The sequence below is a fragment of the Crotalus tigris genome, unplaced genomic scaffold, assembly GCF_016545835.1.
Source record: "Crotalus tigris isolate CLP2741 ecotype Arizona unplaced genomic scaffold, ASM1654583v1 scf7180000018541.849907, whole genome shotgun sequence".
In the NCBI taxonomy this organism is placed as follows: domain Eukaryota; kingdom Metazoa; phylum Chordata; class Lepidosauria; order Squamata; family Viperidae; genus Crotalus; species Crotalus tigris.
In genome coordinates this window covers 122,012-226,183 of record NW_024097065.1, presented here as the reverse complement: position 1 = coordinate 226,183, position 104,172 = coordinate 122,012, and the positions used below count along the sequence as shown (strand labels likewise).

Genomic DNA, 104,172 nt, shown 5'->3' with positions numbered 1-104,172 from the left:
GGTTTTCTACATAATCTCCAATCACAATCACTTTTGCTGTTTGTTTATTGTATATTGTTTTAATCATATTTATAAAGTTTTGTCCAAAGTCCATTATTTTTAATTGCTGGATCATAAATTGCCAGGAAACATTATCAAATGCCTTTTGGGCATCTAAAAATATTAGTGCCAATTGTTTCCCTGGAAGTAATTCATAATATTTCAATATATCCATTATCACTCTTAAATTATTTTTAATTTGTCTCTTTGGTAAAAAAAACCATTTTGGTCTGAATGTATAAATTCAGTTAAAAATCTTTTCAGTTTCTCTGCTATTATTGAAGTAAAAATTTTATAATCCACATTTAATAATAATATCATCTATACTTTTTTATCTGTGTCAAGTCTGAATCTTCTTTTGGTATTAAGGTAATATTTGCTTCTGTCCATGTATTTGGTAGTTTAGCCTCCAACAAAAGTTCATTGCATCCTTCAACGTTCACTTAATATATCTTGTAAAGATTTATATAGCTCCGCTGGTAGTCCATCCAGCCCTGGTGTTTTCTCATATTTTTTTTGTCTTCTTATAGCCTCTGTGATTTCCATCGTTATATATAATTCTGCACACTAGCAGTTGCCCAATAATTGTGCACACACATATATTCTCCTAAGAAAGCCAAAACCTCACTTTTACTTTCTTAAATATTCAGGTTTGAAGTTTATTAACATTTTGGCTTGACAGAGAGCACTTGTTCAATAAGAAAATTAATCCTCCAAAATACAACTTGCCTAATAATTGTGCCCATAGTGTAAACATCTGGCTGACAATGCAATGAAGCATAATAACGTGCTTCCTGATTAAAAGCGATCCAGCGAATGGGTGCTGGAGCCCCAGTTGCGACATCTGGACATCGGCCAGGGCCATATTTCTCTGAAGTGCTTACGGCACCCTCCCTCCCAACTTCGAGGCATTGAAGCGAGGCAGGAGCGATTCCCCCTCCGAGTCCGTCCCCCTTTTCATTGATTAACTTATACCTTCCAAGCAGGCAGGCAGGCAGGCAGGCAGGCCTTTTCCCATCCCTCCCCTTTGGACAGCGCTCCGCCCGGCGCCTTCCCTCCCCCGCTCTCCGCGCCTGGCGACGCTCACACTGGCGCAGCGGGGCTGAAAGGAAGCCGGTCCTTTCCCTTCGCTTTCCGCTTAGTGCGAGAGTCATGGCTGCTGACGGGGTGGATGAACGGTCCCCTCTGCTGTCAGCGCCCAGTTCGGGCAATGTGACTCCGACGGCCCCGCCGTATTGCTCGGACAGCAGCCCGAGAGGTAAAGCTCATCTCCCTCCCCAGCCTCGTCGCGGTTTTTCCTGCCTTTCCCAGCACGTTGGCCACAAACTCCCCATCGGCTTCCCGGCATCGCTGCCAAGTTCGAGGGGAGAAGACGAACGGGGCGCGGGGGTGGGGCTGACGGGGAAATGAGTGGACGCGCTTGAGTGGCAGGGCATAATTCCGCGGGTCAGTTTCGAGGCCGCGGGAGCGAACTGTCTCATGGGGGGGGTCGTGTTACTCCCGGCTTTGGGCAGCTCGAGGCGCGCTAGGGAGTGAATTTGGGGGTGGGAGGGGAGCGCGTCCGTCTCTTTGCCCCCCCCCCCCAGGCTCCCCTAGCTGCTTTGTTGATGGCAAGGGAGAATTGGGGATCGGAGTGGGGGGCATCGACTTGGAAGGGGGCGGGGATGCGGTTGCTGCGGAGGGGACTCCGGTGTCCTTGAGACAAGGCTTAAGCTCCTGACACTTCTTCCCATTTGCCCGGCTCTTTGCGCTTCCCTCCTCTCCCTCCCCCCCCCCATTTTGCTGAATCAGGGGCTTCTCTTGAGAAAACCAGGACAGGTACACAAGTTGCCAAGAATTGGTGTATCTGCGTGTAAATAATGCATTATTTGAATGTAGACTCCCACCCGGCTTCTGGCTAGGCACCACAGAAGAGAGTGGGCGTGTGGGGGGTGTCGCTTGCTTTGCGGTCTGCGCGGTAAGAAGCAGAAATGCTAAATTCGGGGTGTGTGTGTGTGTGTGTGTGTGGAGAAGATTAAGGGGTGTCTTAAAGCCTCCACACGGTTGGGGGCGTGCCTTTTTACGTGAGGATATTTGTGGTGAGGTAATCAAGCGATAGCCAGGCTGTTTTCAGCGTTATTACAATTCTCAGCTAAGGGGGGGGGAGGTGTTCCTGGGTTTTGGGTCACCAAGGAAAAAACTCCACATATGCCCATAAAACTCCTCAGAATACAAAGCAGTCTGTTTCCTATCTTCCAAGATTGTCCTCTGTTATCATTACTGCAGTAACTGATTATAGTGTAAAGGTGATAGGGAATAGAAGGGTATAGGGGGGCTAATACAGTACTCTCACACCTATTCCCTTCTCTAGTCAATGCCCCTTTGTAGAGAAGGTAAGACTGGCTCACAGCATGGATTTGGTGTCTTGCTCTTAGGTGGTTCCTCCATATTAGTTAGCTGTAAACTATGAGCAACTGAATTCTCCCATGAGCCCAGTGACCAGGGTTCATTTATAGATAGTCCTTGACTTACAATTACAGTTAGAATCAGAATTTCCATTGTTAGACAAGATGGTTGTTAAGTGAGTTACATCCTTTTTGCCATGGTTGTTAAGCAAATCACCACTGTTAAGTGAATCAGGCAGTAGTTAAGAGAATCAGACTTCCCCCATAGACTTCGCTTTCCAGAAGCTCTCTGGGAAGATTGTGAATGGCAATCACATGACCCCAGGATGTTGCAACTATCATAAATACATGCCAGTTGCCAAGTGCCCAAATTTTGATCAGCTGACTGAGGATATCGCAATGGTTGTAAGTGTGAGGACTGGTTGTAGTCAGTTTTTTCAATGCTGCTATAACTTTGAACGGTCATTAAATGAATAGTTGTAAGTCAAGGACTACCTGTATACAACAAATCATACATTCATCATATGCTCTGAGACTGTACAGCACAACAAATTAATAAAACACATTTTAGCATTGCATGATGTAGAAGAGTCATTCACTTCAGGAATGATCAGTGGAGAAGGAAGAAGGAGAGGGAAGGAGGGAGGGAGGAAGGAAGGGTAAAAGACCAGATAGAAATCATATTTTACTCCTGGAAGCTTTCATACTCCTGTTCTTGGAATTAGGAATTGAAATCAGAAATATAAAACCTCATCAGGCTTTTAAGGGAAGCCTACATAATTCTGGAATGCTCTAAGAGGATTATTTCATCTTCCTTTTGCTCTACCTTTTTTGTGTTAGCTTAATGTATTCTACAGCCCAGAAAGAAAGTAGCTGGCTGCAAAAAGCCTTTGCTTATTGCAGCCTATGTGATTTGCCCATGAGCTTCCTCTGGCAAGGAAGGATCAAAATGTCCTGACCTCTCTAGAAGTAAAGGCTGAAAATGATTAATTATTGGTCAGAGCCTTTTATTTATTGTCATAACACAAAAATGAATCCCCATTGGGGAATATTTACAGAGCAAAAGTTCATTATTTGAGAAACTGAGCATAAGGTAGAACTTGAAAATTAAGAAAATACAAACAGGAATGTACAACCTCCTCTTGTAGCTCAGAAGTTGTTTTTCCTAATAAAACTTAGATCCATATCTTCTAGAACTGGTTTCCAAGGTCTGTAATGCATGGTTCTCAATATCAGGCTCACAACAATCAAAGAAGTTACAATAAAATCAATAAAAAGGAACAATAAAGGTAAATGACTAGCAAAAGTATCATTCTTCCTCATCAAAAGCCTGAAGAGTCAGATCTGCATGGCTATTCTAAAGAAAAGCAGAATGGGGGCCATCTGGATCTTGGGGGGGGGAACCCCATTCCAGAAGGCAGGCAGTTTCAGAGAAAGCGTATTTCTTGGACCTGGATAGATGATATTTTTAAGACCAATACAATTCATTAAAAGCAATAATTTAAATCTGCTAAAATAAAATGTAAGAATTCTTGTAGGAAGTTCTAGCACCTAGAGTCCTTCATTTACAAGACAACATCTCGGTTGATGCCATGTTTTTTCTATAATTATTTCTAGTTATTTGGAGCTTGTGTTTGCTTTGATTGTATGAGCATTATCTTGGTGAGTCCTAATAATGGGATTGCTAATATTTTAATGAAAATATGTGGAAATGGACAAATAAATGCCAATCCATTGTCTCTTCATATGCTGTTGTAGACATAATTAGTTTGGCCTTGTAATAGGAAAGACCGTGTTCAAGGCTCTCTTTTGTTCAAATAGAGACCCTGCTGATATCTACAGGTATCATATCATGAGAATAGAACTGTTGCTAATAGGTTTTGTAGATTGAACAGATTACAATGTGATTCATTGGTTCAGTTTGAATGAGGGATTTTATTTGAAGAATCAAGTTGGTTGAAATCATCAGACTTGAATTGATAAAATTCAGTTCAGTGAAACAGTGCATGTGCAGAAATCTTCTGTGTTAATTGAGTCATACTATATTTGATTCATTTTAATTTGAAGAAATTATTCAGTGAAATCATCTTCAAATTAAAATTTGAAATGAAACTTCATGCAGCTTTAGTATTGAGTAGATTTTGTGACTAAGTATGAAGGAATGTAGGGTTGACTTTTAGGAATGAGCAAGTAGTTAAGGTGCCTTTGCAGAAAATATTACATAGTCCAAAAAAAGAAGCATCAGAAAGAAAGAAAAAATAATTCCTGCTTTATTTTGTTTAGTATAAGATAGGATAGAGAGGGAGCTTTGACAGGCTTTCAAGATTATACTATTCTACCTAACTACAAAAAAGAGTTTTCCTGGAATCTCTGCTGGGTCTGTTGGTTGGCCTGGTCCACTATGAAGGACTGATAATGAGAACATCACTGTAATGTGTTTGCGTATAGCTTAATATGATGGGCACATCTACTCACTGTAGCTTGCTAAACACACTTGTTGCCTTAATGCTTTTTGTGAATCCAGACACCGTGGCTCATGCAAAAGAGAGCTAAAAAAAAGATATGGTTTATGGCTGTCCAGATTATTTTTATTCCCCATGGTAATGAGCACAAAGCAATCTTTAAATGATTTGCTGGGCAATAGAGATTAAAGTCAGTGGATCAAAATCACTGAGAAGATATTCTTGACAAGGATACAACAACATTTATTAGATCACTGGGTGATATGGTTGCTGTTTCTTTATCTTTTGTACTGATACTATGTGCAGTAATATTGGTGAATTATGCTTTAAGATTATGACTTCATTGAAGCACACCCTATGTCTTGCTTAGCTGGGGGCCAGCTTGTATTTGAACTATGCATTAATGTATATAATGTACAGTGTGCTTACAGTAAAATATTACAATAAAGGTTATCTTATCTCTCTTATTAGATTTTTTTTAAGGCTGCCCACTTCAGTTTTGTTACTTATATGTTAATAGATGCTATGGAATATTGTGATCGCTGCTCTAATTGTAAGTGCAGTTTAATTCATCAGGCTTGGCTGTTTCATGGCTAAAAGTATTAACAGCAAACTACCCTTAAATTCTAAATGTTGAGGAATGTGAAAGTTGCTCAATATTTTTCCACAGATGGACTCCTCCATAAGCTATGAGTAACAGTGAAGCCTATCTCCTGCAGCAAGATGCTCTTCCCCAAATCTGGAAGATAATCGTTTTAATTGCAGTTACACAGAGTTACAATTATGCCTCTCTTTGGGGGGGGGGGCTGAGATTCTCTGCACAAAGCCATTAAGTATGAACTCTGAGCCACGATACTGAAATAGGTTTAGTGTGAATCCATTGATGATTCCTGGTTCAAATTAAATCAACCTTATTGTCTATGTCTACAAAGTGTTAATTTCAAAGAAAAGAAGTCATTTTAGATCTTGAGAATTGGAAAAAGATACCATTTAAAAAATTGTCCCAGACCTCTAAAAGTTTCTGTGTGTATTGTTAGTTAATTAGGGCACTATTTTAAAGCAGAATGGTGGCATATTAATTTACTATTTTAATAATAAAAATAGTTATTGCAATTTGTTGAAACTTCATTTCCAGATGAGAGATGCATGGGTTTAAATTCAGTTTAATATTCATTAGCAGAAAGACCATAGTTTCTGTGCACATTCAGTGACTACAGATCTCATTGTGAAGCTTTTGTATTTATTAAGGACAGTAGTCCCAGCTGGTAGTGGTATCATATAGCTGGTACCTCACTGAACCTGCATGAGTGCTAACCCTGTAAGGCAGACCAGGAGAAGATCGGATAGTCCATTGTTTCTCCAACCTTGCCATCTTTAAAATATGCAGACTCCAACTCCCAGAATTGCGCAGACAGCCTATAGGCTGGGAAATTCTGGAAGTTAAAATCCACAATCTTAAAGGCACTGATGTTAAGAAGCAGGAAGAAAAAGCCTTGATTCTTGCCTTCTGAGGTAAGCAGATTTCCTGGGTAGATACCACTACTTTCTTGTCTACAATAAAGTGATATATCTAGCAGGGTCAAGTCTGTGAAAAAATCCTTATTCTGTTACTTAGTTACTGAACTTGCACGGTTAAGTTTTTGGAAAGCTGAGATTTATTGCTGTGTCTAGCCTGATATCTGACAACAATCAAAAGTGTAAAAAGCTGGGTTTACTGGGTTAATTTCTTTTAATTAAAATCCTGGAAATGCATTGTAGTTCTTGGATTTGTTCCCAGCTATGGACATTGTATAGATATATATTTATTTTATTGATTGATTTATTGTACTTGATTTATAAGTCAAGCAATGTGACTGGATAGTGTACATCAGAAAAACAAAAGATACACTTAATATTAAACATACATGTATATATAATATGAAATTCCAAATACAAAATGCTGATGAAACACAACGGTAAAAACAATCAAAAGGAAAAAGGCAGGTTTTAAGGGCAAACAGAGTTAGAGGCTGTTGTATATCAGGTATGTGTGTGTTTGTGTGTTGGGGGGAGGTATCTAGAGATAAATATTTTTTTAAATATTTTAAAAAATATTTTCAATTCATAATTCCAGGCTCAGGAATATGTGTGTCATTGTCTTTTTTTCCTGTAAAACCACATTTTTTATTTTGTTTGCTTTTACACTCATGTACCTAACATGCTTACACACTTCTTCTGAAGTTTAAAATTTCACTGTGAAAATATCCCTTTGTTTTTCAGAGGTGGATTCATTAATTTGGACCACTTTTGGTGGCTGCTACTTCATTTCTGTCTTAGGGTGGGGGTAGAAAGTTCATAGTAGCTGGAATAATGATCCAAAGTAGACATGATAGGATGTGTGTGAGAGCAGGATCAAAGACTTTTGGGTTTCTTGAGTTTAATGAATAAATCTAATTTAGGGGTTTAACTTAAGTTTCATGCACATGTTCCCCTAAAACAGGGGTTCTCAACTTTGGCAACTTTAAGACTTGTGAACTTCAACTCCCAGAATTTGCTGGCTGAGGAATTCTGGGAGTTGAAGTCCACAAGTCTTAAAGTTGCCAAGGTTGAGAACCCCTGCCCTAAAACAATAGAAAACAGTATCTATTTTTGCCAATTGTCACATGTTCCAGAAATCTGAAAGAGGAAGATTATACGAGGCAGGTTAAGCTATTTCCTAGGCCATTTATTTTACATTTTTGGTGGGTGAGGTGACAGCTTTGAGCAGTCATTCTAGGTCAGTGATGGCAAACCTTTTGGGCTTGGCATGCCAAAAATTCAGAAAACGCCTAAGGTGATTCTGCTGGCATGTCGTCATACCCTCTCCAAAACAAAAGAAACAACTGTTTACATATTAATTTATTTTATAAAATGTACAATCCAATCATGTGTTCAAGTGGTGTTCTCCTTCTATTGACAGGCCCCTGGGGCCTACCCAAGACAGCTCTGGGTCTTATGAGGGCCTTAGTTCTTGAAGCATCTTTGTAGAATGCTCTATCATGGCCTCTGGAGTCTCCTAAAACCATACCAAAGCATGTCCTATTCTCACACAATTCTTGGGGGGGGGTGTCCAGAGGTCACGTGAGAGCACAGTCCTTTCTTCTGTCTTCTGGAGGGGAAGTCTGGAGGTTCCATGAGAGCACTTACCCCGTTCTCACACAGCCTTCCCAAATTGTGCAAGAATGGGATGTGCTTTCAAGAATGATTGTTGGGGGTTGGTAAATGCTGGTAGGTCATCTGAAACATTGTGGGGAGTCACTTTTGACACCCATGTCATAGGTTTGTCATCGTTGTCACAGGCTCTTAATAGCATTCTGTCTCAGCATATTTAAGGCAGGCAATGGAGGCAGAAGGAGCAGGATCCTCCCTCATGCATCCCAGAAGGGGCAAGAACAATTTAGTCTCTCCACTAACCTTCCAGATGGAAACCAGGCAGCTCCAATTTCCTCTCCTTGTATCATTTGCTGAAGGGGATGTCAGCTGCAGCTGTCTAAGGCACCTGCTCTCTAATTTGACTGCTCCTCCCTGCACTCAAATTCCCTTCAATTCTCTCATAATGCATTTAAGGGTCAATTGAAGCAGTGCTGTTAAGGGACCCCCAGGACATTAAGAGATTTAAAAGAATGGTTGCAGGGACTGTGTTAGTTGGGAAAAAAATACTGAGGTTTTCTTTGATACTCGTAGTTATGCAAGCTTTCTACTTAATGCTTCATATAGATTAGCTTGTTGGCAGATAAGTAACCATTGATATGGATTTGGCACATTTGGGAATTGGACACAAAGGCTATCCATATGGGGAAAGCCTACATGTATGTTATAGGGGGAGGGAGTGATGTTGACAGCATCGTGACTATCATGCAAATAACAACTTATGTTTTTGCAACATATGCTATGATGCAAGGACACAGTTATGTCACTTGCCAAGTGGAGTCACAAATCCTCTCATTTTTATATTCTGGTTTGATGCATCTGATGGATGGAGCTCTCCAGCTAAAATTGGAAGTATAGCAGTTGTGGTTTTTCCTGTCCATTTTTCCCCTACTTTATTTTCCTCTTGATGATTAGGATTCGAGGTCTAGACAAGTGTGTGTAGATTTTTCATTAGCATTACAATAATGGAGCATCTTTCTAATATGAAAGGAGCAAACCCAAATCTGCCTTTGTCTTTTCCAATTACAGAGCAGGGATTGTGTTGAATATATTGTATCTGAATAAAACAAATATTCCTGTGAAAGGAAAGAGTGGAAATAGGTGTAATATTTATTCTGTGCATCAGTGTTGGCTTTTGTGAGTGTGAAGCCAAAGAGAATATAGGTTTTATAATAGCAAATCTTCCATATGTCTTGAAGTGCTAAATAAGTCTTTACTCTCCTTGACTTGTGATCATGAAAGTATTCCACACACTTTCTTGGATGTAAGGTAAAGGCTAAAGGAAGTTCTGTTTTTCTTTCTCTTCACTGAATTGTTCACCATTTATTTCTGGAAATGTGACTGACGTCAAGAGGAGGCTATAAATCTTTGTACACACCAGTGCTAGCAAGATGGCTTGAACCTTTTTGATCTAAGGACACAAGAGACTTGCGAAAATGAGGCCTTTTGGAAATGACTGGGAAATAGGAACAAACATTTCCACATCTGCTAGTATTGTGTATTGTCTGACAGTGTAAATATTTTGCAATGTAGGGTCTTGAGGTATAATACTGGAAACAGACTAACTTACATGTATTGGTTTCTCCCAAGGAATTCCTTTGAAATGCTACTAAGTTAGCAGCTGGAGTCTCTCCAAAAACTTATTTCCTCTTTAAATGATTGTCACAAGGTTCCTTAGTTTTGGACTAATCTTTTGCCTGGATTTATAATCTGCCTTTCAGTCATAAAATTAAGTGAAACTGTTATTTTCAGTGCCATTCAAGGTGGCTACCATTTCTTATTATCTTGTAGCAATAGATAATATTGCTCCAATTTGTCTTTTTAAAAATTAACTATTTTTAATTATTTCAAGCTGACTCAGTTCATAAGCAGCAGAGCTCAGATGGTGGTAGCTCTGCCCTTTATTCAAAAAGCCTGGTATTTCAAGGAAAGGCAACAATGACAGTGCTCGTAATGGAACACACACGTGTGTAGATGAGATAGAGACTATATGAGGTTCATCCATGTGTAAACACACAAGTGAGCAGAGAGGGGATAAAAGTCTCATATAACATTTCATGTTTGACCAAGTCCTCACTTCCTTGATGGCAAATCTTTATTGCAGTTCAGAATGCTTTCTTAAATTCTAGATGCATCTACAGTTGAAAAAAAAGTTTTGCTAAAAACAAAGCACCGTGAGGGAAATGGCAGGGCAATGTGGTAAGAGGACAAAAGTTTGAGTCAAAGAAAGGAAGGGGCCTTTATGGATTTTGCTTGATGGAACTGTCGGACACGGTTGTCATATGTACAAGCCAGGAAAGGTTTGATTGAAATTTAAGATCGCCAGCGGATTTTCTTGGATCTTAATCAATAGACACTTCAAAGAGCCAGCAAACATTTGAGTCCAGCTCAAGGTAGAAAGCATACAGTAATCCAATAGAGTCAGCAAGTCTTTGAAGGTGAGAATTGGGGTGATGGCTTGACTTTAGTTCATCTGCCATCTGTTGCAGAGGGGAATTTGTGTGTGAGGAACATATCCTTCTCAGTCCAAATCCTTTGTTTGCATATTTAAAAATGCAAAGATGTATGTCATTTTAAAGTATTTTGCAAAGGGGAATTTAGCTCAAAGGAATACTTTGGTTATATGTCGCCTTCTGAAATCCAAGGCTAAAATGAAACAAGCCATGTTAGTCCTATTTTGCATAACCCCAGCTAACTTGTGTGCTTGTTGAGCATTGTCTTTACTAATAGGTGAAACAATAAATTTTTCATTGCAATCATTTATGTCCTGGATACAATCTATGACTATAAGTAATGTTGATGCCAAAAAAGCCAACACAGTGCTAGGCTGCATTAACAGAGGGATAGAATCAAGAGCACATGAAGTATTAATAACACTTTACAATGGCTTGGTAAGGTGACACTTGGAATACTGCATTCAGTTTTGGTCACCACGATGTAAAAAAGATGTTGAGACTCTAGAAAGAGTACAGAGAAGAGCACAAAGATGATTAGGGGACTGGAGGCTAAAACATATAAGGAACAGCTGCTGGAATTGAGTATGTCTAGTTTAATGAAGAGAAGGACGAGGGGGGACATGATAGCAGTGTTCCAATATGTCAGGGGTTGCCACAAAGAAGAGGGAGTCAAGCTATTTTCCAAAGCGCCTGAAGGCAGGACAAGAAGCAATGGATGGAAACTAATCAAGGAGAGAAGCAACCTAGAACTAAGGAGAAACTTCCTGACAGTTAGAATAATTAACCAGTGGAACAAACTGCCTCCAGAAGCGGTGAATGCTCCAACACTAGAAGTTTTTAAAAAGAGACTGGACAGCCATTTATCCAAAATGGTATAGGGCCGGGGTAGGCAACTTTGGCTCTTTTATGACTCATGGACTTCATCTCTCAGAATTCCTGAGCCAGGAATTGCTGGCTCAGGAATTCCGGGAGTTGAAGTCCATGAGTCATAAAAGAGCCAAGATTTCCTACCCCTGGTATAGGGCTTCCTGCCTGAGCAGGGGGTTGGACTAGATGACCTCCAAGATCCCTTCCAACTTTATTATTATTGTTATTGTTATTATTATTATTGTTATTATAGTAATTTCAGATCTAAACCCAGATTTAGACACGTTATTTCAGAGTTGCGAAACTGGTATGATACAGTTGTTTTTCTAATTTTGATATCTCTTAATACAGGGCAAAAGTTGCCTGGAGTTTATTTTATTAGAGGCATCAGGTACTGAAAGTTTTTTGACAAATGGTAGCTTTTCAGAAAAAGCTTATAAAAAAAGTGGCTCTTGGCTTCTGGATGGCAGTTATAAGTACATTTATATTTTGCCCTTTGTCTTTAAAGCTACATCATAATTTCCTTCTTTCCATAAGCTACTCTTTCCAATCTTCAAACCCATAAATCACAAGTTCATTTTTCTTTTCTTTTTCTGCAAAAAGCCCATAAGGGATGTCCAGTCACTGATAAATGTAATTGTTTCTCTAATCAAGTTAATTTTGCCATCTCGCCTAGTTCTGTCATCTTCACCAATCTTTCCCCCATTGTGGGCATGTCAAAATCTTTCCATTTCTGCACATATAATAGTCTGACATATCATATATAAAAATATTGTTCCATGGCTCTTTCCTAATTGACTATCCATTAATCGCAACAGAAAAGTTTTGGTTTTAATAGAATGTTCATCTCTTAATAATTCTTTGTATATTATATGTATTTCAACCCAGAAATTTCTGACTTTTTTTTTTTTTACAGAGAATGCATCCTGAAACAATGGCACTTGGGTGTTAAGGTGGATGGTTTTTTGAATGAAAGGACAGTTGAATTAACTGCAAGGGCACATGACCTATTAGTTCTGCATTCATTGTATGAATGGCTTTTAGATGATTTGTCCCAAACATGTCTTTTCTTTCTGTAGCAGAACTCCCGCCACCTTACACTGCCATTGCTAGCCCAGATGCCAGTGGTGTTCCTGTAATAAATTGCCGTGTGTGCCAGTCACTAATCAATTTGGAAGGGAAGCTTCACCAACATGTGGTCAAGTGCACAGACTGCAATGAGGCTACGGTAAATGGGTTTACAAGTTTCTCACTCTATAACATGCTCTGTTGGATCTCTTTATAGTGGTCAAGAGTGCAACATGCCATTACAAGAATCACTTGTGTGAGGACAGCCATAGTTATATTTTTAGTAGGAAACAGTTGCTTCAGTGTTGTTTGGACTTGGAGTAGTAAGATTGGCTTTTGATCTTACTCTTCTTTGTGATAATAACTGATGTAAAATATATTTATGTATGTGTGTATCAGTTCTGTCTAGGGATGTATAAATCAAGGGTTTGGCTTTCCATTGATTTCATAGGAACTATGTTTGAAAGATCCAGCCTTTTGTTGCACCATAAAAGTAGTACCATAAGCTCTGCCGCTTTCCTATATATGTGAAATATTACAACATACATACAAAAGAATAGTGTTTTCGTTATTTCTCCCTAATCCCCTCCTCTTCTGATGTTTGTGGTTCAGTAATCTGATTAGGTCTTGAGTTATATCTCTTCTCCTGAGAGAGGAAGGAGTTTTAATTATGATAGATATTTTCTCTGGTAGCTACGATAGGAGACTGCTCAGATTGCAGGAACAATGGGTCACCAGATCCTTGCAGAAGGTAGGGGGAGAAAGTATATGTTGGGTTCATCAGATGTCTTCTATGTAGTACAGATGAATTTAGCTGAGGGAAAATGGGAAATTTTCTTCATTTGGAAGGATGCTACGTGAATTTGGGGGAAAGAAATAAGAAGGAATGGTTGGGGAATAGATTGTTCCTAAGAAAGAATGTTTTCAGTATGATTCAGAAAGAAGGGTGGTAATTAGCTTCAGTTGCTGCATGAGAATTTAAATTCTGTGAGTCAGACAGTCATTTCAGAAATGGCAAACATTATGGCCAATGATAATGCAAGTAGCCCTATTCTAGACCAGTATTAATTTGTTATGCTCTAAGATAATTAGTTAAATAATTAGTTAACCTTTGAATCTCTCTCTGTGTGTATCTGTGTGTGTACGTACACACATATCCACATAGTTTGTTCAAACTTTTTAGCAGAATAACCCTCCTTTACATCTGTTGCAAGTGCTTTCTTTTTCTTCTCATAATTGTATTAAAACATATTCTGTTAATTATCAAAGATAATTATTAGAATATTAGAAACTAATTTAAATCATTAGAAAGTCAACATCAAACATAAAACTATGTCATTTGAATCTGTATTGATTTTTGGTTGCAGTGAATATTTTATTTCTTATATTACATTGCTCCAAGATTTTATTACATCACACATGAATCTCTTTAGGAAGAAAAATAAGATACTGTTGATAGCAAAAGAATAGGATTGATGGAAATCAGATAAAGACCTACAATAGCTTTTTCAATGTTAATAGTCAAAAACAAATCATACCATCGTTTCTTAGCTCTTTTGCGCAAAGCTCCTTCTTTATAACAGTTTAGCATTTTGAAAGGTTCTTACATGTGATTGTTGGCATAGCCACCAATTTACCCATTTTGTATTCACTCCACTTCTGTTCAATATTTTCCCCAATATTGTCTGGCCAGCTGATTAAGGTTGTTTCAAGCCAAAAGCCAATTCACCAATTCTCGGAATTCTGCTTGCGCATTTCTCAAAATTGGCTCAACTTATGAAATTCTTTTGTTGAAGATGTTTATGTAATTTGATTCTGGGGAATCTTTAATAACTAAAAAAGAAATACTTTAACATTCAGGTTCTTGAGACCTTTATCTATAAAATTAAATAAGTAAACAACAATAGGATTCTGGTTTGTAGTAACAGCAATTTATGGCACCATCTCTGTTTATGTTATATATTGTGTTGTTTAATTGTATGATAACCATTCTTGGGTATATGTTAAAGAAAGTCTTGTATAGTCTCTAGGGAGGGTAGAAGAGGAGAATATAGACATTTTATTATAAATGCATACAGTAACAGCCACTGACACTTCTATATGTAACTTTGAATTTTAAACATAGTACCAGTAATTGGTATTAAATTGAAAGAAAAAATATGTTTTTTAACTTTTAACTCAAGTTGAATCATTTCCGTTGCTCTGTTTTAATCATTGTAAGTTCTTTTTTTTCTTTTGAGAATCAACATGTATGTGATTTTTTTTTCTTGTTTGTGTAGCCTATCAAAAACCCTCCTTCAGGGAAAAAGTATGTTAGATGTCCATGTAACTGTCTGCTTATCTGTAAGGATACATCACGGAGAATAGGATGTCCAAGACCCAATTGGTAAGAGCCACAAAAAATTTCAATCTGTGTCCTTAATATTATTTTGGTTGTTTTCATTGTTTTATTTCATATAAACTGTGACATTAGCCTAGGCAAGTCAAACAGATGTAAAGATAAATATTTATTAATGTCATTATCAAATATAGATTAATCAGAGGAGCAATGGGAAATTAATAATAATGACTCAGAAAAAAAGGAAGATGAGTATATTTTGTGTACATCCACTTTCTTTAATTATGAGAGAATGTGCATAATCTCTAATGGAAGGTATTCATGCTTTCATAGAAAATTCATAATTCTGTTGATTACACTATCATTGTTGGTGCTGATTACTTAATCTTAAATATATATATAGCTCCTGAACGACTTGGAGACCTGATATTGGGTCAAGATATCTGTTGAGTCATATAGATGATGTTAATTTACCTTTTTAAAGTAATCTACTAGAAGTTTCAGTTACATTGTACTGTTTATGTGTGTTTAATTTTTAATTTTATTTTATTTTTGTACTTCCCAACATTATAATGACTCTGGGCAGCTCAAATTCTAAAACAGAACTAAGTACAATAACATAAATTTTAAAAATACAATTAAAAAGCCCAACACATTGGAAATATGGACTATAGCATCAATACAAAAACAACAACATTAAAACAATCACTTCCCTTCCAACCTGCCCCAAGACCTAGAAAAGTCAAGTTTTTAAATCCTTCCTAAATGCCATCAGATTAAAAGTTGTCCAGGTCTGATTCCAAAGTATGTTTCTGATTTTACACAAATACACACACACAAACATATTTTACATTGTGTTTTGTTATGTTTTCATGCATTGATAGCTGACCATAATTATTATGTTGAGATAAGTATACATATAAATAATTTTAAATAAATAACAAGAACATGTATACCATTTCTGCTGCTTCCAAACCTTAGCAATATTCTAGGCCTATTCAGTAATAACTCTTGTTATTATGAAATGTACTTTATTTCAATCCAATTATTTTAGTAGAAGACCCACACAATGGCAATACATTGGGCATATCTCATCTCAGGTACTTATACATACAACTTCCAAATAACCTAAAAACAGACCATAGCAAAAAAATGTATTATTTAAATCAATTTCTTCCCTTTATATTTAATTGCTATTGCTAATCTTCCCTGATGCTTGTATTGCTTGCCATTTGCTGATTAATTTTATGATAAGAGGCATCAGTAATTGTTAGATTAGCTAGCTTGAGTTACAAACAGGTAGTTCTTGTTTAGGGACCACAACTGGAACTGGCAACTTGGTTATTAAGTGAAATGGCAACTGTGTTTACTATCTTACTTCAGCTTTTCTTTGCTTTACATAACTGAAAAGGTCATAAATGCAAAGATTGGTTGCAAAGTTACTTTTTTATCACTGTCATAACTGTGAACAGTCATAGTATGAGGCAATCACTAAAGGAGGGCTATCCATATAAAAAAAGACAGGATAAAAATATACTCATCATCATCTAAATCTGCCAAGATAAAACAAATTCTCTATAGGAATTTCAGTGCATCAAGATATCACAGATAAATAAATTGGGTTCTAAAAGCCTCATGCAATTTACAATTCAACATCTTGATCCCAGGAGTGAGATCAGCTCCATGCTCCCTGGCCTTCCGCAGGAGCTTAAATACCTGGCTCTGCCAGTTGGTTGGGGGCTCCAATTGGAGGGGGTTTCATATTGGGGCTGGTTGGTAGCTTAATAACAGATCCCACCCCCCATCCCCACTCATCCTACTTCCTCCCTTCTGTCCCATCTTTCAGTTAGGGTTGAGTATTTGTATTTTTATAGTATTTATTTGTATTGTCAATAGATTTTGTATAATTTTATTTTTTTAATTGTAAACCACTCTGAGTTACCCTAGGTGGCCAATAAATTTAATAAATTAATAAATAAATATAATGCCTTAGATCTTCAATCTACAAATACACAGATGCTCTACAAAGAGTGCCTCTCTGCTCCTCACACACAAATATGCTGAAGAAATTAATTCAAAGCAAAGGCTGGTCTCAGGCTGATAATATTTCAACTTCTTGTGATCTAGTGCAACCACGCTTAGCCATTTGAGCTCTTTCTGCTCAAAATTATACCTAATCCTGGAAGAAAGTCCTTGAAAGCAAACAATCCTTTACATCAGTGGTTCTCAACCTTTTTAATGCCGCGACCCCCAACCGGTAGTAAGTTGAGGACTACTCAACCGGTCGTAAGTCGAGGACTACCCAACCGGTCATAAGTCGAGGACTTTCCCTGCCTGGGAGTGCCGCACATGCGTGGTGCCGCCCCCTGCACCGGCCGAGGCGTAGCTGGCAAGCGGCAGAGATGGCGCAGGGTGACCACCGGCTGGGCCACCAGCTGGCCCAGCCCAAGGGAGGTAAGGCACCCGCCGGGCCCCACGCATGCCAGCAACCCTCCCTGCACCCGCCAGCCTCCCACCTCCCACCCCGGCCCTCTTTTACTTACATTTTTAGTAGTTGCTCAGCAGGGAGGGGTGGAAACTTCCAGACAGCTCGCCTTCGTTGCAGACAACTCGCAGCACCATTTGCAGAATGGGACTTTTGGCGGGCTCAGCAGGGCAGAGACAGCCTGGACAATTCCTATTGGCTTTTGAAAGCCAATAGAATTAGAATCTATTCAAGAGAGTCTATTCTATTGGCTTTCAAAAGCCAATAGAATAAAAGGGAGTAGTACAGCTAAGGAAAAGGGGAAAAAAATGGCGGACTGCGTTGTTTGGCAATTCCCATGAAATGGTCGTTCGACCCCAAATGGGATCACAACCCACAGGTTGAGAACCGCTGCTTTACATTAACCTAAGAAGTTGGGCTGAATGCATGTTCCATTGGAATGGAGCAACATTTGAAATATCATAAATAATTCCAGACTCAGGCATTATCTTTAAATTATTTTCTACAACACTGTTTATTTAGGCACAAATGAGGCCCACCATCCAATGTTGTATAGCTATTCTGATAGTAATGGACCAAAGATCCATTCCATTCTCAGCAAAGCAGTGGATACACTTGGTAGCACCAGTCCCCAGATGCCCTATTCATGTAGTAGCTGCAAGATCATTTTCCTTTAAATATCTTACTTCAGTTGACTCTTAAGTGGCCTGCTCTACATGGAACAGTAAGATTTCATAAAATATGTGCCATTAAAGTTGTATTTAATATACATGCTATTCAGAGCAGAGGTAATAAGAAATTAATAACTGAGTTATTTAAATGAACTCACTTTTCAGTTGCATTGTTATGAACAGTGTTCTTTATCTTTAATAGTTGATATGAAACAACTTGGTTCTGCAGTATTCATTATGCTTATCTAAAAAGCTTCATGCACAAATTTTGAATTGTGCAAAGTAATACCATATCATCTGCATATAGAACAAGTAATACACAGTGATATCAGGGTACTCGTCCGTAATTCGTTCTGGAAGATGTGATGGATACTAAAACAAGTACCAAGAAAACCACGTGACTTACCACGTGACCTGCTATTTCGGCTGAAATAATAGCGAGTCATGAGGCAGCCAACGTCAGCAGGTTCTTCCTGGCACTTTGAATACTGGGAGAAAGATGAGTGCCAGGACAAGATTTCTACTTCAAAACACAATCAAATACTAAATTTGACTAATTTTGAAATAGTCAAGTTTTGAAATAGTCAAGAAAAAGAGGAAAGCTCTTTTAAGATATTATTGAAGTAAAATCAGAATAGAAAAGGAGCCAGAATGCATCTCAGTCTTATTACCCTGTAAATCTATTACTATATTTACATTGAAAAATGCAAGATAAAATATATCTTGGGATAGTTACAATATTTTTCTATAAGGTTGTATAGTGTAATACACCAATTGAATGTTAACTGTCCTGCCTAAGTTTAGCTTACTTGTTGGCCATTACATTGTCCTCTACCTGCATAAGAATATGACTAATTGAGTACTAAACTGACTTAATTTCTAGAAAAAGGGGTTTGTTGTTCAAGTTACTGGTTAAATCTGGGAAATTAACTAGGCAAAAGTTTGATGGATTATTTCATTTCCTTTCTTATACTTTGGCATCATAACTAATCAAGTCCATCAACTTAAGGATATGAAAGCAGGAGGAAAGTTGGTAATATCTGGTAATTGATATTTATTACCTCAACAGCAATTACAGATAGTCCTTGACTTACAACTGCAGTTAAACCCAACATTTCTATTGTTAAGTGAGACATTTATTAAGTGAGCTTTGCTCGATTTTACGATTTTTTTGCCACAGTTGTTAAGCAAGTTACTGCAGTTGATAAGTTAGTAACCTTCTTGTTAAATAAATCTGGCTTCCCCATTGATTTTGCTTGTCAGAAGGTTGCAAAAGGTGATCCTGTGATCTTGGGACACTGCAAGTATCATGAATATGAACGAGCATCTGAATTTTGATCACATGATCATGGGGATGAGGCAAAGATTGTAACTGTGAAAAATGGTTGAGTCATTTTTTTTCAGTGCTGTTGTAACTTTGAATGGTCTCTAAATGAACTGTTTTAAATCAAGGACTACCTGTATATTGAGTTAATGTACACATGGGATGAGCTTGAAAACTACATACTAGATATGATATTAATAATGCTGTAGTTATTTCTGGAAACTTTAATGCTAGATTAGGCCTAAATGATGAAACTCTTTATATTTGCTTTAATCCCATTTGCCCAAGAGTTTAATCCACCTTCTGTTTCACTGATCCAGAGATAGGTGGATTAATCAAGGAGATAGATCACTAAGTTCGATTTAACCATCTTTAGTCTGTAGAAGAGGATGATAAAGTAGAAGCACGCACACACATGTGCAAACATGGTACCAGCATTATTGATTGCATTAAAATGAATCCCACATTTATCCCAAAGATGCTTTTTCACAAGGCAACAGGACATTCTTGTTTTTCTTTAAAGACGTTTCGCTTCTCATCCAAGAAGCTTCTTCAGGTCTGACTGGATGTTGGGGAATGGAAAGATTTATACTCCATTCCCACCATCCAGTCAGAGCTGAAGAAGCTTCTTGGATGAGAAGCAAAAGATCTTCAAAGAAAAACAAGGAAGTCCAGTTATCCCAGCATCTTTGGATAACTATGACCTGGATGACTGAGAATCTCCATAGACAATCCCACATTTAATTAATAAAATGCTTTCTTAAAATTGATACCAAACCAATAGATATCGCTCTCCTTTTATTGTTTCATTATCAGTTTCTAATGGTCCAATACATTGTTTGCAGCAATACTAATCAATCAAGAATCCTATGAATTACAATTTTGAAATAAGATGTTTTAGAAAACTGGACAGGGTAATCGTGCAGGGTTTTTTTTCTCAATCTTAACTAAAGGAATCTCTAACTTTCGAAAAAGATACTACTGAAGTATTGTTTACTTTCCAGTGAATAATTATAAATACAATCAGGATATTGGCCTTACTATCTCCATTGCAGAAAATGCAGTGCATGCAATCAGTTCAGAATTTATAGTAATTTTTCTGAAGTATACTAAGGCCACCATGAGTTTGGCTTTGAGCTGTGAGTGGTTTGGACCTGACTACAGTACCCTTGGTTTCTGAATAGTATTCAACTCCAAACTTAAATCTTTTAGATCAGATATGTCAAACTCGTGACGTCACGTGACGTTGCGTGACATATTGGAACTTTTTCCTGATTGCCGGCAATGGAGTGGACACGGTTTCCTCGTGACGCATCCGGCCCATGGGCCGGCAGTTTGACACTCCTGTTCTAGATGATACTTTAAGTTCTTTTGCTGAATTGCTTAACTTCTGTAACTGCTAAAACCAGACTTCTCTATTAATCAGTTATCAAGAAATTGGATTTTAAGTTATTTCAATAAACCATGGATCAGAGTAATGAATTCTTCATAGTTACTTTAGGCTTTATGGCTACTTGAATTATAAGGATGATAGTTTACAGAGATGATTAAGACTTCAAGGCAGCGCAGTCAGGTTACATAAAATTTCAGTTCTCAAAGCAGTTTGACCATGGAAATAATTACTGTGAGAACTCCCCAAATGTGTTCAAGCTGAGGCTAAGTAGCAACTGTCTGAAATGGTTTAATTAGGAGTCCTGCATTGTGCCAGATGTTTCAGACTTTACAGATGGAATGGTCTGTTCCTAATTTGCCCTGGTTTCAATATGTACACTTTTAATTTTATGACATTTTAAAATTCATTTGAAGAGAAGCCTATATTTCAAAACTTTGATTATTTTACAGGGATTGATACCAGTTTACTTGACTGCCTTTGTGTTTGGTACTGGAATTTGGCAAATACAACTTAGCCAATGATTTTTCTTTGTAAAAGGGATACTAGATGATGAAAGAGTCTTTTTCTCTCTTTTTTTCTGAAATGGTATGACATATTACTTCTGACAGTAGACGCATCATTAATCTCGGTCCAGTTATGCTGATTCCAGAAGAGCAGCCAGCGCAGCCTGCAATACCTGTTCAGCCAGAAGGCACCAGAGTAGTGTGTGGACACTGTGGAAATACATTTCTAGTGAGTACAGTCACAATGAAACAAAAAGAGGATCAAATTAATTAATTGGATATAATATTCAAACAAGTCTGAGGTTTTTTAATCTTTTATCATACTTGATTTTACCATAGCAAGTTCATTTACAAGCTGGCCCCATGATAAAATGTAAGCTTTACAGCAAACCATTTAAGAGGTTTTTTTTTGTTCTAAATAATTAATGTAATAGTTAATATGAAATATTTATTGCTAATTATTAGAATATATATTTTGCATGGACACCTGGGACTAAACCTGAAACTTGAATCTCCAATTACAAGAAGATGAACAGGTAGTCCTCGGCTTACAACCAGATACTTAGCAACTGTTCAAAGTTATGAGGGACCTCCCTGGGGTTACTTCCAACCTGGATTCAAAGTTCTGATGCCCTCCCTCTGCAGTCATGTGATTTCACTTTGCGTGCCGAGCAACTGGCTCTTTTCAACATCCTGTGGTCACATGACTGCATTTTACTTCTGGTTTGGCATTTGCTGCAGGATTTGGTAAAACTGGCCCATAGCGAACAAAGGACTTACTTAACAACTGCCACAAAAAAATTGTAAAATCACATTAGTCTCATGGGTGACGCGATTGTTACAACTTACGACCGTGTTAGGCAGGCTCCCTTACAGTCGTAACTCAAGGACTACCTGTAATACATGACAGCTACAGTAGACAACACAGCACTATTAGCTAACCATTTGAATGAAAAGCCAATTAATTTTCTTAATCATGCCATGATTTTGTTGATAGTTATAATTATATAACTATACATTTATAGTTAGAAATAAAAAAATATTTAAAAATACTATTTTCTATGGGCATCATTAATCTCTGTCTCTCTTCTCTCTGTCTCTCTCTCTGATTATATATAGATAAAATCATAATCATGAAATACTTTTTTTTTTTTTATTGAAAATTTTTACATTTTACAAAAACAAATCCCCTTCCCATACCCCCCCCCTACCTCACCCCCTCCCCTTCCCAACCTCCCAAACCCTCCCCTGGACTTCCCAGAGCTGAGTACAGGCTTAATTAAAAAAAAAACTTAAAACACTTTTAAAACCTAAACAAATTTAAATACAATCATCATTCTATATAAACTCCCTCCAAAAACACAAATTTAAACATTACTTTCTTTGAATATCTATATCTATAGTATAAAATCTAATTTCTCCCTCTTTCTTTATCCTAAAACGAAAAAATAAACATACAAATCTTTGTTATACCATTAAAGCTAAATACTCTTAAAGAACTTAAAGTAAGTACATATTTCCTTCAATCTTCATAATCTTCTCTCCTATCCAAAAAGAAAAAAACTTAAAAAACCTATAAGTCCTAAACAAATCTAAGCACATTTAATTAAACAAATTATTTTCTCTTAAAAATATTAATAATAATATTTAAAAACTAGAAACACTTTTAAATCCTAAACAAATCTAAATACAATCATCATTCTATATAAACTCCCTCCAAAACCACAAATTTAAACATTACTTTCTTTCCTAAACAAATCTAAACATTTAATTAAACAAATTATTTTCTCTTAAAAATATTAATAATATTTAAAAACCAAATTTAAGCATACTTAAAACTTGAACAAGTTATACTCCCTTCAAAACACAAATTTAAACATTACTTAAAATTTAAAACATTAGAATCCCCTCACTAAAATAAGCAAATTATAATCCCTTCAAAACATAAATTTAAACAATATTATCATTAAAGGTTCAAAACTTAAAACAACAAAATTAATAAACACATTAAACATTTCAATCTTCACCAATAACAAATTCCATCCGTAAGAAACTGCATCCTTATCAGTCTCAATTATATTAGTATTATTAATTATTCACATTCCAGTTTTTTCCATTCTCCATTCTTCCATTCTTCCATTTCCCTTCTCCATTCTTGTATCAAACTCGTAAGAAATGCTGCAAGTTCTGCCTTAGGAGACTGCTCCAAAATTCCTGAATCTCCCATCGACTCCGAAGCCAATAAGGGTTCCTTGAATTCCTCCTTGTATTGGTCTTTACAATTGTAAGTTGTACAAGTTATCCTCTGCCCGTTCCTCTCTTGTTGATGCCCCTCAAACTGAGATTTCCCAATTTCCATTTCAGGCAGCAATTCCACCCTTAAAGATTGCTCGAAAGACTTGGTAGGTCTAACATCTCCCAGAGATTCAGAAACCACTGAGTATGAAACTTCCTTAACCTTCTTCTGTTGCTGCTTTTCTTTGGAATTGTATACTGCACAAGTTGTCTTCTGCTCCTCAACCTGGACTTGTTGAGGCCTCTCACACAAAGATTCTCCAGTTTTCATAAATATAGGCTCTTCAAACTGTGATTCTACATTCTTTTCTTCCAAAGCTTTAAACTTAGTAGATGGCGATGCACATACCCCCAGGACCGAAGTATAAAAGTCTTTTGCTTGAGAAACAGTATTAAGTCTATAACATGTCCCCAGGTAATTCACCACCATTCCAGTCGGAACATCCCATCTGAATAAAATTTTTCTCTTTTTAAGTTCATTTGCTAGAAAAGCAAACTCCTTTCTTCTTCTTAAAATTTTAGATGGGATCTCCTTAAAAATTATAACATCTTGTGAAGCAATTTGAAATCTCTTCTTATAATAGGCTTGCACAATTTCATTGCGTAAAGATCTTTTACCAAAGTAAATTACCACATCTCTTGGCAGATTCTTCTGTGCTGCCACCACAGAGTTAACCCTAAATAATTTTTCAATTTCACTAAGTATTCCCTCTTTTTCTTTATTCAAAATCAATGCAAAGTCCTTTGCAACCATCTCCTTCAGATCTCCTTGCAAAGACTCTCCCAGGCCTCTAATTCTTAAGGCATATTCCATTTGTCCATATTGAAGCATAAGAATCTCATTTTCCATTTCTTTTTCCATACTTTCAATTTTCCCCTCCATTATGTCCACTTTTTCAGCTACCTCTTCCACATGGGAGTTCACCTTTTCAAGAACAGAAGCAACACCTTCTAAAGCCAAAACAAAATCTTGTCTCAAGATCTTATTGTTTTCCTCTAAAATCTTTTTCATTTCTGCCCTAATTTGAATTATAACATCTCCCATCATGTCTTGCAAATCCTTCATAGTTATTAGCTGACCCCCAGAAGAGGGTGAAACTGTTGATTTAGAAGCTGTAGAAATCCCTGGACGCTTTGGAGCCATCTTAAAGAAAAACCTTTAGTCCTTCTTAAAAAATTATAAAAATTCCTTCAAAAATCATAACTCCCTCCAAAGAGTTATAATAAAAAGAAAAAAAGGGAAGAAAAAAAAAAGAGAAAAGGAATTAAAAAAAAGCTTTACTCCTTCTTAAAAATTACAAAAATTAAACAGAAAAAAGTCCTTCAAAAAAGGGTCATTACAATAAAAAGAAGAGAGTTCAAAGAGAAAAAAAAAAGGGAGAAGAAAAAAAAATAATTAAATAGAAAAAGTCCGTTCCAAGAAAAATACTTAGAGATACCAAAAACAACCATTCCAATCATAAGGAAATAAAAAGAGAAAGGGAAAGGAAAGAAAGAGAAACACCAAAAAGCCTGCCGGTCAGCATTCTAACTTCCAGAAAAAAAAACACCGAGGGATTTGCCGATCGCCATTTTACTTTCCCTTTCAACAAAGAAAGAAAAATAAAAAGAGAGAATAAAAATAGAAACAAGTCTTAAAACTTAAAATCCAAATAAGTCAAAGAAAGCAAAAACTAAATCCTCTACTCAGCTCTGTCCGTTTATAAAAAAAAAAACTCACCAGTTCTCTTTAAGCACGGAGGTGTTTGCAGCGGCTCGTTTTGTCCCTGAGGACAAAAACAGCTGGGAAGCGGAGACAAGTCTGAACTCCGTGGGAGCACTCCTTTCACCCCCCCAAAAAAACTTGGGGGGTGCAAAAGAGGCTCTACCACTATTCAGACACTCTCTACCCCCCCCCTTTGCCCGGGAGGGGGATTTTGAACCGCTGAACAGCTGATGTCTGCTGTTCATAGCGGTTCTTACACTTACCCAGGAGAGACGGCTACAAAGTAGCCGCCATCGCGTGCGCAAAATCCACCGGAAGTCTGAATCATGAAATACTTTTAATATTACAATTATTAGTACTGAAAAGTGGTACCACTGTTCTTGAATAATATACAGAGGCCTGTAACTAGCAAGTCATGGGAAATTATTTTACATAGAAATCCCAAACCACAAAGCATGGAGCTATTGCCTGCAACAGAGCATTGCAGTGACGAAAGAAAACAAGGAATAAAAGTCATGAGAAGTAAACTATTTTGCTGTGATCCCCATGACATTTAATGTGAAGCAAAATAAGTATTTTTCATGCTGGCATTTTTTTCAACCCAGTTTTTTTTATTGCAGTGGATGGAACTGAGATTCAACACATTGGCAAAGTGCCCACATTGCAAAAAAATGTAAGTTCCAACGAATACGTCTATAAATCCTAGTATTTATGGATGCAATTCTATTCCAAATATTAGTTCTCAATAAATGTGTGTTATCCTTTTTTAAAAAAAACATTTACAGTGTTTACATTGTCAACTGTCATTTTCATTTTTAACTTTTGCAAGTCAAAATCTTGCAAACTTTCTTCATTGTAAATGCTTTGTATACAGTAGTTACTTTCAAATAAAATGGTAAAAACAATTTAGTTTTTCTTCTGTTAGCTTTCTATTTAATTTTCTATCTAAGCATCTATCTTGTGATAAACTTGAGTGATGCATGTACAATTTATAGTAGGCTGGATTTTCACTTTTTAAAAAAAGTTCAAAGCACATGAATTACTACATAGAATTGCACTCTAGCAGATAGATCTGGTTGAGGCTAGTCTTCATATGAGCTTTGAATGAGATACTTCAAATCTGAGTTGTAAATACATGCTACCATATACATTTTAGAATGAAAATCTTACTGCCTTTTTGTATTTAGAATCAGAATATAAAGTTGAGGTTGACTCAGCCTTCCATCTTTCCGAGGTCGGTAAAATGAGGACCCAGATTGTTGGGAGCCATATGCTGACTCTGTAAACCACTTAGAGAGGGCTGTAAAGCACTGTGAAGCTGTATATAAGTCTGCTATTGCTATTGCTATTGCTATTGAGAAAAATAATACAAATCAGGTTTTACCACCCAGTAAAAATGCTTGAATCATATACACTGTCTAAATGTTAATAGTAACAAAGCAAAATTTGTCTATAAAAAGTGTCAAACATAGGAGTTCGAAAAAAATTAAAAGTATCTTGTGATAGAAATAGCATTTATTCTTTCTTTTTCAACAGTGGGAACTCTTAGAGAACAGATTAAAGGCCTCAATTAACAGTGACCAAGTAATGCTTTCTCTTCTGCTTGAAAGTAGAACATTTAAAACAGGCTAAGTCAATCAGTTTAAAGACATTCCACCAAGATTTAAGGAGGAAAATCTAATCACAAGTTGAGCACATGGGTCTTTTTTGTTGAAATCAGCCTTAGAGCTTTTGGGTAATCATATGATCGCTTACTGTTCCTACAAATATTTTGGAATGTCTGTAACTAAACAAACAATTAGAATTGTGAAATGAAATATTTTTCACAGTAGTCACAGAACATGGTGCGACTTTGAACCCCAAAGAGTTTAAACTGCAGTTTTATCTTGTACGTTTATTCAGTGAACCTTCAAAATCATTGTATCAATCTATGTTTAATTCTGGCTATGAAATATTGTGTATTTTCAGTTCTTCTGTAGGATGTGCGCTCCCACGAAGACGGTGCTGTGCATATATCACAATTGGAATGATATTTATCTTCATTGGTGTTGGATTAACTGTAAGTAGTATTAGTGTTGGTTTTTAATATTGAATCAGACACATGGTACTCCTTCAACTAGTGTCTTATCAAATGTTTGCAAATCAGTTCTGCCCCCCAAAAATCTAGAAAATGTCAAAATACAAGATTTTCCCTGTAGATAATAAATTAGCATTCATGGCCCAGATGACAAGTAGTCCTCAACTTATGACTGTTAGCTAGTTGGCAAAACTATGGCTGTAGTGAACCACTGGTTTCCTTTAGGGCTGTGGCATTTTTCTTAATGACTGCAGTGATTTGTTTAACAACAGCCACAAAAAAGTTATAAAATCAGCTTGGCCAATGGTTCTATAATGATCATAACTTTGAAGATTACTTGTACATGAAATACAGTGGGGCAAAAAAATATTGAGACAGCCACCAATTGTGCAAGTTCTCCCACTTAAAAAGATGAGAGAGGCCTGTAATTGTCGTCATAGGTAGAGCTCAACTATGAGAGACAAACTGAGAAAACAAATCCAGACAATCACATTGTCTGATTTCGAAAGAATTTATTTGCAAATTATGATGGAAAATAAGTATTTGGTCACCTACAAACAAGCAAGATTTCTGGCTCTCATAGACCTGTAACTTCTTCTTTAAGAGGCTCTTCTGTCCTCCACTCATTACCTATATTAATGGCACCTGTTTGAACTTGTTATCAGTATAAAAGACACTTGTCCACAACCTCAAACAGTCACACTCCAAACTCCACTATGGTGAAGACCAAAGAGCTGTCGAAGGACACTAGAAACAAAATTGCAGACCTGCACCAGGCTGAGAAGACTGAATCTGCAATAGGCAAGCAGCTTGGTGTGAAGAAATCAACTGTGGGAGCAATAATTAGAAAATGGAAGACATATAAGACCACTGATAATCTCCCTCGATCTGGGGCTCCACGCAAGATCTCACCCCGTGGGGTCAACATGATCACAAGAACAGTGAGCAAAAATCCCAGAACCACACGGTGGGACCTAGTGAATGACCTGCAGAGAGCTAGGACCAACGTAACAAAGGCAACCATCAGTAACACACTACGCCACCAGGGACTCAGATCCTGCAGTGCCAGACGTGTCCCCCTGCTTAAGCCAGTACATGTTCGGACCCGTCTGAAGTTTTCTAGAGAGCATTTGGATGATCCAGAAGAGGATTGGGAGAATGTCATATGGTCAGATGAAACCAAAGTAGAACTGTTTGGTAGAAACACAACTCGTGTTTGGAGGAGAGAAAATGCTGAGTTGCATCCAAAGAACACCATACCTACTGTGAAGCATGGGGGTGGCAACATCATGCTGTTTCTCTGCAAGGGGACCAGAACGACTGATCCGTGTATAAGAAAGAATGAATAGGGCCATGTATCGTGAGATTTTGAGTGCAAATCTCCTTCCATCAGCAAGGGCACTGAAGATGAAACGTGGCTGGGTCTTTCAGCATGACAATGATCCCAAACACACTGCCCAGGCAACGAAAGAATGGCTTCGTAAGAAGCATTTTAAGGTCCTGGAGTGGCCTAGCCAGTCTCTAGATCTCAACCCGATAGAAAACCTTTGGAGGGAATTGAAAGTCAGTGTTGCCCAGCGACAGCCCCAAAACATCACTGCTCTAGAGGAGATCTGCATGGAGGAATGGGCCAACATACCAGCAACAGTGTGTGCTAACCTTGTGAAGACTTACAGAAAACGTTTGATCTCTGTCATTGCCAACAAAGGATATATAACAAAGTATTGAAATGAACTTTTTATATTGACCAAATACTTATTTTCCACCATAATTTGCAAATAAACTCTTTCCAAATCAGACAATGTGATTGTCTGGATTTATTTTCTCATTTTGTCTCTCATAGTTGAGGTCTACCTATGATGACAATTACAGGCCTCTCTCATCTTTTTAAGTCGGAGAACTAGCACAATTGGTGGCTGATTCAATACTTTTTTGCCCCACTGTAGAAATTGTTCTGTGTCTTATTGGTTGTGGTCCAACTAGATCTTTAATGGGCCTGACAGTGTCAAATAGGAAAGGATGCTGCCTTCACACTGGGCTGGCTTATGTTCCCCACACAGCCCAAACACCACAAGACAAATTTGCACAAAACAATCATCCATCAAAAATTAAATGCAATAATTTCATGCAGTGAGAGCAACTTTCCATGTTATCCAGAAGGGCCTTGCTTTTCTTTTTAGCAGGGAAGAAGTTTTAATATAGGTATTAAAATTTTAATTACAAGGAAAGATGTTTTTACAAAATCCTTTTGTTAGTTTAGATGATTTATTCTGTATTTTGCATGTAGAAACACTATTTTTCCTTGCTAATTTCTGCAAGAAAAAAGTGTTGTACAGAAGAATATGGTTCCTGGCTTCCCTAGCTTTTGGTTCTGATGAGAAATATTAGCTATTCTCAAGTATGGATACACACACACAGATACCGAGTACCTGAATTTTGATCACATGATCGTGGGGATGCTGCAAGGATTGTAAGTACGAGGACCTCTTTTTTCAGTGCCATTGTAACTTTGAATGGTCAATAAAGAAATGGATGTATGTCAAGGACTACCTATATAATTGTTATCAGAAATGGTTAGAAGTCAGGCTGCTTTAATCTCAGATTTTGAGAGTTTGTCAGTTAAATAAAAAACTACTCCAAAACTTGGTATTGTACTGTATATTAACTACATTTTCCCACATGTGTTTCTTTTTAAAGGTTGGTACCCAGGATTTTGCTAGAACATTTCATGCCACTTATGTTTCATGGGCTGTTGCTTACCTCTTTGGCTTAGTGTGCTTGGTTCGAGCCTGCTATTGGGGAGCTGTAAAAGTCAGTTATCCAGAACACAGTTTTGCATAGACTTCTAATAGTATCTTATTGGAAAATGGAGATTTCTAGAGAATCTGGTGGCTATAGGAGCCGAATAATGTAAACAGTTTTCTTATTAAATGTTTCTGTTTTGTTACTAAAGTTTTAAGGCTGGGGATCCTTTTAAGAACAAATGTTCATTGCACTACATTATATGCAAATAGTTTGTTTTGCTGCTAGATTCCCAAACTCTGAATACTAAAGCTTTGTTTACACAATTGTACATCTGTCTTAAAAGAACTGCAGAATTCAATTTCAATTTATAGTATTTTGTTTTCAGTATTAAATGTGCTTGTGCCATTTGGGGATGAATATGTAAAAGCGAGAAATATTTATAGGTGTTTCTACAAGTGCTTCACATTTGTATGTACACTTTTAAAACTGTCAAAGCAACTTGCTTGAGGATGTTAAGCAATAAATATTTTGCTTGAAATGCTTAGTTTAACTTTCACCTAAGATCAGCGTGACCTTAAAGAGTGTGCATCATTTTCAAAAAAGTGGAGTTTTTCTTAGGGGTATACTATCCTTTCAGATTTCCAGTTTGAGAAATACAGTATTTTAGTAGGCTACCTAAAGAAAAAAGTTAATTTACCCTCTACTGAAATTCAACTTGAATATTCTTTTTTTTTTATTCTTGTATTTTTTTTAAACATCCAAAGCCATGGTTGGATTTCTGGAACTTCCCTCTGGTTATTTGTAAGAGTTCCTTAACAGGGTCTAAATAAGGGAAGTATTTGATATGACTTGTTTTATACATTTAGATGATTTTAGAGTGATCTTGGGCTATGTCTTAGTTGTTTAGATTGGTCATTTATTTTCCATAATGGGAGAGTAACTCTCCAGTCATTATAAAGGGACATATTTATAGCTTAACTCAGCTAATAGGAAATTAAATAGAGCAAACAAGTTATTCTAATCATTCCATCAATATGTAGCTGGTTGGTACAGTATTAAAAACTAATCAAGTGCTAAATGATAGAATAAAAATTTTTTTTTCATGACTTGTTCAAATAGAATATTGGGACCAGTTATTGCACTGACCAACTTTGAGGTTTTACAGAATGTGGGTTTTTTTAAAAAAAAAAAAAAAATCAGAGGGAATACCCTGAGCTTTAGATTATAGTAGTCCTTAGACAATGGGAATCAAGAAAGTAGATTAAAGTGGATATTCTAGGATTATATTATATATATAATAACCCTGATAAAGAACAAAGTAATACTTGGCTGAGGATTTGGAGCACAAAAAAAATCCTAAATGTACATGGAAGTTGTCTTTGTATAATGTTAAATGTACAAAACCAGTAGCTCAGGTTTATCATGTACCTTTTAAAATATACTAATAAAGATGATTATTGAAAATGAATGTTTTTGCTCTCATCAGTGTCTGAAATTCATATTGCTCAAGGTATTTTCTAGCAAGTACTCAAGTCAACAAAGAACATTTAAGTATATATGTATTATGTATGTATTTATTTCATTTTCATTCCGATTTTTTTTAAATACTGTAATTCACAGAAGTGTTTTTTTTAAAATAGATATTTGGAGGATTTCTGCTCAAATTTCTGAAATGTGACTCATCTAGTCTCCTCTATTTGGATGTGCGGAAATTCTCAAGACCCTGTAGTCTAGTGATAATTTTTGGTTCGACTTACCTTGCTCTTTGGAACAGTACAGGAAATGCCGCCATTGCTCTCTTTAGCTCAGGAATTCTCTGAACCTAGGGGTCCACCTCTTCTTGGCTTCCCTATTTTTGAGTCAGCGAATAGTATGGCCATCTCTCTCTCTCCCACCCATCCCTCTCCCTTATCATAAACTCGGATCGCATGCAAATTCCCTTCCCGGCAAGGGCCTTTCCTCCCACTGGCAAAAGAGCAATCGGGGAAAGCCCCCTGTGCCGTCTCGTTCTGGGAAATCTTTCTTCCCGTGCCCAGCAGCTACCAAAGTGACCCTTACATAATCCTCAATTACGCTTGTGAGTTTCCTTTCCATCCCACCCAACGTGGTCCTGAGGTAGGAAAAAGGCCCCCGGCTTCCCCTTCTGCTAGCATTCCCGACTGCAATGGAAGCTGCCCGGAGAGGGAGCAGAAGCAGTGAGAGAAGGCAGCTGGGTCTACCAGACCGATCGACGAACAGGAGAGAAGCTTCTCAGATTCACATATATAGACAAAGATGTCTATGTGGGATGTATTGGTGCATAAGTGTGTGGTGATGGAGGTGGGGAATGTCGGTGTGTTTACGCGTGCATATCTGTGCGTGTGAGAATTTGGGGAAACGACGCCTCTGTCCAAACCGCTCGCTTTAGAAGAAAATGCGAAGCTGATTCCGAGTTCTACTTGCTGGGTTCTGATCGCCTCCAAGCAAAACGCAAATCTCGTGTGTTTCTGGGAATACATCTTGAATACCAAGAAATCAAACAAGATTTGCAGGATTCAGGATTATTATTTTTCGATCTCCCCCAAACCCCCGTTAAAAGTGACTGCTGATAAATTTCTCCCATCAAGGTAGCGAGCAACACCTTGTTTTGCAGGCAAGATCTTAACTATCTATTGAGATACAGCACAGTACCATCTCTGTCTAGTTTTGGAATGTCTGTGCAGGCGTCAGCAGCAAAAGAGAGACAATCGCTATAAATCAGGGGTCTTCAAACTTGGCTCTTTTATGACTTGTGGACTTCAACTCCCAGAATTCCTCAGCCAGGCACGCTGGCTGAGGAATTCTGGGAGTTGATGTCCACAAGTCATAAAAGGGCCAAGTTTGAAGACTCCTGCTATAAATATATAAAGGTTGCCTTGACCACCTACAAAAGTGGCAGTTGGACATTTTCAGGAAAAGCTTTAAAATGTCGTTATACATTTGGGGGAGGGGGGTTAAGAAAAAGGATGATATACTTTATCCGAGGATAAATTTATAGTACCTCCAGGCTACAGTTGCCTTTAAAACTCAGACACACAAATTGAAGTGGACCTGATAACAACTTGATTCAAGAATTTGGGAAAAAGTCATTAACTTTTCAAAGTAGCTTTTGAATCACATATACTTTCGCCCCTCCTCCCCATGAATCATAAGCAAAAAGTGTTTAAGGGTCAAGTGTTTATATACATTTATATGATACATTTGATATATGCAATGGATCAGAAAGCAACTAATTGAATAATAAAATACATTAATTAGAGATAAGAACTGAACAGTTCAAAACATTGGTTCAAGATAACATTACACAAGGTGCAAATTTATGGATTACTCTACATGACTGCTTTTTCCAAAATAGTTTGTTTCTTTCATAATACTTGCGAGTGCATTCAAGGACTAATATGCTTTCTATTGTTTAGTTTCCAAAGAGGTTAAGTTCTTGCACTTAAAAAAAAAGTAATGAAATGGCTTTGGCTAAAAGGAAAATGGGTATCTTGAACTTCTAAATGACACATGGATGTCATGCTAAAGCTACTTTCACCTTTATTAAAAAGCTAATAATGAAATCTAAAATTCCAGGTAACACTATTATGGATGAGAAGTAATTTTATTTATGCGGGAAGTTCAAAAGTCATCATTTTAAGATGCATGATATTATAAATTTCAGTACTGTTTATTTGTGCAACTGAACAAATTGATGTATCATATTTTTAAAAATGATGTGTTAATTTTTTATATTAAATCATTCTATACTTTCTAAATACAGAAAGCAAGTTTTAGAATAATTGAATGCTTATACCCTTATTTGAATACCACTCATTTCTTCCTACGTATAAGTATAGTACAATAACAGACAAATTGCATCTTAATAAATAAACCATAAAACCTTTGGATACCCTGCCCCATCTATAATCAGGCAGCAATCTAAAACATCTAAATAAACCATCTAAAGCAGGGATGTCAAACTTGCAATGTCACATGACGTATCGTGATTTTTTTCCTCATTGCCGGAGGTGGTGGGTGCAGTTTTGGCATAATGCATCTGGCTCGCAGTTAGACACCCCTGAACTAAAGCATCTAAATAAATAATCAAATGGCTACTCAGGGTCCTCACTTAAGCAGTTCAGCTATCTCTAATCATAAATTAAATGCCCACCAAGGCAAAATGGTGTTCAACCCTTCCTGGAAAGCTGTAACAGCATAGCAAAGCAAACGTCTGGTGATGCAACACTCCAAAATGTCAGGTCTACTCCTGAGAAGGCCTGCATTTGGGCCTACAACTCAGTCTATTATTCATAATATCCACTCATATCTTGAATATCTAGATCACGGATGTCAAACTCGTCACGTGACATGTCGCAACATATTGCGACTCTTTTTGCATTGCCAGCAATGGGGTGGGCGCGGCTTTGGTATGATAAAACCAGCCTGCAGGCCGGCAGTTTGACACCCTGACCTAGATGGATTGGAGAAGGTAACCAGTAATCTGGTGCCACAACATGGAGATCTTTATATAGGTTAAAACCATTACTTTGAATTATATCCAGAAGCTTAACATAACTAGTACAGGGACTGTAGTATAGGTAGTCTTACAAGTCACTTAACAATCATTTGAAGTTATGACAGACCCCTGAAAGGTACTTACAACATGTTTCTAAAGTTCCAATGGCTAGCCTATGGTCATATAAACTAATCACATTTCATGCAATTGGCAACTGGCCCACATTTATGGCAATTTGCAGCATCCCATGGTTATGTAATTGATTTGTTTTTGCTGAAAACCAGCATTTACCTCTGCCCAATTGCAAATAATGAGTTTGCTTAATAATTGGATTCCCTTGATGACTGCAGCAAAAAAAAGATTGCAAAATCAAGTTAGTCACGTGAGGAGACTCCATTACTATGTTAAATTGAGGACAACCTATATATTTGCTATAATGCAATAATAGCATAGAGCCACAGTGATTTGACTGCTATAATCTGTACTAACTATAGTTTCAAAATGTTATAGTACTAAGTTCTTTTGATTGTAGTTAGCTCCCCAGTCATTGGAAATCAGGCAGCACACAAATTTAATAAATAATAATAATAATAATAATAATAATAATAATAGTTGTTGTTGTTGTTGTTGTTAAAAGTGAAATTTAGCATTGTGGAAAACCAGGAGGCTGTGAGTTCTAGCCTTCCCTTAGGCATGAAAGTTGGTTGGGTGACTTTGGGGCCACCTTTTCAGTCTAACACCTCACAGGATTATTGTGACGTGTTGGAAAGTAATTATTAGAAAATTAAACCAACTCCATTTTAGAAGTTAGTGCTTTCCTATTACAAAAAAGTGAAAGGGCCATGTAGGCAGATAAGGAATAAATTAAAAGAAACCATTTTGCTTCTAGCAACAGAGATAAGATGTGCCAATTAGAGAATAAAAAAATCAGCCCATAAAACCAGCCGTATAGGGGAGATGGGTAGCATAAAAATATAATAAACCAATAAAATTAATATTTTTAATTAGGAACGTTAAACTTGAGAATTCTAGAATTAGGCATGCAAATTAGTTATTTGTACATGATTATAAAAGAATGCTGCAGACCATCCCAGACTGCATTCAGTGCTTGTATGTTGTATGTTTGTTTTGTGTTAGTAAACTTTTGATTATTTTAAAATTATTATTATTATTAATTATAGTATCTGGTGTTGATGGTGGGCAAGGAACAAGTCAAAGAAAAGTAGTTCATCCAACATGGAAAAAGGAAACAGGAGTATAAGGCATGTTCGCTGTCTTGAACTATATATAAAAAAGGTGGAATAAAAATATAACCACAGATTGTGACCAAGGACGTATTCAAATTTGCAGAAAAATGTTTAAGTATATATCACATACCGGTAGTTGAATTATTGCCTCCAAACTCAGGCACTTGCGAATTTAGTGTGAAGCTGATAAGAACTTTATCCCTGGTCTGAGAGAGAGAATTTTACCTTTGCTTATTTGCCCATTCAAAAATATGAATTACCAAGTAATTCAATTAAGGCAAAAAGCATTTATTAGGGGGAGAGATCAGATCTTTTTATAAAGTACAGAAACAAATATATTTAGTATATATGATACATCAGAAAGCAAATAATCAAACAATAAAAGACATGACTACTATGAAACTTGAACAATAGAAAACATTGATTCTGGATAACATTTCACAAGTGGCAAGTTTGTAAGTTACATTACTGTTTCCCAGCTGGATTTGTATCTTTCTTAAAACTTGCCACTGTATTCAAGGATTTTTTAGAATATGCTGCTGTTTAGTGCTAAAAAGAGAAGTCTTCATTTACTAAAAGAAAAGATCTTGGATAAAAAGTAAAAATAATGTTTTCCTTAAGTTAGAAAAGAGGCCTCCACTGCCATATTAAAAGGGCTAATATTATCTTTTTTTAAAGTTAATAATGAAACCTAAACTTTGAGGCAGCAGAATTAACTTGTTTAAAGAACGTGCAATTTAACCTGAGATCTCTATGCTTTTAGATTTTACTAAACGTATGCCAAATTATTCAACTGTTAGCCTTTTAACTATTTTTACATTCCCCTTTCTGCGCTTTCAAACTGCAGTAAGAAACCTAAGATTCTTGGAAATAAATGAATATAAGCGAGCGAAGGCAAGAAACTGGAGGAGCCTTCCAGTTCTCAACAGGTGAGCGCCTGCAAACAAACGCCAAACAAACGTCCAAAGTCAGAGAGCCAGCTCCAAAGTCAACTTTGGATTGAGAGAGAGAGAGAGAGAGAGAGAGAGAGACTGTGGTCGATAGTGATAATGATGACGACAACGACGAGGATGGATAGTAACGGCTGCCGCCAGGCTCCCTGCGCGCGCCTTTAGAATACTGGCAGCTGCCGAGGAGGCGGTTAGCTGTTTCTCCGCCATAAACGTTCGGGCCGTCACTTAGCCGGGCTGTCCCGTCCGGTTCCCTCTCGAGACCGCTCTAGCGCTCGCGGGAACGGTCGGCGCTACTCCTGCTCCCGGGGTGAGAGCAGAGTGCTGGTAAGCAGGCCTCGCTAAAAAAAGACAGGAAGAAGAAGAGGCCATCGACCAACAAAAAGGTGGAACGCCATGGCCCCCGAAGACAGAAGGGCCGAGGCCGCGCCAGAAAGGGGACCACGCATGCGCATGGAGCGCGTGTGGAGCGTATGGCCGCTAATCTGTGGCTGCGGCTGTTTCTACTACATGAGCTGTCCGAAGCTGCGAAAATATTTTTTGGGTTTAAGTGGTTATGAAGTATGGCCATTCTTCCTTACGAACTTAGCGCACTTTTATGAAGCCCCTCAGAGTGTCCGCGGTTTCTTATGGTTCCCAAAGAGCTCGCTTTCTCGCTCTTTTTTAACACCTATCAAAGTCTTTGGGAGAGGGGTTGACTGGAGGTGCCTTGAAGAGTTTCACAGACATCAAAGTCCAGTTCCCATTTCCTTCATTGTGCAGCCTCGTCCTAGGCCAGCCCAGCCACCCCACTATTTTTTTTTTATTTTTTTTTTGTGGACGAGATAGATGGGTAAGAAAATGGGAGAGGGTTTAGGTCAGGACTTAAGTACTGGGCATGGCATTAGTCATTAGTACACTTTGAGTAATCGCCCAGTTTCCCATTTTATATTTTGCGGCTGTTTATTTTCCAGCATGGCATCTCCCAAGTATTTTAACAAATGGAAACTAAGAGATTGATTGGTAAGCACCTCCAGCCAGCAAGATCTCTGTGCCTCTCTTCTCGTGGTAAGTGCCTCTATCACCTCAAGTATTTGTGTAGAAAACACAACATTAGAAGGGCACTCAGCATATTAATGAAGAACTAAGCCTATTACTTTATTTTACAGCAACCTTAGCCACAGTATCAACAGACTCTGGAAGCTTTCAGGCTGACTTTCCGTGCAGTGCGTCTGTCTTTTTACATAATGAAATTAGTTCAGTAAGTATTATTTCAGTAAAACAGCAACAACAAAAAACCCTCTTTTATTTGAACCTGACACTATAGATAAGCTAGATACTGGGATTTGTAACAATGTTTTGCTAGTTTAACAACCCAGTGTCACATAACCCATTACTTGAACTTGTTTTGAAATACCAGACTTTAAAATAATAAATGTGATTATCTTGAATTTTAAACTACTAGGATGAGAACTTTGATTCAGTCAGTGTCAGTGTCAGTCAGTCAATCAATCATTAAATTTATATAACCATCCATCTCAGCCAATGATTGGGTGGCTTACAACTGAAAAAACAATTACAATTAAAAATACTAAAAAAAATGAAAACAGTAAAAACATCTGGATTAAATATGCATAGGAGCAGAATTCTAGGCCAGTTAGCAATAAAGCCAGAAAATGGGGCTCTTAACACATTCAGCACCCTAGCATGGGAACATAGCCAGGTTTTTAGGGCCTTATGAAAGACTAATGGGCCATTCTGATATCCAGAGGGAGGATATTCCATAGAGCAGGGGCCTTTGCAGAAAAAACTCATCTTCTGATCCCCACCAGCCAATATTCTGTACTTCTGTACCTACCTCAAATAAAAAAACTGGTATAACCTTTCCCAATTAACAAATTCTATTAAAAAGGAAGTTTCTGTGAGCTAGAGCTAAATGATGTACGATTTAAATTGGTAAGAGGCAGGAAGAATGAAAGAAGACAGATTGGTTAGGCACATAAAGATTATATGTTGGACAGATTGCATGCCGTATGAGAGGATGTATATATGTGGTGTCCCAGCCATTGGAGATATTGTTCGTGCTCTTTTTTTTTACTTTCAACTACAGCAGTCAAACTCGCCATGTCACGTAAATGTCAGGACGTATCACGACTCTTTTTGCATTGCCAGCAATGGGGTGGGCGTGGTTTTGGTATGATGAAACCAGCCTGCGGGCCGGCAGTTTGACACCTCTGAACTACAGTATAGAACCCTTAGGCTTAGATGTTTAAATCCCTACTTGAAAGAACAACCCACTGGGATCTGAATTACAGATTATCCTATTCCCTCCTGGGCTCTAATTAATATATTGTGAGCAGAACTGCTAAGTTTATACTGTAGTTAAGGCATTCAAGCTAAGAACCCATATCAAAGAGATTGGGGTATCCTGCAAAGGTCATATACTTAACTGAATGTTGATTCTCTGTATCACATATTTATTTTATTATTGTATTTTTATCTATTTTACCTGAAATTAGCAAAAAGGTTAAATGGGGAAAAACTCAAAATAACTATCTTGGTTAGCAATGGAAATTTTGGCTCAATTGTGGTCATAAGTCAGGGTCTACCTGTATCTTGTCCTTTCAAAATGTAAATGGTACATAAAAACAGCATACAAGAAACTTCAATTTTGTGGTGGCTGATCTGACAGTTTTATAGTACTTTCTCATGTATGCCTGTGAAAATGTGATAAATTTGAATGAATCTTGTTTCTGTTTTCCTTCCATGCTGTATATAGTACATAATTTCCAACCTCATGGATCTGTATTGTAGTTAATATTTTGGTGTTATGGTGAAACAAGTTTAAAATGGAGTGAGGTCTATAATTGAAGTGTTTTGGTGGTGTTCTTCACTATTAAAATTACACGTGGTATACATTGTATTTGTGATTCTGTGTATAATATCTCTTGCATGAATTATTAAAAGTTCCTAGAACCTTGTAAAATAATATACAAAGCATGTATATTAGACATATATGCATATTAGAACATAATATGTATGTACACTTTATTTTAGATATGTAAATCTAATGGAATGCTGGTTTTAAATGACAATATGATTCCTAGTCTGTCAGTACAGCATAAAAATGAAGTCACAAAAGGTAAGTATTAAAATGTAAAAAATTATGAAGAAATACACAAAATATATTTCAGATTATATTCTAGCAATTTTCAATTTCAATTAAATATTTGAAATTTATCTGAGAGCTTAAATGAATTTGTATTCAAGAACTCATTTAGCATACCATGCTTACAGCAAAAGTAGTATTTATATTTCTGAAATTCAAGGGATAAGTCATATAATGATTGCACTTCAATCCAATCTCTTTATAACACTAGACGCTGAATTTTAAAACAGTATATAAATTACTATAACATTTAGTATAGAATGCATAATCATAATTCAAATGATAGTTATATAACCATTCAGAACCATATTTTGTTGTGTTTAGTAATAGGAATACAGATTTGCTAACTAAAATTCTTCTGTAAAATTGTTTGCAAAAAAGTCTAGCTACTGACTTTCATTAGAAGATGCCTGATTTATATATTCCTATCACTTTTCAGTAATAATTTTTTGTGTTGGCAGAAAGAATAACTTATAGCAGAGATTTCCTTCTGAAACTTTCAGGGGTTTCACTTGCCCAAAAGAAGCCAGAATTTCTTCCTGATCATCCTATTGTACTGGAAAAGCCGGTAAGTATTTGAATTTAAAACTGAATTTGTAGAAATAATTTAGCTGACATTTAAATTGGTAGTACAGATTTATTATATAGTAAAGTTGTAGCATAGGTATCCATTCTTAATCACGATGATGACAAAATGATGATGCAGATAATTTCTTAACAGATTAGTTATCTCTGGTAGTTTAGGAAAGAACCACATTTCTATCACAAATGGTAAATGCTGCTACTTACTCTATTACAGTATTTTATGAATAAATGGGAAGAAATCTAAATGTATTATGCAAATCTACTCCTTGACCTGCATACAAAATCTAAGCAAAGTGAATTTTGTATATTTCATGGTATTAAAAACAATTAACTTTTAGATATAAAAATAAACTATAAATGATTGAAATGAATGTAATGAGGCCATGGATGTCTGAAGGCTTTAGAATTAATACATAAAGTAACAGGTGTTCATGATGTTGCACAAAAGTATATGCCAAAATGAAACTAGAGACATTAGGTCCTTCCAAACTCTTTCTCACTGAAATATTGGAGATGGGTTTTATAGTGAAAGTAGAATTATATGTAATGCCTGTGTATATGTGAAAAGACAGACAAGGAAAAGTTTCAGTAGCATAACACAATTTTTTTCCTGTTATGTAATTACATGAATTTGTGTAAACCCAAGAATTTTTTTTCATATTTTTTCTATTGCATGAAGTATTATATGAACTGTTTAGATTGAGTTATTGCTTATAATTCCATAACTCTGCGATTATTCACACAGTGGTTATAAATACTGTACCTGTGATTAAAAATGCCTGTCTGCATACAGGTAATCTTGACTAATGACAGCAATAGGGCCTGGAATTCCCATTGCTAAGTGATGCAGTTCTAAGAGAGAGAATGCAGGAGTGCAGCAAGGATCAGAAAGATGTTTGAGAGTGTGTGAGGGTCAGAGAGGGTACACAAGCATACAGGTGAGGGAGGATGCATAGGGATGCATAAGTAGCCAGCATAGCATCGAGGGCATGGGGCTGGAGGAGAGTGTTTGGATGAGACAGACTTACCTCAGTGACTTGTGACCTTCCCTACCACCTTCCCCATTGACTTTTTGGGGATGCTAGCACAGAAGGTGGCAAATGGTGATCATGTGATTGTTGGGTGCTGCAGCCGATTATAAATGCGAACCAATTGCCAAGTGCCCAGCTCCTGATCACATGACAACAAGAGTGCTGGGGTGGCCAGAACTTTGAGAACTGGTCATAGCCATTTGTAACTTCAAATGGTCACTGAGCAAATGGTCATTGGTTATGGATTACCTATATATCTTTCCAGTGATAGTGGCTTCTGGGCTAATAGGCTGTCATCTAATTACCAAGTATCCTGACATTTCATCAGCAGTTGTGCCTGGCATTTTCTGAGGTGACACTGATCTGCTTTGTAGCACATTTCTCAGAACTCCTAATTAGACCATTGCCTATTACTTTGAAACATCACTATTAGATTGACACTGGCTATGAAAGCCTGCATCAGTATATTAGTATAGCTTTATTTATGAGAATTGAGAAGAGAATGTCTAAAATAACTTTAACCACATTGGGTATAAAAAGCAATTTGTGGAGGGTAAAGCTCTGAGAGTTGCCAGTATGGAATACTATTCTTCTGGATGCCCTGTTACACATTCTTTTATCCATACATATTGTTAGTATGCATTAATTCATTTTTTGTATATTTTTCATAGCTCTTTTATTTATTTATGTTAGAGATTGAGTTTTTAAATAGTTTTCAGTTTTATCTTGAATTATGACTCAATTTAATAAATGCTAACATGTTTCAAAGCTTCTTTAAATATGTAATGTTTTCTATTAACTAAATATGTGGGGCTTTTGTTTTGTAGAAAAATTATTGTTTATTACCTGCTACAAGCAATGATAGATCTTTCTGAAGATAAAGAATGCGTCTCTTTTCACCATTTAAAAAAAATTAAGGAAAAGTGATCTGTAATATCAATAGACTGAATTCAGATGTATCTTTTACAGTTGGTGTAATCATCAGTAAAGCTATATTCAAGCAAAAATGTATGTGAATCAACTTCAACTGTTGTCTGATTCTGAATTAGTATTATATTAAATTTTTTGTAGTGATAGATAAAGGAAACAATTGCTAAAGTGAAGTAGGATCATTATCACTTATCAAATAAGTTGCAGTAGATTTTACATCCTAATAAGTGTGAGGCTTATTCCTTATCATTTATTATAGCAAAATGCCAAGTGTTAGGAACATGCCATATGTTTAACTGCTATAAACTGCTCATGTTTAGTGGCTATTTGCATTTTGACTAGATGCCAACTCATATCATAAACTAAACTGAGTTGGGGAACATGGACACACACATAACTTCTGTTTCCATGCACCAATCTGCTTGCTAGATTGTAGAATCTTTTAACATCAATATGTACAAAAAATGGTATAAACACATGGAATCTTTGAGGATCTTCAAGACAAACATTTAAGTGGTAAGTAGCAAAACACAGCCATCAAAGATGTGGATTATCCCATATCCTTATGTCCCAACTTAATTAGTTGCATAGAGGCAATGCTTGTATGGGACTGTTTTTATATTACAAATCTTTGTATTTGTCTTTTTGTCAAATGTTTAAAACTTTCAATTCAGTTATTAGGGTTTAGGTGTTACCTCATTTTTGAAAGTATTTTTAAAATATTTTAAGTTATTGTGTTAGCTGTTAATAATTTGATCTCTACATCTGACATTTCCCCCTCCCTTTCCCAGATTTTGCTGTACTCGTTTTTCCACATTTTTTTCTAGCATTTTCCCACAACTGCAGAGTCTACTTTTTTTCAAATCAACCAAGTGTTGATCTATTTGGTTGTGATAGGAATTGATCAATTGATTTGCCACCAGAGCCTGATATCATGGGTTGACAGAGAGTAACTGGATCAAAGTCACCCAGCCAGCTTTCATGTTTAAGGCCGCACTAGAACTCACAGTCTTCTCGTTTCTAGCTGATGCTTACGTTTTGGAACTACTAGATCAAACTGGGTTTCACTTTCTTTTCTACATGATAGCATCTAAATAGTTAACAAGATTTTGAATTCAAAGATACATCTAGTCCTCTAGTACAATGGTCCTCCTAACCTAGAGGTAGGCAACCCAAAACACTCAAAGAGCCACTTGGACCCGTTTCCCACTAAAAATAAAACACCGGGAGCCGCAAAACCCTTTTGATATCTAAAATGAAGATAACACTGCATATATCCTTTTTTACCTTTATTATAGGTGTTTGTGTGTGTGTGTTTGTGTGTGTGTGTGTGTGTGTGTGTGTATACACACACATTAAAAATAAAAGTAAAAATATCACTCTTGGGAATATCCATACTATTAAAACAATGATCACCAAGAGAATGCTTTAAGAGAATAAAATTATATACACACACAGGTAAAAAAAAAGGATATATGCAGTGTTATCTTCATTTTAGATGTCAAAAGGGTCTCTCTCTCTCTGTCTCTCTCCCTCCCTCTCTATCTGCCCTTGGTCTGTCACTCCTCTTCCCCCACTCTCTTTCTTTCTCTCTCTCTTTCCTCTCTCTCTCTCTCTCTCTCTCTCTCTCTCTCTCTCCCTCCTCTCTCTCTCTCTTCCTCTCTCTCTCTCCCCCCCCCCATCTGCTGCTCACCTGGCAAGCTTCAAGCTGTTGTCCAACAAGCTCGAGGGCAAGCAACCTCATCTCTTTTATGACTCATGGACTTCAACTCCCAGAATTCCTGAGTCAGCCTAGCTGGGCTAGCTAGCTCTCTCCTGCAGAGACGCAGCAAAGGGAGGAGCTCCGCCCAGTAAGCTTTTCAGCTCCTCCGAGAACACTGTGAGTGCACTCTCTTTTTTACACACACACACTCTCTCTCTCTCTCTCTCTCTCTCTCTCTCTCTCTCTCTCTCTCTCTCTCTCTCTTTTACACACACACACAGAGAGAGAGAGAGAGAGAGAGAAGCAGGGAAGTGCAATTGCCTCTCTCTGTCTCTGTCTCTCTCTGCAAAGGCAGAGGAGACTGGGAGCCACAGGGGAAGGCTCAAAGAGCCGCATCCGGCTCCGGAGCCGCAGGTTGCCGACCTGTGTCCTAACCTAATAAAATACCATTGTATTTTGTTGCTTTCAAACTTTTCCAAATTCTGCAAATAGGTTACATTTATAATGTTTTTCTGGTGAACATTGAACCTTGTGTTACTGGTTATGACTGTAAATGTGGAATAGTATTTGTTTTTGTGAAGTTTATTTTTAGTTGCTGTGTACAGAGCAACTAAAGATATTTGCTTTCACATAGAGCAGCATTTGAAAGTTTACATACATATATATCTATCAGACTATTCCCTTTCAAAATAAAATGTTCTACATAATGTGAAAAAGGAGTAAACGCAATAAGCCTAAGAAAATTAAAACACAATAAGACAAAGAAATTAAAGGTATGTGATAAGAAAAACAGCCAATTCTAATTGACATCAATATCTTTCCATAGTTGTGTTTGCAAACTGTTTTTGTTTCATGCACTTCCATACACAGTAGTGTCTTCCTGCCTCCTTTTGAGGTTCTGACTTCGGTTCCATTTTCTTTATCAAACATAGTTATCTTGGTTTTTAATAGATTACTTTTCAGATCCACGATCCTTGTTGCATCATATAGTTTAACATTAATTGTAAATTATCCAAGTTTTCAGCCAAAAACATCATATCATCTCCATACAAGGATATATATTCATATTCTGTCTGATGTCAAGATATCTATTCCTTATAGATTTATTTATAAACATAATGAAACTTTTTCTCTGACTATAAATATAAAACAGTAAAAGCACTTCAGTTTCTTCACAGATCTTTTTCTCTACACATCTGACTAACATCACTGTACACCAATTTAGTAGACAGAGATAACAATGTCAAACATGATGGTAGAAATGAATTTTCAGAGAACTTTACAAAAGAGAAATGCACATAGTAAACACAAGCAACGCAATATTATATTTTAAAAAGAGAATCATGAAACTAAAATGAATTTGTAGCATTTCATAAAATATTAATCAACAAATTTTACAACTGGATTTTTTTTTTAAATGGAAGAATCTATCAATGAAAGAATAGTCATGATTTGCTAACCTCAGAGACTATGATTGTTCTCTGGACGCTGTTTAACGCAGAGCCTATTTTTAAGAAGTATGTACTTCTAGTTGTTCAGGTTGCACCAAGAAGCTGAAAAGGAAATACTCATGATTTAAAAAATCTCATGTCAGTAATTCCCAACAACATTTCAAAGTATTGCTTAGTTTAAAGTTTTAAAGCATGTAAACAGATGTTTCACATTATTTAGTTATACCAGAACAGATTAAAATATACTGACATATATAATGTAAGAAATAGTATTTACAGAGTAACTCTGTAGAGTGATATGGGCAGCATATACATTTAATAGATAAACAAATAAACATGAACCCTGCAAAATTCCTACAAGATTAAAATATTTTAAATGGCATGATATTAATATACCAATTTGACTAAGACACTTAAAAATTGTTGGGCTTTGGCAGTCTTTTTTATCTGATTATAGTAACACCTTAGCTTTAGAGTAAATTACTTGTAATCTGCATATAGGTTTATGTATATTATGTGTTGGTTTTACCCCCTCTCTTTGGTATGGGAGGGAGCTAATTAAAATTCATTCGTTAACTCAATAATTTAGTAAAATGCTGTATATTTAAAAATGTGTGCTTGAGTTTAAATGATTTTTAATGTGGGAATTAGGCTAATCCCATTAGAAAGGTACCATATCTGAAAGAACCCTTATAGATTAACTTTGCCACTTCTGATGGAAGAGATACATGAAGGAGGATATTTCTAGATCTTAAATGTTGTATGGATACAGAAAAATTTCTTCAACTTTTTTGCTTCTTTCTGGATCATCACCATCTGACCCATGAAAATGATCAATCAATTCCTTAAATTATATCTGGAGGCATCCATGCAGCAAATCAAACTTAAACGAATCAGCACATTTGAATTATAATTTCTACAACTGTATTCCCTATCAATAAATGGTTTTGAATTATTTTCACTGAATGGAGATTGATTGTACTCAGTGGCCAGTTCTAACTTTGAAATTTATAGAATCAGAGCAATAATTCATTTGTACAGAACAAATGTCAGAAGTCAAACAGAGACTGGCATCAACTAAGTTTATACAGTCCATGAAATATTAATATTTTTGTTCTAAAATCCATACAGGTAATCCTTCACTTAGGACCACTATTGGTCCTGGAATTTCCATCGCTAAGCAGTGCAGACGTAAAGCAAGATGTCATGTGACTTCATCACTTAGTGACCACAATCTGGCACTCCCCATTTCCATTGTAGGCCCAAGAGCTTGTTAAGGGGAAAGAGGCAGGGATCCCAGGTGCAGAGCATAGGAGTGCTATTGGGAGGCGGAGGCCTGCAAAGGCTGGTGAAGGCAGTGTGGTGTGAACTCAGGGAGGCCAGAAAAAGAACATGCTGCAGCTCATGGGCTTCCTGGCACTCCATGGCTCTGGGGCTGCAAAAAGCCCCTGAGCTGCAGCATGAAGCTCAGCTGCAACCTGTCCCAGCAGTGCACCACAAAGGGACTTCCATAAAGCTGCTGCAGCCCACAAAGCCTCAGTCTATCCTCATGACCCTTACTGACTTGGGACCCACTACCTCAGCTGTTCTTTACCATCTTTTCCCTCTTGTTGGTGACTGATTCAGGCACTGGATATGGCTGCAGCCCTGGGATGCCCGCTCCTGCAAAACTTCGCCCCTGGAAGGGCCTCCTGCAAAGCCTCCATCATGGAAGTATTGCCTTTGGAGGAGGTGCTTCCAACAACAGCTGCAGAGTGTGCCCTGAGCCTCTGGACCACCCCTATGCTCTGTAGATCCTCCAGTTCTGCCAGCACCCGAAACAGCTTCCATTTTTGCTGGGGAGATGCTGTTGGCTCTCCTGCATTGCTTGGCAAAGGAGAGCATCTTGCTGTTTCACTGCTTCCTTTGCAGCCAGGCCTGGCAAACTCTTAGGGCAGACAAGGCTTTGCTGTTTTGCTGTGCTCACTGTGCACATCCCAACGCTGCACCCTCCACCCAGTACCTGAATCCTGGTCCTGCAGCAAGAAGAAAATAGTAAACGTCAGCTGTGAGAGATGGCGGCAGCGGGGGGCAGCAGGGATATGTACTGCAGGGTACCCAAAAGGGCAGAAATGGGACTATAGATGGGGGAGAGTCCCTCTGGTTTTAAGTATGGGCGGGCCCAAATTTTGATCACATGACTGCAGGGAAGCTGGAATGGCTGCAACTACAGGGACTAATCAGTCGATTTTTTCATTGCTGTCATAACTTTGAATTACTGCTAAATGAATGGTTGTTATTGGAGGAACATTTACAACTTGGCATTATGTGTGCAGCTAAGCTAAGCTACTATGTCTTGTTTACTGTTTGCAAAAACAAAGCAAAACAAAACAAAGTTATGACTAACTTTGGAATTGACAAATACACCTCTGTTAACCTATAATGCCATTCTGTGCATACTTAGAAGCAAGTCCCATGTATCCAATGAGATTTATACTCTAATAAAATTTTCTGAATGGATATTTATTTGCCACTGTTTCTTAAAGTAGAAGTAAATAATGATTGGGAAGAAGAACACAAGGAAATAACAAACTCTTAAAGTAAAAAGAAAAAATACTATTACCAGGAACAAGCATAGTTGTAATGTGTTCTGGAGTCTCCAGGCAATCTACATTACTTCTTTGGAATGACTTGCTATAATTCATCTGAAGATGGCTGGAGAAATAAGTAATATTTATTTTACCCAAAGTCATACTTAAAACTGTTTGGTTTACATTTTATAGAATTAAAATGCACCATGAAATTAATCATGAATAATAAAAATAGCCTACCCCAAACCTAGCTGTTCCAACTCACAAATGAACACAGGCTCATAACCAGATGGAACTCATGCAAAGAGATGATCTGTAATTAAGGTGCCTCAATGGGGCAGAGTGCAGTTGTGATTTGTTTTATCACAGAGCTTCTGATCTAAAAACAAATAGGGCCATTATGGGCTTCTGAGGTATTTGCTCTGGGGCTTTTATGCCAGAAAAGAGCTTTTACATGTAAAAAATATTGCCATATTAAAATGTTTTCTAAGTTTTGATGAATCAGTATTTTCATCTCTTAAGTCTATTAGAAACAATTGAATGCTTTTATCTCATTCTTTTACATTGCTTCCTGCTGGCCACGAAAACCTTTTTATATTTTAAGATTCAGTATTGTTGGAATTAGAAGTTGGTATTTTTCAAAAAGGTATAAAAGTAAGATAGTTGGCTCCTAACTGATTAAACCAATTAATGCAGAAGACTGACACACAGTATACTGCTTATGTTGCCTAAGCATGATGCTGATGAATAATAGTGTTTTAGAAGCCTACTTACCTGTTCCAAGCATTAATTTCCCAAAATTCATAAACAATGAAACAGGATTTGCCTGAAAGTTTCTGGATGGAAACACTAAAATATAAGCACAAAATTTATTTGGATAGAAAACAGCCCATATTGACATTTTATTTATGTAAAAACATTTATGTCTGCTTTTCATCTTTGGATTGGTACAGACCTAGTGACAATGCCTAATTTCTTTCTGTAATATTAAACTAAATTAAAGCTCACTTTTTTATTACCATGAGGTTGATATTTTAAATAAATCATTCCTAGCAGTAAAACCTCATATAAAACTGATTGAAAACCAAAATGCATTTGCAATAAATGTTACAGCATTCAGAGGGATGTTGAACCTAAAGCTGAGCAGAGTATGTTTTAGCAAAAAATAGTAATTTCTTGGCCATCGCATAGCAGTCATGTGAATTGTATGTAACATAATAAAAACTTGACATTTGCTGTTAAACTGTTCAGTAAGGAAATATGTGAACATATGGATAATTATTTTTACTGAAACTTCAAAAAAGTGAAATACTGTTAGTTTTTGAAAAAAATGAAGAAGCATTGAACTTAACCTCCCCAAATCTGACGAATGGGAGTACATAATCTGATACCTGAACACTATACAAGGAATATCTCTTGGAACACACAATTCCTTATTCAATTGGTAAGATTTGTAGGCAAGCCTATTTCCTTGGATATTTGACCCTCAGATGAATAAAATGGAAACAAGTCATGCGGTAATGCTTTATATTCAGCTACTTAATTACAACAAAATGTCAAATTTGAGACTTGCCAGCAGATGGCACCATATACATGGGAAATAATACATAAGATTAAATGGAAATGTCTCTTAATTTTCTTTACCATCATCAGATTACTGATGTTGATTATTTTCTCACTTAAATAATATTTTTTAACAAAGGTGTTGTAATCCTATTTCACTTACATTCTTTTGTTCACTGTACCTTCATGAATTTCATTATATGCTACTTTGACAAAATGGACAATATTTATATGAATAGCTAAATGTGATGCAAAGTATTTTTTTACATTGATTTGTTTAAATAGCTCCGAACTAGACTTGTCACCTAGTTCGTTTTGTCAGCAATAATCTGTAGCATGCAAACAGAAATTGGAATTCAGCCTTTGAGAAAAAATCTAATCTAGGCATCCAAATAAATTGACTGGTCTGTCATAATTTGTTAACTTTCTTGAAGTCAGAAAGTAGAGCACAAGTTATACAACATGCTGTAATGTAAAAGTTCTACTTTTTAACAAGCAAAAGTTTTGCAGTTAATAACGGAAGTTGTACATTTTGAATGATTTATACTGTAAATCTCCCTATAGTATAATGACCTGCATTCTTTCATCCCTTGAGAATAACATCATACTCACTGCAGACATCCATCCTGAGAAGAAGCCATATCTACATACTGCTTTAGAGCAAAGCGGAATGGCTCTAGTTCTTCTGTGATTACTGACATCTGACGTTGAACAATCATTAGTTGCTGGCAAAATAGTAATGTAATCATATTAATTGATATTAACTGTACTGTCATCATATTATGGTTTTTTTATTTTTAAAGCTTATTCTGAGATTGTTTTTCCAGTTCTTCCTTGCAACACCAGCCACATTACTCTGGGTACACTTAATAAGATTCACTTAGTTGTTACAGCCTTTTTCCCCCCCTATTTTTTTTCGTATTTTTATCAATTCTGGGCTGCTATTCCACATGCTATCTTGCTTTATGAATTCAACATGTAATAATACTTCTAAAGCTTACTTTTAATATATCTAGATTTTTAAAGCAGTTTATTAAGCTAGAATGCACACAATAAAATGACAATAGGTAAATTAGCTATCATAGGAAATATTCAGTCCTTTCATTGATTTTAAAATGGATCAGTCAAAGAATGACTAAGTCTGAATCCAGCTCCAAAGGTCAAATGATAGATAAAGCAAAAGCAAAGTTTTTCATGTTTGAGTGCAACAGGAGTACAGCAACATGTAAATAAATAAAAGTGTGGGATTCTTGAATCATGTTTCTAGAAGGCCTTTATTAGAAATAAGTGCCACAAAAGATTGTGGATTGAACAGAAGATGCCAGCATTAGCAAGTCCCAGGACAGATTTAGAACTCTGTTCCTTCTGCTTTTCCATTCATATGGATTCCATGGGGTAGAGTTGGAAAATATGACTTACAGATTTAGTATTTCCTTCTGAAACCTCTTCTTCTAGTGGCTCGAGCTTTAGGTCCTTGTCAACCAATAAAGAGGCAATACAAAAGTATAAGGATTATCTAATGATTTAGCAATCTTCAATAATAAAAAATCACCAATGCTATGATCCCTAATCAATTTTGGTAGAAAATATCATATAAAAATGGAGTGGAATTTAACGGTATCAAAAAGATTATTTCCCATTCTTGGGAAAACAGTCTAGCATTGTCCTCTGGATCCAATAGCTTGTGTAAAGAGATAAGTGATGGGCACCATTTTAGGAATCAGAAAAATACATCTATAGAGGTTGCTAGAATAGTTACAAATATTACTACCATCAGATCATTTTTGAAAAGGAAGAACACAGGACTATGCCATATACTGTCAAGTAGAGCCCTCTTCTGATTTATGACTGACCATAAAAGCCAATTTTTATGGTCAATGTATTTCCTCTTTTTCAAAATTAAAAACTACTTTTGTCTGGAATTGGTTGAAGATGGTACACATGACAAACATTATGAACTATGGTTGCAGCAATGATAAAGCAATCAACAGATAGTAGATGAAACAGTAGATGGCGATACTGCATCACATGAGAAAAGCACATCTTCTTTCCCCTGTCCTAACCACTTTCTACAGGGGGATGATCGAGAACATCCTGTCATATAGCATCACAAAAAAAAAAGTCTGGTTTGGAAGCATCACTGCTTCAGACAGGAAGACGGTGCAGAGAGTGGTGAGAATGGCCAAAAAGATCATTGGCAGTTCCTCCTATCCAGGACATAGCACAGAAGTGTTGCTTGAGCAGGGTCCATAAGATTATCTGGAACACTACACATCCTCTTCACGACCTGTTTTCCTTGTTATCTTCTGGGAGGAGGCTTCATGGTATCCGAAGCAGAACATCCAGATTCAGCCAGAGTTTCATTCCATACAGCATTAACCTTGCAAACTCTCAAGCTTCCTCCTTCTGTTATGTATTCAAGATGGACAGTATTTAATATTTATTTGCCATGTATATGTAGGGGTGTGGGTCTATACATACGTTCATAGTATGTTTAGGTGTGTGTCACGTATGTGTTTCACTTTGAAAGCGAGCAACTAAATTTCATTTTTGATGTGTGCCATTGTGCCCACAGTAAAAAAATGACAAAGGTTATCTTAATTTCAGCTAGTCAAATGTGCAATAAAATAGGATTTGCAATGGGTGGTAGATTAGAAGATAATCTACATGTAAAATATCACTTTTTTAAATATGGGGATTAAAAGTAAGTATATCCTGGACAATCAAAATGCATCCTTTCTCTCAAAAGTAATACATCAGGCTTCCTGGAACTTCCTTTATGCCTGTTGTTTAATGAGTAATAAAACTTTATCTACCCTATGTTGAAAGGCAGTAAAAATATTAAGAGAGCAAGAGTATGTCTTCATTTGCTCTGTGAAGTCACTGTGTGCTTTTTATTATATATTAGTTTTTGTTGTGTACCTGCTCAATATCAAAGAACATTTATACTGTATTTGTATTTTTTTTCCCCTGATAACAGCTGTGGTTTTTCTTGAACTTATTTATTTTTAAATACAATTTCCTTTCCTATTTTTTTTAATTAAGTCACAACCCCTGTTCCAATTCATATCACTTCCAAACTGGATCTTTTGTCAGCTTCTCTCACCACATAAAATTTGATTCCATTGTATTCTGTTGTTGGAAAGTTACCCTATCATTGAGTGGATAAACAGACTCCTGAACTCCTTAAATGCTGGAGATAGACATGTCCTATACTGTGCTTCTTTTTGGTTTGGTGAAAATATACACAACATGAATGAATGAAGAGGGTCTGTAAAGATTACAGATCAATTTGTCCTCTTTCTAGAACAAACTTCAGAGATTCTTAAACAAAAAAGGAACCTTAATACTGAATGAATCATATTTCTTACAGAAGCTTCCAGTAGGAAAGAGAGAAGTAATGAAGTGGTCATGCACACCTTCTGTTCTAGCTTATCAATCAGCTTCTGAAGTCTGTTTATTTGGGTCATCCAATGGTTATCCTCCTTGTGCAAACCTTTGTAAAACATACATACCTGAATTAAAAACATGATTGAAGAATGTACTTGCTTAATAAGACAAACTTTTATGATATCTGTGTATTGTTTCTTGGAGAGAGAAGGAATTCTTTGTTTCACTGGACAAATGATGCAAGTAAGGTATAAATCCCATATTGATTCTGTCTTGATTTAAATATTTCTACTGCTGCTTTCTTTTGCAAATGTAGGAAATCTCATTCCTCATGGATTGCTTGCATTGCAAATTCCCCCCACCCCGAATAAATATTAGTAAATATAATTATGCCTGCAAGTTTAATTCAAGCCCTCTGAATTTTTTTGGGGCAGCCATTTCTTGGTTTACTGCTGTTTTCTTCTGTTTTTTTTTTTTTTTTAACTCCTGTGTCACTAGTAATCTTGGAATATATTATTTATTTACATAGATACACACACCACTTCTTATTTAAAACACTTCACAGCAGTTTACAACTCCAAAATAGTTCCTCATTTAAATTCTAACCAGGATCAACTTTGCTTAATTTCTGAGAAGACTAGGTTTCTGCTAAAGTAAGTATCGGTGGGATCGGAGCAAATTACTTCACAAAATCAACCAGAGGCTTGGATCAATTTGCCAATAGTTCAGAAGGGTGGACATACAGTATATGTTCTCCACATCCAACTATCATAAAAACAGACCATAAAGGTGGAGATGGTCTTTTCATCAAAGTGGGTTATCAGGATGAATATGTGGCTAGCTCAAATTATTTTGTATGCAATATATTTTTTCTGAATATATTAAAATACATATCTAAAATATTATAATTCAAATACATTGAAATATTTTAAAACTTGCAAGAGGCAGATATAAAGCCAGTACTATACACAATATAAATATTAAAAATGATCAGAATATAAGAACTGATTGATTATATACATTTTTTAAAAAATGAAATTTATTTCTTCATTAATTTTATATGATGTCTTAGTTGCATGAATTTTAAAGAATGAATAAACAATGGTAAACGTTAAACAATATTACCTGGGTTCAAAAGAGGACTAACTGGAGAAAAACTATTATTTCTCTGGAGCCTTCGACCTGAACGTCTTCCTGGGTGTTGTATCTTGAGCAGCTCTGGCTTCTTTGGGACTTGCCTTTAGGAAAAGATACATAAAGCAGTTCATTATTTAAATTATTTGTATTTTGACTATTTGCAACCCTCTACATATAGATAAACCTTGTTAAACTTAATTGTTTTTGTCTGTCACAAAATTGACCCTAGATATACTGTACTAGTTATCAAAACAAAAACCAGGCAAGTTTAAAAAAAAAACTCCAATGTTGTGGACTACAGGAACCATATGTGCTTCGATTTGGGATACAGACAGCACAGATGTATCCCCAATGGCTTGCGCCTGTGTTCGGCAATGAGGGGGCAGAGAGCAGAAGACATCCTGCATCCAGGAAGGCTCCACAAACATTTGCACTGCTCAGGTGACCCTGAGGACCAAGAAATAGCCTCAGCAACTCTCTAAAAGAATGTAAATGCCCAGCTGCCTGCAAGGAATATAAATCCTTCCATTCCCCACCATCCAGTCAGAGCTGAAGAAGCTTCTTGTATGAGAAACAAAATGTCTTCAATGAAAAACCAAGAAAGTCCAGTTGCCTCCTGAAAAAGCACTTTGAGACAGCTATTTTCAATCTAACTACAAATCTTGGGACAGGTTTTATTTTATAGAAGTACTAGCAAAGTGTCATTCTCTAAATTGAGCAAGACATTGGACCATAGTAGCTTCTTTCCTAAAATAATTTCCAGCATGCTGCCACTGTGACACAATAGTAAGAAACTTACTGCTCTTGTTGGGTTTGTTCTTCTGTGGTTTCCATGGCACATTCCAGGGAATTATGCAGAGACTGTAGTTGATTCAGAGTTTCTTTTAACAAGAAGTGAGTCACAAACTGTTCCAACTTAGAAGCCTCTTGATAATTCTAAAGCAAATAGGGAAAACTGATAGTAAAAAGAAAAAATGTAACCTTTCTCAGCAACAAGTACTTTATTCCAAATAATAGTTCCTTACAGTCATAATTATAAAATCATATTTGGTATGTTCCAATTGTTAGTCCAAATGGAAAATTTAAAAAAAATCTACATTCTTAAAAAAAAATTATGTATGTTTCCAGCTGATCATCAGGAGCCAGCCTTCACTTGTGGGAAGGTAAGTGTTCCTTGGAAGTTGAAAGAAGGTTAAATCATATTAAATTACAATATGGTTAGTTTGATTTTGCTTATTGTGTTGTTCGAATCCATCCATTGTAGACTAAACCATGATTTAGCATATTATCCAACTCATGCTTGGAGTTTGTTCACCAAATCATGTAAACAGCAACAGTCTATGAATGGAGATACTATGACTCATTCAATTATTATTAAAACAAGCCATTAAGGAAAAATATATGTACTGGACTGTGTTACCTTGCATTCTTGTATCTTGTATTCAAGATTTGCTTTATTCTAAGATTGTTGGACGATAAACTTTTAATTTATATTTTCACCTTGTTGAATCCATTTTCAATCAAATAACTTGGCATATTTAGCAGTATAAACAAATTTAAAAAAAATATTAAGGGCAAATTAACATTTTGGGTATGCTTATATTCCACTGGCTTTTAAGCCTTACAGTAAAAAAAATGACCAAATGGCCAATTTAAAAATTAGTAAAATACAATATAAGTTGGATATTAAAAAATATTATTTAGTTTTTCAATAACTTATATTTAAAATTTAAAATATCTTATAGATTTTATTCCTTTTTTTATTTTTATCTTTTATTTTTATTATACTTTCTTTTATCTTTTTTTTTCTCGTTTTCTTTATTCTTTTTTCTTTCAAGTATTATTCTTTTGGTATTTGTTTTTATATATATATATTATTGTTAATTATCTTATAGTTTGTTTAATTAATGTATTTAGTATTTAGATTTATTCATGGTTTATATTTTTTTAAAGATTTTTTTGAAGAAATTTCAATTAAGCCTATGTTCAGCTCTGGGAAGGTCGGGGGAGGGAATGGGAGGTTTGGGGATGGGTTGCTTTGTTTTTGTAAAATTTCAAAAACTTAATAAAAAAAATTAGTAAAATACAGATTTGTAATTGCTAAACCTAATTTAAAAAAATTACACATTTAAAACTGAAAAAGCATTCAAGAACATTGATCAAAAGGTCTGCTACCTGAATTCCCAATGAATGATTCTTGAGAAAAGCATCTGTTCCCTTATCTTCCCCTTGAAGATGCTCAGCCTTTCCCCCTTCCACCCATCCAAATGGTAAATGTATCTGCCCAATTTTTGAGTTTTCTGATCTGATAAGAAAGTGAAGTTTGGCATCTTCTCCAATATAAGACTTGCTACAGATAAGTGCAGCACTTTAGCTGTGACCTTGGTGAGAATGTAGCAGGGTTGGGATCCTCCCTCTGCTCTGCAATTTACCTATCAGCCGTGGCATTTTTGTTTTCTAAGCCAGTGGCCAACACATAAAGAAAGAAATATCCTAGAAAGGAGCAGGACAGTGACGCCTACATCACTCTACCCTTGATCTGCTAACCATCTAACTGCCTGTCAGCCCTATCCAGCACACAGATCATCTGCAGATGTTATAGGTGCTACATGTGATGAGCTAAGGCATTCAAGTAAAACAAGAATGGAAAGATCCCACTCTGCAAACGAAGCCTGCCACTCTCGTCATCTATCAACTTGCCTCTTCACCCAGCCCAGCCTACATTAAGGAGAATGATTTATGGGTGTCACTTGCAGACACTTCATTAATAGACACATCACCGTGAACTATTAAGACAGCAACACTTGCCAAGTCAGATTAAGGACTGGCTATGAGGACAGAGCAAAGGATGCTAGCATGATCATAGATTGGAGGAAAACTTGTTAAATCAATGGTCTGAATATATTCTTTATGATTTCAAATGGTTTTTATAGCAGCATGTTTCAGTACGTGTTGCATACCGTGTTTTCCTGAAAATAAGGCCAGGTCTTATTAATTTTTGCTCCAAAACCACATTAGGGCTTATTTTCTGGTTAGGGCTTATATTCAGGGAACTACAATACTAAATGTGTCCGTTTGGCTGACAATCTTAACTGGTGCTTAGTTTTGGGTGAGGCTTACGAGCATCCTGAAAAATCATGTGAGGGCTTATTTTTGGTTGGGTCTTCGCGGAAACACGGTAGATACAATATTATTATAGCACAATAATACAATTCAGTGAGTAGAGATCAAATATAAGTATCACATGGAAAGCAAGGAAGAATATAACACTTTAGTTATTACAAATATGTTGATTTTAAAAAAATAGGCCAAAAGTATCTCTTATTTCTGTTCTTTGTGTTAAAGATAAGTAGGTTATTGAAAACCCAGTTGTCACCCATCTTAGAAATTATCCATATTAATGGATAGCAGAAGGCAACATATTTTTCACAAATATTTTAGCATTCATGAACATTAATCAAGCCTATAATACCGTCAGTCACAGTAGCTGTTATTTCTACCATTAATTGGGAAGAAAAATTCTGAGAAATTAAATTCCCTGCTTTTAAGATGATAGCAACTCTGCATGAAAACATTTATGGCTGATTTTTGAAAGTGTCAGAACTCATTTGTTCAAGTAAGGCTAATTTCTGTTTTCCTCTACATTATTTGACAAGGCTGTCTCTAATTAGATTAAGGATGATGTTTCTGGAAAACACAATATAATTGCTAGTGGCTTTCATTCTCTAGACATGAGGCTAGCGCCATATAGGAAAATGTTGCCAGAAACTGACAATAAGACTCTTTTTTTTTCCCAGTAGACACCTACAAGTATTTGAACTAATTATGCCTGAATAACTATATGTTTTGTGGCGAATGAAGAAAGATAGATGAATTATTAGGAGATCTACCTTTCCTTTACTGTATAAAAGTTCAATAATATAAAAGGAGTATTTACATCCTTTACTTACAGATGATCAGAGGATCTTTCAAAGTCTGCTAACATCACAATGTGTCTCCTGGGCTGAGAATTTTGTTTTGGGAATTACTGTACAACACTGTTTTCAATCATGCTGATTCAATTAGAAAGAAATGGTTTTCATTTTTTTTCTTCAAAGAAAAACAAAATTTTCTAAAATTCTCATGGATTTTCATAATTACCTACTAAATAGCCAGGAGTGTATGTGGATGTTCTGTGCTCTCACTTCATTAACTGGTATCCTTTCTGTACCTGATGAATTGGCAGGTGAGTTGGCCACGGCACAGTGGCCATGGCGAATTATCCTGTTTCTGCCTTCCCATACTTCAATTAAATTCAAAAGAAGGTTATCCTACAGAGTATCTATATGGGGCAGGTGGCTCAAAACAGAATACATAAAGAAATAGGGAAATTGAAAAGGTACTTGTAAAGGAAGAAAAATCCAAAATCTGATATCCTTCACCTCTTCTTTAGGGCGCAGTAAATTCAAAGACACTATCAATTCTAAGAAAAGTTGGATTGTCAGCAAACCAGAAGGAAAAGGATTGGTGGTGGTTGTGACTAGGAGAACCTTTGTATAGCTTTGGTTTGTGCACTAGCTGCAGCCTTTCTTGGATCAGTAGTCCCTGAGTTCAATCAGTCAAGCCCTTGTCATCTCTAATCTGGATTACTGCAATATGCTTTACAAGAGACTACCTTTGAAATGCATTTGGAAGCTTCGACTGATACAAAGTGCAGCAGCACAAGCAGTCTTTGCAATGTATAGAATGACCCATGTTACACCACTGCTTTGTGAGCTGCTCTGGCTACTGATTTGCTTCCAGGTGGAGTTTAAGGTGTTGGTTATGATCTTTAAAGCCTTCCATGTCATAAATCCAGATTATTTGATGAACCGTCTCGTTCCGTTAGGACAGTGGCTCTCAGCCTTTTCTATACCCTGCACCCCTAGAATGCTTCTGCTTTATTCTCGCACCCCTTACAAATGTTTGAAATAACAACAAATTATGCATGTACACTACAATTTTGAAAACCCAAGTTTTCACGCCCCCTGGAATATCGTCTCGCACCCCTAGGGTGTGCTCTACTCATATTGGTAGAGGATGCCTTCTGAGGATCCCTTCAGTCAAGGAACTCTGATTGATGGGATCCTCCACCCTATCCTTCTGCAAGGACCTGAAGGCCTGGCTCTAACAGTTAGCCTGGGGACAACTGTTAGCACAAAATTTCTATTGCTAAGCAAGGCAGTTGCTAAGTGAGTTTTTGCCTCATTTTATGACCTTTCTTGCCACAGTTGTTAAGTGAATCACTGCATTTGTTTAGTAACACAGTTACTTCGTAACATGGTTGTTAAGTGACTCTGGCTTCCCCACTGACTTTGCTTGTCAGAAGGTCATAAAAGGGGATCATATGTCCCCAGGACATTGCAATGGTCATAAATATGAGCCAGTTGCCAAGTATCTGAATTTTGATCACATGATCAATGGTCATAAGTGTTAAAAACAGTTATAACTCACTTTTTTCAGCACCTCTGTAAATTTGAACAGTCACTAAATGAATGGTTGTAAATCAAGGACTACCTGTAATTCAAGATAGTCTGATTATGAAGTTTGATTGTGAAATCTATTGGAACCACTGCTGGTCAGTATTTACAATATTTTCCTATGTGTGTCTTTTCCTATCCACAGCATGAGATTACCCCTCTTTCTAACCAGCAATCCTCTCTGTCCAAAATGTGGACTTTGCTGTCTTCAAAAGAGTGGCTTTTGTCTTTTAAATCCAGATGGACTGCTGAATCCAGACACAAACTGAGCAACGTGGTATATGCAGTATAATTCAATGAGCCATGTGCAAATCTGTACATTGGGGAAAAAAACAACCACTTCCTAAATGCATGGCACAACATAGAAGAACAAACCCACCAGGACAAGATTCAGCAGTCCATCTACATTTAAAAGACAAAGGCCACATTTTGAACAGAGAAGACTGCTGGCTTGAAAGAGGGGTCAAAGAGGCCATCTATGTCAAAACTGAACAGCCTTCTCTCAACAGAGGGGGAGGGATACAACATCATCTATCTCAAGTCTATACCATAGTCCTTTCAACAGTTCCAAGAAGGTTTTGCACCCATTTGCACTACTCAGGTGACCCTGAGGACAGAGATAAGCCTCCAGGTGGCATCAACGACTCGCTAAAAGAATGCAAATGACCACCTATCTGCAAGGAATATAAATCCTTCCATTCCCCACCATAAAGAAGCTTCTTGGATGAAATCAAAACATCTGCAAAGAGAGAAAAAAGAAAGTGCAGTTGCTTCGTGAAAAAGCACCTTTGGGACTCAGATATTCAAGTGAAATGTCTGTGTAGCACAATCATAGAGCTCAAGCTTGAGATACAGAATAGTTGGCTTCCAGATGAGGTTCAGTAGCAAAGAAAACATGGAAGGAGCAGAGATAGCATTGCACTGGAGATTGGCAATCACATGGCAAATTTTGATTTGTATTAGTACTTATTGGCAGGCCTTTTCTGCTTTGGAGCCTGCACTATGGAATTTCTCTTCCCCCCCCTCACTCCCCCAGGTGAAGTTAACCTCATGTCTTCTGAGCTTCCATAGGTCCCTTAAGATGTGGTTTCACCAGAGGCTGGGTGAACAAGTGAGGTGGCTCCATTATTAAGATTCCTTTGCCTGCTATTTCTTTGTTCTTGCTTTGTTTTTATAGTCTTTTATGGTTTAAATGTTTAATAATTAATAATGATAAAGGTTTTTAGGTATTTATTGTAGGGTATAATTACACAATCTTGCAAATTTGATTGTGTTCCCCCCTCTCTGTTATACTCTAGTGAGTCAGGGAGGAATCTTTTAAGTCTCTTCTTAATACTCTCTGCCTTCCCAGGACTTGAAGGTTACTTCTGTTTTCTAACAGTTTTTGAACTTGGGATCTTACAAGTTCTTATCTTATGTTTAGCCAGCCTCCTGCATCTTTAAGAGAAAGCCTGCGAACATTATCCATTTTTCATGGTGAGAAATTGGAGTGGGGGGCCTATCATATTTTTATTTTATTTTATTTTTAAAATTTATAAGCCACCTCACTCCTGAAGGACTCTGGGCGGCTAACAATAAAAAACACATAAAACATAACAAAACAACAATACAAAAACAATCATCCAGGGGTAAGGTTTTATAAACCCCAGGCCTGCCGGAAAAGCCAGGTCTTAAGTAGCTTACGGAAGACCAACAGGGTGGGAGCGGTCCTAATCTCCGGGGGGAGCTGATTCCAAAGCGTGGGCGCCATCACAGAGAAGGCCCTCCTCCACAGCCCCGCCAAATGGCACTGCTTGGCCGATGGGGCCTGAAGGAGGTCCAGCCTGTGGGATCTAACCGGACGTAGGGAACTATGAGGTAGTAGGCAGTCTCGCAAATAGCCTGGCCCTGAGCCATATAGGGCTTTAAAAGTAATGACCAACACCTTGAATTGGACCCGGAGACCAACAGGCAACCAGTGCAGCTCACGGAGGATAGGTGTAACGTGGGTGTATTGAGGAGCATCCACTATCACTCGCGCAGCTGCATTCTGGACCAACTGTAGTCTCCGAATACTTTTCAAGGGTAGCCCCATGTAGAGTGCGTTGCAGTAGTCCAAAAGTGGGGTGATGGCGTGAGTGACTGTAAGGAGAGCCTCCCGGTCCAGGTAGGGTCGCAACTGGTGCAATAGGTGAACTTGTGCAAAGGTCCTCCCAGCCACAGCCGTCAATTGATGTTCCAAATTCAGCTGTGGATCAAGGGGGACACCCAAGTTGCGAACCCACTCCGAAGGGGGTATATTTTCCCCCGCAAGAGTCAACACTGGACAGTCGACATGATCCTTGGGAGGCAACATCCAAAGCCACTCGGTCTTGTCAGGATTGAGCCTGAGTCTGTTAACCCCCATCCAGACCCTCACGGCTTTGAGGCAACAGCCCATCACATCGGCCGCTTCACTGAGAGAGCTCGGGGAGGAGATATATAACTGGGTATCATCAGCATACTGATGAAACCTCACCCCATGCTGTCTGATGATCTCACCCAGCGGCTTCATATAAATGTTAAATAGGAGGGGAGAGAGGACCGACCCCTGTGGCACACCACATTCAAGGGGCCTCAGGTTGACCTCTGCCCTCCCACCAATACCGATTGTGACCGGCCAGAGAGGTAGGAGGAGAACCACCATAAAACGGTGCCTCCCACTCCCACCCCTTCGAGTTGTCGCAAAAGGATACCATGATCGATGGTATCGAAAGCCGCTGAGAAGTCAAGTAGCACCAAGACAGAGGAATAATCTCTGTCTCGGGCCCGCTAGAGATCATCCATCAGCGCGACCAAAGCGGGTTGTGTGCTGAAGCCGGGCCTGAAGCCAGATTGAAAAGGGTCTAGATATATCTTCTTTTTGCCATCCTTGCCCTTTGAAACATCTTGCCTTCCAAAACACCCCAACTTCCTAACCTTTAGAAAGCTATTCTAATCCTAAATGTTCTGTAGAACACTTGGAAGCTATAGATGAGTGAGATATCTGACATATCTAATAGACATTAGATTAATTGCTTCTTAATATATCTGTATTCAGTGGTGGATTCAAATATGTGAACAACTGGTTCTTTGTGTGGATGCCACTTCCAGAAGTCCAATCTGGGCCCGGGCAACAAAAAATTAGCGACCGGTTCTGCTGAACTGGGGCGAACTGGCTGAATCCCACCACTGCCTGTATTTTGGTTAATGTTAACTACCTTGAACTAACTATACATCACTTTAATAATAATATAGAGCTGCTTGGAATTGGGCTGACATACACATTTAATAACTTATTATTATTATCATTCAAATAATGAATACCAAGTATCTTGGTTTTTGCTGTTGGTTATGCAGACTGCAAGAAACCTGTTATAAATGCGTGGTTATAAAACAGATATTTTAGGAATTAATCCTAATTGTAAGAAAGTTAAGTATTGTAGTACTGGAAAGTCTATGGCAGTGATGGCAAACCTTTTAGAGACCGAGTGCCCAAACTGCAACCCAACACCCATTTATGCATTGTCGGGTGCCGGGTGGGTGTGGCCCATTGGATGGGTGTGGCCCATTGGATGGGTGCGGCTGCAGTGATAACGACAGACTGGGTGGGACTAAAAAGTTCAATCAATCAATTCCAACTTTGTAACATTTGAATTGAAATTGACTGATTGGTTGAAACTTTTTGTTTTTTGCACATGGCGGCGGAGGCCTAAAGCGAAAAGGTTTTATAAAACCCAGCTGAAGGCCTAGGACTGGGGCGACGGCGCGCGTGCCCACAGAGGTTCGCCACCACTGGTCTATGGAGAATCTCAGTCATGGTTGTCCCAAAGGTGCTTTTTCACAAGGCAACTGGACTTCCTTTTTTCTCTTTGAAGACGTTTCGCTTCTCATCCAAGAAGCTTCTTCAGATCTTCAGAGAAAAACAAGAAAGTCCAGTTGCCTCATGAAAAAGCACCTTTGGTACATAACACTGCAAGGGACCTTTAAAATGACATTTCATATAATATATAATTACAAGTTTCCTTGTTATCTAGTGCAGGGGTCCCCAACTCCCGGTCCGTGGACTGATACCGAGTCGCACAAACAAGCAAAACCCCATCTGCGGGATGTAGGTAGCGCACAAAACCATGCTTCCCTCTGGTCCATGGAAAAACCTCTCACCGTGTAACCAGTCTCTGATGCCCAAAGGATTGGGGATGTCTAATCTCGTGGATAGGAATACTATAGGGTTGGATTGGAATACTGATGCCTCAATATTGCAGCAAGATGACTAAAACCATTGCTCCTATCCAAAGATGAAAGGGACTCCATTTCAGGTAGTGAAATATCCTGTGTCAATGCTGTTCATCATTCCATTAATCTTTATCTAAAAATGGCACGTTCCCTATAAATTGGACATATTAGGGAGACAGCACATTGGGGATGTTTGCTCTGGTCTACTGCAAAAGATAGTGCTTCCCAGTGGATTCCCAACAGGACCACATTCTTTGCTCTTTATTTTTTCTGTATTTATTATCACAGACAGCTGCACAGTGAACAGAACTGCAATTGGTAGTGTAAGAACATTGCCAGATAGAGAAAGCAACTTAGTGTAGTTGGCAGATTTATAAGGGATAGTAGATAAAATAACCAAAAAAAAAGGGGCGGGGGGAGAAATAATGAGATGCCTCAATTATTTTGAAGGATGAAGCATTCCAATTTTAAGACACTGCTGTGGTAAATTAATCTTCTCGTTTTTTTTTTTGATCAGGCAAATTTTAAGCTGACAGAGATGCAAGAAAAATCTTAGACCAATTGTTAATCTAATCACAGTTCTACTTTGCAACAGAAGTGACTCATAGCAATTCCCCTCCAGGATAGAAGTAATGAGATTTATTCCCAATACCTTTCTTTCTTCAGACACTCTATTATACATACAAGGAGTTCCATGGGCCTATCTCTCCCTTGCCTTGCATGCTGTGCTTCCTAACGTAATAGCAAAACATTCTTCAAACATGATTTTGACAGTTATCCTTAGCTATCTGATTCCCTCCTTGGAAAGCGAAAACAATACTTTACCCACAAAAAATGACAAGATGAAAACAAGTGCTAAATGTGCCAAGGAGATGAGACTGGAAGTTTATAGATTTTTCATTTTGAGGTTCTTGTGAACATCTGGAGAAAATAGAGTACAATTCAACCTGTCTTGGTGAGAGTTTTAGTCATTTGTAAGTTGCTAATAAAAAAACTCACAGTCAAATCCCAAAGATGCTTTTTCACAAGGCAACTGGACTTTCTTGTTTTTCTTTGAAGATGTTTTGCTTCTCATCCAAGAAGCATCTTTGGGAGAACTATGACCTGTATGTCTGAGAATCTCCATAGACACTCACAATCAAATATGAGGCAACTTTGAAATGTTCTATTCAAAGAAAACCTTTGAAGAGATTTGAAGAAAAACAGAAGACTTCAAAGTCTTCTGTTTTTCTTCCAATTTTTTCCTAAGGCTTTGTTTGAGTATTTTTCATGTTCAGGAAGGCATTCTTTGAAATGTTGATATATCCAGCTTGTTCTATTCTATTTCTGAACCACTAATTCACATAGCATGCCAAACAACAATTGGTTTGAAAGTGCTGGGAAATAACATGGACACATTGGTCCAGCCTGTCAATTACAGGCCAGGCAAATTGCAAATATCTTGACTTGACTTTTTCTGTCATATGTGGGCTTCTCCATGTAAGCAGAAAGCAGTTTTGCCCCAACCTGTCTTCCTCCAAAATGGCTACTGTATTTTGGGAAACTGTAGGTGGAACTCCAGGTAAAAAGGAGAAAGAAAATATACTTGGAAAGAGGGTAGTAAATGTTGTCACAATCTCTTCCAACTTCTGATTAAAGTGGCATTTTCAGGAAGAAAAAGAGAATTTCCAAATAATTCAATCAGAAAAGGAATTGGATTTAAAGATAACTTATTTTACTAAAGTAGCCTTTCAAACATGGTAGCTTTAAGATGGGTGGACTTGCTGGCTGAGAAATTCTGAGAGTCGAAGTCCACCCATCTTAAGTTGTCAAATTTGAAAAACACTGCTCTGGACAATTTTTTTAAAAAGGGTTAAGATTAACTATTGTGTTCTTTTTGTGATAGTTAAATAGTATTATTTCTTAATTGTTTTGCTTTTTTTATTGAAAGTTTTTTAAATTTTACAAAACAAATCCCTCCCCTTTTAAAATTCAAGAAAATTAAGCATTCAGCTAGCAGTCTTCATTACTTAAATCAAGCTAGATTCCAAAAATTAGTTGATGAGTTGATTAAGATTAGTTGATGAGTAAAGAAGTGTGATTATTCTGGCAATTAGAGGTAAGATACTATATGATATACTTTGAAGCAAAGTGCCCATTTGAAGCTTCTCTTGGCTTGATCCATATGTTTGGGGAATCTAGATGCTTTCAAACTTAGGGATAATCTTTGTGGGGAGAAATTATAAGGATTTCTTTGAAGAAATAGATAGAGTTGCTTAGCTACACACCTAGTTTGGTACTGCATTCATATATCTCGGTGAACCACAATTTGCTTAAATGTAGGTGGCTGAGTAAGTCCCAGTTGCTAGATTCACACAAAATACTAGTCAAAATTGCTTCTCCTGTTTCAGTTTAGCAAGTGTGTCTAGTAGCCTAGACCCAGGCCAGGCAGATTAAGCTCTTTCAATATCTGTTCATGTCAATCATGGCTCTGTGGGGTTTAAAATTAGGTTAGCTCATTTCTGTCCTCTTTTGTGCTGAAAAATTAATTTAACAACCCAGTTTCTTAATCTGATGAATTGTTCTTATACAAAATACATATAATTTGAGAATGTGAATGGAATATAACACTCTAATCAATAAATATCTATTTGTTTAACCTGTTGAAATACAGAGATTGATCAGCTTCAGACTCTTTTTCTTTCTGCTCCTGCTCTACCTAGTTACTGTGGATACTAAAATGAACATTTTATTCCATGGCTTAATTGAGCCCTTTTCAAGAAAATATGTCAGTCAAGAGACATACTGACTGGGGCTATATTCCAACATCTCTCGATGCCAAGTTGGATAAAATTGTTTTAGAGACTTCAGTTTCCCCACTAAGAGGATTGACATTTTTTTCTGATCTGACTGTACACAACCCAGCACAACATGATCTTTCTTTCAAGGCACAGATGTGAATTAATGAGTTCAGTCCCAGAGGACAGTGTCTGTAAAAGTGTTTTTTCTACCTGGCCTTGCAAGAAGCTGTGATTACATGAGCAAAGGAGACAAATGTTACATTGCTAAAAAAGATTGGCCACCCCAATAGCTCATTATAGACTTATTAATTAGTTATGGCTCTACGAATGTTCCTTCAGTTTTGTTTTGAGTAAACTAGAAACTGAGCCTGGGACATTTTTCATGAAAAGCATGTATTCTTCCACTAAAGTACAGAAAAGAGGGATATTGGATATCTTCCTAAAAATGTTATTCAGAAAACATAATATTTCATTTTATTCCATAAATAATAACTTCCACATTCCTCCTGCATGCCATTTCAGATGAAACCTGAAAACCGAGTAGGCCTTTTCAATATTGTTGGACTATCTTCTGTTCTTTTCTGATAATTAGATATACTGATGGGGGCTAGGATTGTATGCAGAGGTCATGTAGATAAATGGCCCATTCTCCATCTGTGCTGAGCGCCCCACTCAAAATAGAGTTTAGTATTTGAAGTGATCAAAAATGTGAATTCATTTTATTCAAGGCAGAAAAATGTATCACTTGACATATTAATATCAATATTATTTAGTATTTTGAGTTTCCATGCACCACTGGCTACAATTTAGAGGAAACAGTAGAGAAAAAAAATACACTGGTATAACATCTAGTGTGGGGGCTGGGTGTATGTATCAATTTAACTTTCTATGCCCAAGCCCCAGAAATATTTCAAATAAGCTTGAAAGAGCTGATGGAGCTGGGATTGATGACACTGTCCTCCATCTAAGCAAATATAGCAATTCTTTACTCACAGAGCAAATTCTTATATATTTAAGCAATACGAGCCCCCATTACATTATACAGTTGGAAAAATAACATAAGGAACCCTACTTTCTTTGTAGTATCCATTGCCTTCAGTATGGCTACATTGAGATCTTCCAAAGCAGATAAGACGCTTTCATAAGCTCCCAGATGCTGGGAAAAATATTCTAAAATAGATAGAAATACAGAATCAAAAAGTGGAAAGATCGAAAAATCAAAATGGGGAGAGGGAGGGAGAGAGAGAAGCATAAGCTGGGTCACCCAAATCCTTTAGGATAGTAGTTTATTAAGACCTTAATATTTGGTAAAATTGGTAAATCCCTCTGAATGTACTTTGTTCTGGTTTTATTTTAGCAGCAGCAAAAGAAAGAAGGAAGAAGAGGAGGAATAAACAAAGAAAGAAAATGCCAAAGTGTAGTTTAGGAAAGAGAAAGAGGGCAGATGGACGGTTTATATGCTTGCTTCAAAAATTATAATAAAAGTTAGTTAGGAAAATCAGGGGGAGATATCTTTCCAAAAAGATTTTTATATTAAAACACAATGAGCAAGATATTTAATATAATAATGCAGTATTGCCTATGTAAAGAGATACAGGCACATTCCTGTCCCCAACCAACACAATTCTAAAGTCATCACATGCACACCCAGGAAAACCTATCCACTAATGCAGGGGTGTCAAACTGCCGGCCCACGGGCCGGATGCGTCATCCAGAAGTCGCGCCCACCCCATTGCTGGCAATGGCAAAACCATCCCGATACATTGCACAACGTCATGTGATGTCGCAAGTTTGACATATCTGCACTAATGCATTAAAGAGCTAAGGAATCATAATATACCCTACTCCTTACTAAATATTGAACCATTTGTGAAGTATTCTATTTATTCTCCTGCAAGCTTTACTTTCATCATAATTCATCTTTATTGCACTCATCTTCATGCATACTTCCATTATTCCAGCCACTTTATCATATGTTTTCTCTTAGTGAAGAACTGTACAATAAACTTTCCCACATTCATATGTTGTGCAATGACCTGAAGAACAAAAATTTAATCTGAAGACCCCCGAAGATTAAACCACTTTGCACACATCAACTCCTGTAGTCTTACCATTTTTCAACAATATCATTGCATTTATGACTTGCTTTTAATTAAATTACTTCTTAGGCACTAACAATGAAACAAACTCAACTGTCCTTATTCAGACTCACTAGTTTCTCCTCCTGGAAGCGAGGAATTTGATTCTTTAATTTTAATTAAAAAACAATTACTTACCAAATAGTTCTTCAGTTTCCAAGTTGCTGCAAGGAAAAGACATAATATAGAAAATGCATTGCTATTTCATTAATTCTATCATCAACTTATTTTAATTAAGTTTGTATATCAACTAATTATCAATTTCTATTATGTTGATTTGCATGGATTAAAGTTTACATACAATTTATTTATTTATTTCAAACTAAATATGCAGCTCAATTGCAGCTCAAATTTTCCAGCTTTTCAACCTTGAATAGCAAGTTTGAAATAAGCTTTATGATTAAATACAAAATGGAATAGTTGAAAACGGCAAAGGAGGTTAATGACAAGAAACTTTCTCAAATAAAGGATATTTTATAAATTCAATTTGCTGCCTTGCAGCATAAAGAGTACTTCAAAGACTCTATTTTTTCTTTACCAAAATGACAAATTTAAAAGAGAATACCTGTCGTTTTCTACAGGACCTACAGAATAAAGAACTGGAACAAGCCTTATCTGTTGTAGAAAATTTAGAATATAAAGAAAATGTTGAAATACTGGAAAATGAAAAATGTGGATTATAAAATGGATATGACAATTAAAATTAAAATCAAAATACAAATGACAATCCAAGATGTCCTGGACAGTGACTCTTTACAGGATTTACAAAAGAGGTTTGTTAAAACTCAAAAGAAGCTTCTGCATTGGGATAAGGAAATTTGAAAAGACATCAAATCCTATGTCAATATCTGAATGAAATGATTAAGATTTCTAGTAGCAAAAGGAAGAATTGTGAAGTTGGTTTGTTTGACCAAGGTTAAAATAAACATGTTTCTAGGGCAGAGTCAGGCTTTTGGACAGTTGCCTAAAACAGAAGTGCTTCTTTCTACAGTATCTCAGAATACTTTTAGCAAGATTTATTGGCAGGAAAGGGAAGACATTATACAACTTGCAGCAGTGAGCTATTTTCCATTTAGAATCATTATATTTTCTGTATATAGGGTGGAGACTTTTCTATTTTCTTTGTAGTTGCCTCCCCATGCTCTGGTGAGATGGAGGACGGTTTTCACCCATAAGAGAGAAACTGGCAGCTGACTATTTGAATTATAGTTTCATGACTCTTTATCAGTGTGGAAACAAACTTTTACACCCAAAAAAGTTTTGATGTTGTCTCTCCATCTTCTTCTTGGTTTGCTTTGTGTTAACAGATAACAGAATAACAGAGTTGGAAGGGATTTTGGAGGTCTTCTAATCCAATCCCCTGCTTAAGCAGGAAACTCTATACCATTTCGGACAAATGGTTAGCCAATCTCTTCTTTAAAATCTCCAGTGTTGGAGCACCCACAATTTCTGGAAGCAAATCGTTCCACTGATTGTTCTGTCAGGAAATTTCTCCATAGTTCTATGACATTTTTTTCCCTTGATTAGTTTCCATCCATTGCTTCTTGTCCTGCCTTCAGGTGCTTTGGAGATTGACCACTCTTTCTTGTGGCAGCCCCTCAAATATTAGAACATTGCTATCATGTCACCTCAGTCCTTTTCATTAAATTAGACATACATACCAAATTCCTTCAACCGTTTTTCATATGTTTTAGCCTCCAGTTCCCTAATCATCTTTGTTGCTCTTCTCTGCACACTTTCTAGAGACTCAAGATCTTTTTTTATATCATGGCGACCAAAACTGGATGCAATATTCCAAGTGTGGTCTTATCAAGGCATTATAAAGTTGTATTAACATTTCCAATTTTGACTGAAGGTTGAAGCTGAACTCCTTCTGGTAAAAGAAAAACATTAGTTTAGCTTGCTCAACCTGTGCCTTTGCAAGCTCAGGATTCCTGGAATCAATCACAGGAAAGTGGATCCATTCCTAAAGGCTGGCAAGCAAGCACTTCTACCTCAAAGCAGTCTTGAGCCTGGTTTGATATGAAAGAGACACAGGGCCTACTCACCGGTGGTGGGATTCAGCCAGTTTGCACCATTTCGGCAGAACCGGTAGCTTATTTTTTGTTGCCCAGGCCCAGAATGGACTACCGGAAGCGTCATCCACACAGAGAACCAGTTGTTCACATATTTGAATCCCATCACTGCTGCTCACAATCTGGGGCAAGGAGGCTTGAAAGCACAGCCGCTATTAATATAGTAATTGGTACAGATGGGGAAGGTAATGGCAGATGCCAGGCGAGCTCCATGTCTCTAATGGAAATTTCAGATTGTCAAAGAGATAGATGTTGAGATCACTTCTAGCAAAAAAGGGGATCCAGCAGGAGTTTTCTGATTTGCATTTTTGAAAATGTTAAATGTTAAACCTGCAATTATCATGTTAGACTTGTGATTGACAAAGCTCTCCCCTGGATTTTGACCGTAAATGGGTTGACATGGCTTTTTGTTTCTATCTGCCAAGACTCGTGAGCTTATAGCAGCTGCACCAAATGCAAACACCAAAGCAGAAATAATCTCATCAACAAGATTTTCACAGTAACTACCTGCAAAGTCCAAACACAAAGCCTGCTTAACTTTAAGGCTTTCAGATCTGGCCCACAAAAATCTGTACCCCCAATAATGGGAACAAAGAGTTAATGTTCACTACAGAACATCATAATGCTGCTATGTAATCATCATTTCAATTTCTAAAGCCTAAATCTGGGAACCCTTCAGTACTTAGCCTAATAAAGGTACCGCTACATGGTGGGATATTTTAATCACAGAATATGGTTCAAACTCTGAGTTGGTAACTTGGAAGACATGCTTATTTGGCTGGCATATTAGAATTGTAAGCTAAATCCAGATCCAGATAACATCATGTCATCTGTTAATATAACTGCAGGACAACAAATGGCTATGATTGTTTCCCATTGGATAGCATAAAATGAGAGTTTGTAGGCATTAGGATTCCTGTATGGAATGCAATGCAAATAAGCACATCTCTAAATTATATTTAAATACACATGCACAAGGAAAGCATGTGTATGTATGCATAACATTCTTCTTTGAATCCAATAGAATTTGTAGGGCCATTTCCTTCACCTTTTGAATTAATGGGGTCAGGGAAGTTTATATAGGAGCAGCTTTACAATTTTGGAAGGATCCCAAAGGTGCTTTTTAAAAGGCAACTGGACTTTCTTTCTTTTTCCCCCCTGAAAATGTTTCACTTCTTATCCAAGAAGTTTATTTAGTTCTTCTTGGATAAGAAGTGAAATGTTTTCAAGGAAAAAACCAAGAAAATCCAATTGTCTTTTGAAAAGCACCTTGGGACAGCCATAACCTGGATGATTGAGAATCTCCATAGACAGTTTTGGAAGGGATTTATTTTCGCTTTGCACAATAGCATTTTTAAAACATTTTTTACTATTGGTCCAATTATGGTGACACATGTCTATGCAAGTAAACTACAGTTCAAAATGGCAGAATGGCATTATAACAAATGGAAATAAAAAGGGAAAAGGCACCTTTTCAACATTTATATGACAATACAAAACAATCCACTATAATTCAGAGTATGGATAACTTCTCCACTCCACCCATCCCACTACTGTAGCCTGCATCCTTAGAAACATTCAAGGTTTGTAGATCATGGATGAGGCTATTCATACATGCATTCATTTTGTACATTAATTATAAAGCACTAAGTTTACCTGACAAATCCATACAAGAAAATGGCCTTGCCTTGAGATTTTGAATTGATTATTTTAAAATCAATGCTACCTACTCTGTATTGTGTATGTCAATCTTCTGAAACAGCTGGTGAAGCTCCTCTATGCTCAGAATTCCATCCGCAAAGTAAGTCTTAAATTCATCAAAGGACAATTTGCCATCATCTGAAATCAGAGAAAGATTTGCTCACTTAGAGACATTTTACTCCAACTAATGTGAAGATCATGACTTTTTAAAAGGAAGCACCACAGGCTGTAATTTTTTTAGTTTATAAATTTCTGCATAAAATGAAAATATCTCTCTCTCATACATAGATATAATACACTGTTATATTAGAAAAATGTGTTTCTTATGACTACAGATGGTCATTTTTGTGGTTCAGTGAAATTTGATTGTTCATGTTCTTACAGACTTTTCACGATTACTGTAAAGATGAAAGTTTTTTATAGAGCACACGAGCCCCATTGTCCTTGGGACCACCATCCCTGATTATTGCAAAGCTCACTGTAGATCACATGGGAAAGAGCCTTCCCCTTATGCACAGTATTTTTCACCATTTGTCTTAGTGGTCAAATCAGCTCAAGAGTGCAAACAGCTATCTTACCTATTACAAAATATAAATATGACTGTCATTTATTATCCAGGGCTAAGATTATTCCTGAAAAATATTTTACTTGACTATCCCTTGACAGATAAAATGAGAAGTTCATTTTTTCTCTTGTTTCCCCATGCCTTGTTATATATGTTAAAACCTTATCATGGCATTCTCACAGAAAAAAAGATATGCAAAAATAACATTCAATTTTCTCAGAGGGACATTAGCAGCTAAACAAGTAAAACTGCTTTGAGCAGAGAATAATTTTAAGCAGGGCTTTTTTTCTCATAGAATGCCCAGAACAGAGTTCCGGCACCTTTTTTGGATGGAACCTTGTAGGGTAGGCAAGGCGGGTTGTATGATGCATGTTCCAGCACCTTTTTTTTTTTTTTTTTTTTTACAAAAAAGCATTGAATTTAAGGAATTTTAGTGACAATGGAAGCTTTATCAGAACACAAGGCCTTCCAATTCTCAGAATCAAATTCTGGTAGCCATTTTGGCTAGAGCTATTAGTAATTTATAACAGAAGGCAGGACCTAAGATACTGTATCTTGAACAAGTTCAACAGCAGCCTAAATTGGGAAGTAATAAGAAAAACAAAGAAGGATGAGAAAACTCTTTGGTCATGTTGCTAAGAAATCTACTTAGACTATCGAGGAGGTCATCAGCAATTGACCTCAGCTCAGACTTTTTCCCTTTTATTGACAGTTCAGCAACATTTGAAGAGCTTTATGTTCCTCACTCTATTTTTCCACAGTACCGTATTTTATAACTAAATAGGTTACTCTTTTATCCCTTTGCAAAATAGTTATATAGTGCAGCAATTAATTTTCAATATTTAATTCTTTAGTGCTCTACCCACTGTATTTTATTGCTCCGCCTTACTATCATTTTAATATCTTCCTAATTTAATTAACCCTGTAAATTCTGCTACATGACTGCATATTTTCTGCATAGTGACTATTACGAAGATATTCTGTTCTGTTCACTGCACCCTAGGCCTGAATAGCTCCTTATCAGTCCTCCCTCCTTTTCTTGATGCACTTTCATAAAGGTGAACTTTTAAAAATTGGGAGGGAAGATTACTAAAGAGGCAGATATGAATTTCCTTGGACTTAGTTTTTCATGTTTCCAGAAATAGGAGTATTAGCCTTCTCTCAAAAAAAGCTTGAGCTTTCTCTATAGATTACCTTTAAACAATGGAAAACTAAAGTAATAATACATGTCGGACAGAGGTCTCCTGCCATAGGTTATTAGGAGAGAGTTATTTTAAAATAATATATTGCTTAATGTTTTTGAATCATAAAATTTATCAACCAATAATCTTTGGTCCCTATAAACTATCAGCATAATTCCAAAGATTGGGCCAACCATAAGATATAATGTTCCATCTTTGTCCAAAAGGATTTTATTATAGAATAGGAATCTTGGGATAACATCTATTTCATTGCTTCTATCTAATAGTCACATAGATTTTTTTTAAAAAAAAACTATGCAAATATTAGGACATAGAATATAGAATGTAGAATAATATGTTGGAAGGAACCTTGAAAATCTTCTAATCCAAAGCCCTGCTCAGGCAGGAGACCCTACTACACCATTCAGGCAAATTATCCAGTCTCTTCTGGAAAAACTCCAGTGATAGAGAACCCACAGCTTGATTCCTGTGGAGTAGGGCTAGATCTGCTAGCCCTATTACACAGGAATAAATTCCATTGATATTTGTTGCATCACCAGAAGCTATCAGTGCTAAATATTTGTCTACTAAGAGATTTTGGAGCCATTTTTTTTTTTTGAATGAGTGCCACCGTGAAAGTAAAATCCAATTTCAGTGAAAACTTAAAAACAGGCTTTGCTGTATATGATTCATAAACAGAGATCTTTTCTGAAATGACATTTACTTCAGGTACACTGAAAGATAGCTCAATATTATATCCATTTCCTTTGCAACAGTGCTTTTACCAACTTTCATAGGCTTAGCTATCTGTTTTCTAAAGTATTTCATTAGCATCTCCTCAAGTAGCCATAGAAACCTGTTCTGAGCAAGTAACATGATATTTGTTTTATCTGATAATTATGCATCAATGATTCTCTCAGCTTTTTCATCAGGCTATCATCCAACAGCTGGATTCTAACTGTATAATTTTAAGTATAGCTAGAATAAGAAGATTTCTGGAAGGGAAGAAGATTTCTTTATACTGATGCTTATACAGGTAGTCCTCCTTTAGTGATTGACTCATTTAGCACTATTCACAGTTACGATGGTGATGAAAAAACAATTTTTTTATTTTTTAAAAATTATATTTTTATAAATGCAAATCCTTACATTTATGACCCTCACAAGTCTGTAAAATAAAGGAAACCTGAAGTAACAGCCAGGTTGTTGGTCCCAATTTGGTCATTAAACAAGGATTATCTGTAGAATTCTAAGTCATCTAGGTACATTGTATCAGAAAATACACAAGGCTTTTAATATCTAATAATTATGTTGCTATAAAACATAATTGTGAATTCAGCTAATGCAAAATTAATGCCCAACTGAAAGCAATGCAATATTCTGCTCCTTCATACTGGTTACGTATCTCCCAACTAGCATGACTGTTGTGGCTAATTCAAGTCCAGATGTTTTGAGGGAATACTGATCACAAAAGTTGGCTGCAGTCAAATAATGTCAATGCATATAAGTATTAAAATTTGTAATAGGGTGGGGCATAATTTCACAATCCAAACTCCTTTCATACATTTCCTGATGTTGCACATAAGTGCAGAAAGGGAAAGACTTGGATCATGATATTGTAGCCTCATCTTGGAGATGTTGACTGGATACATTCTACCAATAAGACTACAATTGTGAAGGTGTGAATGCTCCAACACTGTAAGTTTTTAAGAAGAGACTGGACAACCACTTGTCTGAAATGGAATAGGGTTTCCTGCCTGAGCAGGGGGTTGGACTAGATGACCTCCAAGGTCCCTTCCAACATCATCATCATCATCATCATCATCATCATCATCATCATCATCATATTATTATTATTATTATTATTATTATTATTATTACTGTTGTTATTATTATTATTATTATTATTATTATTATTACATATAGTAAATCCTTTACTCATTGACCTGGAGATATGTTCTAGTGAATCCAGGTGGCTATAACTCTCAATAGACTGTATAGAACTGTGCTATTAATTTTACTTTAAACATCTGCTATTTCAACCAGATAATCAATAGTAAAACCCATGATGTAAATGAAGAAGAAACATTTTCTTAAACAAATTTGTAATTTGTTTTGAAACCATCTTCAAATAATGTTGCAGCTGTTTTTGTGATAAAATGATAATTGGTAAAATATTATAGTAAAAAAGAATAATTGAAAAAAGCTCTAAGATTAAACTACCATTTTTAACCTAATAAAAGTAATTTTAGTACTTAGTAATAGAATCTAAATGCAGCTTAATACATTCTGAATGTAATTCCATGTAAGGGGGGAATTTGCAAACATCAGAGAAAGCGCCCAATGCTAATAATTTGAAATAAAGGATGAATATATTGTATATTTTTTCTCTTTGGATGAGAAAGTAGAATTGGCTTTTGCCATGGAGATGGGATCATCCCATCAGCTTCTTCGACAGAGCTGTGTGAAACTGGGCCGGTTCTATATTTAAAACAGCAGGTCAGATTTTGTTGTCCCTGATTGTTTTACGACAACTAAAAATCTGTTCAAGAACAGGAATCTCATATTCATTTTATTTAGGATTTCATCCATTCTGCCTCATTTGCTTTTTTGTTTTTTGTTTATTTGGTTCACAGCTGTTGTTCCTGGCATATTATGAATGATACTAACATCAGGTATTCTCAACCATCCCTCCTCAGCTTTTCATCAGTTCTTAATTATTGGATTTTTAGTGCCTTGTTTTTCAGAGCGCTGAAAGGTCTGCACAGCTGTTGCTCCACAGTTCCAGATTTGCATTTCCAGCTATGAAATCTTTTCTGCTTTAAAAAATGCTTTTCTTAAAAAGCAAAGGTTTTGCTCATAAGTTGCAGTGAAGTGGGAAGACACTAGAAATAGTCTGAAAAAGAGGTACGTAACACCTGACTGGCTCTTCAGAGCAGCTGTGTCTTTTCCTGGCATCACAGGGAATTTGTAATTCTTATATCTGGGGGGAGGGGAATTACAATCAGAGCTTTTCCCATTTTCATATTAAAGCTGTTTCCCTTCTGGCCATCACTGTGGTGACATAAAACCTCTCATTATTGTTTAAGTGGCATAACAATGATTAAATACCTCTAGAAGATGTGTAAATCCCCAGGGAGGGCCCTGCCTAAGTATAAAAGTTGTGTGTAAGACTACAAGAAACACTAGTGTGTCAGAGGGAAAGACTTCTCTGTCTGGCCCATGACTGGGCCATTTATGGTCCTTGACCTATTAATCTAGTTGCATACTACTGCCAGAATGATACATAGCAATAGTTTAGGTCAAGGATTTAAATGGTTAGTTTGTTTTGTTTTCATTTAGTATGTGGGTAAGCCTAACCACTGTAGAGTATAAACAATGTTTGTCATGATGTATGGACTCAGCATTGTTATTTATTCAGCAAATAATGGTTCAGTCATGGCTTCACATGATATGTAAACAAGCTTGTATATGTAAAAAGCTTTGGATAGATTTATAATTCCTGTTCAATCATATATCCCAACAAGTTAGATGATCTCCACAGAGATGGCACCATAGATGGCCAATGCAAGCTACAATGATGTTGCACATAGCATGATATGATTTTACACCTGAATTATGTAATTTGTATCATTTGCATGATGATGCCATAGCAAGCATAGCATCCCTTGCCCACAGTCTCCTGTGGATTCCCATAACCAATACCATCTAGATCAGTGTTTCTCAACTTTGTAACTTTAACATGTGTGGATTTCAGCTCTCAGAATTCCCCAGCTAGCATGGGAATCAAAGTCCACACATCTTAAAGTTGCCAGTGATGATAGATCAAGCTCCTCAGCCAGGTAATTTTGAAGTGACAAGTTCACCTGTTACTACCTCTCCCAGGAAAACAGAGCAATCACACTAAATGTTCCTCCAACTCCCTCACTTATTATGTTCTGAGAAAGAAAAATGATTGGACTTACCATTTTTATCTGCCCTTCTCAGAATCTAAGAGGGAATAAATCAATATATATTAGTATCAACAAAGAAATATTGTAATACTTACAAGGACACACTTTTCTAAACATAGCAATAAAGGATTTTTAAAAAAGGCTTATCAATTATGATCCCAGTACAGACAGCACAGTACTACAATATACAGTACAGATATACTTTGAAGAAAGGTGCATTTAGTGATAGTATTTTCTTTAGACCCATAGGTGGTGCACATTTGCAACTGATTAGATGCCAAGATTGCCCTTGTATTTGGTGCCAGGTAAAACAATTCACTTCTGTCAGGCTTTCTAATCAATTGTGGGATGATGTATCAGCCTGGCTGAATACAATTACAGGGAACACTGAATAGGTATTCTCATTTGATGTTCTACTTCTTTGTGGTATTCTGGGAACATTTTACAAAAAAAGACTGGTGTTAGAAATGTTGATCCACAGTGCATCCATACATCTCAGCAAGGATCTGAACTACCAGTCATGTGTAAATCCACAATGGAATAGACATTTGTAATTGCATCAATTAATTACATGGATGGATTTCTGGTAGGTAGAATCCCCATACTTTGTTGACCCATTTTCATGAAAAAGTGTCCAAATGTATAGCTATTCAGTATTTGAGGATTTATCTATATGAGGACTGGAATCACCTGTGACACTGAATATATTTGATGAATTTTAACCAGATATTCTCACTTCTAATACTCACCTGCCCCAAACCAAGACCAGAACCACTTTTCCTATTATTGCTTAGCACACAAAATAAAGTGACTACATAATGCCTACCAATCATGCACTGATCTAAGTTGTACCAAAGATTTATCATTATCATTTGAGACCATCCTAAGGAAGCATCAGGTAATCTAAAATTCACAACACCTTTTCTAAATTTCCCATCCTGAACAACCAACTCTTTTGCTTTGGAAAGATATTTCATTGATATTAGAGCAAATTGAATCATACAGAATCATTGTGACTAATTTTGTAAATGCTGCATTTTAAATACTTAATTTTTTAAAAAAATGTGGCATTTTTATAAAATCTGAATAGAAGAACTAGTAAACTGGCATTTTACTACGAAGCATGAGAAAAAATACTTTCCCTTTTCTTGATTGTGTTTTTAAATGTCTAATAAAACAACATGGAAAAACTGTTGATCTAAATCTGTTTTTCTTATATAGAACAGTGCAAAACAGCTTAATATATTTGCAATGGTCCAGAACCTGTGATTTGAGCCTCAGGTCGTTTAGCATTCAGCCAGAGGGATTTAATCTGGAGGACTCTTAATAGGGCTCATATCAAATAACTGCGATCTAGGTATTAGCATAATTTGACAGGATAATCTCTTTAAGATCAGGGAATTCTTGCTACACATCGATTTGGGGTGGGCAAACAGTCAACAGGTTGAGGCTTCCACACACAGAGAGGAGCAAAAGCCCAACCTATTACATGTTTGAAATAATTAAAAAAAAAGAAAGAAAGAAGGGAAGGGAAGGGATGCCCTCCCACCCCCCTCACCCCCAGTTGGCCGACCTCCATCTCGTTCATAAGAGAAAAGGGTCGAACTTCGCTGACGCCCAAGGACGCAGCAGATCAAAGCCCGAAAAGGGGAGGCGAGGGACCCGCCGCGCTTACATCCAGGAAGATGGAGAGCCCCTTGGTCAGGGTCAGGGCAGAGCGGAGCTCCTCGGGGGAAGAGGTGGCAGGAGCTGCGTCCGGGCTCTCAGCGCCATCCATGCTTCGCTCTGCACCTTCCTTTGCGACTATGCGGGGATGAGAAGAGGAAGGGCGGCAGCTGCTGGCGGCTGTTCCTCCGTTGCCGGTGAACCCCCCCCCCTCCGCTCCGGCCCTTTCCCGCCTCTCAGCCGAGTCCCGATTCGCAAGGCGACCACGACGAGCCGCGGCGTCCGAACGAGGGAGGGAGCGCGCGCTCAGCCCTTGGTTGCCGCCACCCGTGGCGCCGCCCTCACCTGCCCTTTCTGCTCTGCTCGCCGCCAAGCGCAGCCTTGAATGAACGCTGCTTCCCTTCCGTTTGCAGCTGGGCGAAACCGACGTTGGAGCATGTGCAGAATGCCATACAGTAGTTTTATCCTTGGGCATCCATCAGCTGAACCCTTGCTTGTACAGATTTGAACCTCAGCACGAAAAAGAAAATAAATGAAAAGAATAAATGAAACATCACTATAAGGCAGAAGTAATTATAACTATTGGTTGCCAATATATACTAAATGGTTAATTTCACAAGTATATAAAGTTCCTTGCTAACTCAGATGGAATAGTCCTCTAGCACAGCCAGAAATTTCTAGACGGTCTAGAAGGAGGCCATGGGCTTTCGAAGACTCTCTGCTTTTAAACATGGAAGTTGAGGTGCTCTCCATCAATCTTAGAATCCAACGTAATAGGAATTTCTTCTAAAATTTGCACTCTGAAGAATGTCAGATGGAAACGTTTGTTTCATATAAATAAAAGACTGAAAGAAATCGCCAATACTGTTTTTGTATTGCACTCTTTGTTCAACAAACTGCAATGAGGTAACCTCTCAAAACATATTAACTACAAATTGTGTTTTACAAAGAATACTGGCTTGGTTCACAGAATACACAAAGCAGCAATCAAGCAACCCATGTGTTGATTTCACATTCTATGCAAACTGAGTCAATATAGTTACTTTATGCCTCAGTGTATGTCATGCAAAGTATGAAAACTGAATTTATTAAGCCAACCTGGTTATGTGAATCGTGGTAAGGAGATTGTGGGCAAGTTGATGGCATACTTGGAAATCTTCAAGAAGATTTTTGGGAATCTTTTAAAATAATGCTTCTTGTCAAAGTGTGCACTCACAGCCGATTTGAAATATATTTGCAATGCTAATATTTGTCCAAATTGTAAGAATTCAAGTTCTTTTTTTCTTGTCTATTTTCATCTGTGGATGAAGAATAACAATGAAAGAAAACTTCCATGCATGGAAATCACACAGAGAAAAAATTAATTCTATTTACTGTTGCATCTGCACTGTTTTTACTTTCAAATAAGTGATCCAGGGAATTCAAATAATAGTCTCTGACAATAGCACATTTTTCTCATTTCCCTCAGCAAGTTCTGATATTTATTCCTTCAAACCAACACTCACTTGGAGGAGTGGTTTGAGAAATTTGAATGCTTAGTTGATAATTATTTATTCTGCAGCTCTTGGGATGCTCTTTATTAGCATATTGCTGCATCGTAATATTCTTTTCAGAGAATAAAACAAGGTTCTTTAACAGAATAACAGAGTTGGAAGGGACCTTGAAGGTCTTCTAATCCAACTTCTGCTCAAGCAGGAGACCCTATATGCCATTCCAGATAAATGGCTTTCCAGTCTCTTCTTAAAAACCTCCAGTAATGGACCACTCACAAGTGCTGAAGGCAAGTCATTCCACTGGTTAACTAAGGAAATTTCTCCTTAGTTCTAGGTTGCTTCTCTCCTTGATTAGTTTCCAACTATTTTTCTTGTCCTGCCTTCTGGTGCTTCAGAAAATAGCTCTATATCCTCTCCTTTGTGGCAATCCCTCAAAATATTGGAACACTGCTATCGTGTCACCCCTACTACTTTTTTTCACTAGACTAGCTATACCCAATTCCTGCAACCATTCTTTTTTATAACGGATGCAGTATTCCACATATGATCTTACTTTTTTTTTTAGCTCTGACTTTTTGCTGAATGTAATTTATTATTAGTAATGTATAGATACTATCCTTCCTCGCAGCCCTTTCAATTTCCAACTCTGCTCTGAAAGGCTGCCAATTTTGTAGGAGGGAAATCTTACTATAGGAGGGAAAATCTACAGATAAAAAGGGGCATTGTCTTACTTGAACGCCTTTTCTCAGCATGATGATGGAGAATCCACGGATGGGTTGTTTTAATCTATCTGCTCCAATTAGACTAAGTCTGAATCTTAGTACAGCGCCCACTGTGCCAATTGCACCCCAGTTTTAGGCTAAGGCGATACTCAGACTTTAGTCCGACGCGTCTGATCAATATCGGAACCAGGCCAACTGACCTTATGGGAGGGAGTGGATTCTCCATCATCATGCTGAGAAAAGGCATTCAGGTAAGACAACGCCCCTTTCTCCAGCATGATTGGATGGAGAACCCACGGATGGGACATACCAAAGCCCTGGGTCCCTAAGGGTGGGAATTAGTTTGGGCCTGGGTCCCGTCCGATGTTAATGAGTGTTCTAGGACCTTGCGGCCAAATGAAGCCGTAGAAGAGGCATATTTGTCCATCTTGTAGTGACGGACAAAGGAAGAGGGTGAGGCCCATGTTGCTGCTCTACAAATCTCCTCTATGGAGGCCTGGGTAGCCCAAGCAGCTGTAGTAGCCGCGTCTTGGGTGGAATGGGCCGTGATATGTCTAGCAGCTTGCAGTGACTGTGTCTGGTATGCCAGAGAAATACAAGCTCTAATCTATCTGCCTATTGTGGATGAAGAAACCTTCTGTCCTAGTGACGAAGGGGGAAAGGACACAAATAGAGCTCAGTTTTGCGGAAAAATGAAGTTCTCTGTATATAACAATGTAAGGCCCTCCGCACATCCAACTTGTTCCACTGTACTTCTATGTCATTAGATGGGTTAGGACAGAAGTCCAGCAAAACTATTTCCTGTGACCTATGATACAAGGAATTAACCTTGGGCATGAAGGACGGGTCTAGCCTAAGGGTTACCCTGTCATTATGGAAAGTACACAGGTCCTTTCTCCCTGAAAGAGCAGCCAGCTCAGAAACTCTTCTGGCTGAAGTTACAGCAACAAGAAATGCCACTTTCATCGATAATTGTTTAAACAAACAAGTGTCAACAGGCTCAAAAGGTGAAGAAACAAGAGCCTGTAAAACCTGATGAAGATCCCACAAGGGGTATCTGTGTACAGTTGGTGGTCTGGTGTTGTTAGCTCCCTTTAGGAAGGAGCGTATCACGGGGTGATGTATCAAAGAGTCATTGCCACAAGTAATTACTGTGGCAAGTGCTGCTAGCTGTCTACGGATGGTGCTTGTGGAGAGCCCTTTGTCCAGGCCATCCATCAGGAACTCCAAGATAATTGGCACTGAAATGGCCAAGAGGTCAATTCTGTGATCTGAACACCACTTACAGAAGCTCTTCCACATGGCATCATATATTCTATTCGTCGAGGGTCGCCTGGATTGCTGAATCATGCCTATGACCCTTGACGAATATGAGTCTCGGCCTAAGGCCTGCCTCTCAAGTGCCAGACGGTTAACTGGAGCCACTGAGGGTCCGGATGGTGTAGTTCCCCTTGAATGAGGGAGATGCGACTTGCTGGGATCCTCCAAGGAGGGGAGGCGGAGAGCTCCATCAGGTCGGCGAACCATGAACGTCTCGGCCAGTGCGGTGCAACCAGGAGGACCTCTGCCCGTTCGTGAAGAATCTTCCGGATCGTGGCAGGAAGAAGCGGTAAGGGAGGGAAGGCATAAAGCAGTTCCCTGGGCCAAGGACTGCGGAGCGCATCCGTCCCCTCTGCTGATGGAGACGGAAATCTGGAAAGGAATCTGGGAAGTTGTGAATTGGTTGGGGAGGCAAAAAGGTCTAAGGTTGGGGAACAAAACCTGTCCACGATCTCTCTGAACACCTTCGGGTCCAGTTGCCATTCGGCATGGTCCACAGTGGCTCTGCTCAGTGAGTCCGCCTGTTGATTGGTCACTCCAGATATGTGCTCCACCCTGATGGAAGCAAGATTCAATTCTGCCCAATACCCCACCAATTTGGCCTCCTGCATGAGAGGCCTGGATCTTGTTCCCCCTTGTCTGTTGACATGGGCCTTGGCTGTAATGTTGTCGGTTAGAACCAGGACATGTTGGCCCTGTACTATGCTGCTGAATCTCTTTAGGGCCATATGTATGGCTCTGAGCTCCAGCCAGATTATATTGTTCTTTAGATCTGATTGGACCACTGACCTTGAGCCCAGTGTGTCTGGAGGTGTGCCCCCCACCCAAACAGGCTTGCGTCTGTGGTGATGGTAATCCTGTCTGGTTCTTTGAATTCTGCTCCCTGTGACAGTGCCGGAGAGTCCCACCAACGAAGGGAGTTCAACACCGACCGGGGAACTCGGACCTTCTGGTGATGTGCTGGTGTGAAGTCTCTGAAATGGAAGAAGAAGCCACTGTAATTCTCTGGCATGGAGACGTGCCCATGGCACAATTTGCACACAGGACACCATCTTTCCCAGTAGCTGTAACAACAAGGCCAATGTTACTACTCTGTCCTTTCGGATCCAACGTACAAGGGTCTGAATAGAGTTCCGTCGGTCCTGTGATAGGTAGACCATACAATTGTTTGTGTCTATAATAGCGCCCAGATGGAGGAGTCGAGTTGTTGGTACAGTATGGCTTTTCTGGAAGTTAACAGAAAACCCGTGCTCCTGAAGGGTCTTGATGGCTAGGGCGAGATCTGATTGAGCATTCTGGAATGATGATGACTGTATCAATATGTCATCTAGATAGCATTGAATTCTAATTGGAATCTGTCTAAGGTGGGCTGCTAGCACTGCCAGTACTTTTGTGAATTCTCTCGGTGCTGATGAAAGGCCAAATGGTAAGGCTCTGTACTGGTAGTGGCGTTGGGCATAGCTGAATCTGAGGAATTTGCGGTGGTCAGGAAAAATAGGAATGTGCAAATATGCCTCAGTCAGGTCTATTGACGTAAGGAAGTCTCCTTGTCTGATGCTAGCCAGGATTGATTGCAGTGACTGCATCTTAAACTTCCTATAATCAGGTGAAGGTTTAGACCTTTTAAGTCTAAGATTGCCCTCCAGCCCCCCGAAGCCTTAGGGATGACAAAGAGGTTTGAGTAGAACCCTCGTCCTTCTTGGTCTTGTGGTACTGGTTCAATTGCTTGTATTTGTAATAGATGAGCTATGGCCTCTGACATAAGATCCGCTCTAGTCCTGTTCCTGGGAATAGGGCAAGAGCGGAACCTGTCAGGTGATCTGGACCAAAACTCTAGTCTCAGACCCTGAGTGACGGTGTCTAATACCCATGAGTCTGTAGTAGTGGCTGCCCAAGTGTTGGAATAAAGGGTCAGCTGGCCTCCTATAGGAGGTGAGACTGTGAGATCACTTGCCTCGTTTAAAGAAACGACCCCCTGCACCTCGAAAGGGCCGCTTGGTCTGGACCTGTGGTCAGCTTCTGTATGCTGAACGATCCTGCTGTTCTTGTCTCTGAAAGGAAGAACGAGATGCCTGGGCCCAGTCCCAGGATGGAGCTGGCCGAAAGGGCTGCCTTCAGTAATTGCCCTGTTCCCCGAACGCTTATCTCCTTTCCTTACTGAGTTAACAAGAGTTTTGCGTTTGTCCTTACCTTCTATTAAGTAAGGTTCTAGGGCCTTACCAAAGAGATGTCCACCTGTGTAAGGTTTAGAGGCGAGATGCCATTTGGCCTTGGTGTCTGCTCGCCAATTCCTGAGCCAAAGGAGCCTTCGTGCTGAGATGTCCGCAGCGATGGTCTGGGCAGTGTATCTGGCCATGTGCAGAGAGGTGTCGGCCAAGTACTGGGATGCAGCAACCAACTTACCCAGATTTTGATGAGCTCTGAGTTGGTCCGGAGGAATCATGTCCTGGAGCTCACATAGCCATAGGACTGAAGCCCTGGCAAAGAAGGCCATGGATGTTGATGCCTTTGTTGCCCAGGCTGACGCCAAATGGGACCTGCCTAAGGCAGCCTCAATCTTTTTATCCTCTGCCCTAAGTGCCTCGTTAACATCTCCTGGAATGCTAGCATTGGGGAACAGTGAATTTAGGGGTTCATCAATCTGGGGAATTTCCAATAAGGAGGCCAGGGAAGGAGCCACATTGAATAGTGTCTTTTCTATGGCTCCAGGGTTTGAAAAGATCCTAAATTCTCCCATTGTTTCTGAACTATGTTGAGAAAAAAGGGAGGGCAGGGAATATGAGAGACCGAGGGCTCAGCATATATGGCATGAGGACCTTTGGATGTTGTAGGTGGGGTCTCCTGTTCCTGAGGAAGGTTTGCAGTTGTGCAAGCCTTGAGTAATAAAGAATTAAAGAGTGAATGGTCAAAGAGACCGACAGGAGGAGCCGGGTCAGATGGAGTAATGCCTTCATCATCTGACATAATCAGGCCTGATGGTTCAGCCCCTGTTGATTCTAAGTCCGATGAGGCTTCATCAATGATATCTGGAGATTGGGAATGATATATGGACTGTGGAGGTGCTGTGGGTGGCTGTGTAGTGGTAGAAGCCATGAACTGAGCCACGGCTTGAGCTATCATGGCCTAAAGTTGCTCAGGATTTAAGGTCTGAGCTTCAGGAGAGCAGAGCCCCGCTGCAGTGGGAGTGAATGTAGCCTGAGGTCCCAAAATAATAGTGTCCTGACAAGCTGCACCTTGTGTCCCTGGAACAGCCCTTGTGATTGATTTAAATTGAGAATTTCCCCTGGGAGGAGACCAGGCCCCTGGGGCCTAGGCACAATGTGAGGAAAGGGGTTCAAAGATGGACCTTCCTGTTGTGGTGGTGCCTGTCTGACCTGGGGAAACTGCCCTCAACCTGTGGGACTCATCCTCCAACATATGCTGACTATTGGTTTCCTTGATTGACTTGGCTCGTTTTGAGGCATTTCTCCCCCCTGCCTCCGTAGCATGTTTCCTTTTGGCTGGTTCAGTGAAAGCTCTTTCTGCCATGCTGAGTGATTGTTGAATACACCTTGAGGGCTCAACCTCAGCGAAAATGCCCCCCCTCAGCGTTGTAATATCACTGAGGGAGCCCAGCAGAGACAATCCGGCCCAGGTGAGGGGGGGCAGTGGGGGTTAATGATAGGCAGTGCATCCTTCCGGAACGAGCTTGCCCTCCCCAATTCAGTCAGGGTTCATAAGAATGACAGTAGTCAGTCAAAATGGCGGCCGCAGCTTCAAACACGTCAAAAAACTGTCCTTTGGAATGTCCCTGCAGGCAGTTAGGCCTCAGTGGTTGTTCAAAATGGCAGCCACAGCTGCCTCAAAATGGCGGCCGCAACCGTCTACATGCCAAAATGACCATTGAGATGGAGGCCTGTGAGGTCTGAAGCCTTAATTGCAATGAGCCCTCGTTCCGAAGAAACGCTTGGGCTCCTAATGGGGCTAAGGGTAATTGAGATGATCAGCTGGGCAGCAGTGCTGAAATAACCAGCAGCTTGCCGTTTGCAGATCCCCCCTTTCTGGTAACGACTGCTCTTGCCGAGGGACCTTAAAATGATCCCTCCAGGCCTGACGACATGCGTCGCCGCTTGTGGATCCCCCCTGACGATCGGCAAGGCTTACCCTCGTCTCCGGAGTCCCGGGAAGTCAGCGAGGCTTGTCTCCATGAAACGGATCTTCCGACGAACAGCTGACTGTGAGGGAGATCATCTGGGCAGCAGTTTAAAATTCGGAGGCTCCTGATGAAGAGCTGGCTGATGGGGATCATGAAAACGGCTGTTTAAAGCTGTTTAATTCACGAAGTGAAAGTTCTCTGAAATGAGTTGAAAGGGAAGGGCACGCAGGAAGGTGCTGAGCCTGTCAGCCCAGCCGGGCAGCCAGGCTTGAGGAGGAGTGAACTGGAAAAAAAAGGTTAAATATATAAAATAATCAATAATGAAATAATTAGTCTAAATCAAAGTGAATGAGAAATTACTGCAGTCTTCTGCTACAGGAGCGAAGAAAAAACGCGTCTTTAGAGCAAAGAGACTAAGTCTAAAACTGGGGTGCAATTGGCTGTACTAAGATTCAGACTTAGTCTAATTGGAGCAGATAGATTAAGACAACCCATCTGTGGGTTCTCCATCCAATCATGCTGGAGAATGCAAATTTTGTCCAGATTCATATATCCTTTCTCACATACTAAGAGGCCTTTGATTGCTCTTTGACTCAGGAAGAAACAAGTTGTTTGCTAGACCTTTTGGGATGATTTCAACCTCATTCTGAATTCAAGACCTATTCCTATGACTTCCTTCAGCCATGTTAATTGTGGGCCAATTCATACAATTATTGTCAGGATTATTTTGATTAGGTCAACACATTGCTCTACAAGCAGCTGAATTGTTTTGGGTTTTTTTGTGGATAATATTCTTTTTGTGGACCCATGCAAAAGGCTTGCCAACTTTCTAATTGGCTGAGCAGCTAATATCTTCTGCAGTAGCCGTCTATGTAGGCATTACAGCAGAGCAATGTTTATCTCCATGCTGTGAAATGCTCCACATGCTGATTTCTTCAGATCTAGCTGTCAAGTAGGCTTGAGTGAGATATAATTTGCATCATTCCCCTCTAGCTGAGACACACACACAGAGAGAGAGAATATGCTCTTCAGCAGGAGGAGACTCCTGCTGGAATCTTCTCAGTAGGTTTCAAAACAAAGTTTTGTTGACAGCATTCTGTACTTAATGTGGCTGTGCAAAGCTTGGAGGGGGTGCTTTGCTTTCATGTTGCTTTGAGCACAGCAGCCTTCACAGCTGCTTTATTAAATAACCTTCAGACCCGACTTCTAAAAGCAAAGGAAAGTGGCTGCATTGTTTTGTTGTGTACTTCTGCAAGGCCTTGTTTGGAAACTGGAAGAAGCATTTGTACAGCTCTTCTGTGTGACCAGAAGACTCTCTGGACATTTCTAGACTGCTGTTGAAAAACCTGGCAAGACCTGTGAATGACACTAATTTCCTTTGATGGGACAAATCACATCACTCCTGTTCCTCTGTGCATAACTGTGACATAAGGATGAAACACAGTCGCAAAAATCATTCCTCACATCAATGTGATACCATTTATATATAATTTTCAGTTGTTACTCCATTGTCCCCAGACTTGATCATTAATATATTTCATTTTCACATCCATACTATTTGCTGTATCATACAGGTTTCCTAAGATTCACTGCAAATTGTACAGCTTCTCAGTCAAAAACACAATATCCAAATGAGTATTTTGTAAGATATTATTAATAAAATCTTATTAATAAAAAAGAATCCAACATCCATTATAGAACAAAACCTTTGTTAAGTTCTAGTCAAAAGTTTATAAAAGATTGTGAGTTCTTTATAGTTTTTACTGCTTTTGTTTGTACCTTGATTAATGGCTGTCATTGCTGTAAGCCTAAAACAGAGAAAGAATACATATTAATTAAAAGGCCACTATTTTACTAATTTATTTCTCTGCTTATTTTTTTGTGATGCATTATTTAATGGATTTGAAACTAATACAAAGGAAAAGCACAAATATATTGCTGGATTTCAAATTATATTTATTATATTTTGTTTATAACATTTTGTTTATATAGATTGCATTCTTTTTATTATTTTTATAGATTGTGTAAAAAGGTTTACAATACCATGTTTGATGGAAAGATGGAATGCACATTTAAAAGTAAATTAGCAACAAAATAATAATTCATACAAAATAAGCATAGTTCTGTAATTGGGACTTGCATTATAATTTTAAACAAATTAATTTAGAAATGAGTTTCATACAACTGGCTGAGCTTAGCTCTGGATAAAGAAGTTCAGAATTCCTTGTTAGTTGGCAGATAATTATACTTTGGTCTTATGCAGATTCTTTTATTCTTTAGGAGCACAAAATGAAATTATCAATCACTGTTAGTTAGGTACCTTTGTGGCAAATCTGACCTCCAAGGACTGTATTAACAAAATAATAAAGGCAGAATAAGTAAATAAATAAAATGCCAGCTGTCTTGTTCTATTCCTGATGACAAGCCAAAGCTCTTCTAAGAAAAATTCATCCATCTCTTTGATCTTACCCTTATTATCTATCGACCCTTGATTCCTTCAGTTTTGTTTGATTTTAATGAGGCATTTTGGTGGAATCTGTGTTTTGGGATATGTAATCTGGTAAAATGTCTAACCTAGACTCCCAGCTATTGTTTTTCAGTTCATAAAAAAGGGAAGATACTTTCCTTCTTTGAGCTCTGTTCTGAAATCTCTCCTTGAACAAGAAAGAGGCAGAGGGATGACATCAAATACCAATGAAGGCATTCACTGTTGCTGCATTTCTTCCTGCCCAGCTGTCTTGGTTTGACAGGACAGCCCTAGCAGAAGACAGCTCTATCCCTGAACATTACTGTTTTTTTTCTTTAAAGTTGGTGCCTTTCTATAGATGCAATTAATTATGCAATTAATTATTTAACAGTAAAATCTAAAGATTAAAATGTAGTTAACAATGACAGTTAAACCAGTGAATCAACTGAATAACAGAATAAATAAAATACACATTTTATATTTCAGAGAATTCTAATTTCCTGTTCTGTAGAAGCCCTTGCTTTCATTTCTTTCTGACTCAGTTCACAGAATGCTCTTTAATTCATAATTTCTTCAACAAACATGCCCTCTCCTGGTCTAAAGAGAGAACTATCTGAATTGTTTTGAAAGAACAAATTTTGCATATGAATTTACCATTCCACTAAACTACTTGTAGCATCCTAAAAGCTAACAACCTGAGGCAAAATAACTTAGCAATAAACTAAATTTTGAGAGCAATTTATTGCAACATGGCTAACTCATACTGCTATGTTAATAGTCTGACATTTTCCTAATTATAACATTGAAAATGTTTGATCAATCTATATTTGCATCAATTCATCTGAGTAGCATTAAAATTTTTTAACCAATTCATTGTTTTAAAAGCCTTGTTAATTTTCAAACTAGTTATTAATGTTTTCCCCCAAAAGGTCTTTAAATCTTTTAGTTCCTAGTGGGAGATTATAATATTTTGTTGTTTAGTAGTCTTTAGTGTAATTAATTATTATCTAGTTAACTGCTTTTAACTAGATTTCAAAGCAATTAAGATATAATGGTAAAAATAGTCATTGACAGATGAGATAAAGGATGCAAGAAAATTAAGGCCATCTCATAGTAATCAAGCCCAATGAAGCAAGAATTCCATAGATTTCAGTAAGGTCTCTTTAATCCATCTGGAATAAATTCAGAATCTTAAATAATAAAAAAAATTCCAGGCTCATTTACAGATTTAAGGCAGAGGCTCATTGAATATCTCATGATTCTTTTCCCCAGATTGTTCCCTCCTGGGCTGAGTTGTCTTTTATAAAATAATCTATGAATTCAACTGTTTTCCTTTTCTTTCCTTTCCCAGCCTCCCACAATCTCTCTTTCACACAGAATTCCTTTTATTCACATAGGCCAGGGGTAGACATGCTGGTTCAGGAATTCTGGGAGTTGAAGTCCACAAGTCATGAAAGAGCCAAGGTTGCCTACCCCTGACATAGGCAAACTATGACAACAAGGTACTGATCCATTTGTATGGTGTGAAATGTTATGGCTGTGGCATTTGTAAAGGGAGAAAAGGGCATAAGCGGTATCACAGTACCACGATCCAACCACTACCTTTTTCTCTATTTTTATTTATTTATTAAATAAAAATTTATTTAATAATTTAATTTAAATAATTTAATTTATTTATTAAATCCATACACTGCCCATCCCACTGTTACAGCAAATCTGGAAGGCTTACCACACAATATAAAGATAAAAAGATAATACAAAACAATTAAAAATTAAGAAAGATTAAATATGCCTTATGACATTATATTCCAACAAGGCTGGCTTACACCAGTGGTCCCCAACCTTTTTGGCACTAGGGGCTGGTTTCATAGAAGGCAATTTCCCCCTGGAAATAGGGTTCATGCTCCTATGAGAATCTAATGCCTAAATATCTGAGATGGAGCTGAGGCAGTGATGCTAACCTTGGGAGTGGCTGCAAATACAGATGAAGCTCACCCGCAGCTTATCTCCAGCTCTGCATCCTGGTTCTAACAGGCTAGGCACAGGTACCAGTCCATGGCCCAAGGATTGGGCCCAAGGATTCCTGACTTATATCCTAACACTGTTTTCAGTCTGCCATACAGTTTGCATTGGGAATTCCAATACAGACTTTCCCCACAAAGTGGGTGGAAGATACATATTCGAATGTCAAAAGATAAAAAAAAGCACGGTAACAAAACAGACTGTATCTCTTCTGTTTTCCTTTTTACTCATGTATATATTGCAATGCCAGCACCTGTATTATGAAATTATGGAGCCATAGCAGATCATTATCATATGATTAAATAAATCAGAATATATCCTTTGCCTTTGGATTTCCCAGCATACAATAGGAGCCAGTTCTAATTCAGTTAGGTAGTATGTCACTAGATTAATATAGCATAAGAAGTCCTCAAGATATGACTGGTCACTTAGTAGCTGTTCAAAGTTATGACAGATCTCCCCCTAAAGCTACATAAAAATCTAGGGTGACATCTGGACCAGCTGATGAGTCTAGAATTTGACCCACCAAAACAAATTAAATAAAAATAATAATTTTGTATAAAATGGTTTTGAGGCACATAGGAAATATATATGTAGTTTCCTTATTTTGGGTTTAAAAAACACTCTATAACTATTAGATTAACTTCAGAAATATAAGCATAGGGTAATTTTCAATTATAAGAAGACTTTCTTTTTTTAGATATTTCTAAGTATCATGGATTACAGCTAGATTATTGCAGAAAATAATTAAGAAAAACATATATGACATATTTCAAACATAGTAGTAGCCCCATAAAAATAAATCAAAACCATAGTAAAATTGACTATCTTTATAATCAAGAAAATGAAATACCAAATATCCTTCACAACAATGGCAACTAACTAAGGAGAGAAGCTTGCCTTAGAAGTTGTGGGTGTTCCATTACTGAAGACATTCAAAAAGAGACTGGACAACCATTTATCTGAAATGATATAGGGTCTCCTGCTTGAGCAGGGAATTGGACTAGAAGACTTCCAAAGTCCCTTCAATAGAACATATTCTATACTCTGTGTTCATGGTGCTTATATTTTGCATTACTGGAGAGTTGATATTAAACAAAATATTATCCTACATGTTTCATCTGAACATCCACTAATACCCTGTAGATTGTAGATGAAATTTAAGTTTTATAGTTTGTACAAACTCTATAAAATATTTGCAATTATATTTTCTTGAAATATACCACAGTATGTTGAATTAAAGATGTCCAAATGTAGAGTTACAATTTCAGTAGATAGAAACAGTAGATAGTTAAGATTTCCACTGAGTCTATGGGAGGTAGATATTTTATACAGATATATATTATTGAGAATATTTATATAGCAAGATAGAGCCTCTCAAATATCTTTGGCCAAACTGGGGTTGCATTATGATGATGGTGGTATAAATTTATCAGACTTTCAGCTTTACAGTTGGGCTTTTATTTCAGCACCTGTTTTCTATGGAATGGAAACTTTCCTGAATATTAGTTTCCTTTGGGCCCAATTAAAAAGTAAGTACATGGCCTTTTGAAATCTTGCAAGTATAAAGGAGAAGTAAACAGAGATTTTTTTCCCAGCCTTGAAAACTGTAGACATATGATGTTATGGAATTATCCAAAATTGAAGGTAGAAAGGATTTCATTTTATTGGAAATCTGAAATATAAATAAATTATTTTATTTACAATGATTATTTTAAATATTTTGAAAGATTACACATGGCTACTTATTACTCATTTCATCTGCTTGGCAATACCAGCTAGCAGAAGTTGTGGAAGAATCTAAGTTTATGAATGAATGAATAATAAATAAAAAAATAAACAAACTTGAAACCATTACTGAAAAAGGGTACAATTCAGTTGTTTTAGCAGCTTCAGAGAGATTTGAAATTCTAGAATCCTTAAGAGATGCAGAGGTTGATATAGTATGTAATCAACAATTCAGTCTTACCATAAATTAAAAAAAACTAATTTAATAATAATTTTAATGATAATTAAAAATAGGTTGAAGGTTAGTATTAGTTATATATCTCAAATGTGGAATGAATAATTGAAAAATCAGTCTTGGAAAATCAATGAGCTTAAGTCAGTGGTGGTGAACCTATGGCACGCATGCAAGATGCGGCATTCAGAGCCCTCTCTGTGGGCATGCGTGCCATCATCCCAGCCCTGCCTCTCCCCATGCCCCCCTCACCAGCAGCCCACCTGGAGGAGAGTCGTCCCTGGGCGTGGTCCGTGCACAGCAGTGCAGCCAAGGACATGGCAGCTGGACAGCAGGGACAAAACTCCACCCTCACACCCTGTCGTGTGCAGATGATGCTGCGGGGCACGGGTGGAGGGTGTGGCCACCATGGCACAGCTGGGCTGCCTGGCTGATCTGCTATGGCAGGTCATGGAGGCAGTGGGTGACCCTGTGGGCAGGCAGGGATGGGTGGAGCAGGCGGGGGCAGGCGGGAGAGATGGGGCGGTTTTGGGGCATTCGATCTCTAAAAGGTTCACCATCACTGGCTTAAGTCTTCTGAAATGTAATGTATTGCCTATGATTTAAGAATGAAAATTGTTTTATACTGTATTTATACTTGAATATTTTTTAAAAATGGGGTATCAGATTTTCTTTACTGATACAGCGTTCATTAAATTTGCTCATGTTCAGCCATAATTCTATTTTGATTTCAAATAATAATATATATATTTAAAATAGTTTTGTAAAGAAATGCAACATTTAAATATGTTATTGTGTTGCTAAAATATGGAATTTGTTATTTTATGAAGAACTTTGTCTTTTTCATCTTCTAAAGAAGATAATGGGACTTTTGGCGGGCTCAGCAGGGCAGAGACAGCCTGGACAATTCCTATTGGCTTTTGAAAGCCAATAGAATTAGACTCTATTCAAGAGAGTCTATTCTATTGGCTTTCAAAAGCCAATAGAATAAAAGGGAGTAGCACAGCTAAGGAAAAGGGGAACAAAATGACAGACTGCGTTGTTTGGCGACCCCCGTGAAATGGTCGTTCGACCCCAAATGGGGTCCCGACCCACAGGTTGAGAACCACTGGCATAGATCATATTGCATCATATTGGGGGATAGGGTAAGACTTCTGGAACCAAAAATATAACACTTGTCCCACCAATTCTTGACTAGTCATACAGCATTTGCTTTACCTCTGAATTCTGGGATTTGTTTTCCTCTTCTATAACTATTTGGCTGTCTTTCTCTTCTTCCTTTACAAGTATGAGCACCCTCATGACTTTTTTTTTGTTTTTAACCACCTAATTAAAAAACTAGAATCCTTTCTGACGCAATTCTTCAAAATCCTGTTTATCTGCAGACTATATTAAATTTTCTGTGTAATTTTGCTAATACTTATTCGCTCTTTCTTATAATTCCAGACTGGACAACTATTTGGCTTCTTCACTTCCTTGTTTTGTTTATATTTGGAGGAGCTTTCTTCTGTTAATATATTTTCCCATGACATTTGATTTTCTAAGCCATCATTCCTTTCCCTCTTGTTATTTTAATTTAAGCTTCTTTTCCTAATCCATACAATTCTCTGAAATAAATGCTGGGAAAGTACTCCTCTTGTGCTCCATAGAGGTAATTAAGAGCAAAGAGAAGCTAATTTGAGATACACCCAAACAGGAAACCTCCCTTTAAAAAGCAGTTAAATCTTTTACAGACATTTAGTGGGAATTTCCATTAAAATTGAGAAGATGATGAGATGGGGCAATGACTTGAGAATAGGTCCTGCAGAAATGGTCTGTGGGCCACTATCACATTTGAAAAAGGAACCCATGTGGATTTCTGCTAAATGGATCTTAAAGTTCAGCAAATAGCATAGGACTACTTTATACTGTAATGAAATAACATCTTTATTTGTTATGATTGCTGTCCGGCAGAATATTTGATGAGTCAGATCCCATAGAAATCAATGAGGAAAATCTAGGGCTTTGTAAACTTCCTCTACTCCAGGTTCACCATGTTACTGGAAAATCTAGCACTAACAAATGGAATAAGATGACCATTCGTGTACATCTTTTTCAGAACCAGGAGTACTAAATTTTAAAATAATATGAAGTGAAAAAAAAATATAGGTTTGTTTTTATAGGGATTGTACAAAAGGCTATTTTTGTTATTAGCCTAATGACTGCTACTTTGCTTCGGTACACTGCGCTTGTATTAGGGACACCATTTTGTGAAGGCAGGAAGATCATGTACACCAGACATGTCAAACTCGCGACGTCATGTGACGTCGCACGACATATCGGAGCTTTTTTCCCATTACCAGCAATGGGGTGGGCACGGTTTCTTCATGATGCGTCCAGCCCGTGGGCCGGCAGTTTGACACCCCTGATGTACACAGACCCAGAGACAGGGGGAAAAGCGGGAAAGTAATGAAAAATAATTGGTTAATATTCTGTGTGCCAACAAGTGTCACCTTGTGATTGGTTGTTATCTGTGTATAAATAGAAGTGCCTAACTGACCACTGTGTGGCACTTCTGAATGCAGCTGCCAGTGTTTCAGTGTCCACCCAGCAACTTCACTTGGTCAAATAAGGTTGTGTTTGACTTGGAAGCCTCTGCTTGAATCTCCTGATTTTCCCTCTTGGAACCTCAAGTTCTTCAGGTAGCTGCTGACCCTTATATTTTGAAGTGGGCAACTATACACAGTTCAAGAAAAAAATAGTACCTTAAAACTGAAAATCCTTTCTTGCAGTTATCACCTGTGGGTTTTTTCCATATTTGGAAAACCATGTGCGCCCTTAAAATTCATCAAGTTCTAACATGGAATTTGCTTCTGAACATGATATTTCATCAAATATTCTTATTGGCTGACTTATTATTCTAATGTATATCTAGCTTTTTAACCCAAGGTGTGGTATCATCAGAGATGAGTAAAAAAACCCAATGATTTCACATGTCTTTGATGCATTGTTCCTTATAATGCAGTTGTTTTAGTCATTCTAGCAGCCACTTCATGCTCCTGACTCATGTTGTTTGTTTTTAATGATTACACCTAGCTCTTTCTCAAAAGTAGTGTTTCCAAGCTGTGAATCCCTCATCTTATATTATGTCCTACATTTTTTTCTCTGCAAATGTAATGCAGTATGTTTCTTCCTGTTTAAGGACAACTTGTTCTTTGTCCAGTCTTCCAAGCTGTCCAGATTAGACTGTAAACTCATTCTGTCCTCTTGGATGTTGTCCAGACCTCCCACTTTATTCATCTGCAAATTCGATAAGCAGTCCATTAGTCCCATCATCCTGGTCATTAATACAGATGTTGAATAACACTTCTCAAACCAGATCTCTATTACAGAACTCTGCTGATTATTGCTTTCCAGCTCAGTGTAGAGCCATTAATGTTGGTTCGATTAAGGTGGTTAGCCAACCAGTTATAGACCCACCTTGTCTTAAAAGCTAGGCAAAATTAATTATTATGACAATTCTAAAGATCTGTATGATCATAATATATTATATTTTAAGTATTATAGTTTTACGTGCTCACAGAAAGAGAAATTTGTATGAAAGAGCACGCTACTATCTGTGCAGTTGCAATGTGAAATTAAATTTATATCCATATTTTCAAAAAGGATCAATATAAATTACAAACACACATCTACATGAATTTTCTATTTCCTGTATTTTTATTCTTTTAAATATATGTCTATAATATCTGGTGAGTATCTCTGAATCAATAAGGATGTTAACAGAGAATATGGGAATATTATGCCATGCTGACAATGCTAGAGGTGTGAAATCATACATGATTGAATTGATCATACCAATAAACACATAGAACATAAAAGTTTATTTTTTAAGTTAATTTGAATTAATTTTTCATGCTTTATAAAAGAATAGATGTGAACTCAAACCACAATATTAGGAAAAAGTCTTAATCATAATAACTACTTGCTACTCCTGATAACTATTTGCTACTTTTATAACATGTAGACCAAGTTTAATGGAAGCTGTTCCTTTTTTAAAATTAATTCTTTCGTTTATCCTTTATGATGTTAATCCCCAACAATGACAGATGTAACCTATTAAGTATATTTTGAATTAGAGGAAATGCTTTCAGATTGTTGTGACTGTAATGATCTATGAAAGTTTTCTAGTCTTGTGATCAAAAGTTACATTCAAACATTTCATAGTTTTATCCTTCCATATTCAGAGCTGGGGGGGGGGGAGAGAAATAACATATTCCAACTGTTCAGGAATGTTTCCATGCTGCCTTCACTTTCATTCTTCAGTCTCTAACCTTTCAAATAATTTGATCTTACAAAGCTAATGTCAAGGAACAAATGTATGCATTTCTTTACTACATGCGAAAATTTCCTAGCAGTTCCTGTGAGATGAAGTTGACTCGTTGTAAGATCCAAAGTCCAAGAGCCGGAAGTGTGTCAAACAGTGGTGACATGGACTTTTTGTTCAACTCCAGAGAGTGCAATGTTGAGCAAGAGACTAGTTTTATTGCCACTTCAACTATGCCACAGTTGATCAACTCTCAAACACCTGTGATGCTGTTAGATTCCAAGAATCTGGAAATGCTTTTGAATTTTAAAGGTACCCATAGCTTCAGTTGTCCCAGTGAAATACAGAAAAATATCTGAAAATAACTCCATGTTATAAAACTAATTGGTAAACTATTAAACCTATGCCCTGCATCGTCCAACTACACTTGATAAACTCATTTTGCTTTCACTAGGATTGGTAGCTTGCCTTTATTTTTTGCAAATTCTTTTATGATTACTGTGGATGTTGGTGTCACATGAGGTATCTAGTCCTAGTTCTCTTTAGTATTTGATAATTCCCCCTCCCTTTTAAACCCTCTTAAATTAAAGTCAACTACTAATACATTTCCTTTAAATTTTTATTCAAGAAATAAGTTAAAATTATTTTGTAACTGGAAAAGTGTCTACCATCTGAACCTTAATACTGAGCAGAAACTCATTGGCTTCAAGTCCTGCAATATACACGTATGTGGATTTTTGGTTTCAATTTAATTTTACAGTTGTGGATGTGTAAACAAGGTCACATATCACAGGAAAGTAAAAGAAAAAATGTTCTTAATTTAAAACCTCAGGCAAAACCTAAATACAGTCTAAAGTGCAGTGAAAAAAAAGATTGATTTTCCACTAAGCATTTTAAAAGCTTTATTATTTCTAGAGTAGCATGGCATTTCTCCTGATTGTAGAAACAGGCTCTCCTTTCCTAGGTGAAATTAAAAATGCTATCAGCAATACCTACTAAAGAAATGTAAGGTACGTTGTAAAAATCAACTGGCTTGAAAATTATTTAACCTGGAACAGATGGAAATATATGAAAAATAGTTAGAGACATTATGCAATTAGAAAAATATTACCTGTGCAGCTTGTTTGTTGTAGGGTAGCATCAATTTTCTGTACTTGAATGCCATAGTCAACATTTGAAATACATAGAGACCATCACCATTTTTTAATCCAGATATGGGTGCAAGTATGTAGATGTACAGATATTCAATCTAGACCTCATCTAATTCTAGGCTTGTCTCTAGTCTAAGCAACAGTGACCACAGGACTTCCATCTGGCATTTCTGGATGATTTGTCATCCATACATTAAATATTTGAAGTGGAAATCAATGGCTTTCTAAATGGAGAACAGTGAGAAGGAGACTACACATCATTGGGGATTTTGCATTATGACTTCCTCTGGAATTGCCCTGCATTCAGGTAGTCTGTCTAGTCTAGTTTCAAACTTGGCAACTTTAAGATGTGTGGACTTCCAATCCCAGAATTGTACAGCCAGCAAACTGAAGTCCACAGATCTTTAAATTGAAATACACACATTTTAAAGTTGTCAAGTTTAAGCATCATATACGCCTGCTTTATTTATTGTTGGGAGTATGGATTATACTGTATGTAAAGAAAGTATAATACTCTCTGTTCATCTCCTGTGCATTTTATGGCCTGCAAAGGGATCAGAATGGTGGTAAGAGGGGCAAATGTCAAGTTCCACTGTGTAAGAACCACACAGATTTCAAAAAGATATTTTTAATGTCAAGGGTTACAAATATAGTCTTGAAAACTGTAGAAATAAGTTCCTAGTCAGACTTATAAAAAGCCAATTAAGGTAGAGACATTGTGAAATGTTTCCAAATCTCTGATCTGGCTGCCTCTTCTCAGATCCATTGAACTCTGCTTCTTAGAATCACGCATAGCAAATTACAGATGCAAGCCTGTTAATGTAAGGATGCAAGCTGTGCCTTTTGTAGATGCATGGTGATTTTGCATATGTGCATGAAAGGGACAGAGGTTGCACTGTAGCCTTGCAAACACCTCTGTTGGCATACCTGGCTTTATTGTATCTGAGGTGTTAAAGACCTGTAGCATTAAGATGCTGGGCTAGAAACCAGAAACCTATGAGAGCCAACTGGGTGACTTGGGCCAGTCACACTTTCTCAGCCCAACCCACCTGACAAGGTGTTATCGTAGAAAAAAAGAGCAGGAGAAAGAAGTATTATGTATAAGTAACTTTGAGTTACTTATAAAGTAAAAAAGGTGGGAGAAAAATCTAATAAATCAAATAAATAAATAAATAAGCTTACCCACATCTTTCAGGATTGTTTGTATGAACTTATTGGGAACTTACTGCATAATTCTCTGGTTTAAAATATTTAGCTAATTATTTCTATATACAACATTAACTTAATCGTTGATTTGGTTTTTAATTTCTAATTTGTATGCTACTTAAATATCATACAAAGTTATTATTATTGATACATTTAAGTGGGATAGAAATTAATCACACTTATCAATAATAAGGCATTTAGCTAAAGACCATCTGTGACAGCTAACTTGGTTTGAATTCAGCCTTATGTTCGGATACCATGTATATAGCAGAATAAACACATTAGATCAAAATCCATAGAATTTTTTTTCCACTACAAAGAGTTTGTAACTCTCCACTCTTTAACAATAACACAAAATAGGTTGTTGCATATAAACAAAATTTACTTATAATGCATTCTTGCAATTGCTTAAAATGGATATAATAACAGACTACACATTTCAGTGTAATCAAAAGAAATTAATTTAGACTGACTATAAGAAGAGAATAGAAGGGGAAATTGAAAAATATATACTAATCAATAGGATCAATAATGGATGTAGAAAATGTGAAGGAAATAAACTTTCTCTTTGATATATTCTCTCTGAGGTGGTAAGAAAAAAAAGAAATAGAAATATCTGACTGTCTTCTGAGAACATGAGACTCAAAGAACTGGTCTATATCATAAATCTTTGGCAGCTAACAAATATAAATATGGTAAATATACAAGTTCCATTTTGTTATTGGTCTAGAACAGTGGTTCTCAACCTTTTTAATGCCGCGACCCCCAATCGGTCGTAAGTTGAGGACTACTCAACCGGTCGTAAGTCAAGGACTACTCAACTGGTGCAGCACCGTTTGCAGAATGGAACTTTTGGCGGGCTCAGCATGGCAGAGACAGCCTGGACAATTCCTATTGGCTTTTGAAAGCCAATAGAATTAGATTCTATTCAAGAGAGTCTATTCTATTGGCTTTCAAAAGCCAATAGAATAAAAGGGAGTAGCACAGCTAAGGAAAAGGGGGAAAAAATGGCGGACTGCGTTGTTTGGCGACCCCCGTGAAATGGTCGTTCGACCCCAAATGGGGTCCCGAACCACAGGTTGAGAACCACTGGTCTAGAATTAGTCACTGCTTGGATTTACACATCATGTGTAGTCTGCTATAAGTTTATATGGAGTTGATGGAGCATAAAAATGTAATAAACAAACAAAAAAGCAAAGTAGGCTGTAATTTGGTTTGCTTATTTGTGACTAAGCCTATTTTGTGAATCCTGTCTCTATAGTTTGTAAACTTGTTTATGGTTAAGCGCAATGCAGAAACCAGCCTGTTATGGCTTATTTAAAAAGTTCTGCTAACAAAATACTGATTTAGCATTATGTTTCTCTAAGTAGATCTATGAAAAGTTGGCGTGTTCATTTTCCATTGCCAATATCATACAATGTGTAATTCCCCCCCCTGTCTCTTACTATTTTCCACAACTTCGTGCTTATATTTATTTATATATTTAAGCAACGTATATGGCTGCCCTTAAACATCTCACTGCAGTAGATTTTTTTTACAGGCGTGCATTGATTCTCTTTAATTTTTATTTATTTCCTATCTTTTTATAACTCCATATGTAATTAAAGATACAATGATATGAATGTTGTTGGCAGATCAACTTTAATCCTTTCCTTCAAGACAAACCCACTCTTTGTTTATTATGAGCTATGCAGGAACAGGGTTTGGAAAAATGTGCTCAAGATAGCAATTTTCTGGTATTAAAATACCTTACCACAGCCTTTACTCACATGCAAAAAACATTGCAGTATTTCTGCAGACCCTGCGATATTATGAAGGATGTTCACTTACTGATTTATTGGTGGTAAAGTAAAAATAGGAGCACATTTTTCACACCCCTAGTCAATTAATCACAAATTACTGTGATTCTATAGTTAAGTATAGTGCTGCAGATCCCAGGACACAAATAGCAAATGAACAAGAATGCTTTGAATTGGGAATAACTGGACATTCCAAGTCATATAAAACAACCTTTATCTCCTCCTTCACAGCCAGGCGAGACACAATTTCTTGCATGTTCTATCTTATGATTATGAACACTTATTATTATCGCACAGTCAGACCAGACGTTCAGACTGAGTTTGGCATTTTTGTCTACCTATTGAGTCCTTATCAAGGACCTGGGATAGGCAGATGTGGATGTTCGATGGTGTTACAGATATCGTTGCAGGATGGAAGCTGTTCCCAATAAGGCCACTTTTTGCAGTTGACTAATGGCGAATTTGTCAATGCCAATGGTGTCCAAGTGGTACTCCACTTGTTTTGGGATTGCACCCAAGGCACCTATTACTATTGGTACTACCCTTGCTTGCTTTTGCTACAGTCTTTCTATTTCTATTTGTAGTTCTTTGTATTTTGTTATCTTCTCCAGTTCTTTCTCGTCTATTCTGCTGTCTCCAGGCACTGCCACGTCCACTATCCAGACTTCTTTGTCTTTCTTATCGACAATTGTTGTTGTTATTATTATTATTATTATCATTATTTTCTATACTTCTCTGTAGCTTCATTAAGCAAAAGCAGCCTCAGGATACAAGCTGAATTCCCTGTTGTTGTTAATTGCGAAGTCGTGTCCGACCCATCGCGACCCCATGGACAACGTTCCTCCAGGTCTTCCTGTCCTCTGCCATCTTCTGGAGTCCATCTAAGTTCACACCTACTGCTTCAGTGACTCCATCCGGCCATCTCATTCTCTGTCGTCCCATTCTTCTATTGCCCTCAATCTTTCCCAGCATTAGGCCCTTCCTTCTCATTAGGTGGCCAAAGTACTTGAGTTTCAACTTCAGGATCTGGCCTTCTAAAGAGCAGTCGGGGTTGATCTCTTCTAGGACTGACCGGTTTGAACGCCTTGCAGTCCAAGGGACTCGCAGGAGTCTTCTCCAGCACCATAGTTCAAAGGCCTCAATTCTTGGCGCTCAGCCTTTCTTATGGTCCAACTTTCACAGCCATACATTGCAACTGGGAAAACCATGGCCTGGACTATACGCACTTTTGTTGGCAGGGTGATGTCTCTGCTTTTTAGTATGCTGTCTAGATTTGCCATAGCCTTCCTCCCCAGGAGCAAGCGTCTTTTAATTTCTTGGCTGCAGTCCCCATCTGAGGTGATCTTTGAGCCCAGGAAAATAAAATCTGTCACTACCTCCATTTCTTCCCCATCTATTTGCCAGGACTTGAGAGGGCCGGATGCCATGATTTTGGTTTTCTTAATGTTGAGTTTCAAGCCAACTTTTGCACTCTCCTTCTTCACCCGCATCAAGAGGCTCTTTAGTTCCTCTTCACTTTCTGCCATTAGAGTGGTATCATCTGCATATCTTAGGTTGTTGATATTTCTCCCGGCAATCTTAATTCCAACTTTTGATTCATCT

General features: G+C 37.5%; 3 protein-coding genes across 7 annotated transcripts; 2 read left to right on the top strand and 1 right to left on the bottom strand.

Moving 5' to 3' along the window:
- The first annotated feature begins 1,068 nt into the window (after positions 1–1,068).
- On the top strand, positions 1,069–31,444 carry PIP4P2 (phosphatidylinositol-4,5-bisphosphate 4-phosphatase 2). 2 transcript variants are annotated; one of them, XM_039353952.1, is made up of 7 exons: positions 1,069–1,297; positions 12,459–12,604; positions 14,724–14,830; positions 21,264–21,387; positions 25,779–25,831; positions 27,127–27,217; positions 29,933–31,444. In XM_039353952.1, the coding sequence occupies exons 1-7, from the start codon at positions 1,192–1,194 to the stop codon at positions 30,074–30,076; spliced, it is 771 nt and encodes a 256-aa protein (XP_039209886.1). In that variant the 5' UTR covers positions 1,069–1,191; the 3' UTR covers positions 30,077–31,444. The 2 variants fall into 2 exon arrangements, with proteins under 2 accessions (XP_039209886.1, XP_039209885.1); XM_039353951.1 differs by having other exon boundaries at positions 1,084–1,297; positions 12,456–12,604.
- Positions 31,445–36,097: 4,653 nt separating this feature from the next.
- On the top strand, positions 36,098–43,664 carry CUNH8orf88 (chromosome unknown C8orf88 homolog). 3 transcript variants are annotated; one of them, XM_039353950.1, is made up of 6 exons: positions 36,098–37,020; positions 37,647–37,740; positions 37,842–37,933; positions 39,730–39,814; positions 40,345–40,409; positions 42,285–43,664. In XM_039353950.1, exons 2-6 carry the CDS (start codon positions 37,674–37,676, stop codon positions 42,330–42,332), a joined length of 357 nt encoding a protein of 118 aa, XP_039209884.1. In that variant the 5' UTR covers positions 36,098–37,020; positions 37,647–37,673; the 3' UTR covers positions 42,333–43,664. The 3 variants fall into 3 exon arrangements, with proteins under 3 accessions (XP_039209884.1, XP_039209883.1, XP_039209881.1); XM_039353949.1 differs by having other exon boundaries at positions 36,106–37,003; positions 40,303–40,409; XM_039353947.1 differs by having other exon boundaries at positions 36,489–37,020; positions 40,303–40,409.
- Positions 43,665–44,406: 742 nt separating this feature from the next.
- NECAB1 (N-terminal EF-hand calcium binding protein 1) lies at positions 44,407–80,210 on the bottom strand. 2 transcript variants are annotated; one of them, XM_039353945.1, is made up of 13 exons: positions 80,000–80,210; positions 78,337–78,361; positions 72,655–72,763; positions 68,988–69,013; positions 67,784–67,881; positions 55,000–55,136; positions 54,189–54,301; positions 53,093–53,169; positions 51,093–51,146; positions 50,286–50,398; positions 48,885–48,959; positions 48,143–48,234; positions 44,407–45,642 (listed from the first exon to the last, which is right to left on the bottom strand). In XM_039353945.1, exons 1-13 carry the CDS (start codon positions 80,099–80,101, stop codon positions 45,617–45,619), a joined length of 1,047 nt encoding a protein of 348 aa, XP_039209879.1. In that variant the 5' UTR covers positions 80,102–80,210; the 3' UTR covers positions 44,407–45,616. The 2 variants fall into 2 exon arrangements, with proteins under 2 accessions (XP_039209879.1, XP_039209880.1); XM_039353946.1 differs by lacking the exon at positions 51,093–51,146.
- Positions 80,211–104,172: the final 23,962 nt, after the last annotated feature.

Bases quoted from the DNA above. Each gene is read 5' to 3' on its own strand.
- PIP4P2 (XM_039353951.1), top strand. From the start codon at position 1,192: ATGGCTGCTGACGGGGTGGATGAACGGTCCCCTCTGCTGTCAGCGCCC. The intron at 1,298-12,455 runs GTAAAGCTCATC...TTCTTTCTGTAG, and splicing joins CTCGGACAGCAGCCCGAGAG to CAGAACTCCCGCCACCTTAC. The intron at 21,388-25,778 runs GTGAGTACAGTC...TTTTTATTGCAG, and splicing joins ACTGTGGAAATACATTTCTA to TGGATGGAACTGAGATTCAA.
- NECAB1 (XM_039353945.1), bottom strand. From the start codon at position 80,101: ATGGATGGCGCTGAGAGCCCGGACGCAGCTCCTGCCACCTCTTCCCCC. The intron at 72,764-78,336 runs GTAAGTCCAATC...CTCTGATTTCAG, and splicing joins GAGAAGGGCAGATAAAAATG to ATGATGGCAAATTGTCCTTT. The intron at 53,170-54,188 runs GTAATATTGTTT...TGTTTTACAAAG, and splicing joins TAGTCCTCTTTTGAACCCAG to GTTTGCACAAGGAGGATAAC.
- CUNH8orf88 (XM_039353949.1), top strand. From the start codon at position 37,674: ATGGAAACTAAGAGATTGATTGGTAAGCACCTCCAGCCAGCAAGATCT. The intron at 37,741-37,841 runs GTAAGTGCCTCT...TTTATTTTACAG, and splicing joins TCTGTGCCTCTCTTCTCGTG to CAACCTTAGCCACAGTATCA. The intron at 39,815-40,302 runs GTAAGTATTAAA...TTGTGTTGGCAG, and splicing joins TAAAAATGAAGTCACAAAAG to AAAGAATAACTTATAGCAGA.